Source organism: Thermobia domestica, chromosome 16, assembly GCF_964235325.1.
Source record: "Thermobia domestica chromosome 16, izTheDome1.hap1.1, whole genome shotgun sequence".
Classification (NCBI taxonomy): domain Eukaryota; kingdom Metazoa; phylum Arthropoda; class Insecta; order Zygentoma; family Lepismatidae; genus Thermobia; species Thermobia domestica.
In genome coordinates this window covers 94,177,097-94,321,275 of record NC_137469.1, presented here as the reverse complement: position 1 = coordinate 94,321,275, position 144,179 = coordinate 94,177,097, and the positions used below count along the sequence as shown (strand labels likewise).

Sequence of the window (144,179 nt, the reverse complement as noted above, 5' to 3'; positions counted from 1 at the left end):
TTCGTAATTCGAACTATACCGGGAAACAAATGAAGCTAGATGGGCGCATCCTGATAATTTATAGTCTAATATTTTGTTATAACGTACTGTTTACACGCGAACTCGGAGATGATTGATTTGTTCCTCGCTTTATGTATTTTTTCATATATAGCCACAATACCCTTTAAGTTTATTGGTCACTTTGAAATATAGGCGCATTTGGTTTCCTTACTTTTTTTTGATTTATTTTGTTTTCCTTTTAGAAATTACAAATTAGATCTGTTTTACGATACATACCGAAGATAATAACTGTTTTCCCTCTTAATTTGCGGCTTCTGTTATACTTCCTACGTATGAGAAAAGCCTCATATACTTCCATGGTTGTTCGGGATCCTCCTATTTGGATGTTTTTTTTTTTTAAGTAATTTTTAAAAAGAGCAGTTTCTTCATTTAGACTCTTGGAAGAGGGGAGGAGTGTTCTAGAATTTACTCTTTTAGAGTCATGTATTCAGAGCCGTAGCTAGAGATTTCAGCGCCCGGGGCGAAGTAGAATTCGGCGCACCCCCTACACTCATCACATCAAGTTTTTCCTTCCTCTTTTTTTTTTTTTTTTTTTTTGCATATAAGAGAAGCAGCTTTTCTTGTTATACTATGCTGATTTTTTTTTTTTATCAATCGGCTTGGACAGATCATTGCAACAGCCAAAACCAATCATATATATATATATATATATATATATATATATATATATATATATATATATATATATATATATACAAATAACACCTGTTTTCAAGAGGCGTATTTTGGACTTTTTGTTAAACTTGACAAAACTTTGGTTGACATACAGATCCACTTGGAGATCAGTTATGGAAATTTACAGTACAACTATTTGTAAAGTTTCATATTATCGATAAGAAATGATATTTCAATACATAAGAAACTACGTGCTTTTAAAATGTTTGAAATGGATGACAGCAGTAATTTCCAGTAATAATTGTAAACTTTTGTAATTTTATTCTGTATATGACCACACAAATAGCATTTTAATTTCAATTCTTGTAATATCAGCAATTAAACCGGTTGCATTTGTTAATGATAAACTTTATTTTACTACTCTTAAAGGTCGATGGTGTAATATTGTTTTAAATGTGCATGCCCTAACAGAAGATAAGATTGACGATATAAAAGACACTTTTTAAGAATAAGTATCACGGGTATTCGACCAAGTCCCGCGATACCATATGAAAATTCTATTTGAGGATTTCAATGCGAAGGTAGGGCGATATGATATTTTCAACAGAGGTTATAGGAAAGTAAGTCTGTATAAGGAAATTAATGACAATGGCGTGAACTTTGGAACATCAAAAAACCTTATCGTGAAGAGTACAAAATTCCCACATCGCGACGTTCATAAATTCTAAGTACACATGGAGCTCACAAGATGGAAGAACACATAATCAAATTGCTCACCTTTTATAGGAGAAGATAGTCTAGCATAATAGATGTTTGCTCGTTCAGAGGACAAGACTGTGACACTGATCACTATCTGGTAGCAACAATAGTGTGAGAGAGAGAGAGAGAGAGATTATCGTTGAATAAAGACAATTACAGTAGAACCAGGCGAGAGGGGAATACCATATTGAAGTGTAATGGATTCCCGTTCTTATGTCTTGAGAGCACTAATGTTGAGGATACTTGGGTTCAAATTACGGATACCATTAAAATTTCAGCGGGCACGTGGAAATGTGTAGGAACAAATCATGGTTCGACCCAGAATGCACCGACAGAAGGGAAAATAGACGAAACTGCGTTGGCTACAAAATCTGAACGATATAACTACACTAAATTTCGTTGATATCAAACGTGAAACTTCCAAAATGTTTAGAAGAGAGAAACGCGATTTTTGAAAGCTGAAATTAATGAACTTGAAGATGAAGTAAAGTATGAATTAATGAAGTAAAAAAAATCGAGACATGTTCAAGGGTACCAACAAATTTAAGGAAGGGTATCAACGTATATATTAACGTATATATTAAAGGCAGACGAGGAACAACTCTTACTGATACAGGTAGCTCTTACTGATATCCATCTTGAATAGATGGAAAGATATGAGGAACGTTTTTTCAAAACTCGATAGAGCACAAAACATCTTTTTCACAGGCTTTGAATTTTTGTTATTATTGTACATAATCTCTATCGAGTTCTGACAAAATGCTCATGATTTAGTATTCTATAAACATGGAACATTTCGAGATTTGCCAGTTCTGACTTCACAGCTCGATTGATAGCATAAATAGCATACTTATCCCATATATACCTCCGTTTCTCAAAATTTGCTCTATCAAGGTTTGAAAAAAGGGTCCTTATGTAGTTGACGATTTGCTTAACACGCAACCAAAACTAATTGTCGTGGGGAAAGGGAAATGCACAGCAGAAACATAAATTTCAGAGCCTAGCCGAACAAAAGTAGAAATTGCTATAAAGAAATTAAAGAAATACAAATCTCTGGGTGTAGACGAAATTCCGGCTGAGTTAATTTCAGTTAGAGGGGAAAATTATGGAACAAGATACACAAACTCGTTCTCCTTATCTGGAATAAGGAAGACTTGCCACAAGAGTGGAAAGAATGAATCATTGTCCCATTTCACAAGAAAGTTGACAAAGTGGATTGTAATAGTTATCGAGGCATTTGTCTTGTGTCAACATCCTATAAAATCCTCTCAAACATACTATTAGCAAGATTGATCCCATACGCAGATGAAATTATTGGAGATTATCAGTGTGGATATAAACGAAATCAATCAATTATCGACCAAATATTTACCATTCAAAAAATACTCGGAAAGAAATGGGAATACAATACCTCGAAAGACTTACGACTCGCTTAGGAGATAAATATACAACATCCTTGCAGAACGTGGAATACCGGTACCGAAAAGCTAGTTAGATTAATTCAGAAGTATTTAAACGAATCCCAAAGCAAAGTCCGAGTAGGAAAATAAATTCTTGTCCACGAGCTTCGTGGTTGCGAATGCCCTGAAACAAGCAGATGAGTTGTCGACATTATTATTCAACTTTGTTCTGGAGTGCGCTATAAGGAAAATCAAAGATAGCAATCAGGGCCTAGATCTGAATATGTAGTATTCACCAGGTTATGGCGTATGCTGATGATGTAAATCTGATAGATGATAGAAGAACAATAAACATAAACTAAATACTATGTATATGGAATATCACTGAGATTGTAATACTGCAAATTACGGATGCGTCAAAATATCAAATAACATTTGCGATAAAGTGGATACTTTCAAGTATCTAGGATCAGTATTAACAGACCAAAGTCATATACACGAAGAAATTAAATGTCGGCTGAAAGCAAGATTCGTTATTATTCAGTTCAAACTTTTTTGTTGCCTCGAATTCTATCGAGGAATTTGAAGCTCAAAATATATAAATCGATAATTATGCCTGTTGTTCTGTATTGTTGCGAAACATAGTCGCTTACTTTAAGAAAAGAACACAAACTGAAAGCATTTGAGAATAAATTTCTGAGACGAATATTCGGACCCGAGAGGAACGGCAATCACGAATGGTGGAGACTTCATAACAAGGAACTGCATAATTTACACCCTTTACAAAACATTGTTAGAGTCATCAAATCTAGGAGGCTCAGGTGGGCAAGTCAAGTAGCGAGAATGTAAGAAAGTAGGAACACTTTCAAAATTTTAACTGGAAAGCCTATCGGAAAACATCCATTAGAAAGACTTAGACGCAGATGGGAGGACAATAGTAAGATGAATCTCGCAGAAATTGGGATACAAAGTAGAAACTGGATTCAGTAGGGTAAGGACAAAAGTGATTGAAGAAGTTTTATGAACGCGTCTTAGAGTTAGTTAGTTCTTTTATGGTAAAAATATTTTGTGATATATAACGGAAAATTCAGAAGGTCTATGTTATGCCTGTATGTAGATAGATAAAACAGAAAACAACTGATACCTATGCACAGAACATATTCTGGTGATAGAACTAGTTCATGGAGAAATGATCCCAATAAATTCCTTTAACCCTTATCCGGGCAACCGGGGCCTCCCAGGCCCAGTAGCTTCATTTTTCTAAAATTTCTCAATAACCATACATATTTCGAATACATAAAATACTGAATTCTTCTATCTTTCGTCGAAGTTAAAATCATGAACATATCGAGTTGGTAAAGCTAATGTTTTTTTTTTTTTTTTTTTTAATTTGAAAATCTTTTCCTGACGTAACCGGGCAACCGGGGCCTAGGAGGAACCGTATAACTTTAGTGAAATTCCTGCAAATATTAGATCAAGTTGTCACATAATTATATATTGAACAGGTGACTATTGTAACCTTTAGTCGGAACAGTATGCGGCAACAGACATTGAATTTTTAGTGTTCTGCACTTAAAATATATACTGGGTCTGACAGGCCCCGGTTGCCCGTTTACGTTACAAAAATGTCTGGACCGGATTTGCTATTCTGCTTGGTTTACAAAAGCGTGACACGAAGTTTCGCTACTTGACAAAAATATATACCAGTACATTCTAGACTACATTCTAGACTATTCCAAACAGTAAGTGACAATAGGCATTGATTTTGTGTGTTCTGCACTTAAAATATATACTGGGCCTCACAGGCCCCGGTTGCCCGTTTACGTTACAAAAATGTCTTGCCCGGATAAGGGTTAAATTGGAAGCATTTCATGTCAATGGAATTTTAAAAAAACACTGGTAGTAATTAGTCTTGAAAAAGACGAAATTCGTTGGGTTAAGCTTTGCCCCTTTTAGCCCCTACTCTAAGATTTCCAATATGCTATTATTCCGATTGTTTACCTTCATTTTTAATATTCCAGCGCAAACAGCAGCTTGCGTGTGTATCTTCACTCCTCTCATTTTTAAACCTTCATTCTCACCATCGTGAATAGTTCGATTGGGTTGAAAAGCGCGATTAACTAAACAAACTCATCACCATCACAACGCTTAACACGTATTTCAGACTTTGATCGTTTCCGATTTTGAAACTGCTTCTGCGCACACTATCTCATTACTCAACGCCTTGTGTATCACATAGTCATTAACAAATCGTATATAATAACTTTCTTTAAGTAATAAGTACAAACTTGTTGTGACTGTTATCGAAAATTTTGGGTTGCGAGCGGAGCGATCAAGAAAATTTTTAACAAATGTATTTCTTTGTAAATTGACAACAATATTGATTTTATAGGGCGCCCATTTTTTTACAGGGCGTCGCGTCGTTTACATTTCCGACACTTTTTCTTTCTTCTTGCTCGTTCGGCGTCCCCTTCCTACCAGCGCCCAGGGCAACCACCACGCTCGCCCCCCTCGCCCTTAGCTACGGCTCTTCATGTATTACAACTGGTATAGAAAATGAATTCAGCCCTTTTTGTTTCAATTTGGTACTATTTTTCAGCCCACTCCAGAGCTGGGACTGTGGCAACACTGCTTCTGCTTAATGAGGAACGCAGTTTATTTTTATTAATATTTTAATTACTAGTCCATACAGAGCGTTGTAATTTAGAGGAAAGCTCAATTTGGAAACAATTTACCTAACTGTTCGTTTAGATAGTCCAGAAATAATATTTATGCATAATTTATCTAGCAAAAAGAGGTCATTTTCGAGTTGACCAAATCGTTATGGTTCAGAGCAACAAACCATTAGTTCGCGAAAGCAACGGTGATGGCATTAGTATAATCTAAATAGCCTATGCACGATCGAATCTGCCTTTGTAGTCTATATTACTATATAATATTTTTATGGATTTCAACTGGATTTTAATACCTTTTATAACGAACAAAGTATGAAAAATCATATAATAAATGATACGCTGTCCCTAGTTAAACATGCCACACTCTCATTCATACACTACTTCCACTGTCATAATACTACATTACACACACATACATGCCACTACATTCCACATAAACTAAAACACAAAGATTAATACATGTTATTATACATGTTTATCAACACTACTACGCAGTTAGATTATACAAAACAAACAATATCCAAATTTTACCATATTAATAATCAGCTCTGTAGGTTGAAAAAGGAAGTGGCTAAAATGAATCAGGGCCCAAAGAGACCCTGCTACCAATTAAGTTATGGTTCTTTAAGTGACTGTCAAAATAAGGAACTGGGCAGCTATCAATGGAAAGGGGACCCTCTTCCTGTAAGGAAAAGAATCCCTAAGGATTTTCTCAATCCATGTTTACTGAGACGACGTTCAATTTAGGAGTAGATGGGAGCCCCTTAGTTTTTGTTTACACTGACATATTAGACATTACTCTAACTACAAGAAAATCTATCGCCATGTTAGCGATTATCAAAAACAAATCACACTTACTACATATGTAAACTGAAGCTACACTTGGACAGGTGTATTGAACCCTAAATCGAATTTTTGGGAGGGGAAAAAAGGAGACTTAAATGTTGACATCACTGACCAAAAAAAAAAAAAAAAAAAAACTTGAAGATTTTCCAACACTATTCTGAAATGGTTCACACACTATGATGAATCCTGTCCATCACTGTTTATATGCTGCAAACATGGCGTCTTATGAACTGAATAATATATTTTACTATTTCTGCCTGTTTTCGCTGATGAAAATAGTTTATGGTTTCCTACTACGTCCAGATGATTTAACTATTGGTTAGAACTAGCGTTACCTCGATTTATTTCTTTTATCTGCGAAAATTTCCCAAATTTAGAAGAGCTGAAGTTACAGTGTTGTTCTTGATTTACGCCGCGTCTTGGAATGGAGGTTCTCGCGCCGTAATACCATAGTTCCGGAAATAGTTCCAATCATAGCAGAGAGTTTTGGCGGCGTAGAGTACAAAACGAATAGAAAATGGTAAAATTTGGATCAAACCGGATTGCAGAGAGGATACGGGCATCTCAAGAAGGACAAGGGGGATCCAAAATATTCTGTCAAAATTTGGATTGGTAGATTTTTCTAAGAAGTCCTGCCCAATAGAGGGGCTATTTTTGTATCGCATTAAGACGATGATTTCAATGTTTCCCTATTTGAAGTACACATATGCTAAATATTATTATGAAATAACTTACGAATAAATATATTATTATTCCCCAAAATATAGTTACTACTAAATTATTCCGAATTTCCACATCAATTCCAAGTATAATTATAATCAATTGAATATCATAGATACATCGAAACCTATTTCGGAAAAAAATTAGCATGGTACAGTATGTGATAAAATTAGTGGGTCCCTCCGAGTGGAGACCACATTACATAATTGTAATGGTACATTACAACCGTCTCCCTTAGCCTCGATGCATATAAGTGGGACATTAAATTGGATATTTCGTTTCGTTTCAGAACGTATTAGTGGTGTTTTTCTTCCAAAACTATAGAGAAATGTAGTATTAAACATTGGTAATACCGTACACCATACGTGTCCACTACATGGGTATAGCCTTGGCTCCGAGACTCAAGCATCCGTTCCAAATTTTGAATGTGTGCTCATAAAATTAATAACATTTTCATGACATTGACAAAAACTTAGTACATGTGACCGCAAGTTTGATTTCATGGGCGGATGCTTGTACGTTGAATAATTGTTTATCAATATAACTTTTAGCCTCCTCAGGTATACGACCCATCGAGGATTGAGCTATATGACATATAACATTATACTACAACAATAAATCTATATTATAAAATTGAAAGTGACTATTTTTGTGACTCCTAATCTCTTGAACCACCCGACCGACCTCGATCACATTTTCAACATAGATAAGGTTTGGGCCTGGAAGTGTTTTCATCATTAAACTTTGACGGTAAAACTTAGAGGAGGGGAGAAGGGGGAGTTATAAAATAATAAATAAAACTTAATAACTTGAACCAAACGAGCAATCTCGATCAAATTTTTAACACATATGAGGCTGAAGCCTCTAATGTTATATGTTTGTTCACTTTGACGGACCAACGTAGAGGAGGGAAAGATCATGTACAAAAATCAATATGAATAAAAATAAAAGTGACCAAGTTTGTGACTTAACAACTCTTGAACCGATTTCAATCAAATTTTTAACATGTATGAGGTTTTTTCCTTGAAAGTTTTTTTTTAGGGTTTGTTTCACTTTGATGGTAAATCCTGGGGGAGGAGGGGAAGGGGATATATATATATATATAAAATAAAACTTAATAACTCTTGAACCACCCGACAAACTCGATTTTATTTTCAACATAGATGAGGATCAGACCTGAGATGGTTTCTGTCATATCACTTTGACGGTGCAGTTTAGGGGAGAGGGAGAGGAAAATATTCGAAAATGACCAACATTAAAACGGAATCTATAGTTTTGGGAATCGCTGAGATAAACAATGATACTCCGGGGCTGTTTAAATCAAAATTCAAGAGGGGATGGGAGCTATATAAAAATGATCGAAAATGGCGAATATTAGTGTCGAATCCATAGTTTTCGAGGTCGCTGAGTTGAATACTGAGACTTCCTATACCGTTTGCGACCAAATTCAGCCTCGTAAGTTGGGGGAGAGGGAGATACATAATAATGATCAAAAATGACCAAATATTAGTGCCGAATCCATAGTTTTCGGAGTCTCTAACACGAACAGTGACACTTATGATACCGTTTAAATCCAATTCAGCCCCGCAACTCGGGGAGAAGAAGAAGAGAGAAACATTAATAATCGAAAATGACCGATATTAGAGAGCGCTTTACTAATAGTAAAAAAGTGGTTGACTAACGAAATATATTATTATTATTATTATTATTATTATTATTATTATTATTATTATTATTATTATTATTATTATTATTATTATTATTATTATTATTATTATTATTATTATAGTTTAACCCAACGAAGTGGGTACTTGCTAGTAATCCATATTCACAAGTGAGACTTCAAATAACGGAGTTTGATGCCGTTATTTTGTATTTCTAACACAGGTCGAAGTATTCATATATATTGAGTTTATACAGAAGACAAACAGTTGACTCGTTTTCACTTTGTACTCAAATTATTCTAAAATATTAAGCGGTTTGATTATAATAATTATTATTTTAATTTTCTCTCCCTCTTTGTTTGGTCAATATTACTAAACATATCATAATAATAATAATAATAATCTGCCATTATTGGCAGATTACTTTCTTCAACAGACAAGGTTCGACGTTCGGTGGTCTCCAGCTAATCTCTTCGTTTTGACGTAGCAATTTTCTGTTTTAATACCATCCTTCAGCTAGTCTGCTTCCCTCCCTCCCTCTCTTTCCTTCCACAATACTCTCTAGCACGTCCCTCATAATACAGTTCCTCCTCAGCCAATATCCCAACCAGTTCCTCTTCCTTCTCTTAATAATATCTAAAATTCTTCTTTTTTCCCCTACTGCTAATATTTCTAGCACCTTCTCATTCGTTTTCGTTCAACATAGCTGATTCTCTCCTTTTTTTTTCTCCATGCCTATGTTTCGAAGTCTGCAAAAGCGTAATGTGAATGTTTCTGCCCCATAGAGTACATGTGGGAATCAGTAAAACAAAATCTCAATATTTAACTGGAAGTTTGTTTAATACAAGGATTAGCTAATCGTGGTTGAAAAGAAAAATGTAACGCCTTTATAGTGTAAAAATAATTTCGCAATTCATGATATTTGAATAATCTGTGCCGTCTGATTTTCTTTCATGCATCTCAGGGGTAGCCTCCCCAGTTACCGATGTTCAATACTACATTTCCCTTTAGTTTTGGAAGAAGAACATCACCAAAATGCTTTGAAATGAAATGAAATCTAGTTTAACTTCCCACGATTATGCATCAGGGGTAAGGGAGACGGTAATGATGAGAAATTACTAAAATGGTGGAATGAAGAAAGTAGGAGGAAACGGAAAAACGCCGAGAAAATCCACGCACACAGTGTTTGTCCACCAAAAAAGCTCACATTAGGCAAGATGACACCTGTGTGGCTTGAAAACGAGCAATATCTACAGAAAACGCGAACAACCAATTCAGAAAACGACATACTGTAGGTATATGTTACAGGGGCAGATCGACTCACACGAATTGCATAAACTACTGGAAACACATTCACTCCAGCAGCATTTTTACTGAAACCACGAAATCCATCTCCTTCTTTTTTACACTCTATATATCAAGATTCAAGTGTATTGGTACTTGTGCAAGCCTCTTGGGCAAGAGTCTTGGTCTTAGTCTTGGTTTTGCAGGTATGGTCTTGGTCTTGGTTTTGATCTTGTACCCCTTGCTCTTGGTCTTGGTCTTGTATGCAAGACTCTTGCAACAACTGCAAGACCAAGACTCTTGCTCTTATCACTAAGGAAAATATTTTACATGGATATTAATCACAGCAAAGTCTACCCCGACGACAAACTTGGTCAAGATCAGATTACTTCTATGCGCCATCTACAGTGCATATTCTTCCTGTGATTGACTTTTATATTTTCTTTTTTAAAGAGAAAAATCAAATGAGGAAGAAATATTTATGAAGTCAGGCAGATGGTATTCAGCAAGCATAGGGTGTGTCTAGACCATATGAGTCATATCCCTACCGTGCTACGGTCGTGTCGCCAGCCTCTTATATTGCATCAGATTGCGCTCATCGGTCTATCGGTGGATTTCTCTCTCTTTTTTTCTCTCTGCCATACACACAAGGAAAGCAAATCTGGCTATCATCTAAAAGAAACGTTTAGGATGGTGAGTACATGAAAGGAAAGCATGGAAAACAAGGTATTTTCCTGAGTTTTCAATAGAAACCAGATCCCAGCCAAGAGACCGGTATTTCAAGGCACGGTCCATGGAATGGTCTCCTGGTCCTAGCCGATGAAGGAAGTCCCACTGCCTACGGGTGGAGTATAGCATAGATCTTTTGCGATACTCTGACTGATATAACTTTTACATTTATTAACTTACTGTGAGAGCAAGGGTAGTTTTTGCGTTATGTTAAAACTATTTTGAAGAAGTAATACACCGAAATTCATAATCCTGTCAATATTATCTTTTCAGTTATATTCAATTAAATATTTTATTATCCAGATAGGAATAAACGTCACGGCAACGAAATGGCAGCTCTGGTGGAGCATAGTGTTAATAATGTCTCGTGTACACCACTTGAAAAAGTTTGGTTTGTTTAGGTGTCATATTTTATCAATTAATATTGAAACCGAAAGTGGTAGTAGATTTCTATCACTCCTGGTTTTAGTAGAGAGATCAGAGTGAAGATCGAATACATTCTTGGAATACTTAGTTGATTCTAGAAAACAGCTTCTCCTTGTCTATTACCGTTTTTATTCCATAACGATCAAGGTTAAAACCAGAAGTAGTTGATTTCTGTCACTTCCGGTTTGAATAGAGATTTGGGACAGAAGACAGTACATATTCTTGGAACGTTACATCTATTCCAAGACATAGCTACAGTAGGACGTCGATAATCCGAACATCAAAAATCCGAACGCGGTCCCTAGAAGCTAGTGACGGTACACTAATTCAATTTTCTTTGTGTGAGGTCAGTGTTATTTACAAAAGCTTATTCATATGTAATTGTTTGTCATACATATTTGTATTTTTATTTTTCCTTAGGCCTATACAAGGAAAGTTTTAAGTGTGAGTTACAAGAACAATGTAATTTAGTGCACAAGCAGGCTCTTCAGAAACATTAAATGTAAATAGCCTTACATACGGTATTGTAATTGCTGTATGTATACTGTATAACCACTGTATCGATAAAAGACCATACCGTACAGTATATAATAAAGTACAGTACAGTATAAAGACCTAAACGGCATTTTCGTGGTCATTTTCGAAAATCCAAACTACCTAAAAGTCCCAATTAGTTCGGATTTTTGACTTCCTACTGTACTCAGTATCTGTTATCATTTTTGGTTGTATATACATCAATATTGAAACCAAAAGTATTTCTATCACTTCCGGTTTCAGTAGAGTGTTAAGATAGTGAAGAAATGTATCCTTAGAACACTTAATCGATTGCAAGAATCCACTTCTACCTATCTATAACTGTTTGTCCTCTATAGTGCCACTATAGTCTTTAGTTAAAACCGAAAATGATTAAGTACTGAAACTTTCGGTATGAATATATGCTCTATCAACGACGTCGGTTCCTAGCTTTTGACTTTATACTAGTGGCCAGTTTTTCGGTTTCCGGTTTTTAGAAAACCGAAACCGGATTTCGACAATTTTCAAAAATCAGTCATCGCGACTAATAGTGATGAGTAAATGCAAGACCAAGGCCAAGACCGGAGTGGTCTTGGTCTTGGTCTTGCACATCGAGTCTTGGTCTTGGTCTTGCACTGGAACCCTTGGTCTTGGTCTTAGTCTTGCACAACCAGTGTTGGTTTTGCAAATCCTGCATTTAAGAAATCTCAACCTTATTATAGGTAAGTTTTACTATGGATATAAGGAATAATAAACTCTACAATGCACCAAGTTTGTGACTTAATAACTCATGAACCGATCTCAATCAAATTTTTAACATAGATGAGGTTCGGTCCTAGAAAGTTTGTTACAATTTGTTTCATTTTGATGGTAGAACGTAGGAGATTTGGATGTTAGGTATATATATATATATATATATATATATATATATATATATATATATATATATATATATATATATATATATATATATATATATAACTTAATAACTTTTGAAACACCCGACCGATCTTGATAAAATGTTCAACATAGATGAAGGTCAGACTTGGAGCGATTTTTATAATTTTACTTTGATGGTGCAACGTAGGGGAGGAGAAGAAGGAACATATATATGTTAAAGAAAAAAGAAAAAAGAAAAAAACTAAAAATATAAGTGACTGTCATTGTGACTTCTTCACTCTTGATCCAGCCGATCAATCTCAATCAAATTTTCAACATAGATGAGGTTCGAACTTCTGGTGCTTTTTATCAAATCACTTTGACGGTGCAGTTTAGGGGAGAGGGAGAGGAAATATATTTAAAAAAGATCTAAAATTACCGACGTTAAAATGGAATCTATAGTTTTGGGGATCGCTGAGATAAACAATGATACTTCCGGTGCTGTTTAAATCAAAATTCAGCCCCGTAGCTTGGCGGAGGGGAGGGGAGTTATATAAAAATGATCGAAAATGACGAATATTAGTGTCGAATCCATAGTTTTCGAGGTCGCTGAGTTGAATACTGACCTTCCGATACCGTTTACGACCAAATTCAGCCTCGTAAGTTGGGGGAGAGGGAGATACATAATAATAATAAAAAAAAAATTATCAAATATTAGTGTCGAATCCATAGTTTTTGGGGTCGCTAAGGTGAACAGTGATACTTCTGATCCCGTTTAAATGCAAATTTAGAACTGCAACTTGGAGAAGGAAGGAGATATAAAAAAATTATCGAAAATAACAATTATTAATGTCGAACTCATGGTTTTCGAGGTCATTGAGATGAACAATGACACTTCTGATCCCGTGCCTTGCAACATAGGGGAGGAGGAGATATATAAGTTTATTGAAAGTGATCGATATTAGTGCGAATCCATAGATTTCGGGGTCTCTGAGACGAACAGTGACACTTCTGATGCCGTTTAAATCCAATTCAGCCCCGCAACTTGGGGCTAAGAAGGGGAGAGAAATATAGAAATAATCGAGAATAATCGATATCAGAGAGCGCTTTACTAATAGTAAAAAGTGACTGACTAACGATATATATTACTTTTTTTTTTAAGTTTAACCCAACGAAGTGGATAATTGATGCTAGTAATTCATATTCACAAGTGAGACTTCGAATAGCTTGGAGTTCGATGCCGTTATTTTGTATTTCTAATACCGGTCGAAGTATTCATATAAATTGAGTTTATAGAAAATACATAGACAGTTGAGTCATTTTCAGTTCTCACTCAAATTATTCTAAAATATTAAGAGGTTTGATTATAATAATAATTATTATTATTATCATCATCATAGCTATTCTGCCATCATAGCTATTGCTGCAACTGAGAAGGTTTGACGTTCGTTGGTCCTCAGCTAGTCTCTTCGTCTTGACATAGCAATTTTCTGTTTTAATACCTTCCTTTAACTACAGTCTCCTTCGCTCCCTTCCTCTCTTTCCTTCTACAATACCTTCTAGCACGCTCCTCATAATACAGTTCCTCCTCAGCCAATATCCTAACCAGTTCCTCTTCCTCCTTTTAACAATATGTAAAATTCTTTTTTCCCCTGCTGCTAATGTTTCTAACACCTCCTCATTCGTTTTACGTTCAACACAGCTAATTCTCTCCTTTTTTCTCCATGCTCACGTTTCGAAAGCCTGCAATTTTTTAAATCGCTTGTGCGTAATATGAATGTTTCTGCCCCATAGAGTACATATTGGAATCAGTAAAAAAAAAATCTCAATATTTAACTGAAAGTTTGTTTAATACAAGGATTAGCTAATCGTGGTTGAAAAGAAAAATCTGACGCTTTTAGAGTGTAAAAATAATTTTGCAATTCATGGTATTTCAATAATCTGTGCCGTCTTGATTTTCTTCCATGCGTCTCAAGGGTAGCCTCCCCAGTTTGGGAACCAGTTTAGAGTTGGATCTGTTAAAAAATATAAACAGATTACGAAACGTTGTGATTTAGGCATATCATATAAGTAGTGAAGCGTGGGCACCCATTAAAAAAATAAAGGTTATCACCTATGTTGTACACTATCATCATACTTACACCAAGTTAATCATACTTACACCATTACATTTAGAAACATACATTATATTTCCGTTACTATTGGCTCATTGTAAAGTTTATTATCCCTTATATCCATAGTAAAATTTACGTATGAAAAGCTTGATATTTCTTAAATGCAAGACTTGCAATACTCTTGCATGCAAGACCAAGACCAAGACGAAGACTGGGTGTGCAAGACCAAGACCAAGACCAAGACCAAGACCAAGACCGAGGATTCCAGTGCAAGACCAAGACTAAAACCAAGAACACCCTGGTCTTGGTCTTGATCTTGCATTTGCTCATCACTAATTGTCCTATGTAGAGCTTTGGCTCCCGAGTCTGGTAATCAGAATTCGGGTTTGAACTTAGTCAAATTTTCGCAAATAATTTACCAATTGCTATTTATAACAAGTCAACAAACCTATTAAACGTCAAGGTAAATGTTAACTTGGTTAATGTGTTATTTAAGGGTAAAGGCTGCTTTGTTAGACATTAATTTAAGGGTAAAGTTTTAACATGTTAAACGTTAATTTAAAGGTGAAAGTTAATCTCTTAAACGTTAATTTAAAAGTAAAGGTTAATTTGTTAAACGTTAATTTAAAGGTAAAGGTTAATTTGTTAAACGTTAATTTGGGAGTAAATGTTAACCTATTAAACGTTAATATAAGGGTAAAAGTTAACCTGTTAAATGTTAGTTTAAGAATAAAGTTAACCTGTTAATCGTTAATTTGAGAGTAAATATGAACCTGTTAAACGTTTATTAAATATACTGTGTTTTTGTAATAAAGAAATGATTAAGATTTATGACGGACAAATTTTTACCATAATCGAGAAACACATTACTGGTTTATATTATGTATTGTTTTCAAGGTCGTAGCTATGGAGGCCAGGGCTAGAGCGGACAGCGCCCTTCCTAATTATTTTCGCCCCTCTCGAAAATAAAACCGTTGTGGAGATTTTTTAATTGACTGAAAAGTAAATATGAAATTCGTGCAATTGTATTTAATAATTTCAATTCAATTTAGCGCATTTTTACACATTTCTACATCAAATGATATGCATCTTGCTAGTCCCTAAATTGATGTATAGTTTGGACACAAATAAAACTAACTTCTTTTTTCCTTGAAGGTGGAAACTTAGAAGTATTGTGCGAATTAGAGGAATAATGCTATGAATTTCCCCTCCATGACGAAAGTTTATCCTCCCCAGGAGAAGAAAATTTTCATCCATGGCAAGGATAACTTTTCGCCTTCTTGATTTTTCTTCGATTAGTCATGAAGATACAGATAGGAAATAACTTTCATTTTGTGTAGCGAAGCTAAAAAAAATCACTTTTACTTGAGTTAAAACAATTTACAAAACATCTCGCTCCTCAATCCTTTTGTAGCCATTAGAGTCACACATACTTTTGTTTCTTGAAATGTCTACCTATTCATGTGGAAAATATATGTTGTTTGCCAGGAGTAAGCTAACGAGGCTCAAGGAGGTGCAAAGAGTCACAAAGTACCTAAGTCTGCAATTTCTGGAAAAGAATTCTTGTATGCTGTGTATCACAACTTTCATTCAAACGGTTGATGATGTAGTTTCACCTAGAATCATCTATATATTTGTAATAGGAAAACAAAAATAATAATAACAGTAATTAGCTGTATTTGAGTATGCATATGTATATTCAAGTTGCACACTGCTGACAAGTGCCACTATTTAAGGAAAGAGTAGATCAACCTACCTGGACACAATAGCAAGTCTTGTACTTTTAAAACAGTGTAACGTTTGACTTATTGATAGCCCAGTAGTCCTAATGACCCTTCCATACTTTTATTCCTAATACGAAAAGTTGATTTAAAATGAAAATGAAATTTTTGAATTTAACGCCCCACGATTATGCCTTTTAGGCTAAGAGAGGCGATGATTAAAGCAAGTGAATGATAATAGAAGAATTTCTGGAATGAAAAAGTGAGAGGAAATAGGAGTAACCCGAGAAAAACCACGAACACGATGTTGTTCACCACAAACTTTGGCAGGGAATCGAACCAGACACCCCACGCACCAGAGGTAAACGCTCTGCCACTGAGCCACCGTACCCCCCCCCCAAAAAAAAACGTTGATTTAATTTGTAATCTTACCATACATCGATTTTTAAAATTGTACCTAAATGATGAAACTTCGTAGTCTTCGATGTATGTACCATAATATTTGGCTGTATAATTTGCAAAGCCTTTGAAAAAACTACGTACAGTTCTGTTACGAAGAGTTCATACATAATAAACAATTTCTTGATGTTCTGAGATGCTTTTTCCATTGATTCTCCATTTTAATTTCTTCTTTCCTGCAATTCATCCAAGAAGTCGGGCTGGCTACAGGCCTGATTGTCTTCAAATTATTCAGTAAATTTCAAGAAATGCTGAGGAGCGTTCTTAATCGGGATTTACAAACGGATTCTCAGTATGATATAATTATTCCAATCCTGTTAGTTTTCAACGCCAACCAGTACCAAATCGTAAATTCTACTTCTTTACCCAAAAAAGAGACAATTCAGAATCTGTTTAACAGATAACTGTTCTTATATTCGTCTTAATGCATAGGAAAGACTAGAAACTCAATTAGAAGTTTCCGGCAGTTTAAGCATAGAAATGTGAAGCTTAAAGAGTTCTTCCGTTCATACGTCTTCTCGACGTTTCTGTCCTCTAATGCTGTAGCTGCTTTTAAGCTCGGATGTGGTTTAATAGGACAAAAAGGACTGTGGTCCAAGATTAAGTGCTTGATGTGGTGGGGACAGATGAACGCCTGACCTCAGTATCAACCAAAGGGCCAACTCCCGACTGTCTCATAACTCACCGCCTGCTTAGCATAGAAACGGCCCAGCGTTCATGTATCTGGCGTCGTTAGGAGAAGAACGTGTAGTGCTCTTTTTTTATTTTCTTCTACGAACTACGGATAATTGGAGGGTGTCCACAAGGGAATAAATTTAAGATTATGGAAAACTATAAGAAATTTCAATATATGCGAAGCTTGTATAGAATATTAAAAGCATATTACTAGCATGTTAGTAGGAATTTCTTTCTACTTTCTGTGAAAACGAGAGACTATCACCATCAATGATGTTTCGAAGTTTCGACCTAATAAAGTTCCATTTTAACACTAAAACAACTAAATTTATATTGCAAAGGGAATACTATATGTTTGTTTTTATTTAAATAAATTAACCTTTAGCCAAATAAGTCTTTTAGTCTATTTCTTTATAAGAGGAAGGATCCTCCTTTTTTTACAAATGGGCTCACGGTCGTTCAGAGGTATAGTGGTGCGCGGAGTACCTAGTTCGATCCCAGCTCTCGCCAAGTGAGCTTTGTAGTGGAGAAACATTCTGTACGTAGTTTTCCCGGGTTCTACAACTTTCTTCATTCCACCATTGCATTCATCATCATCATTATCGTCTCCTTTAGTCTACAAGGCATAACCGTGGGAAGCAAAACTGGAAGATTTTATTCCACTTTTTTCTTTTTTTATTGAAATAAAGAAATTTAATGGCTCGTTGAACTGGTTTCTTCTTTAAATCTATCTAAATGTTCCTTAGTTTGTGAAAATTAGATTTTGAAATATAGAATTCCTCTTTGCTTTCTTCTTATAGCGAAATTCAGAATTATTCCCACTGGTTACTGTACAGCAGTAGTCGGCAAGCAGTCCTGTAAGCCATTTTCTTTTGTGTCTTTTCTCCATTACAAATATACACTCACCGTATTCATCACAACCTTCAAGCAACTTTCTGGGAAGAACATTAGATGAGAGTGTACAAAATGCTATTTAAAGGAACATTTTCTTATTTTTAGTGTTGGATATACGTTGTATTGGTGGGTCCATACAAAGTCGCAATCCTATGTATGATTAGTGGGGTTCAAGCAAATCATGGGAATAGTAAATGGCATCGATAGTCTTCTATGATTTAACCTGTCCAGCAGATTTGAGTAGAATGGCTTACAACAGAAATGTGGAGCCCAAGTCTTATCTTTATTTCCGTATTTGCAGTATTTACTGAAATACAGATTGCAAGATATTCTTACACTAGTGGCAGGAACGGCGCCAGAAAAGTTTGATGGGGTGGGCGGACAATGAAAATAAGAACTGGGCAACGTAGACATTTTTTTGGACAATAAATAAGTTTCAATCTTTAAACTCTTTAGTTAGCCAAGGCTCAGACCGAAATAGGGGAGGGACAAGGATGTGGAAAACAGCTGTCTTGGCCTTATAGAAGGTACAATTCCGGCATTCACCTGGTGGGACTGAAGGAATGCAGGACTTAGTGTGGGCTGCGAGAGTTCGTGGCTATATGCTCGACCTACCGAATTCCGCGTAGCAGATACACTACCTCTACTTCCAGTTTTTTAACAATAATAACGGTGTGTACTGTGTAGTCGATGAAGTTCAAGACAGCTTTACCTTCTCTCCCTCCAAGAATGCACATGAATGCATAGAAATAAAGAAGGTTCAAAGAACTCAGACTAACAGATAATTACCTTTCGTTAATATCATAAAATACACAATAAGTAAGTAAAGTAAAACAAGAATAAAATAGGCTATTGCAAACATTTTTATCTTTGAAGCATTTTTTACAAAAAAGCAAGAGACAAAAAATATAAATCATTTACATTTTCTCTCGTATATCCTTAATTTGTGCACATTAGATTTTTTGACGTGATCTCTATATGCAACAGCAAAGATTTATGTTACTAAAAGAATAGGGAAATTCGACAGCATAATTGTTTGATCATACCTTACAGAAATCTTTGAAACTGAAATTCAATTTGAAGAAAAAAATAAAACAATTATAAATTGGATAAAGAAGTAAATAGCAATTAACTAAACTTCATCATGATCCACAGAAACAACAATGCATTTTAAACAATGAAGGGCTGATCACATGGTACAAACAAGCTCACAATAAACTTTTATACCTGCACTTCAATGGAGTAGCTACATTGCGTTGATTGTTATGTCCAACATCGAATAATTTTACCACATTCTCTACAGCAATAGTCATTACAAGTTTTCTTTCTACTGAAAGGAAACAAAGATGGCTTAGGCTACAGTTTGCCATTCGATTTCTTAGATATGTTTTAACCCGTCTAAGACACAAGAAAGAACGTTCACATGGTGAACTAGATAACAGGAATGGCGACAGCAATTACGGCTACTTTGTGAATTTCATGAAAAGCAACTTTGAAACGATCCATCACTTCAGTAAACTGAGAAACGGAGGTAATTTTGCATTGCTTTTCCTCCTCATAACGTTTCAAAACTTTCAAGAGAAGTTTCATTTCCACCTCTCTACTATCGACATCACATCCATGACTGCAAGTGGTTCAATTTTCCCAAATGAGAGGAAATGTCCACTTTTAGGATGAAGACTGCTTATTCCAGTGTAAATTGGAGTTCAGCTGTATCTGGAATTATGTTTGTAAATAAAATCATTGTTCATTGCAGAGTTAAACGGGGTCCTAGAACCTATTACATTACAATCAATAGTAATACCTATTGCTTTTGAAGTACAGGATGTCACCTTCATTATTCTACTTCTGTTGGGGTGGGCGGATGGGTGGGCAAGGCCATTCATCGGGTGGGCGGTCGCCCACCCCCGTTCACCCTTAGTGCCGTCCCTGACTAGTGGTAACACTTCATCGCTGTTCGGAGCTGTAGACTTTTGTTGAAAAACCATGTTTATTTACCTACATTTTGTGCTTTTGTCGTTCTAGTTGCTATCACATTATGCACTCTATACATTATGTGCTGGCCGCAAGATTACATAATAAAAAAATTACTCTCACTTCAAGGTTTTCTTTGACTTTATGTATTAAACCGGCTTAAAACTAACTTGAATATTGTATTAAAGGATTAAATTTCAAAATATGAAGATGGATAAAGACCCAAAATGTAGATAAACGAAGTAAGTTTATCAACAACAGGGAAACGGACTAGACAAAAGTTCTAGCATAAATATTAGCTGGATTTATAATTTTATAATACACAGATATATTATTTCATGTCAGTTTTATGTTTTCCAATGCTCTTCTTTTTAATTTGTAATAGTTTATGAATTTTATTTAATTTTTAAAATTAACTTCTTTTTTTTACATGAGTGTTGTAACATTATTCTAAGGTATAAGTCATGCAACATTAAAACAGAAATAAAATTAAAATAAATGATTTACGCTAGTGAAGTATTTAGTTCATAAATAAATGATGGACAGTAGCGTAAAATACGTTTTTCGAACGATTTTTAAATATTAATAACTTTGTTCAGAGTAAAATATCAAAGTTGAAATTTTTACTACATTTTTTTTTATTTAGTTGTATATGCTATAAAAGAAATTAGCTTACTATTCCGTGTCCCATTAGAGATATTATACTACAGACTTACCAAAATATTACTAAAGTTCAAATTTTAAAGACAATTGTAGGAAACACTTATCAACATTGCTAATCTAGCTATAGTGAGTATAGTACCATATGCAAATATAATTAAAATTAACTTTTATATTTAACTCCCTCATTACGAGCTTCAGCTCTAAAAAGTAGAATTTGTCAAATTTCTATACTAAAGTTAGGGAGTAATTTTCACTCTTCCGGCAATTAGGATTCAACTAAAGCTTTTTATGCTAAGAGACAAGATTAAAGAAAAGAAAGTGCTGAAGAAAATAGTGTTTGTTGTAATGTTTTTGAATAATCCAGTCCAATGTACAAGTTTACGCTAACGTATGTAAAATCACTAATTGGTAAGCGCTGGTCAACAAAAATGGATGCCATTCACAACCAAGCTAGGATTAAATTTTTAAAAAATCAGTTTTATGCTCCCAATGTACATGTTAAGAGTATACAGATAGATACAGAAAGAATGTATTAACTTCAATGTAGGGAAGATGTTTCTGGGAGCCTATCTAAGTTCTGATTTAAACCTAATTTGTTTGTAATACATACATCAGAACAGAACAAATGTATCGTTTCAGTTTCTAGTAATTTGCAGTGTTATCCCTGCAGGATAGCGTTAGGGAATTTCCAATGATGAAGCCACATATAAATAACATAAAAATATGGGACTTCTAGCTTACAAACTAACGAACTGTTTTCCTTGCGGTCCTGTGCATTCGAAAAATAGTACTCATGTATTGCCGGTGTCATAATGTACAAAGTTACACGTGAATGTGATTGATCATACGAACCATTTACTATGTGTTTTCAAGAAGGTGGTACTTTATGTATCATATAATTAGTTGTTAATGCTAATATCTCGAGATCATACTACATTTAATAATTTTTTCTCCGGAAAAGGGGCGAGAACTTCGTTACTTTGCCTCTTTGCATCGTACAATTGTTTTACTGAGAAGTAATCAATTCACAGTATATAAATATTAATCGACGGAGATCATCAATTTCTTTGTAGTAGATCAACACACACACACCGTATGGGAAGAGAGTGGAGGACGCCAAACAAGTTGCAGTGTCCCTGCGGAAATTAAAAGAACAGGAGAATTTCAACTGGATTTTTCTAAAACCAAGACCAAGAGATTTAAATAGATAGACGTGAAGTCTTTTTTAATTAAATGTTGCACAGCTCACTTATATATATATACCTATTTTTAAATACAGGTAGCTAAAGTCAAGGGAGTTATTATGTTAAATTTTTTATTAACCTAATTTTGCCCTGTAATACTCATAACTGTTGAGGAGTAAATATCTTTTTTTTTGTTTGTTTTTTAGATATAACTTGAGCTTTAGATATAACTTTTTGAAGTAAACTTGAAAAATGTATTTTTTTTTTTGACACTAGTTTTTAATTTTAAATCTTAATAACTCCGTAATTATTAAGAATTCTAAAAAAGTAGGACTTCCTGCTTTTTAAAGTCTAAGGTTTATACGAACAAGCCCATAACCACCCATGTCTTGAAAGAGGAAACTTGAGCTCTGAATAAACGAGATTCAGTCACATTTATGTAAAATGGTCATGGGAAAATTTAATAAAAGAGTGTGTATATGCTAGTAAAGTCATATGCTATTTCATACATAACTATGTACTGTATACTTTATGAATCAATAAAAAATACAATTTTTAATTATAAACCTGTTTTCTATCAAAATTATTTCTTGTGTGAATTTTGGGAAACCCTTTACTATTATAATTTACATTGTTAGTAATTAAAAATAAATAACTGTGTCGGGGCGTCTTGGGGGTTCAGTAATGTCGTTAAAGAAATATATTGGTAATCACGCATATAGGCTACTAATAGCATATAAAATAAAGATATGTATTTTCGATTATCTTGTATATAGAGATCTACATCACAAATAAAGAACCAAGGAAAGCGCATTAGTCTAAGGATCATACTGTACCTAAAATAACAAGCACATTCCAAGAATTTAAATTTTCATTTCTGGTAGTGTTGTATTTCAATTAATTGAATTTTCAATTTATCATTTGTAGGCACTAACAATTGAAAATATAACAAAAACAAAATTCTTATCTCGTAATAAGCTTAGGACATTCCTGGAAAACAAAATTGCTTCATAAAGATTGACGCGGTAGTAAAACTTTACATCCATGTACTGCTACACAAAACTCCGAAAAGAAGGGAAAAAATAAATTTAAAAAAAAGAAACTGGGAAGATTCAGTTTTTCTGGTAGTGCTCTTTCCATGGACACGGTCGATAAACCTCGAATTTTTTCTTGTTTCTTCTCCTTTATGGCGTCCCTCGACATCTGGAGGCCGAATTGATATTTTAAGCTCTTCAACTGATAAGAAAAGAAACAAAAAATCTACTGCTAAGGAGAGTATATGGGAACCACTAAAGGAAGAAAGATCGTAACATATTGCAATTTACTCAGCTAAAAAGAAGTTGTCACGTATTTCCAAGAACAAAATGTGCAGTTTCAATTCCCATTCATATTTAAATCGAAATATGTAACAAGAGCTCCTCCGTGGCTAAGCGGTTAGCGTACGCGCCTTTGGCGTAGGAGACCCGGGTTCGATTCCCGGCGGGAGCTCATGTGGTTCGGATTCCACGTTAATCAGTAGGTCCACGTCTCATATAGCCTCGCTGCTGAAAGGGACGCTAAACTAAAATCAACTCAACTCAACGAAATATGTAACAATATATTTTTATATATATATATTCCTATAGCGGGACCAGGACCTTCACAATGTATGCAATTTTCTATTAATGAGTCTTTAATGATGTTGAGTACATGCGCCACTTTCCTCTTTTAGCCTATTGGTTTATACGCGGGATTATTTTTCTCTTTTGTTTGAAATGAACTGTTATTTTAGTGATTTTTAATTATGTGACTACTAACCTCTTCGAATCTAGTTCAATGTTCCTCGATTTTTCGAAATAAATTTGCATTATGACACACGGAGAAATCACGTTAGTAGCTGTAAGGGAATCACAGAAAGAAAAATACTTAAAGGAAGGCCGTGATTAAAATATACGGATTAAATAATACAAGAGATAGGAAAGAAAAACTACAAAGAAATTAGAAGTTTGGCTCAAGATAGGAAAGAATGGAAAGTTGCCTCAAACCAATCGAGAGATTGCTGACCTGAAATGATTATGATACCGGGTTATTCAAAAAGAAGAAGGGGTTTAAAACATTTATATCTAATTACCGACATCAGATTGAGACACATACGATGCATTACTGGATAGATAAAAGTTCAAAGTTTTATTTTATACAGAACACCATATTTCGAAGTTCTATTATGCAGCAACAATGGATTCACTCTTTGTACACTTTCAGTATACAAAAGGACTTCTCTTGTGGTGTCGCCATTTTCTTGTAAACAAACCACAGCGCCGCTGTAGGTATTGAATGGAACTAATGTTTGCAGTTTAAAACTTTGAACCTTTCTGTAACCAATGATGTATCGTATTATGTACCTCTATTGTTGTTCATTTAAAATAAATATTTTAAATCTGCTTCTTCTTCTTGAATAACGCGCTATGTGAATTTAATATTACATAAATTAAGTTAGGTTATTAGAATATTTGGATTACACATGACAAATTTTAATTTCCACAACGTAAAGGATTTTTCGATAGAGATTTCACGACGAAATGAGTACAATCAAATTATTAACATTCCAGTTTATTTCATATCATCATCATCATAGGTATTCTGCCTTTATTGGCAGGTCACTTGCCGCAGCTGAGAAGCTTCCATGCTCCACGGTCCTCCGCTAACCTTTTCGTCTTCGCGTATGATCTTTCTGTTTTAATATAATCCATTAATTGTAGTCTCCTTCGCCCCCTCCCTCTCTTTCCCGCCACCATACCCTCTAGGATGTCCCTCATGATACAATCTCTTCTTAGGCAATGTCCCAACCAGTTTCTCTTCCTCTTCCTAATAATATCTAGAAGTGTTCTTTTCTCACCCACCATTTCTAACACTCTCTCATTCGTTTTCCGCTCGACCCAACTAATTCTTTCCATTCTTCTCCACACCCACATTTCGAAGGCTTCCAGTCGATTTTCGTCACCTTTACGTAATGTCCACGTTTCCGCCCCATACAGTACAACACTCCACACGAAGCATTTTATGTCTTTTTCTCAACTCTTTGTTCAAGGTCCCACAAAACAGACTTTTCTTTCTTTTAAAGGCTTCTTTCGCCATTCCTACCCTTGCTTTTATTTCACGTTCGCATTTCATGTCATTACTAAGAATACTACCCAGGTATCGAAAACTATTCACTTGTTCTATTTTCTCCTCTCCTACTTTTATATTTGACACAGACCCTTCGTTCCAATCACCATGGCTTTTGTCTTTCTAAAATTTATTTTCATCCCATATTCTTCAAAGCCCTTTCTCATTTTTCACAGGAAACAGAAAAATGATTCCCCATAAAATTCAATAGGATAGAAAGGTAAAGATGGCGCAGGTAATCAACAATGTTAAGTGTTTCTTCTTGCAATAGATTATTTACATTGAACGATCAGAAAACATTTTTTTTTTTAAATACGATTGTGCATTTGCTTAAATACCACTAATTTGACACACCTATCAATACAGTAATAGCATTATTTAAATACGACATTTTAAAAATACTAATGCATATTCATAAGGGAGAGACTATAGTCAAATGATCATGCACGAGTATCCATTAAGTAAAATATAGATAACAAACTTTCACCTAACTTGCAACTAGAGATATTCTGCATTTTTTAAAAAAATCAGTTACCAGACCAGTTTATATCATGTTACGCAGGCTAATGAACATTTTTATGCCAATTGGATACAAAGAACAGCTTTTGGACACATACATTAAGTTAAAACTCGCTTTTGATTATATAGTTAGCGTAGGTACCTTTGGTGCGGTAGAACCGGATTCGATTTCCGGTTAGAGCTCATGTGGCTCGGATTCCACGTAAAGTTATAGATTGACGTCTCATACCTATAGCCTAGGTCCTAAAAGGAATGTTGAAGTCCCGGCCAACCAACCAGTTGGTAGTAAAAAGGTTACAAGGATAGACTCAGAGCTTTCTATAGACTATTTTAAGAATCAATTAAGGAAGTGTGTTTTTTATTTTTTTTAAATAATAATATGTAAAAGAGACTTGCTCTTTGTTACATAAAAGAAACGTGAATAGAATGAAGTTCGTTTTCAGGTAAAAACAACCTTCTAAACACGTGATGACTATAATGTTAATTCTATATTCTGTTTTTGTTATTTATCATTGCTAAAGCTACTTTACAACCAATCTCCAAAAAAGTATCAAAGACAACAAAGTTGTTAGAAACACTCAAATAAAGCTTAAGACGAGAACGCAATCAAAAAGAGATATTAGTGTCAAAGGAATAGAGATGGACTAAATTGGAATAGAAATACCAGTTTCCCATTGGGGAGATGAAAAGACAGTTCTTTCCTTTTTTTTTCTAAAACTAAAACAAATCTTTAAAACCTCATTGTGTGTTAGAACAAGGAAACGTTCTGTAATCCTGTCCTCTTCAATGGGGAATAGGTTAATAATGGCTATAAAGGGAACGGAAAAGGGAATTAAACCAGCAATTTAGAGTCAAATCAGAAGACCTTGTTCTTTTCTCGTAACGAGCTCTCGTTTATCATGACACAGCAATGGTACAACGACTTATCAAAAAGATAGTCGTAAACCTGGTTCGTTTTGCAGAGATAAAAATTTGAAGTGGTAGTAATTCTTTGACATAAAAATATTAGCTTCGATATTTAAATACCATTAATCTCACCTTTTTAATAAAACTGACAACGTCTATAAACGATGTTAAACTGGTTTATTATTTGATATAACTTAAATATCCTTTTCTTAAAACTGTTAAGTACACAAACTCACTGACTAGGTAACCATAAAACATGTCCATATCAACAACTATCCCATAATAATCACTTACATATATTAAAAACATTCTTTTTTTAATATGAAATTAACGTTCTACTAAGTATAGTGCATATGTATGAGTACTTTCTGCCCAAGGTACAGGTAAATATTACACAAGCCAAGTTTTACAACGACTCTATTGAAAGGAGTCGTAAACCTGGTTCACTGGTTAAAATATAAGTTACGATGCGATAATACCTTTTCTTCGTGCAAAAATTAACTCACACCTTTAAATATATTTAATCTCACCTTTATTACTGGACATAACTTAAATATCTTTTCCTTTATACCATTAAGTACATAAATTCACTGGCTAGACGAACAACAAAACATGTACATAGTCACAACTATCCCATAATAATCACTTACATATCATAAAGATATTCTTCTTTTTTGTTAATTTAAAAACGAACATTCTACTAAGTATATTGCATATGTACGAGCACTTTCTGCCCGAGGTACAGGGAAATGTCCGAGGTACAGGTAAATATTATACAAACTAAAATATTTCGTTATAGAAAATGTCGCCCGACAGATGGACTGAATATAAAAGTCATAAGTAGGCTTGGCTTTTATATTCAAGAACCACTGGTCCGGTTACATTAATGTTCATACATTACATATGTTCTTGATATTTTGATCATATCTCGTATATATCTTCATTACATTTTGATTAACCCTCATATATATATATTATTTATAATCATTCACATAGATACATTTATAATAAATCTTTCATTTCATTATCATTTATTTCTTATTACATTAATATTTATTCTTTATTATTAAAAACATCGTCGCTTATAAATATAATTAACGAGGGTGAAATACAAATTATGAAGATTAATAATTTCGAACATTATTACAAACGGTGATGTTACAAATAATATTTTTTTTCCTTTCGGGCGCATTGAATAACAAATAGGTTAGATGTTACATTTTAATGTATACCTCGTAGTTCTAAACTGTCATAAATAAAGAAGAATTTTATTCAAGGTAGTCAGTGAATAATTGATTTTATAGAATGGATCTTATTCTTAACATAATCTTTGACAATTAAGTTTTCAACACAAGTCAATCGAATATAAATAATCTTTGCCTTTGATTAATTATAAATTGAATTATGATTCTTCACATTAACAAGAAAGAATAAAAATCATTTGAAAATTAATTTTCCAGTCTACTTAAAACTCTATTTAAGCATTTCAAGTAATTTTAAGAATCGTTTTCATTATTGATATTAACACATAAACTTTAAAAATGAAATTTACAAGAATCTATAACTAACATGAATTTAACCTAATTTCAGTAACGGTAATCATGTTACATTCGAACTTGCATACGGTTCTAATAACGTACACTGTATTGCGCTATCATGATTATGTCCTGTATTATTGTTCGGTACAGAAATTACTTCAATACCTGGATCTTGATGTGAATTGCCATCTCTTGCCCTTCCATTATTTCTATTCCCATAGTTCGTTGTGTTTCTGGAATTTCTCCATACATTTCTTCTATTTTTAAACCTATTTTGACTATATGGTCTAACATAAGAATTACTGCGATTAATTAGGTTAGGTGGATTCCCTGCATAACTCTGCCTATTTTGCTCATTTTGATTGCTAGAGTATACTCGTCTTAGATTCGTTTCGGTATTATTCATATTTCGGATATTTAAATTCCGAACAGGGACCAAATGATCTGAATTATTCTTATTTTTACCCATTCCTGATTGTGTTAGATTCATAGCATGGTATTGGGTTTCGTAACATTGAACGAGCATTAATAAATGACTAAAACTCATACACTGTGTGGAAAATAAGATCTGTTGTAATTTAAATGGAAGCAAATTGCGAATCGATGCTATTATTCTTGACTCTGATTGCAATGGATTGACAACTTTTAATTCGTTATAGACATTTACAACAAACTCTACAATAGATTTGTGCAATCGAGGATTGAAGTGTTGATTTCTAAGAGTGGCATCTCTATTTGCCAGCAAAAAGTCGTTTTCATAATTTGCGATCAATGCCGCTTTAAACTCCTCATATGTACTAATGTGATCACGTATTGCCTTAAACCATAAGGAGCAAGGTGGGAGTAATACATGGGGTATTAATTTCATATACTGTGACCGGTCAATAGACATTATATTGCATTCGTCTTGGAATTTCTCTAAGAAAGAAGTAGCATTTTCATTACACTTGCCACTAAATTTACTCATGGCTTTAATTTCGCTCATTTTAACACCTAATTTTACCTTCCTTTTCTCATTCCTTGATCTTGTTGTGTGGTAATTCCGGTCCGTGACGTGCTGTGTCATGATGCCATCCATATTTCGTTCATCAGTGTTCTTCGGACAATTTTCTTCCAATATAATATCCTCCTCAGATCTCGACGAAGGCGGATTCCTCTCCGGTGAGTGGGGAAACTCAAAGTGTTCACTACCTGGGTTATTATGGTAAACGTTGTCTCCAGCCTGTAACGTTTTAATTTCTTCTTGGAGAGCAGCTAACAACTGTGCATTGACACTTATGTTATTGGTGTTGTTGCTGACCTGGGTCTTTTGCTGTTTAACGGAAGATTCTATTATTGCTAAATCTTTCTTTACGTTACAGATTTCTTGATCTTGGTGGTTGTGCTTTTCTTGACACTCATCAGATATCCTTTGTAACTTTTCTTCAAACTGTGAGGATATGTCGTTCATCACCTGGACGATGGTTTGTTTCGTATCGTCTGATTTTAGTTCTATCCGTCGGCTCAACTCTTCATATAGCTTGTTAGCTTCGTTAAATTTTAGTTCCATCTTCTGTTCCATGGTCTGGTTAGCTTCATTAAATTTCTGTTCCATCTTCTGTTCCATGGTCTGATTAGCTTCATTAAATTTCTGTTCCATCTTCTGTTCCATGGTCTGATTAGCTTCATTAAATTTCTGTTCCATCTTCTGTTCCATGGTCTGATTAGCTTCATAGAACTTCTGTTCCATGGTTGTGTTAAATTGATTGAGCTTCTGTTCCATGGTTTGTTTCATGTCGGTAGTCATCTGCTGTAGAACTAACAAAAGTCGGTCCTCTGATGATACACTTGGTGTTGCACTATTTTCACCTTGATTACTTGTATCTGATTCCTGCTGCGCTAATACGCTATACATTTTTCTGATGATTATCCTACCGCTTCGTAATACGGTTAAGTTCGTATTCATAAAGTACAGTATCCAAGTAAATTCACCCCTACTTTCCTTTCTTCGGGAACTGAATTTACGAAATTCCCGGCGTGAAAGGCACCAAAAAGTTTTACAACGACTCTATTGAAAGGAGTCGTAAACCTGGTTCACTGGTTAAAATATAAGTTACGATGCGATAATACCTTTTCTTCGTGCAAAAATTAACTCACACCTTTAAATATATTTAATCTCACCTTTATTACTGGACATAACTTAAATATCTTTTCCTTTATACCATTAAGTACATAAATTCACTGGCTAGACGAACAACAAAACATGTACATAGTCACAACTATCCCATAATAATCACTTACATATCATAAAGATATTCTTCTTTTTTGTTAATTTAAAAACGAACATTCTACTAAGTATATTGCATATGTACGAGCACTTTCTGCCCGAGGTACAGGGAAATGTCCGAGGTACAGGTAAATATTATACAAACTAAAATATTTCGTTTTTTTATATAACAAAATATTTTGGCTTGAGTAATATTTACCTGTACCTTGGGCAGAAAGTACTCATACATATGCACTATACTTAGTAGAATGTTAATTTCCTATTAACAAAAGAAGAATGTTTTTAATATATGTAAGATTATTATGGGATAGTTGTTGATATGGACATGTTTTATGGTTACCTAGTCAGTGAGTAAAGGATATTATAAGTTATATCAAATAATAAACCAGTTTAACATCGGTTATAGACGTTGTCAGTTTTATTAAAAAGGTGAGATTAATGGTATTTAAATATCGAAGCTAATATTTTTAATGTCAAAGAAATTCTACCACTTCGAATTTTTACCTCAGCAAACGAACCAGGTTTACGACTATCTTTTTGATAAGTCGTTGTAACAACGACTTATCAAAAAGATAGTCGTAAACCTGGTTCGTTTTGCAGAGATAAAAATTTGAAGTGGTAGTAATTCTTTGACATAAAAATATTAGCTTCGATATTTAAATACCATTAATCTCACCTTTTTAATAAAACTGACAACGTCTATAAACGATGTTAAACTGGTTTATTATTTGATATAACTTAAATATCCTTTTCTTAAAACTGTTAAGTACACAAACTCACTGACTAGGTAACCATAAAAAATGTCCATATCAACAACTATTCCATAATAATCACTTACATATATTAAAAACATTCTTCTTTTGTTAATATGAAATGAACATTCTACTAAGTATAGTGCACATGTATGAGTACTTTCTGCCCAAGGTACAGGTAAATATTACTCAAACCAAAGTATTTTGTTATATAAAAATGTCGCTCGACAAAGGGACTGAATATAAAAGTCATGAGTAGGCTTGGCTTTTATCTTCAAGAACCACTGGTCCGTTTACATTAGTGTTCTTTACATTGCTTATGTCCATCATATTTTGATCGCACCTTGTATATCTATTCATTATATTTCACATATACATATATATATAAATACATTCATAACAAATCTTTCATTTCATCAATATTTATCTTTAATTACATTAATTATATTTATTTCATTATTATCCATTATATTATTATTACATTTTCTTATTAAAATATCGTCGCTTATTTAATTAATCGTCGGAGAGTGCGATTTCAAAAAATGTAAAGGACAAACGTGGGTTACGAATAGTATTAATCTTTACGGGCGCATTAAATAATAAATAAGTTAGATGTTGCATTTAAAGGTATACATTGTAGCACTAAGATGTTATAATAAAGAAGAATTTCATTCAAGGTAGTCGTTGAATAATTAATTTTATAGAATAGAGCTTCTTTTTTTAACATAATCTTTGACAATTAAATTTTCAACACAAATCAATCTAATATAAATAATCTTTGCTTTTAATTAATTATAAATCGAATTATAATTCCTCATATTAACAAGAAAGAATAAAAATCATTTGAAAATTAATTTTCCAGCCTACCTAAAACTCTATTTAAGCATTTCAAGTATTTATAAGAATCGTTTTCATTATTGATATTAACACATAAACTTTAAAATGAAAATTCACAAGAATCTATAACTAATATGGGTTTAACCTAATTTCATTGATGGTAATCAGGTTACATTCGAACTTGCATACGGTTCTAATAACGTACACTGTACTGCGCTATCATGATTAGGTTCTACATCATGTCGTACACGTCTTTCATCGTGATTTTGATTTTGGTATGAAGTCCCATCTCTTGATCTCCAATTACGTCTATACACGTAGTTCGCTGTGTTTCTGGAATTTCGCCATACATTACGTCGATTTTTAAATCTATTTTGACTATATGGTCTAACATACGAATTGCTACTATTAATTAGGTTAGGCGGATTCCCTACATAACCTTGCCTATTGTGCTCATTTTGATTGCTAGAGTATACTCGGCTTAGGTTAGGTTTCATATCATTCACACTTCGGATATTTAAATTCCGAACTGGCACCAAATGATCTGAATTATTCTTATTTTTACCCATTCCTGATTGTGGATTCATGGCATGGTATTGAGTTTCGTAGCATTGGACAAGCATCAATAAATGGCTGAAACTCATACACTGTGTGGAAAATAAGATCTGTTGCAGTTTAAATGGAAGCAAATTTCGAATCGATGCTATTATTCTCGATTCCGATTGCAAAGGATTAACGACCTTTAATTCGTTGTAGACATTTACAACAAACTCTACAAGAGATTTGTGCAATCGAGGATTGAAGTGTTGATTTCTAAGGGTGGCATCTCTATTTGCCAGCAAAAAGTCATTTTCATAATTAGCGATCAATGCCGCTTTGAATTCCTCATATGTACTAATGTGATCACGTATTGCCTTAAACCATAAGGAACAAGGTAGGAGTAATACATGGGGTATTAATTTCATATATTGGGATCGATCGATGCACATTATATTGCATTCGTCTTGGAATTTCTCTAAGAAAGAAGTAGCATTCTCATTACACTTACCACTGAATTTGCTCATAGCTCTAATTTCACTCATTTTAACACTTAATTTTACCTTCCTTTTCTCATTCCTTGTTCTTGTTGAGTGATAGTTCCTATCCGTGACATGCTGTGTCGTCACACCATCTATGTTTCGCTCGTCAGTACTCTTCGGACAACTTTCTTCTAGTATAATATCTTCATCAGACCCCGGCGAAGGCGAGTTCGTCTCTGGTGAGTGGGGAAACTCAAAGCGATCACTACCCAGGTTATTACGGTAAATGTCGTCTTTAGCCTGTAACGTTCTAATCTCTTCCTGAATAGTAGCTAACAACTGTGTATTTACACGTATGTTATTAGAGTTGTTGCTAACCTGGATCTTTTGCTGTTTAATGGAAGATTCTATTACTTCTAAATCTTTTTTTAAAGCACTAATTTCTTGGTTTTGTTGATTGTGCTTTTCTTGACAATCATCGGATATCCTTTTTAACTTTTCCTCGAACTGTGAGGATATGTCGTTCACCACCTGGACAATTGTCTGTTTCGTTTCATCTGATTTCTGTTCTATCCGTCTACTTAATTCTTCATATTGCTTATTAGATTCGTCGAACTTTCGGTCCATTCGTCTACTTAATTCTTCATATTGCTTGTTAGCTTCGTCAAACCTCAGTTCCATCTTCTGTTCCATGGTCTGGTTAGCTTCGTCAAACTTCTGTTCTATCTTCTGTTCCATGGTCTGCTTTAATTCTTCGTATCGCTTGTTAGCTTCGTCAGACTTCTGCTCTATGGTCTGCTTTATCTCGGTAGACATCTGCATTATTTGTCGCTGTACAGCTAACAAGAGTCGATCCTCTGATGACAAACCTGGTGTTACACTAGTTTCACCTTGGTCACTAGTATTTGATTCCTGCTGTATTGTTTCGTTGTCCATTTTTCTTATGATTACTTTACCACTTCGCAATATGGTTAAGTTCGTATTCATTAACTGTAGTAAAAGTAAATTCAACCTTACTCTTCTTCTTCGGGAACTGAATTTACAAAGTCCCGGGTGAGGTAAACCAAATTTTTACAACGACTTATCAAAAAGATAGTCGTAAACCTGGTTCGTTTTGCAGAGATAAAAATTTGAAGTGGTAGTAATTCTTTGACATAAAAATATTAGCTTCGATATTTAAATACCATTAATCTCACCTTTTTAATAAAACTGACAACGTCTATAAACGATGTTAAACTGGTTTATTATTTGATATAACTTAAATATCCTTTTCTTAAAACTGTTAAGTACACAAACTCACTGACTAGGTAACCATAAAACATGTCCATATCAACAACTATCCCATAATAATCACTTACATATATTAAAAACATTCTTTTTTTAATATGAAATTAACGTTCTACTAAGTATAGTGCATATGTATGAGTACTTTCTGCCCAAGGTACAGGTAAATATTACACAAGCCAAAGTATTTTGTTATAATGGGTATCGCAGCTCTTATCCCTAAATGGTAATCTCTTAGTTTTTAGCAAAGCTCAGCCTTTTTTTTTTTTTTTAACGTGCTTTTCATCCTTTCCAGGATGCAACGTAACTTGTAATCTCCCGTTTTTACACTTTATCGGCTTTTGTATGAATGAAGTTTTTTTTTTTTAATTCTATGTATTTTCATCTCGTCTATGTAAACAAGTTTTAATTTAATGTGTTCCTTGTTCTGCTTCAATGGTTGTCAAGCTTTTATTAATTCCTGTCATATCATTAATCTTCTTTCTCTATGGCGTTTTAGTGCCTCTAACACTAGGTTTGTTTCATCCGATTATGAAATGTGTTGGTGTCACTGAGTTTCTGATCCGACTCTTCTCTCGGAACATTTGCTTTAGTTCACTACGACTTGGGACATACGTTATCGTCCTATAGAATACTGTAGCTCTCTTGTAGGCAAAGTAGTGCGAAAGGTTCTATGTGAAGTGACATTCCAAAATGATCTCACCCGCAAATTCTGCGAGATTCAATCCCAATGTAGTGCGGAGGCTACCTGAAAGTTGGCTCAGTCTCTTTTGAACGAACTTAAAATGTTCGTTAAAGAATTCTCTATGATTGTGTGTGTGTGTGTTATTTGCGAATTTTTAAATTTTGAACCGTCCATTCGATAAGGCATAAAAAACAATCTGAAAGAAGTGATAGAATTTTTTGCATCATCCTTAGAGTTCCCGAGATATTGGCCAAAAAAAAAAAAAAATCCGATTTCGCGAGATTTAAGGAGCCATATGTCGGAAACCGTAACTCATAGAGAGATAGATAATATTGATGTTGATCAATACCTGAGAGGAAGGTGAACATTTTGGTACCAATTAGTAACCGATGGCCACTGGCCACCATTCCCCAGATATTGGCCAAAAAAGTTCGGATTTCGGGAAATTTAAGAAACTGTATCTCGGGAATCTTAAGTCATAGAGAGACATTATACTTTTCGAATTTTTCGATTTTGAGCACATGTCTTCGTAAAACAACATATCGTAGAACGCTTTAACAGAACTCTTAAACAAAACGTGGGAAAAAATTCAGTCCTCAAGGAAATTATAAGAATAATAATAAAGTACGTAGAACAATTAGTATAGCTTGTAGAAGTAAATAAAAAAAAATAATTCTTTTTAAGTTCGTTCTGACAATGCCCTTGGAACATTCTCAACTGGTTTCTTTTTGTAACTTTCGTGTCAGTGTGAATGCATAACAAAATCCAATCAACTAATATAAGTAAGTGCAGAGTTCTTAAACTGCGTGTTGGGCCCTCTAGCTTATAAAATTGCCGCGGAAATAGAGTTTATGCCTATATTGTGTCTTTTAGATTTCCTGGGAAAATTTTGACACAACTAGGCTCGTCAACTGAAAAATAACAGCTTTGGAGAAAACTGAGTTACGGTATTATTTATATTCCTGTGTGTATCGCTTTTTCTTTTTGTATTTCAATAAGTAGTTCGAAAAGTACCTGATAGCTTTCTTATTGGGCAATAAGGCTAGGTAACAATGCACTGTGGGCCAAATAGAATAAGAACCGTACCTTGGGGTCTATTTTGTATTTTCCCCGTTTTCCACAGATAACGGCTCTCCTGAGTATCTTGCTTCTCATTTCATGGAATATTAAGATCTGGTCTAGGACTACGTACAATTGAAGGTAATTCTATGAAAGCTGAATTTTATAACAAATTGTCAAGAAAGCAACGACCTTAAACTGCAGAGTGATAGCCAAACTGTTAAAGAAAATACTTTCACAGTTAAAAACAAGTATTGGTTCAGGAATATTATAATGGCCAGTTACACATTTTCTGTTTTACATGGTGTTAACAGAAGGAACTACTTTCACTTTTATTTGGTGGCCGCCATTTGGCCACTAGGCCCTTTTATCTTGTTAGTATTCCGAATTTTCACCTGCCAGTATGCAGTTCTGATTTTTCTGTGCTTAGATAAATTTAAATAAATTATAATAAATTCGTAATATAATTTAGTTTCCAATTTACACTGAACATGAAATATATTCAATTTCAGTACTACATGGGTATATTCAATTAATATCTATCAACTTAAAACCTATGTACCAAATTAGATTTGTTTTATTTGCGACGCGTGGTTTTTCCAACCAGCGCCTAAGTTGGAAGAAAAAGTTTTCAAGCACTGTGTATTGTTATGTTTCTTTAGATTGAAAAATAGACGAAAAGTGCCATCAGGGAGAAAGTCTATTTACATTTCTTTAAACGCCAGAGACAGTAGAAACGAGCATTAGTGCAAGGGGAACTTTAAACTTCGGTATCTAGGGGTGTTCTCTCTACGTTGCACATCTATCGTCCTAGCAAACTTCCTGGTATCTAGACTACACATCACGGTTATAGAGAAAGCATAACCTTGAAATTCATCTGTTTTGGGAAGGAATGGAAACTATTTTCTTTTTTAAAAAAATCGAAATATAGGATGTAACATTGCTTTCTGTATATCTCCAACCAGTTTTGCTCTTCAGATGCGTGATTTCCTTAATGAACAATTGGGAATTGTTCTCTCTGTACTTGGGGAGGTCTCTGGTGTGCAAGGCATTATACAATCATGGGTCAAACTTGCTCAATCGGCGGCAGATCACATGAACACGTACGCCAAGGAAACAGTGGAATATCGTATTTCTCTAGGAAGTGTAGGACCTTGCGTGCCAGGCACTGACACCCGTTATTCTTTTGGAAAGTGGTTCCATGTAGAATCTGATGTAAAGAAATCACAACCAAGTCCAACACCTCATCGGAATACCATTGGCTGGTCAAAGAGATGAGACGAGGTACAGAATTCAATGAGACTCAATGCCATACTGCCTGATGCGATTGGCTGCATTCCGTCAAATATGGTCACGAGGATAACTCACAATCGCAATAATAATTTTTCTACAACGAAACGCGGAAATGGCAACAAGAGTTGGTATCGTTGCAAAATCACAGCTTGTTTTCTTGTTTGAAACATAAGTTTGTGCGGGGAAGGGGGGGGGGAGCAGCAAATTATTTAGAGCACAGGGGCCCACAAAAAATATTTTCTCTTGATATCATGTTACTTCAAATTTGATACGTACAAACTCACTCCAACATCTATATATAGCAATTCATTTCCTTTGTGAGTCTCCTATCCTTTACTTGTGTGAGTAAGGAAACATGCACAGTGGGAAGGAGATTTATGGTCATAACAGAACGATACGCTGAGTAGACAGCGCAGGTTCAGCTAGTACATATAAAACTTTTCGTAAATCAAACTCTTAAAAATTTGATTGTATTAGCATCATACGTTGGACAAGTAAATAATTTGTCAAATTTCTTGTATTTTGATCTTCTTCTAAATACAGTGGTGGCAAAAAGTCCTGAATACACTCTTTTTTTTTTTTGCCTAATTTTGTGTTTGACAAAATTTTTTATTATGAAATTATCCCACTGTCTTAAATATTGTTATTGATTTTAATGTATTTTTTCATGATGATTTCAAATCTGTTTGTAGATTTCATTTAAAGTAAATAGTTTCATTGATACCTTGAAAAAACCTTGACGAGAAAGCACAAAGTCACTGTAAGAATGAGTGAGTGTGTTTTCAACCAATGAAATGCTCCGTTATTTCAACCTATCAGAGAACAATAGCGATAAACGGTTGAAAGGAGAAGCGGAAACTTGGTTTAGTAGTGTATTGAAAGCAACTTGAAGTGCGTTTGTGAAAAATATTGGAATTATGGCTGTTTTCATATCTGCCTGAGCATAAAAGGTACAAAATAATACTTTGAAGGGAGAAGGTTATTCTATGCGCCAAATTGCTGCTAAAGTACCATGTGGCCTTTCTACTGTCGTGAGAACTTTGAAAAGATTTTCTGAAACAAATTCTATTGCAGACAGGGGGCGATCAGGACGCCCAAGAAAAACATCTTTACGTGATGACAGGTTATTGCACAGGATTTCACTTTCAACAGAAAGCTTAATTCAACGCAAATTTTGAAACAATGGACTTTGACATCAAGTGTGAGTGTGTGTCCAAGAACTGTTAGAGGAAGACTGTTGGAAATTGGGTTACGAGGCTATAAAGAGCACCCAAAACCATTATTGACTGAATTTCAACGCAAGAGGCGATTGACGTGGGCAAGGGAACATTCATTATGAACTATTAAAGACTGAGAAAACGTCATATTTAGTGACGAGAGTCAGTTTTGTATTTCTGGTAACCAAAGTAGGGCCTATGTAAGACGACGCACTCATGAGGAATGCAGCCCTCAGTGTCTCTAGCCCACAGTAAAGTACCCGACAAAAGTGATGGTATGGGGTTGCATGTCTTCTCGTGGTGTTGGAAGACTTCACATCGTTAGCGGAACAGTGAAAGCCATGGATTAAATTGAAATACTACAAAATAAATTGCTACAAACTACGAGAGATTTTTTTGGGAATCAGTCATGGATTTTTCAGGAAGATAATGCCCCTTGTCACCGTACAAAGGTAGTCCAGAAATGGTTCAAAAACCATACTGTGAATAGAATGAACTGGCCAGGACAGTTTCCCGAACTTAATCCGATAGAGAACTTATGGTTTAAAATTGGTTATGAAATTTCAAAGAAAAAACCTTCAAACAAACGTGAGTTAATTGAAGCTTTAATATTTTCCTTCAACCATATTGTCACGAAAGAACTTCTTTTGAAATTGGTGCATTCCATGCCAAAAAGATGTAGAGCCGTATTTAAAGCAAACGGCTGGCTCATAAAATATTGTTCTAACATGTGACAGCAATGTAATTTTCAAAATGCGTATTAAATGTACCGTATTTGTCAATTTTCGTGTTATTCTTCTATTCATATTATATCTATATTTCTATTGTTTTATTCTGCACATATTTCACATTATTGTGTTCAGGCAGCTTTACTGCAAAAAAAAAAAAAAAAAAAAAAAAATAGGCATTAAAAAACTAGTAGTAGATTTGAAATTAGCATGAAAAATACATTAAAATCAATAATAATATTTAAGATAGTGCGATAATTTCATAACGAAAAATGAAGTCAAACCCAAAAATTATGCAAAAACATGAGTGTGTTCAGTACTTTTTGCTACCACTGTAGATTAACGTTAAAATTCAAAACTTGAATGGAAATTGCTAGTCAAACGGATAAAAAAAACTTGAACGTATTAATTTGATCTTTTAATATCAATAGTATTTTGAAGATACTGACTGGTTTACTTTTTATTTTATTTTTTTCAAATTATTCTTCTTTTATTTACTACAATTCAAATAAAAAGTAAGGCCCACTACAATAAACTTTCTCTCTCTAGTTTCTTCAACTAAATTAAGTTATACTGCAGGTATTACTGAAATATTTACTGTGAAATACGATCAAATTTATAAGGAGTTTTCGGGAAACTTTAACCTTTAACCCAAAAGTAAACTACTCCTTTAGATTTTTTCAAATGAAGAAACTTATGCAACATATTCGTGTTATTAATATAATATTTGTTAGTGGAATATTACATTGAGAAAAATCCGTTCTCCGGACAGCAGTATATTGTACAAATATACGGAATCCTCTTCCTTACTACAGAAATCAGTACAGACCATACGTTATCCGTATGCTACATAGGCACTACCCTTGGATGTTACATCATACCGTTGCAGGATGTCTGATATCCAGAGCCCGGATCTTGTTGACCTAAAATTTTCTAAAAAGTAACCTATAAAATGACACTAACATTCCTGTAAAATGGCCCTAAAATTCACAAAAATTGACCTTAAAATTTGCGATTTTTAAAAACGTTTGTTCCGTTAAACATTGTCATTTTTTAAATATCTATTAGATTTTAAGTACCATTTTTCACTCGTTCTCAAAAGTTTTGTTTCAGTTAGTTGCAGTCTATTGATCAGTGCATTGTACGACATTTTACGTACTGAAAGCGTCAAATCACTAAAGAATTGAAACTATGAAGCACACTTAAAGAATAGAAATTCGCAAGTGTAGACTGTGTACATGAGAATAATAGATAAAAACCCTGTTTAAAATCTTTGTACGTCTTCTAATCCATTTTAAGTTATTCACGTGATCACATCCTTTGTGGTCAATAATCCAAAACTATCTGTTTGACCACCTACCAACCCCAACTCTCGTCAACCAACTGCAGGTTAGTGTCCATTAACTTTTTAGGAATGCAGTTTTCCACCCCAATAGTCAGGAAGCAGGAAAAGAGACAACTTCGTATTTTTCAAATCCGTAAACAGTGTTCATTTTAAAATTTCCTTATGTAGAAGAAAAAGACTAAAATGACCGTAAGTGACCTGAAAGTTACCTTAAAATATTAAAAAATGACCTGAAAGTTCAAAACGGCAAAAAGTAACCAAAAGTTGACCTTAAAACAATATACTTTTAGAACCTTGAGTTGAAGGATAACGTTTTTATTTGAAGTTGCCTTGTCCTGGGCGTAACAGAAAAAAGTTGACTTGTCAACAAGATCTGCCCTGCTGATATCTAATAGTTTTCCGTATATCACATGCATATACTTATGTTACATTCCTCAGCTATATGTTATATACGTCCATTTATATGTAAGATCCTGACCGTCTATATTGTTTCATACGGAAAGTACGTATAGATGGAACACTTATACAGAGAGTATTATAAAACATGCGTTTTCTGTACGTTAAGTACAAAAACTACAGGATTTACAAATGTTACATGCGATCTTACGCACGCCACATACGATTTTTTTTCCTCAGTGCAACTAAATCCCATGACTTTTATGTGAAGAAATTGTAATATATATATATATATATATATATATATATATATATATATATATATATATATATATATATATATATATATATATATATATATATATATATATATATATTAATAAAGGTACACTATCCCTTGTGGATATTTTTATGAGAAGTGATTTACAACGTTATAGGGTTGTTGATTAAATATTTATTTATGAAATGCGAATATTCGCCTGAGTTGTTAGAGAAAATTGTCGGGAGCAAACTCATCTTCAAAAGTAAACAATCCCTTGTTCACTGTTTCAGGACAAGTACGTTATGGCACATTGTCAAATTATTAATAAAATGTTTATTTACGTATGAAGTATGAATAAAATTGCCTGAGTAGTTTTCAAGAAAAATAACTCGTAAAGAACTCATCTCAAGAGTAAACTGCTCCTTCTAGACTTTTCTTAAATTCCTTGAAACTTCAAAATCATTTATTATTATTATTATTATTATTATTATTATTATTATTATTATTATTATTATTATTATTATTATTATTATTATTATTATTATTATTATACACCATAATTTCGTTTCCCCTATCGCCGCTCCAAAGTAAAAAGAAGTGGGGAATTGTATTGAAGACAATTAATGGTTAACGGACTGGAAACTTGTGTTTAATTTATGCGTCCATCCTACATATAAAAAAGAAACATAAGCTTACTTCTTAAGGCTATACCCTAGGATATAGACAGCTACCTATTTCTGGGCATTGGCAGTATCTACGGCCGTAAGTCCGTCACGTAAGAAAAATGACGTCTCTCGATGAGCATACTACCGGGAGAAGGGGAAGGAAAAAAGGAATAGGAAGGGGAAGGAAGCGGCTTCAAGATTTCATTTCATTATTATTATTATTATTATTATTATTATTATTATTATTATTATTATTATTATTATTATTATTATTATTATTATTATTATTATTTTAACGCAAGCGTCTCAGTGTGTCAAGTAATGCTATTTCCTAGTAGTTCACAGCGTGGCTAATAGTTATAGCTAACTGACCAGAGATGTCGCTAGCGTACATTTAATTTCCAGAGACACCTTATTCCAGACGATTCGAAGGCTTGCGGAGAACAAATCGTGTTTCTCTAACAGCAACTAAACTACTTTTATTGGATATGTCATATGATACACAAGACCATTTCCGTTCTTGCTTTATCGTATTTCCTAAAGTCCTTTCTCGTGTTTGTCCCTCTTTCATAGCCGACTGTAACGTAATATTATTTTATAACCTTTAACCTAGAGGCCATTTACAAGTTCCATATCTAGGAAACACTCATACGAGATCTGACTCACGTGGAATTGCAAAGTAATATTTGTGATATGTTAGAATGTATGTCAGAGAATCTTCATGCAGAATATTTGGGTCCTTACAATGTCGAATTTGGAATAAAACCAATGAGGGGTGGGGTGAAAACATGGAATCGAAATTTTAAGAGAGCCTCGTTTGGTAAATGCACGATTTCTAACATAAAGCAAATGTCACCAACCAGACTTTTGCATCCCAAAAAGATTTTTCTTTTGTCTCTCTCTTTCTTCCTTTTTTTATTATTTTTTTTACTTCACAGACCCAGACACACAAAATCATCTTTTGCGGATTTCGCTCTGTCGTTTTCCCAGTTTCCATAAATCCCTACATTTCAGAGAAATCGTTCCGTCTTTTTTATTATTATTATTGCTATTATTAGTTGCGTATTTCAGTGGGGGAAAAAATTCTTATCTTCCACTTATGGTGTTTTCTATTTACTGTCCTATCTAGTCTAGGAAGGTACCGGTATGTACTTACAACACATATATTCAATATTGCCTTTTTTTTTCCTTGATTTTTTGATTTTTTTAAAAACATATTCAGATGCGCCTAAGAGTTTACGTCATAGAAAAAGGGGAAGGATGGAATGAAATTATCTGGAATTTCTGTTCACCGTTGAATATATATGATGGTTGGAGAATAAAAAGTAAGAAAATCTTCGTCATTTTGAAAGGTCTCATTACACCTTGATGACAGACTTATACGATCCATCCATTACGTACAGAAGTCAAAGATTTCGTTTTATAAGAAAAAGAAAACCCATAGATAAAATAAAAAAATTTCATTGAACGTTCATGATTCCCCACAGCCATAATCTTTTCAGATTCACAAAAATGTATTTCCAGCGGATAATTTTAGAATATGTTAAGGAAAAAATTTATCCTTTTTATATCACTTGAACGTTTGCGTAACTGCTTTTATTCCTTCTTGAACATAAAAGATTAGAAGAATAAATTTACATATATGAAAAATGTATGTAACTTCTTCGACAATGTAATTTCTCTATGGTATTTCTCATCTCCTCAATGCTTAAAAATCAATACTCTTTCCAATGTCCTTCTCTTCTGGATATGTATTCATTATGCACGGAATACTTATTTCTGGTGCACTAGATTCAGTAATATAACACTGTGTCGCATCCAACATAGATTTCCTTTATTGAGGAGACTTGATTTGATTACTTTTTAATTACATTGAGGATCTTATTTAAGGAGCAACAATCTGCTAGGATATGACTCTACGATTGAATTTATTTATTCACAAAGTATCATACAGCACTAGGCCAATTAGCTGAAACTGTGCAACATAAAGACAAAAAGAAAACAAAAACAAACAAACAAAAAACCAAGGATCTTATAAATAGAGGATCTGCCCTTACAATAAAATCTTGAAGCCATACGTCACAGTTTCGCCACCCCTACTCTGCCCACTCCGCCCAATAGGATCGCAATGTTTTGATCCAACAAACATGGCGGAAACGAAAGTAGCCAATCAGACGATGTCGCAAACGAAAGTAGCCAATCAAACGTGCCGATGCTCGATTGTTTTTTGGCTTCATTATTTAATAGGATGAAGATATATATGGAGCAGATCCTCTATTTTATAAGATCCTTGCAAATAACAGATAAAATACAGAAAAAAGTCTCATCTCTCAATATACAAGGTTCTCATCAATTGAGTTCTAAAGTTTCTCTCAGAAGTAAAAATGTTTCTTTCCCTTGACAATATATTGTAATCGTGCGCTAGTCTGTAAAATAAAGCGCGCTTTACAATCGATAACCTAGGTGTCTCATAAGTTAGCAAAATTGAGAGAGCTAGTTCGCCTCTGAGGCACTCAAAAGTTAATCTGCGACAGTAAAAATTCATAGTCAATTTTGCCATTGATGATCTTATGCAAGTAAAGAAAAATCAGCTCCGCGGCGCCGTTTGTCAGGAAAAAGTAAGTTTGAATTAAAGACATAAGTTCTTGACAGCACCTAATTATTTTTTAAGATGAGACGCGTTTGATAGGTACTTTGTTCACATTATATATCTGCTAAAGAACAGTCTTTTTAAGGAAATAGAGATCGTGGTACATTTATTGTGGTTTAGAGACAGATTCCAGGAAGAGTACCAATTACATAACATATCTATGTCAGCTTGCAGTGAAGAAGCATTCGTCTACTGTGTTAACGACTCTGAAGATCAGGAACGGCGTTAAGGGTGGGCGACCGCCCACCCCAACAGAAGTAGAATAATGAAGGTGACCAGTGCCGGATTTAGGTTTGATGGCGCCCTAAGCTATTGAAGATAATGGGGCTCTTTGTATTTCTAGCTTTCTTTTTCAGCGACAAAATTTCTCCTTTTTTATTTGAATATATGCTATATGGTAATTTATGGACCTAATACATATCTAAATACGTTTTTGCATATATTTCGTTATCTTAACTTACTGTTTTGAATACATTACAGAAAAACTGTAAAATTTGTAAAATTAGCGGTAGTTTAATTTGGTCCCAATAAAGCCCCTTGCCGATCTTCTCTGTTTTCTTTTTGCACCAACTATGATCAACGCTCCACGCCATGCTTCTACAATATGTGGAGGCCGCATCATTTCTCATTTCAAGTTGTTTCTATTCAGTTGGGTGAAGTTTGAAACGTTTCCAGGGATCCGATGTATAAGTAAATACAATCTGAATATCCAGGGTTGGTAATTACTGCCTGAATATCAACTAATCGTGTGAGCTTTTTCCAGGTTAGGTTACTAGAGTAACTCAAAATGGAATGCAACTCTCGAAGATTACACAAGGTGTAATACGACACAAATTCACTGGAAGCAGAGGCGAATCTAGAAGGTTAAAACTGTAGGAGGGGCAACTAAAACCCAGATTATGATAGATATATCATGAGTTTACTATAAACTTTCAAAAATATGTAAGTAATGGCTTCAATTATTTGTGTCACTCAAAAAACTGGGGGCTTAGACCTCTCCCGCCCCTGGTTAGATACGTCTCTGGCTGAAAAACCTAACTGTTGCAATAAAATTATTATAAGTCCTATAAATGTAGGTGTAGCATCTTTTTACTGCGACGTGAAAAGATGTTGGTACCTTGCCTTGCTATGTAGTAACTAGTGCCGATAACCTAATGCATTCAGTCTGCTGCATACTAACTTACACAACGTAAATTCGGACAGTTCTGAACATAACAATACATAAAATACTGTTAATTATATACAAACGAACGACTCATATGCCTATGACAAATGGATGAAATCACTATGATTCGTGCTTCTATTCTTTCCTTTAGTCAGGGACGGATCCATTCTGAATGTTTGGGGAGGCAGTCGCTCGAAGTCAATAGGTTTTATTTTACGTTTATAATACAAAGGTAAAAATTCTTAGGATAGGTTTTATTTTTAAAATAAGAAATATTCAATTCTGGGGGGCGATCGCCCCCTGGATCCGCCCCTACTTTTAGTGATCCATTATTGCACTCTATAGATCACTATATGAGCTCCTCCGTGGCTAAGCGGTTAGCGTATGCACCTTTGTCGTGGGAGATCCGGGTTCGATTCCCGGAGAGAGATCATGTGGTTCGTATTCCACGTTAATCAGTAGGTTCTGCCTCATATAGCCTCGCTGCTGGAAGAGACATTAAATTCAAAATCAACTCAACTCTATAGATTACTTTGAAAATCAGTGCCAAGTTCTGAAAGTTATGAAAATACTTCTGCACACTGCTTTTCATACTTACGTACAACGAAATATCTATAATTTCGCGATATAAAGATTATTGCCGCTTAGGGCTGTAATTCCAATATATTTTACTATTATTTCGCCAGCTTGTCGTTTCATGTCTTCTTCTTATGCATCCACTGTTACCAGACTCAATTTCTTGTCGAATTCCAAATAATACGTGAAAGGATAGTACTAGAGCTCTATCCGCATACAAGATACTGTATCGCTTATGCTGTGAAGTCTTATTAAAATAGTTAAGTGTAATGGCTGTAAAACAGGGTCCCGATTACAAATGGGGCTCTGAAACAAGATCCCCATTACAAGCGGAGCTGGGAAACGAGGGCTCCATTATAAGCGGGGCTGGGCAACAGAAATCCCATTGCAGGCGGTTTGGAAAACAGGGCCCTATTACTTGCTTCATGAGAGCTTAATACATAATAGTACAGAACACTGTTGTATGTGCGTTTTATCTTGCTTGCTTTTTCATATTACAGCCATTACAGACATTACAGCCATTTTTCTTTAAATTTTTTGGGGGCTCCCAAGCTTATACGTAAATCTGGCACTGAAGGTGACATCCTGTACTTCAAAAGCGATAGGTATTATTTTCGATTGAAATGTAATAGGTTCTAGGACTCTAACTCTGCAATAAACAATGATTTTAAGACAGATACTTGTAGTAATATAATGATGACAAAAGTCGTGATAATTGAATTAAAGTTTAACACACACATACACAATCGTGCTATTGAAACGCCAGTGTTTGTATGTGCTGCACTGAAAAAAAAAAAAGGAAGTACATTTTAAAAAGCCGACTAAATAATGGACAGGTGGCCAGTATTGTCTATTGTCTCATTTCAGAAAGAGAGGACAGAAAAAGGAAGCAGATATTGTAAACAATTTTACAAGACATTATTGAGTATGTACTTTTTATAATAGTGAATATGTACTTTTCATTATAGTTGAGATCATAATGAAAGGAAAATTGTTATATTTGAATGAACAAAGAAAGGAACGTAAATACTGTAAAATCTTTTTCAATACTTTTTTATTCTTTTATTACTCGAGATTTATTCATAGTTTGTTATTAAAATACTTACCAACATATCCTCATTTTATTGTCCTAACAAACCAATATATGTTGATAGTAAAGTAGTTTACATTGAGCAAGCTCCTGAGCCTTCAGAATTTCATATCATGCCCCCCCCCCCCCCCCCGTTACGAAATCCTGGCTAAACCAACCAATATATGTTCCAGTAAAATAGTTTAGAATGATCGAGCCCCTGGTGTGATGATCCCAGTATTTCATATCACGGACCCCCCCTCCTCCCTTCACGAAATCCTGGCTACGTGCCTGCAACCAGGATTCGCAATTTGAAGTGTTCGATTACGAAGAAAGTAAAAATGAACTAGATGCTGGAGAGAGCGAAGACGACAGTATTGCTTCTGAATATACTGATTTATATTTTTTGTCTCTTGCTTTCTTGTAATAAATCCTTCAAAGATAAAAATGTTTGCAGTAGCCTATTTTGTCCTTGGTTTACTTTACCTACTTGTTGTGTATTTTATGTTATTAATGAAAAGTAGAGTATTATCTGTTAGTCTGTGTTGTTGGAACCTTCTTTTATTTCTATGCATTCATGTGCATTTTTGGAGGGAGAGGAGTTAAGGCTGTCTTGAACTTCATGGACTACACAGTAGACACAGTTATTATTGCTTAAAAAAACCTGGAAGTAGAGGTAGTATGTCTGCCACGCGGAATTCTGTAGGTCGAGCCTATAGCCCATCCTAAGTCCTGCATTTCTTCAGTCCCACCAGGCGAATGTCGGAGTTGTACCTTCTATATGGCCAAGACAGCTATTTTCCACATCCTTGTTCCTCCCCAATTTCGGTCTGAGCCTTAGCTAACTAAAGACTATAAAAATTGAAACTTAATTATTGTCAAAAAATGTCTACATTGCCTAGTTCTCATTTTCATTGTCCGCCCACCCAGGAAGTAGGTCCGCCTCTTTCCGCCCACCCCATCAAACGTTCCTGGCGCCGTCCCTGCTGAAGAGCTTATAGTTATCAGCGAAAAGAATTAGTATTGTTTTCGATTACGAAGACCATAACATTAACACCTAGTTTGGTCACGTTAACTAAATATTGATTTCATTTCAATGAGATTTATTTTATGTTTATTTGTGTTTTTAATTACGTGTTCCTTTATATCCAGTTGGTTAGTTCGCGTAGAACAGGGTTTCGATTCCAAGTTGTGGAACATGTTTCCAGTGATGAAGCCAATAGAGAGTCTTGTATTAAACACATTAATCTTACAACATTCAATAACTTACATTTTAACATTTATTTCTAACCTGTTACAATACTCAATAACTTACATACTATTTTGTAAACATGGAAGATCGAAATTTAAGGAATATCACACAAATGTTGAAAAAGTTACTAACAGACAATTATTTCATTCTTAGTGTTATATATTTTTGTTATAATTAGTGTAATGCGAGAAATTTAATAGCAAAATGAGATATTTTGCCTTTGGAGATAATATTTTAGGTTGGCATCAGTGATTTACCTACTTTCTCATTCCCGTCTATCTTTAGCGCCCGTACTGTAAGGATCAAAAAACACTTTCCAGTTTAGATTTTTTTAATATAAATATGCAGTGTTGCATAACAAACCTTTAACCGAATTTTCGTTTAACCGAAGCACCATATGTCCCATCGTATTCCGTTAAACGGGATTCGAGTGTATTTCAAAGTAGGACAAGACTTGTGACCGTATTTAGATCTAAGCATTACTATAAGTGTAATGGTGTGTTGATTGGTGGGCAACCTAGAAAAAATGTAAACAATTAAAGCTTGAAAGCCGATGCTAATTCTACTCTTAAAAGGCCCAAGGGGTGCCTCTGAGACTCCCTGCTGCATATAAAAGCTACCTGAACCCACCGCGACCATTTGTATTTTCCGTCATTAATAGGAAACGCTAATCACTACTTTGCTATGAAATCATTTGTCAATGGTAATAAAAAAATGAACAGTATCAAATAATTAGAAAACTACATACTTCAATAGGAGCCTCAGAGGCACCCCATGGGCCTTTACGTTAGTATAAAAAGAACCCTATTTTTTCTGAGGTAAAGTAATTTAAAAAAAAAAAGCTTAGGAAACGCAATCAGAGAGTGTATTTCAAAGAGATAGGAGAATTCTAGAGCGCAGAACACAGCACGAAATACTTATTAAGAATAATGGCATTAAAAGTTGACCAGGGTGCCTCCGAGGCACCCCTTGGGCTTTCTCGGGTGAATTAACCACGATTTTTAACTTATAATTTACACTGGATCAAAGACTCGGGTGTTACAACTAGTCTTGAATAGTATACAATGTAAATAAGATAATTGTTACAACTTTTTTTTTATGTTACCAAGAGAGACAGCGTTACTAAACCTAAATTTATTGTTCCATACCAGTCCCCCTGGACCATGGGACAAGGATTTCTAAACTTAAATATATTCATCTTTATTATTGACAGTCCTGGTACACATGGAAGACTTAGTTGTATTATATCTCACAACGACTTGAGTTCATCGTAGCCTGTCACTGGCGCAAATCCCGGTGGATGAGGGGGACATGTCCCTTCCAATCTTGGAACTGAGGGGACTGTTCCTCCCAATAATCCGATTTGAAATGTGTTTTTTGGGAAAAAATGTAATGATTTGTGTCCGATTGCCACAAAGGAAAGTGAGATGAAATTGATATCCCCCCAGAATAAGCCTCAAATCTGCCCGCATCCCAATGTTAAAGACAACTCTGCTCCCTGATCCACCACAGGATTGTTTTTCAACTTTACAAATATTCTGAGCATCGCTTAACAAAAAAAAAAGTCTTGTTACCCCCTAATGTTGAAGACAGATTTGCGCCGCTGTCGCCTGCTGGTCTATTGCCCTCAAACGTCACTACAGGCAGGGACGTACGGAAGGGGGGGGACACGGGGGTCCGGACCCCCCCCGAAATTTCGACTTTTTAAAAATTTAGCCTAATTTTAGGGGCAATTTTAGCAATTTTAATATAAAATAGCTTCATATTTAGTTTGAACCCCCCCCGAAATAAATTCCTGGGTACGCTACTGACTACAGGAAAACGATAATTGTTGTTAATCAGGAATTAAAAGAATTTAATTAGTTATAAAATTACGGTAGTAAACTTTGGTCAGAAACTATGCTCACTTTAACCTTTCCTTTACTCCATTGCAACTTTTATTTTATTTTATTAAATTCCACACAATTTAGCTTATTATTTTTAAATTTGGTTTACGTTTTAATTTCTATGTGGTCAATGGATTGTTCTTTGCTCATGTGTTTCACAAGTCGTGCTTTGTAATGTCTTTTGGTAAGTCACTTCTACAAATTCAACAGGATGTTCTGAGATTATGGGACATTTCATGGTGACTTTGACGACACGTGGAATTATAGTCCGACACTTCTATCTAACGTCACACACGAGTCGAGAACAAAATTATTGAACACAGAATAATCTGGGAACTTGTGCTGGAAATGTGTACTGTGTACTGGACTGAGCTAGGTTTTGGTCAAAGGAGCACATGGAGTGAAAGTGCCATTCATCGTCTTTCGAATTTTGTAAATTTAGACAAATTGTCTATAGTTGCGATTCCTTTCCATTCTCACATTTGCTGCCTATTTCCTTATACATGTGTTAATTTCTCTTATTGCAAATTTAACTCTAATTCTTTGTTCTTATGGTTAGCATTTATTATGCCTACTTATGTAGTCCTTAAGACCAGTGGTGGAATCGCCCCAAACTTAAAGTTATATTGATTTTATTCCGTACACACGGCAAGCTTATATTTAAATACGAAACATTTACATTAGTACGGGACACTATAGATTATGAAATGAAGACTATGATACCTTTAGTTGTAAGTAGTGATGTGAGGTGGAAATTTTTCAGCGGAAAATTTTCCATTTCAGAAAATGTTTCCCTGTATTTTCCCGGAAAATTTTCCGTTCTAAACAAATATCAATGATCAAGTAACAATTCATAATTAACCATAAAATTGACTTCATGCATAGAAATGTTAAATGGAAGATCGTTTAAAGAACCTGAAAATTTTCATGGCTCAGAAAATTTTCGGTACTATGTACGAACAAGTGAAACAATTTTTCATGAACCGAAAAATGTTCTGTCATGTATGGTAAAATTGAAAAACTTTTTATAAGTAGGAAAATAATCATCAATTTGAAGCAAAAAGTAGAACAACTTTTTATGAATCGAAAAGTTCTATTTCTCTGTAGAAACAAGTGAACGGAATTTTCTTGGATCGGAAAATTTTCATTATGATGTAGAAACAAGTGGAAAAACTTTTCATAACCTGGACAGTTTTGAATATTATGTATAGTGATGTTAGGTGGAAAATTTTCCACTATATTAAACTACACATTGAGCTATAAAATTGAATTCATGTAGAAGAAAGTTAGTCAGCAACAAATTATAATTTTCGAATTAGCTTTCGGGAACCGGAAAATTTTCTAATATTTCGAGTTGGCAAGTAAAAACTTACATAGTGTTTCTCTCTCTCTCTCTCAATCTCTCACCCTCTCTCTCGATCCCTCTGTGTGTGTGGGGGGGGGGTAAAGTGCAGGGAATATAAATCGAGTTCGTAGAGTACAAATATCCCATTCCATTGTTTAAAATGTAACAAGAAAGCGAAAAGAAATCTTTGTGATTTTTTCAGTTATTTGAAAAACAGAAAATTCCACTATTTCTTCATATATACGCCTGTCTATGTAATAAAATAGCTACATAAAAGTTTCAGTTCCTTATGAAGATTCTTTTGTGACAGAAAATAAGAAGAAATGTTTTGATTTTATTGTGTTTAAAGCTATGAAAAAAAACAGTCTCACGCCTAATAAATTAACAAAAATGTGATATTGTGAGATCAAAGGTGAATTTTGAGGGAAGAATACGTTAAAGTTTTTGAAACATTTTTGCAGAAATGAGGAATCGTTAAACGTCCACTTCATGAAACTTTTTTTCAGACAATATTTATTACAAATAAATTTTACGGCTAAACAACAATGTAGGAATAAGTGGAGTATGATTTTATGAATCGGAAAATTTTCCGTTTCAAAATTTTCCGGAAAATTTACATCACTGGTTGTAAGGCAATCATCTTTGGTCTGAAAAGTCCTTGGTTCTGTTCCAGCCTGTGATCGTTTGTAGAACACAGCATTGCGTTTATAGATTTGATTGTGGTCGTTCTGTACTTATTTTTTCTTTAAAGTCTTAATTCCAGCACATCCTGTGTTAACATTCAACTTGCTTTTTGGTTATTCGTTTTTTTAGCTTACAGGGCACAATAATCTAAATTTTGTTCTGAAGCGTCATCTTACTACGTCAACACTATGATCATGGTCACATGAATAATGGCGTTTCAGAGCAACATGAACATACGAATATATACGCTGCTAACGCTTTCACTAGAACAACTTGTAACGCAAGTTATTTCGGCTAACATGTGTTGTAAGGTAATGTGTATGTATAGTGTATGGATGTATGTGTGTATTTTAATCTTAAACTTCTCGTTTAGAAACTAGAAGCATCATCTGTTAATCCCGAAGTAATTAGATTCTTTAAAGCTACTGAGTATGTGATACATGATCCTACAGTTGATGCGATTATATTTTTGAATCTGCAGTATGAGAACTGCAGCCAGAGGTGAAACCTAGAGGAGTTTGTATGGAATTATCAGAGCGGCAATTATATGCCATCGTTCATATATATCATCTCGCTTAAGGGGATCAGGAATTGACTGGACCGAGCATATACGATCTCTCAGAGCATAAATTTTGTCAACGAAACATCGTATGCTTGATTGTACATTATACATTTGAAGAATTTTCCGTTTTCTCCCTCCCTCTCTCTCTCTCTCTCTCTCTCTCTCTCTATATATATATATATATATATATATATATATATATATATATAGATGTATATAGTCGAAGTGAGACGGTATGCGGTGGTATGCCAGAATGCCATACCGCATCTGTTTTGCCAGTGATAAAAACATACAGTTTCTAGTTTTACACTGATCAAAACATACCATCACTGGAAAGTGGATGCTAATGTACCTTCAATAAATTCATTTTAATACACAGTAATTTACGAATAGGTTAGCACGTCAAAGATTTTATTTTTTTATGTAGAAATAATTTGTAAGTTGCCAAAACCGACACTTTTATTGCAAGGGGTACATTGCAAAGTCCGTGCCTTGAGTACGAAAGAAGCAATTCTTTTATGCTTGTATACATTAGCTGCGTAGCTACTGTATGTCCGTTGGTAATCACTATGTAATATTTGACTTCTCTGTTTCAAGTGAGAAGTTTATAAGGCACTAAGTTGGCGGAAGTGACGTAAATTTGTGACATGGAGAAACTCAAGTATTGAGCTGACACTATGTACCTATATAAAAAGGTTTAACACAGAGAAAATTCATATTGATATGTAGAGACCCTAGTAGACTCTGTGCCTTCCTGTTTCATGGTGAAAAAGTGCGCAGTTGAATTTGAGCGTTTCAGAAACAGCATTGAAGATGACCAAATGACTCCCCGTAGTGGCAGATTTTCAACGTCGACCACTACAGAAAGTGTCAAGAAAAATTGTGGCCTGATTTTGAATGATCGCAGAACCAAAATCCGGGAGATAGCTGAGACTGTGAACATTTTCTATGAGCGAGCACAAAATATAACATAAACGAATTAGGGTTTCCTAAGGTGGCCGGCAGATAGGTATCTAAGTTGCTTTCAGTTGAACAAACGCAATCGACTCACCCTTTCCCGTGATTGTTTGGAACTCTTTGAAAGTGATCCGGAGAAGCTTAATGGCAGATTTGCGACTATGGAGGATACATGGGTACACCATCATACACCGGAATCAAAACAATCGAAGCGATGGAAACGACCTTGATCTGTACCAAAGAAAGCCAAACAAGTTTTGTCGGCGAGCAAGGTTATGACATCAATTTTTGGGGAAGCTAGAGGCATTATTCTGATTGATTTCTCGGGAAAAGGGAAGACTGTCAATTCTGAATATTACTGTACCCTTCTGCGACGTTTGCGTGAGGAAATCAGAATTAAAAGGCCAGGAATACTTCGAAGAATGGTTGAGTTGAGTTGATTTTAGTTTAGCGTCCCTTTCAGCAGCGAGGCTATATGAGGCGTGGACCTACTGATTAACGTGGAATCCGAACCACATGAGCTCCCGCCGGGAATCGAACCCGGGTCTCCCTTCGAAGAATGGTGTTGTTTCACCAGGAAAATGCGCGCGTTCACACATCCCGTGTATCCATGCAGAAATTCATTCCTGTGAAATCGTACTGTTGCTGCACCTGCCCTATTCGCCTTATTTTCACTTCGGACTTTCACTTGTTTAGAAACCTGAATAGTTTTTTTTTGGGGGGGGGTAGCGTTTTATTTTTTTATTTTTATTTTTATTTATTTATTTTTTTTTTTTTAATGCAGAGGTGAAAAGTGCTGTACTGAGATATTTTGTAGGGCTCGAGGAATCGTTATTTAAAAGTGGTATAGAAGCATTATCGGAGAGATGGCGTAAATGTATCGGTAAAGGGGGATTACATGGAAAAACAAAACATAACATCCAAATATTTTCTAATTTTGTCGGTCAGGTCACGAATTTCCAATCCACTCTCGTATTTTTCCTGTCGTTTGTTTTTACAATGAGGTATCTACAAAAGTCACCCCTTGCTCCTACTCAAGAACTCGTGTTGATTGTGTAAGTTGCAGAGAAGGGACACATGACAAAAAAAAGAGTGAATTATGGTCCCAATCCAAATAAAAAGTAGTGTATTGAGGTGACTCGTAAACTGAAATCGGAAAGTATTGTTACTCGATTTTTGATCATTTTCATGTATATAATTATCTATAATACAAGATAAGGAGGTTTTTTTCTCAAAAAGTTGAGGGTGAGGGGTAAAACTTCTTCATCTTCCTTTTTCCCGTAACTACGGAGAAACTCTCCCATGGTTTTGAGTCATTGCGTAAATAGAAATGCATATCTTTTACGCAACATACCCTGACTGTATTTCTGAATTTACATAGCCGGTATGTTGAGTAAAAATTGTGATAAAACATACCGTCTCTGCTTTTTTCCCAGCCGGGTAGGCTAAAAGAGACGGTGATGATGAGAAATGAAGGAAATGGTGGAATGAAGAACGTGGAGAAAATCGAGAAAACTCATGCACGCGGTGTTTGTCCCTCATAAAGTTCACTTGGCGTGAGCTGGGATCAAACCAACGACCCGATTCCACCAGAGGTAAGCGCTCTTCCACTGAGCCACCGCGGCCCTAATGAAAATTAAAAGATGAACGTTGTTAAAGCATGAATAGACAAATTCATTGTTATAAATCAAGTATAGCAAGGGCTTACACCAGCACTTTTCTGGGTGCGCGCTTGCTGTCCCAATTCTTCCTCTGTATATAAAAGAAACTCACAATTTTTCGAAAAAATATTTCTAATGACTACTTATCTCAGTAAGAAATTCAGTCCTAACTGTAATACCGAACTAACATCACTTAACAATTAATGACAGAGTAAACGACACGAGCATTTCAATCTGTGAGTCCAACATTACAATTCAACCAAAATCTGACGGTAAATAAAACATTTTTCACTCTTTTTTAGTTAACTCATATGTAACAGCAAAGTGTTGTACTTTTAATGAAACATGAATTTTGTTTTTGTATCCCTTGACAACTAAACACAATGTCTGCTTTTCCTTGTTAAACTTTAAGTTATTTGATTTCAGAAAATAAGATTTATGGAACGATGTTAGAGCTTTCGTAAATAGACTTCTCATGTAGTGATGTGCTTCTTCTGAGGAACATGCTCGTTCTCAATCAGTTCTTTATAAATTATAATCTGTACCATCTGCTGATTTAAATTAAATTACATAGTAACACTTTTTTAAAATAAAAAAAGGTATATCTATGTTCTAATTCTTCCTCATTTGTAAAGGGGAAAACGTGCGTCTAGAGATTAAAACGAAACTCGGGCTTCATTTAAAAACCTAACACTCCTGCCATCTGTTGGATAGTTTTAGAACCTCTTCGAGTTCCACCGACGACTATATCTCAACGACTGCAAGCACGTTACAACCAGAGTAACGAGAGAGAGTAACTGAGTGGGACAAGGATGATTTGCAAAAATGTTTAATTGGAATTTTTAAAGCACTAGTTGCAGTATAAATTTCTTTTTCTTTTAATTAAAATAATATTCAACATCTTATAATTATTTGTTAAAGGGGACATGGTGGCTCAGTGGGAGTGTTTGCCTCTAGTACATGGAGTCCCTGATTCAATACCCGGTCAAGTAAGCTTGTGGTGGACATCATCGCGTCCGTAGGTTTTCTCGTGGTGCTCCCGTTTCCTCCCACATTCACATTCCACCAATTCTTCCATTATCACTCACTTGCCATACTCATAGTCTCCTTTAGCCTAAAGGACATAATCGTATAAGATTTCATTTATATTTCTCTTTTTCTTAATGTAAGAACTACGAAATTCCTACATTTGTTTCTTTTATGTCTAATTATTTTTCTTCAGATAGCACGTTTCATTATGACCTTTCCTTAATTTATGAAGTTAAAATCATTCAATTTATTTTTCTGTTTAGAAGTAGGCCTACATCTGTGCTTATATAATTCCTATTTCTTTAACAAAGACAATCTCAACTCTTGCATTGTTGGAATAACACCATAAAGTTTGGTGAAAGAACGTATGGCTACCAGACTCCTTGTTCACCCGGGACATTCCTGAATTTACATCTCTGTCCACATGTCCCGAAAAAATTGTTCGGGACCACAAATGTCCCGGTTTCTCTCCAAAATATAAGTTTAATATCACTTGTGGGATTTTTTAAAAATAAAAATCTCGTTTTTACGAGCGATACACAACTGATAGGAATTTTTGGTAACTGTTAATTTAATCGTATTTAACTAATTATGATATTTCAGCAAGAAACAAGTTCATAACTATGAAAACAGTCTAATTTTCATAGGGTGTTCCGGTTTTTTACTGTAAAAGTATGAAAGCGCTATACTACAAGTTTCAAAGCAGGAGTATTATGATAAATTAGGGTGTGTTTGAAGGTCAAATCCATACAATGTTTTACTTGCTTTGATTAAGACCAACAGGTAGGGCTTAATGCAACACGGACGAACAATTTTATCTTTCTTTTATGAAGGCAACCAATAAAGTTCTGTTGCTTTTTCACCCACCACCTTCGAATATCGATATATAACCTAAGACATACCTGGAAGATCAAAAATAGCACCCTTCAGCATCGACGACCTTCTGCCAACGTTCTGGAAGGCCATGGCGGTAGAACTTGGTGGGCCGTGAAGCGAAGTAAGTATCAGGTGCATTTTGCACCTCTACTAGGGATTTGAACTGGCATCCTCTAAGGTGATTGTCCAAGGAATGGAACAAGTGATAATCAGACGGTGCAATATCCGGGGAGTATGGCGGATGCAGTAATGTTTCCCATCCCAGGCGTAGAATGGTGTCTCGCGGCATCCTAGTCACGTGGGGCTTAGCGTTGTCCTGTAACAGGAGAACCTTTTTGCGATTCAGAAGTTGCTCCAGAATTTTGAGTTATTCTTGAACATAGCTCAACTGTTGACAATACACAGTTGCATTGATGCTCTGACCAGCTGGTAGTAGTTCCGGATGCACGATGCCAGAAGCACTCCACCAAATACACAGGAAGGCCTTCTTCTGGTGTGCTTGTTTCGACTGTTTTGGAACTGGTTCATGGGATGCTAACCAATAATGACGGCGCGTAGAGCTTCGTACAGAACCCACTTTTCATCACATGTCAACAACCTGTCCAGAAATCGCTCCTTCATCAGACGAGACAGCAAAGAAACGCAGGTGTCTGCTCGCATTGCCTTTTAGCCTTGAATCAAATCATATGGGACCGATCGACCCAACTTGTAGTGCTTCCCAAGTTGATGGAGGTGCTGCCGAATGGTTTCCCCACTCATACTAAATTGTAGTCCCAATTCCTCACATGTCTACCCACTGTTCGCCTCAATTCCTGCCTGAAGATATTTATTTTGTATACGTGTCGGTCTTCCGGCACGTGGTGCGTCTTCGAGTGTTTCGTCACCGTCCTTAAACTTGTTTAAAGAAAACACTGCACTGTCCGCGTAGTCACGATATCCTCATCAAAGACCTGGCATACCTTCTGCCCCGCTGCAGCAGCATTTGACCCCGGTTTGAACTCGTACAGCATACACACCCTTATGACGCTCTGTGGAGGTTCCATGTTCATTCTGTCCTTACGCAAGTTCACGATGTAACTGAACTGCCACAACCATGTAGTTGTTGTATATACCCACACCAAGAGCTGATCGCCTTATCTCCATTAGCATTCAACTCATAGTGTGAGAGCCAATGGAACACAGATATCCAGAAAAAGAGACAGAACTTTCTTGGTTACCTTTATAAAATGTATGTCTTATCTATTTTCTAATTTACCATCTTAAAATTCTGTATTGATATATATTTGATGAATTCTATAAATAAAACCGTAACTTTATTTCTCCTTTTAGCAAGAACATAAGAAAATATATAATATACAGTATAGCATACAGTTTATTATTGCAAATCTTATATTATCTTTTAAACAGTATTTGTAATGTGCTTACGTCATTAACTCAGATAACAGTGTTTCACAAGGTACATATGAAAATTTTATAATATTTGTTACGATTTTCTGAAAATTATGAAGAGTGGTCAAATCACCTAGGATTCATCTTCAAAATTTCCACTAGGACCAAACGTGGTACCTCAAATGCAGATAGAATACACTGACCCTTTGTAAATTTCAAATTTAGATTTAAAAAAAAAAACTTGACTTCCTTTACTCACGTCCTATACCTAGTAGTGAAATAATATGCCAATCTAGGAGACGGGTTCGATTCCCAATGAAACTACAAAGATGATAATCACCAAACAATCAACTTCTTTATATATATGTTATGTCTGATTATCTTATATTTTTATTCTAATTCAAATTTAACAATCAAATTTAAGTTTTACAAAGTTTTCTTTTCCAAAAATATTAATTATATTGTAGTAAACCTTTACAACTAAACCCAAGGAAAGGTACTGCAAACAAAATATACAGAAGAAGGAAGTACATTTCCAAGAAAAATAATTATTCTATTATCAGGCAATAAGATTATGATAATAGTTTGTATGTTATGATTAAAGAAAAAGAACTAAAGCTTACCAAAAATCTCAGGTTTAACTAGTACTTTTAAAGCACTCTTTTGGTTTAATAAAGATACTACAGTACTAGCCAATATTCGTTTAAAAAGAATTACTAGCGAAAGTATTCTTAAATGAAACTTATGCCCATATATCACTGTGAACATCAGTTTCTATCAATATTTGATACATTTGAGAATACAACAAAATTTCTTGAAAATCGAGGATCTATTTCAGTTGCAATGTGAGACGTTTTTTGATTTTTGTTATCTATAAATATATTAGAAATGTCGCTATCATCGAATCGAATGACGCTGGATTGTCGAAGATTCTTAGCTCGATGACTGTTAGCATTGTCCATTCGAAGAAACATTCCAAAATGTGACACGTTCTCCAGACGATACTGATTGATATCAATTGCAGGAATCTGGGGACTTGGTCGGAAAGAATGAAACAACACTTCCGCATCCTCTTCATCATCGTCCTGTATTGGAAAAGAAAATGTTGACGCTGATTCAGAAGACTCTGTGTCAGTTGATTCAATAACGTTCGAATCAGTAAATCTGTGGTAGCCATAATTTGACGTAGGTGGCCGCTTCTTTTTCTTATTTTTCCGCTTTTTGTGTGGTCTTCCATAAGGCAGTTGCTGTGGATATTGATGGTAAGGTCCGTAGTGACTATGATGATTGTTGTGTTGTGAAAAGCATCCAATCAGTGTCTCTCTTCCGCCAACTAGAAATTCATCATGGCTGGAGTATATATTATAATCATGAGCCCATGCTTCACATCGGTAGATTCCTCCTGATTCTGGATCTAAAGGTTTCCTCACAGTTAAGGTGGATTTATAAGAACCTGATGCTCCAACTAGATCTACTGTGTACAGCTCAGTGTCAAAAGACGTGGCTCCTTCTGCTATTGGCTCACCTGGACCATACTGACCAGGACACGGTAGACGCAACCATAGGATGTGCTGAAATCAGAAAAGAATAAATTTATATTTTCGACTTAGAAAATGATATGTTGCAACTACTGGCCCACGTTGTTGTTAAGGAATGCTGGAGTCTGACACCTGGACAGAAGATGTAATCCGTTCGAGGTTCTGTTTTGTGGCGTTTTGTCAACAGTAGAGACAGCAGCTCTGGTAACAAACTTAGTTTAACAAGTCATAATTTAACAAATAACCAAATAACCAACTTTTTTTGTCTAATGTTGGATGTTTGCCAATGATATTGTACTATGCAATACAAACAGAGAAGAGATTGAAAGCAAAATAGCGTGTTGGAGGAAGAAACAACTGAATATCTCGAGTTTAACGGAGAAGAAAATGTAAAAGTAATGTTCAAGGAGAAAGATTGGATGAAGTGAAAATTTTGAAATCTTTAGGGTCTGTTGCAAAGAATCGTGCTGTGGACTGGAAATAACACGAATGCAAGAAGAATGGCGAAATTGGGAGAAAAAACGTGGAGAAAAAATGTGTGACCGCAGAATCACGGTAAAGGACAAAGATATGATTTACAAAACAGTAGTCAGGCCAGAAATAATTTACGGAGCAGAAAGATGGCTAACAAAGAACGCACATGAAGAAAAGATTGAACGTTACCGAGATGAGGATGTCATACTGGCTGTGTAGGATAACAAGAATATACAGAGTGAGAAATGAGAGAGTAAGGAGAAAGAGACATCTGAGAAAATGAATGAAAGAAGATTGCAGAATTATGGCCATCTAATGTGAAGAACGAACGACAATATGGTCAGAAGAGTGATGACAATGTAAGTAAATGGGAAGAAGGAAACCTAAGAAGGAAAGCCATGGACATGGTTAAGAATGACTTAAGAGAAGAAAGATGTAAGGGGGAAGAATTTCGGCACAGGGCTTTATGGAGAACACTCATCAGAAATGTCGATCCCACATACGTGGGAAAAGACGTAGAGAAAGAAGAAAAGAACACCATAATTTGTAATGTATGATCTCTAAACAACACATATAATACTTGGAATATTTAACAGAATATTCCAAATTAAACTTCCAACAACAGAGTGGTCAGTGACTTTGGTTACCAATAAACAGCATGAGAAAATACTGCAGTGATTGGTGAAAAATCATCCCCCTTGTTTTATTTACAGCAGATGCAGTTATCTGTCAGACACCAGCTTCCCTCCCTTAATAGTACAATAAGGTACACAATTTGAAGTAAGTAAGTTCCCGCATTTAGCGGGTTTATATTTCCTAACTACGTAAACATTAACGTCATTCCAACACCAATTAATACACAGATTCAACCTGTTTTACGTAAGTCATTATGACGGGAGATGAAATGTAACTTGTGCGAAAATGACATGTATGAGCTGAAAAACCTGAAACTTTCAACTATTTCCCTCATACTCAGTCGAATCCGAGGCAAATCGTTTCACTATATAATTTCATAAGCTTAAAATTCAAGGTTCAGGATTAATACGTATAAAAATCATGTCATTCATATTTTATACACTTTGTTAACCATGACATTTATATTTTAATAAGGCTATGTTCTTTTAATAATTCTCGAATGTCATTTGGATATCCCTACAACCTTATTTGATTCAATAATACTAACCTTGCGAAAAAGCAGACAATCCACTGAATAACATATTATCCTCTTACATTACGTAAAATCAAGTAATAAGGTTTTGTTTACAAATATTCGTAAAACATTTCATTTGTTTCTTGTTGTATATACCAAGGACGTTATAAATAGAGCATCTACCCATATGTATCATCATCCTATTAATCGATAGCAAAAAACAACCGAGCATCGGCACATCTGATTGGCCACTCTCGTTTCTGCCATCGTTTGATTGGCTACTTTCGTTTCCGCCATGATTGTTGGCTCAAAACACGGCGATCCTATTGGGCAGAATGGGCAGAGTAGGGGTGGCGAAACTGTGACGTAAGGCTTCAAGATTTTGTTGTAAGGGCAAATCCTCTATTTTATAAGATCCTTGGTATATACATCAACAAGTTACTTATCATTCTTTAAGCCCAAATTGTGAAATTCGAAGTAGAGATTAGCCAATCAGATTTCACTAAAGATAACGTTTTACCAATGATTTTATATGAGTTGTGAATAAAGTTCAAAATGTGAAAATTCTTATTGTTTCTTGTCAATCGATGTTAATCATTACCTATTAGGTTTCAAGTTCTAAACCTTTTACATCAATAACCATATATACAAGCTGTCTCTAAGTTTCAACATCCTCAAATTTGAAATATGAAAGCACTCAAGTTAGATCATCGAAATTTACCAAAGCTCTAGAGAAGGATTACGACTTTTCATTTGATTATTACAAAATTTAAGAATGGTTCAAATGTACTTCTCCCGTCATTCATGTTCAGTGAGACAAAGGGGCCTTGTATTGGTAACGTTGCAATCTATCTTTATGAACGTTAAGCAGAACATTAAAAATTTTCGCCTCGTGCTTACCCTTGTGAACCTGGTCCCCCCACCTCTCGGTACAAACGATTTCCTCATATTAATAAAAAGTACTTTGTTTGTACCTGTTTGTACCGCAAATGTTTTTGTTTGTACTGTACTGCAGTATGAGAAATTAAGAAAACAAAGTGGGGGCCAAGTTCACGCAGCCCGCCACAATGTCCTAGGATCGATTTAATTGGCTCATTTGAACGATTTTCGTTTGTACCGGATTGTACCGTAATTTGTTTCGTTTGTACTGTCCTGGATTATGAAAAATTAACGAAAAGAAATGGGGGCCCAGGTCAAGCAGGCCCTCAAATCACGACTTAATACACCTTGTATACATGACTTTTGTATGTCATATGAAAGTACTTGGTTAGTACCGGATTGTACCACAATGAGCTTTGATTTAACCATAATAGATTATGAAAAATTAAGAAAACAAAATTGGGGCGACTGTGTGAATCTGTCCCCCCACCAACACGTTGTACAAACGATTTAATCGGCTCATTTGAAAGATTTTCGTTGTACCGGATTGTACCGTAGTTTCTTTCGTTTGTACCGCCGTAGATTATGATAAATTAACGGAACAAAGTGGGGGTTCAATTCAAGCAAACACTCAAATCAAGTTTTAAAACACAGTATACATATGACTTTCGAGAAATTTGAATTTGTCATGGCAGGTCAATCTGGCCCGCACATCTTAGTTTCCTTTCCAATTCGAATCAAAACGAAACCAAAAATTTGCACCCAATATGTGCCAATTTATACCACCAACGTTAGAATTTGTACCCTCAAGAGAAATTTGAATTTTTGATGGCAGGTCAAACTGACTCACAAAATACTTTTTTTTCAATTCGAATAAAAACGGTACCAAAAATTTGTACCCAATATATGCCAATTTGTACCAGCAAAATAAGAATTTGTACATTACTAGGTTCTAAATGTTTGAATTTTTGTTGGCGGGTCAAGCTGGAAAGCAACTCCTTTTCTTTTCAATTCGAACCAAAAATTTGTACCTAATATATACCAATTTTTACCATCAAAATTAAAATTTCTACCCCCACAAATTTCGAGAAGTGTGAATTTTTAATGGAGCGTCAAACTGGGCTGGACAACTTATTTTTCTTTCCAATTCGAACCAAAAAGGTACCAAAAACTCGTACCTAATATGCATCAATCTGAGCCACAAAAATTAGAAACTGTATACCGAATAATTTTTGAGAAGATTGAATTTTTGTTGTGAAGTCAGTCTAGACAGCACAACTCATTTTTCTTCGCAATTCCGGGATACGGACAAAACCTCGCCACCCAAAACATCGTGTGGCCAAAACCTCGCCGCCAAAACCTCGTGGGCCAAAATCTCGCCTGCAGCTTAATAAAAATTCAGTGTAGTATAACAATATCTGCTGCTTTTCTTATAAGTAAAAAGAAAAAAGGAAGGAAGAGCTTGGTGTGGTGAGAGTAGGAGCGCCCCGGGCGCCGAAACCTCTAGTTACGGCTCTCTCTCTCTCTCTCTCTCTCTCTCTCTCTCTCTCTCTCTCTATATATATATATATATATATATATATATATATATATATATCACCACTCCCTTTTGTTGTGCCGACAAAGTAAAATTATAAAAGACTTCCTAGGCTCGAACCTCATCTATGTTAAAAATTTGATTGAGATAGGTAGGATGGCTCAAGAGGTATAATGTAACAAACATACTCATTTAATTTTTATATATATAGATTTCCAAAGCATGTATTAGAATTTTTCTTGTCATTATTTTAACGTAATTATGTGTTATTACTAAATATATACATATAGTAATTTATAGAACACTCGCAAAAGCCCCCAGACCCCCAATCATTATTTTGCCATTTGCTTTCTCAACTTCTGGAAAACTATTCTGGAGAAAAAATTCTCTTTAAAGAATACACATACGTCAATTCAACGGGTGTTATTTCCTGAATTTCACTTTGAACAGCAAATGTGCAATTTATTAAAAAGAACTATATTCCTACGAGTACACTGACAATAATGTAAATGCCTTGCGCACATCTATACGTATTAGAGACAATAACATTACTTATTTTCTGCCACATAATGGCGGAGAGTGTCTTGCAATCTCCTACTTGATAAAGCTTACACACACCACAAACACTCATTGTTTACAAATATAAATTTTGTTGCAGGATTTTTAAACATTTATATATAGCATTTTCGTAAACACTACGTTTTGCCTTGTAATATATTACAATGTATTATAATGGTGTACTTGTGGATAGTTGTACAAACATATTACCTGCAGCAAAGGTATTTCATATCTGTTATATAAAAGTGGGGAAAATATTTGCAGACTTCCGACATTTAATTTTTATATTTTCATCGAAGACTACAATTTATTAGAGAATCATTTCCCAATTACTCAAAATCATGTTTCTTATTACAATCAGCTAACAAAACATGAATTCCATAATAATATATTTCAAGAAAACGCATACATAATGACATCAGTACTCCGATTTTAGAGGTGTAATTCCAGATGCTGACCCCTTATGCACCATGTGAGCACTAACTAGAACATAACAAGCAGATCAAGCCAATTCAACAACATGGCATCTTTGCATTCAAGATGGCGACTTCTCCAATGATTTGTTTCTTCACTGAAACTGCTCTTCATCCTTAAGAGTATAGCGAAACATAACTGTCCAACCGTGAGAACAACTTACAGTTTTCATGGTTACAAACTTTTGAAGCGCCATTTTGAATCGAAGATGACTACTTTTCCAACATGTCCGATTTTTCCCCTTACTTAGGATGTAATCTACACACTTGAACGCAATTTCGTGGTTCCACCATATCTACAAGTTGTCTAGAATTAGACGCCCCCTTATAACATTCCTGGCACTTTCTTACACCGAAAATGACTATTTTTTTTCAAGGATAAGGACGGATTCGCAAACTACGCATCAGAATAAAATTCTCCTCGGAATTTCAACGTACTAGACACAGCCATTACAAATTTCACATTTTTTCGCTTTGCGCCGCCAAACCAAAACGAATTTTAATGCTCTTTTTTTAAGCATAAACAATGTTCCTATCTTCATTGACCGACAAAATATGACGTTTCTATGATGTGCGGAACTACTCTAGAAACCAGCATTTCGAAACGACGAAAAATTTCGATACTTCATTTACATGGAAAATGTGGCCTTTTTCATGATATACGAATTTTCCAATTACTCACATCACATGACGAACAAGTATGCAAAATTTGGTGTTTGTATGTTTTGCGGAAGTATGCAAACAATTATGTGTGTTTCCGACTTTAGAGGTATATAATTCCAGATGCTGACCCCTTATGCACCATGTGAGCACTAACTAGAAACTTGAATATGTAAAATTGTAAGCAGTTCAGTAGTCCAGTGGTAGCATGTCAGACTACTTCGGGCGAGACCAGGGTTCGATCCTCGTCAATTCGTTTTCTAATTTTTTCTTTCTTCAAACTTACATTTCGTTAACATATATTGATTGTCAATAAGGTCGAGTCTATAATACACGGCATTTCATTCGCACTTTGCCCGCTAGAGAAACTATTTAATCGAAAGGAGCACTTTTCCACGTATCTCATATATTATAGCTATTTACGCTGCCGACCACACAACTGGCAGAAAGCGCTTTTTTAGCATCTATTATGACTATGTTCCAAACCGTTGTTCCGATACAACGTACTTCCGATTTGGAGGGTAGATATGTATTAAATAGTATACATTTTAAACTTGTTATACGAGGATCAACTGCGAGAAAAAAACGGGGAGATTTTGTGCGATCATTTTTCCGATTTCTGGCATCGTTTAGGGGATATCAGCTAATTTCCGGTTTGAAGAACACACTCTTATCGCGAGACACAATATCGTACAAGTGATGCCCAGTGTTTCTTCCAGACCTGTATTTCTTTGGGGGGAGACACTGCAGGAGCTTTGAGAGTGCCTCTCCGAGCACATCGAAATAATACCTCTTACAATACAAAACGTGGAACTTCTGAACACGAGACCTGTGTTCGATCACCATCAAATTCTTTTCTGATTTTTTCTTTCTTCGAAAATTTATTTTTACAGCATGGGTGATTGCCAATAAGCTTGACTTATACACGGCATTTCATTCCAACCAGTCCCGCCACACAAACTATTATATCAAAAGGGGCACTTTTCCACGTATCTTATAATTATCTACGCTGCCGACGAGACAATTTTCAAAAGTTGCCCATTTGCGCGTGTGTGTGTGTGTGTGTGTGTGTGTGTGTGTGTGTGTGTGCGTGTGTATTTTCTTAAAATTAATATTTTATACTTTCCAGTTGTGGTGTTTACTTCAAACTTGGTATAAGCATGTATCTTAACGAGGGACATAAAAGGTGAGAGATATATTTTGCAATCATTTCCGGTTTGAAGCAGACACTGTTGTCGCGAGACCAAATGTATTGTTGTCTTGTATAGACACTATATTGTAAAGATGATGCCCATTGTTTCTTTCAGACTCTTTTTGGGGAACACTGCCTCCTTAGAGCGCCCCTGAAGGAGATCAAAATAATACGTTTATAATACAATAACAAATAGAATATTATCAGCAGTGCCCCTGGCCTAATAATTCTCCCCCCCCCTGGAACATTGCTTCCGAAAGACACACTGGTGATGCTCCATTTCCAAAGCTACATATGTTTGATTTTAAATACTTCAGTATCGTCTCGAAACTTCACACGAACATACTGCCTCGTTTCGGGACTATCTCAAAAGTTGCCGTATAAATATATATTTTCCCTCTACGTATGTAATAATAAAAATATTTTGTTCCCGCAATACGAACAGAAAGTACTTTGCTAATATGAAGAAATGGAAATAAGAATAAAAATACAAAACAGTTTAATCGGGAATAGAACCCAGACCTACTACTTAGAAAGCCCACACGTTACCTCTGTGCTATACTCGTATGTTGATTCATGTTTGTTCTATTATGCTTAAGATATCTCATAACAAGCAGATCAAGCCAGTTCAAAAACATGGCATCTTTGCATTCAAGATGGCGACTTCTCCAATGATTTGTTTCTTCACTGAAACTGCTCTTCATCCTTAAGAGTATAGCGAAACATGACTGTCCTACCGTGAGAATAACTTACAATTTTCATGGTTACAAACTTTTGAAGCGCCATTTTGAATCGAAGATGACTACTTTTCCAACATGTCCGATTATTCCCCTCACTTAGGATGTAATCTACACACTTGAACGCAATTTCGTTGTTCCACCATATCTACAAGTTGTCTACAATTAGACGCCCCCTTATAACATTCCTAGCACTTTCTTACACCGAAAATGACTATTTTTTTTTCAAGGATAAGGGCGGATTCGCAAACTACGCATCAGAATAAAATTCTCCTCGGAATTTCAACGTCCTACACACAGCCATTACAAATTTCACATTTTTTTGATTTGCGCCGCCAAACCAAAACGAATTTTAATGTTTTTTTTTTTTAGCATAAACAATGTTCCTATCTTTATTGACCGACAAAATATGACGTTTCTATGATGTGCGGAACTACTCTAGAAACCAACATTTCGAAACGACGAAAAATTTCGATACTTCATTTACATGGAAAATGTCGCCTTTTTCATGATATCCGAATTTTCTCATTACTCACATCACATGACGAACAAGTATGCAAAATTTGGTGTTTGTATGTTTTGCGGAAGTATGCAAACAATTAAGTGTGTTTCCGACTTTAGAGGTATATAAATCTACATTGAAGAAATCGTCGTGAAGAGGTTTCATCCTGACGACATTTCTTCCCAGGCGACACTACGTCTCGCTTAATTTAGACCAGGCGAGATTCTGTGTCGCGAGATCATTACAACGAGGTTTTGGTCAGGCGAGATTTTGGCTCGCGACGTTTTGGGCGGCGAGGTTTTGGCCAGGCGAGGTTTCGGCCCGGCGAGATTTTGGGCCGCGAGGTTTTGGGAGGCGAGGTTTTGGTCCGCGAGGTTGTCGCCGCGAGGTTCTGGCCGCGAGGTTTTGTACCCAAACCCGCAATTCCAATCAAACCGGTACCAAAATTTGTACCCAATATATACCAATTTGTACTACCAAAATTAGAATTTGTACTACCACCAATTTCGAGAAACATGCATTTTTGTTAGCGGATCAAAGTGGTCCACAGAACTTACTTTTCCTTTGAATTTGAATCGAAACGGCACAAAAAATTTGTACCTAATATATACTAATTTGTATTTCCAAAATTACAATTTGATCCCCCACTAATTTCGAGAAATTTCAATTTTTGATGGCGAGTCAAACAGACCAATACAACATTTTTTCTATTCAATTCGAATGAAAACAGTACCAAAAATTTGTACCACCAAAATAAGAACTATTACTCCAACCAATTTCTACAAATTTAAATTGTTGATAGGTCACTCTGGCCCGCACAACTTGTTTTTCTTTCCAATTCAAATCAAAAGGGTACCAAAAATTTGTACGCAATTCGTACCACAAAATTTAGATTTGTATTCCCACCAATTCCGAGAAATATGAATTTTTGATTGCGGGTCGAATTTGCGGCATAACTTATTTTTCTTTACAATTCGAATCAGAACGGGACCAAAAATTTGGACCAGATCAGTACCAATTTGCACAACAAAATTAGAATTAGCCCCCGCACCAATATCTAGAAGTTTGAATTTTTAATGAAGGGTCATGTTGCTTGGAGAACTTATTTTTCTTTCGAATTCAAATCAAAACGGTATCAAAAAATTGTAGCCAATATTTACTAATTTGTAGTACCAAAATTAGAATATGTATCCCCACCAATTTCGAGAATTATGAATTTAGTTTTGCGGGTTAGACTGATCCACACAACTTATTTTTCATTAAAATTCGAATCAAAACTGTACCAAACACTTGTACCCTATATGTACACATTTGTACCACCAAAATTAAAATTTGCACCCTCACCGATTTCGAAAAATTTATTTTTTATAACGGGTGAAGCAGAGCCGTACAACTCTTTTTCCTTCTAATTCGAATCAAAATGACACGGAATGTTGGTACCCAATATGTACCAATTTGGACGACCAAAATTACAGCTTATACCACAACAATTTCGAGAAATTTGAATTTTTGTGGTGGGAATAGTTCTCACGCACAACTATTTTTTAAATTCTAGTTCGAATCGAAATGGTAGGAAAAATTTGTACCCTATATGTACCAATTTGTACCAACAAAATTAGAATTTCTACCCCAGCTAATTTCGAGAAATTAGGATTTTTGATGGCGGACCAGGTTGGCGACAAGCTGGCCCGGACAACACATTTTCTTTCCAATTCGAATCATAATGGTACCAAATATTTGTACCCAATAAGTACCAATTTGAACCCCCACTAATATCGAGAAATTTGAAATTTTTGTTGGCAGTTCAAGCTGGCCTGCAAACTTGTTTTTCTTTTCAATTCGAATCTGTACAGTATCAAAAATTTGTACTCAATATGTACCAATTTGTACCACCAAAATTAAATTTGTACCCCCACTTATTTCGAGAAATTTCAATTTTTGATGGCGAGTCAGCTTAAGGTCAAGTTGTCAAGCAGAACTCTTGTTTTCTTTCAAATTCGAATCAAAATTGTATCTAATTTTTTTTACTAATATGTACCAGTTTGTACCACTAAAATTAGAATTTGTACCCCCCACCAATTTCGAGAACATTTAATTTTTGGTGGCGACGTCAAACTGGCCCTCAAAACTTATTTACTTTCTAATTCGAATCAAAATGGTATCGAAAATATGTACCTGGTATGTACCAATTTGTACCACAAAAATTAGAATTTGTGCAACTACCAATTTTGAGAAATTTGAATTCTGAATGTTCGAGCCAACTTGACGTCGAAACTTGGCTCGCGCAACACATTTCTTTTACCAATTCGAATCAAAATGTTACCAAAACTTTGTGCCAAATAGATGTTAGTTTGTGCCAACTATAAACACCGAAGACAAAATTATTTTAATATTTTTCCACGGTGAACCAAATGTTAGAAAGAATAAAGGAAAGCATTATCACAAAACAACTTGTTGGGTAGGCAGCAGATTAAATGGATAGCATTAGTATTTGTACAGCTTGGTTGGGGGAGAGAGAGTCAAACATCTACATATGTTGAGGGCTCTAAAATATTTATGGGTGGGTGATTTTTTCTCCAACCGTTTGTGATCATGGACAATATTAATTTTTATTACAGAACTCATTCAGAGGATCAGTTCTATGAAGTCGTCTCCATCTACTCATATCTCTGTTTCGATAACAGAATCTAAGTTCTAATATTGCTTATACAAATTTTTACAAATTCAGTTACCATCAACAATACTGTACACTCCAGAGTTAAAATGTTTAATGGAATCAGTCAAAAATTCGTTTGCGAAGTGGTGATGTCGAATTAAAAAAAAAGACACGATTCTATTGTTTGCCTTGAGATCAAATAGATCCACATATTTGCGTAAGCATTTCAAATTTATTGAGTTGTGCAGGTACAATGTAATTTTTTTGTTAAAAATTATCTAAAAAATTTTTGGACAATTTTTATATGAATTCTGAATAAGCCTTTGGAATGGAAGAGTTGACTTGGTGATAAATTGCCCGTTCGTTGAATAACAATTTCTAATCTTTATTCGTACATGATTTTGGTCATGCAAGTTATAAGCAAATTTTCCGTTCCGTTTTTATGAATTGCAGGAAAATTTGGTTACACGCTCTCGTTCGAATCGAATACCATTTTGATTCAATACAAAAAAACGATTGCCGTGCCCAGACAGATTGCAATGAAAGAAACTGGAGGGTTGGAAATTCAAATTTTGACAGTATAAACTGGTAATTACTTGGCACAAAGTTTTGGTAACATTTTAATCCGAATTCGTAAAACAAATGTGTTGCGCGAGCCAGGTTTGGACGTCAAGTTGGCCCCAGCATTGAAAATTCAAATTTCTCCAAATCGGTGAGGGTACAAAATTCTAATTTAAGTGGTAGAAATTGGTACATATCGAGTACCCATTTTAGGCACCGTTTTTATTCGAATTGCAAAGAAAGATAAGTTATGCGAGCCAATTTCACCCGCTACCAAAAATTATAATCGCTCGAAATTAGTGGGGGCTCAAATTCTAATTGCGGCCGTACAAATTGGTACATATTGGGTACAAAAATTTGGTGTGGTTTTGATTCGAATTTGAAACAAAAGTAAGTTGGCCGGCCAGTTTACCCTGCCATTAAATTCATATTTCTTGAAATTGGTGGGTGTGCAAATTCTAGTTTTGGTGATACAAGTTGTTACATATTGGGTACAAATTTTAGGTACAGTTTTGATTCGAATTGGGAAGAGAAAATTTTTTTATGCTCGCCAGCTTGACCTCCTAAGAAAAATTCAATTTTTTTGAATTGGTGAAGGTACAAATTCTAATTTTGGTAGTTCAAATTGGCATATACTGGGTACAAATTTTTGTAAGGTTTTTGATTTGAATTGGAAGGAAAATGTTTGTAGGTCAGTTTGACCCGCCATCAAAAATTCAAATTCTTCGAAACTGGTGGGGCTAGAAATTCTAATTTTTTGTGGCAAAAGTTGCTACATATCGGGTACAAATTTTTGAACAATTTTGATTAAAATGGGAAGAAAAATAAGTTGTGTGGGCAAGTTTGACCTGCCAACCAAAATTCTGCCTGACATGACCTGCCATGCTTCACTAAACTTCTTGGGATACAAATTCTAATTTTGGTGTTACAAATTGGTACACATTGGTTACAAAATTCTGGTACCGTTTTGATTTGAATTGGGAAGAAAAAGGTGTTGTGCAAGCCTGCTTGGCCCACCATTAAAAATTCAATTCTCGCGAAATTGATGAGGGTGCAAAACTTAATTTTGGTGGTACAAATTGGTACATGTTGTTTACAGTTTTAGTACCGTTTTCATTCGAATTTTAAAAAAATATGTGTTGTGTAAGCCAAATTGACGTCATAGTGGTCCTCCATAAAAATTCAAATTTTGTCGAAATAAGTAGGGTGAAAATTCTAATTTTGATGGTACAAATTGGTAAGTATGGGTACCAATTTATGGTGCCATTTTGATTCGAATGGGAAAGAAAAAGAGTTGTGCTGCTCCGCTTCACTCGTTATAAAAAATTCAATCTTTTCGAAATTGATGAGGGTACAAATTGGCACATATAGAATACAAATGTTTGGTACAGTTTTGATTCAAATTTTAATGAAAAATAAGTTGTGCGGGCCAACCTAAATCGACATTGGTGGTTGTACATATTCTAATTTTGGTACTACAAATTTGTAAATATTGGCTACAAATTTTTGATACCGTTTTGATTACTATTCGAAAGAAAAATAAGCTATGTGTGACAGCTTGACCCGCAATCAAGAATTCAAACTTCTAAGTATTCATGGGGGTGCTAATTCGATTTTTGGTGGTACAAATTACTACATAACTGGTACAAATTTTTAGTCCCGTTTTCATTCGAATTGTAAAGAAATTGTGTTGTCCAGGCCAGCTTGTCCTCAACCAGGTTCATGCAGCCTCCCAATTTGTTTTCTTAGTTTTTCATAATTAATTATGGTTAAATTAAAACTCATATGACATAAAAAAGCCATGTGTACCCTGTGTATTAAGTCGTGATTTGAGGGCCTGCTTGACCTGGGCCCCCATTTTGTTTCGTTAATTTTTCATAATCCAGGACAGTACAAACGAAACAAACTACGATACAATCCGATACAAACGAAAATCTTTCAAATGAGCCAACTAAATCGTTTGTACAACGCGATGGGGGGCCAGGTTCACACAGCACCCCAATTTTGTTTTCTTAATTTATCATAATCTATTATGGTTAAACTAAAACTCCACTTGGCACAATCCGGTACTAACCAAGTACTTTCATATGACATACAAAAGTCATCTGTACAAGATGTATTAAGTCGTGATTTGAGGGCCTGCTTGACCTGGGCCCCTTTTGTTTCGTTAATTTTACATAATCCAATACGGTACAAACGAAACAAACTACGGTACAATCCGGTACAAACTAAAATCGTTTAAATGAGCCAATTAAATCGATCCTAGGACATTTTGGAGGGCAGTGTTTCTTCCAGAAATGTTACTGGAGGGCACTACCCCCCACCGGAGTTTTGAGACTGCCCCCGGACGAAACCTAAATGATACATCTATAATATAATAATATATAAAATTGTAAGTAGTAGAAAATGGATCGATCTGGAACATATGAGGCCAACCTAGGCCAACTCACGAGCCCCTGGGAAATTGAGCACCTTACGCCGTGAACCCACGGTCTTTTACGACCTCCATTTTAGGGGTGAATTTGTTCCCTTTTATGACCACTTTTTAGGGGGTGTATTCGTTCTCTTTTATGACCACATTTTAGGGGGTGAACTCGTTCCCCTTTATGAGCACTTTTCCAACCCCTATGTTAATTACGAACACATAGAAGAGAATATAACACATAACACTACGTAACACATAGCAGAACAGATAACACATAAGAGTACGTAACATAACAAGGGTGTACTCGTTCTCTTTTATGAGCATATTTTTCAACCCCTATTTTAACATAGGAGATAACACATAAGATTACGAACACATAGAAGAGAAGATAACGCATAACACTACGTAACACACAGCAGAACAGATAACACCTAAGAGTACGTAACATAACAAGGGTGTACTCGTTCACTTTTATGAGCATATTTTTCAACCCCTATTTTAACATAGGAGATAACACATGAGATTACGAACACATAGAAGAGCTGATAACACATAGCACTATTTTAACATAGCAGAACATAAGACTACGTAACATAACAAGGGTGTACTCGTTCCCTTTTATGAGCATATTTTTTCAACCCTTATTTTAACATAGCAGAAATTACACTGAGACTATGAACACACAGCAGAGCATAAGACTACGTAACACATAACAACCTCCATTTTAGGGGTGGACTCGTTCTCTTTTATGAACATATTTTCCAACCCTTATTTTAACATAGCATAAGACTACGAACACATAGCAGAGGTGTATTCGTTTTCAACCCCTTAGCATAAGACTATGTAACATAGCAGTTACGAACACATAGTAGAGCAGATAATAAACACAACCTCCATTTTAGGGGTGAATTTATTCCCTTTTATGAGCATATTTTCCAACCCCTATTTCAACATGACAGAGACTACGAAACATAGCGGACATAGCACAGGGGGTGTATTCATTTTCTCCACCCCTAATTGAACATAGCAGAAATTACACTGAGACTACGTAACACACAACAACCTCCATTTTAGGGGTGGACTCGTTCTCTTTTATAATTACTTTTCCAACCCCTATTTTACCATAGCAGAAATTACATAAAAAAAATTTTTCAACCCCTATTTTAAGACAATGAATACCTATGTAACATAGCGATTCGATACGCTCTTTGATCCGATTTGGATGAAACTCGGCATATGGGGGTTTTCGGACATGCTGATTAAGAATATCATACTTATTTTTACCTAAGTCTTATAGTTTATGTGGGATACGCCCTTTGTATGACACTTAAAAACCCAATAACTCGAAAACGAAGCAACGTATTGAGGTGGTGTTTCCACATTTAGCAATAGGTCATCAGGTACTACATGTCCCAAAGTTAGTGGTCATCGAGGTCAAAGGTCAAAATACTTAAAACCCAATCACTCGTAAACTGCGCCACATATTGAGATGGTGTTTCCATATTTAGTAATTCGTCATCAACTGCTACAAGTTCCAAAATAATGATCATCGAGGTCAAAGGTCACAATACTTAAAACCCAATAACTCGAAAACGAAGCAACGTATTGAGGTGGTGTTTCCACATTTAGTAATTGGTCATCAGGTAATACATGTCCCAAAATTAGTGGTCATCGAGTTCAAAGGTCAAAATACTTAAAACCTAATAACTCGAAAACGGAACCACATATTGAGATGTTGTTTCCATATTTAGTAATTGGTTACCAACTACTACAAGTTCCAAAATAATGATCATCAAGGTCAAAGGTCACAATACTTAAAACCTAATAACTCGAAAATAGATCCACATATTGAGGTGCTGTTTCCAAATCTAGTAATACGTCATCAACTATTACATGTTCCAAAAGTACTGACTATCGAGGTCAATGGTCAAATATTTAATCCTTAATAACTTTAAACAAAGCCTGTGTGACCTATTCAGTTTTGTGCCAAGCAGAGAGAAGTGAAGAAGGAATAAATTTGAGTGGCTTATTTACTTTTGTATTAATGAGAAAGAAATCAAAGGAACACAATTTTAACTAGCGCAGACTTTCTGTATCTTTTTGGGCTATTCAAATGGATTAACAAGAAAGAAAGCAAAGATATGCCATATTAATTAGCTATGTATTCTTTAAGCAAAACGAAGGGCTACATTTGAGAAAGCGAACATGGACCATTTTACTCAAATTTGGACGGAGTATTTATCTTTGTATGAACCAAAAAAAAAAAAAAGGTTCAATATTTCTATACAATTTTGTACTACCCAAATAAACGAAATTTTATTTTTGTACCAATCACAAGAAAATCAAAGAAGGGTCATTGTATACCTTTTTGTGCTATTCAAATAATAGAGGGAACAAATTTCAGTGGTCTATTTTATTTTTGTACCAATCAGAAGAAAAGCAAAGATATGCCATTTTAACTATTTAAACAAACGAAAAGATAAATTTGAATGACCTATTCAATTTTGTACCAACGAGAAATACCATTTTTACTAATCAAATAAACAAAAAAAAGAAGGATCATTTTAACTAACTCACACTTTTATACCATTTTGTACTACTCCAATAAACGAAGGAATACCAGTAAAAAATAAGCGAAGATTAGGTGAATTAATTTATTTTGTACCAACTGGAAAAGAGAAGAAGAGCTACTTTAACTAGCTCAGAATTTATGTAACTTTTGAACTACTGAAATGTTCTATTTTTGTATCAATCAGAAAAACCCGAGGAAGGATCATTTTAACAAGTTCATAATTTCTGTAACGAAAGAATAATTTCGATGTTCTACTTTTTATACCAACGAGAAAAATGAACTAGCTGAATATACGAAAGAATAAATTTAAGTGACCTATTCAATTTTGCACCAATGAGAAATGTCATTTTAACTGGCTCATAATTTTACTACTCAAATAAACAATGGAGTATTTAGTTTTGTACCACCAAGAAAAAAAGAAATTCCACCATTTTGGAGTATTCAAATAAACAAAGGAATTATAATTTGTGTCAACTCTAAAATCAATTAAACGAAGTAATGCATTTGAGTGAGCTATTTAATTTGAAAAACCGAAGTTGAGTATTTTATACCATTTTGTATTATTTCAACAAACAAAGGAATAAGCAAAAAAGGATCATTTTATATCGTTTTAAACTAGTTTAATAAACGAAGGCATAAATATGAGTGAGCTATTTAATTTTGTAGCTGAGTACCTTTATACTAGCTCAATGAACGAAAGAACAAATTTGGGTGTTCTACTTTTTTATACCAAACAAGGAAGAACCATTTTAACTTGCTGAGTATTTTATACCATGTTGTACTACTCAAATAAACGAAAGAAAAGGCGAAAAAAGACCTTTTTAACTAGCGCAGAATTTCTGTAACGCAAAAATTAATTTGGATGGAGTAACAAGAAAGAAAGCAAAGATATGCCATATTAACTATTTAAATAAACGAAGGGATAAATTTATGTGATCTATTCCATTTTGTACCAAATAGAAATGCCATTTTTATCTAGCTTAGAATTTCTAGTGCATGTTGTATTATTTAAACAAAACGAAGGGCTAAATTTGAGAAAGCGAACATGAACCATTTTACTCAAATTTGGATGGAGTATTTAGCTTTGTATGAACCAGAAAAAAAGTGAAGAAGAACCATTTTAACTAACTCAGATCTTTATACCATTTTGTACTACTCCAATAAACGAAATTTTATTTTTGTACCAATCAGAAGAAAATCAAAGAAGGGTCATTTTAACTAGCCAAGCAGAAAAAAAAGGAAAGAATTAACACTTTGTACTAATCAAGTAAATGAAGGTATAAATTTGTACTAATCAGAAAAGAAGAAGAAGGATCAGCATTCTATACTTTTTTGTGCCATTTATTGAGGTGTCCTATTTCCTTTTGTACCAACGAGAACCATTTTTAACTGGCTTAGAATTTTATGCCTTTTTGTAAAATTTGTATCAAACCGAAAAAAGCAAGGAAATACCATTTTAAATAGCTCAGCATGTTATAACTTTTTGTGTTTTTGGTCTACCCAATTTCTTGACCATATTGTACTATTTAAACAAACAAAGGAATAAATTGGTGTGACCTATTCACTTTTGTTACAAGCAGAAAAAGGAAAGAATAAATTTGAGTGGCTTAAGCAAAGAAGGTCAATGGTAACTAGCCTTTTTGTGCTATTAAATTTGAGTGACCTATTGAAGAATGAATAAATTTTGTTTGCAATTAAAAAAGCGGAGAAGGTCTACTTTCTGTACCAACTATAGAAAAACAAATTTGTTTGGCCTATTCACTTTTATAGCAAGCAGAAAAAAGCACGAAAAAAGGGAAGAAGGTTCATTACAACAAGCTTGGTATTTTTATCTTTGTGGTGCTACATTTTGTATTATTTTTGTGTCATCCAGAGAACAATTTAAATTGACTCTACCGTCACTAAGTAAGGCTCATAAAATATTTGAACGTGAGATTTAACAAACCAGAATTGCGTCATAATTCAATTATAACTTAATTGTGTAGAACAGACTCCATAGGAATTAGCGTTCTAAAGAAAAAAGAAGAAACAGCATGCTTGGCCAATTTGAATCACAGCAGAAGAATCAACTCATCAAGGAAATGAAAATTTTTCAAAGTTCCATGTTCCACACTATCTATAAAGAGTGCTGCAGATATTTAAGCAACGTTACGAATGCGTTATCTAACATTTGTATTGCTAAGGTACTGCCTATTGCTCAACGATTCAATTATTTTTTTAAACTTTCTTTCCTCGTCTAAGTCCAAAAAGACAAATATATATTTTTGCATTTATGTATTTTATTATAATGGAATATAAGTTTATGAAGTATATTTGAGAAATAATAGAACATACATCATTATGTTATATTAACGAATTATTTTGTATTGCCTTGAAACATTTAAACACGGAGAATGCATAGAATGCTTTTATTCTAGGTATATAAATAGATGTATCACACTTGATTTGTTTTTGCTGAAGAGCAGAAAAATGACTAGCATGGAAATTGTTTATGTTTCACCTAGAGAAAAAGAAATTCAGCGTGAAAACGAAAAACCTTTACTGTAAAACAATTAGAAGTGTACAAAATAGTAGAAATGTTTTTAGAGAAAGATAAACAATTATTTAATTCTGTAAATGAACAATGAGCCCACTGTAGCATATGCATTTAGTTGTGTAAGAATAGAAGAACTTGAACTGTTAAATGAATCAAATTGTAGTATTGTAATATTACAAACATTGGACTAGCACATGTAAATACTGAATTACCGGCAACTGAATTGTCAGTGAGAGTCAATTTAAATTGTTCTCTGGATGACACAAAAATAATACAAAATGTAGCACCACAAAGATAAAAATACCAAGCTTGTTATAATGAACCTTCTTCCCTTTTTTTGTGCTTTTTTCTGCTTGCTATAAAAGTGAATATGTCAAACAAATTTGTTTTTCTATAGTTGGTACAGAAAGTAGACCTTCTCCGCTTTTTTAATTGCAAACAAAATTTATTCATTCTTCAATAGGTCACTCAAATTTAATAGCACAAAAAGGCTAGTTACCATTGACCTTCTTTGCTTAAGCCACTCAAATTTATTCTTTCCTTTTTCTGCTTGTAACAAAAGTGAATAGGTCACACCAATTTATTCCTTTGTTTGTTTAAATAGTACAATATGGTCAAGAAATTGGGTAGACCAAAAACACAAAAAGTTATAACATGCTGAGCTATTTAAAATGGTATTTCCTTGCTTTTTTCGGTTTGATACAAATTTTACAAAAAGGCATAAAATTCTAAGCCAGTTAAAAATGGTTCTCGTTGGTACAAAAGGAAATAGGACACCTCAATAAATGGCACAAAAAAGTATAGAATGCTGATCCTTCTTCTTCTTTTCTGATTAGTACAAGTTTATACCTTCGTTTACTTGATTAGTACAAAGTGTTAATTCTTTCCTTTTTTTCTGCTTGGCTAGTTAAAATGACCCTTCTTTGATTTTCTTCTGATTGGTACAAAAATAAAATTTCGTTTATTGGAGTAGTACAAAATGGTATAAAGATCTGAGTTAGTTAAAATGGTTCTTCTTCACTTTTTTTTCTGGTTCATACAAAGCTAAATACTCCATCCAAATTTGAGTAAAATGGTTCATGTTCGCTTTCTCAAATTTAGCCCTTCGTTTTGTTTAAATAATACAACATGCACTAGAAATTCTAAGCTAGATAAAAATGGCATTTCTCCTTGGTACAAAATGGAATAGATCACTTAAATTTATCCCTTCGTTTATTTAAATAGTTAATATGGCATATCTTTGCTTTCTTTCTTGTTACTCCATCCAAATTAATTTTTGCGTTACAGAAATTCTGCGCTAATTAAAAAGGTCTTTTTTCGCTTTTTCTTTCGTTTATTTGAGTAGTACAACATGGTATAAAATACTCAGCAAGTTAAAATGGTTCTTCCTTGTTTGGTATAAAAAAGTAGAACACCCAAATTTGTTCTTTCGTTAATTGAGCTAGTATAAAGGTATATAAATTCTGAGTTAGCTAAATTGGACCTTGTTCGATTTTTCTGGTTAGTACAAAAAAAAGGTCACTCAAATTTATCCCATCGTTTGTTTAAATAGTACAAAAAGGTACAGAAATTCTCAGTTAGTTAAAATGGGTCTTCTTCGCTTTTTCTAATTAGTACAATTTTGTTCTTTCGTGAAAATACTCAACTACAAAATTAAATAGCTCACTCATATTTATGCCTTCGTTTATTAAACTAGTTTAAAATGATATAAAATGATCCTTTTTTCCTTATTCCTTTGTTTGTTGAAATAATACAAAATGGTATAAAATACTCAACTTCGGTTTTTCAAATTAAATAGCTCACTCAAATGCATTACTTCGTTTAATTGATTTTAGAGTTGACACAAATTATAATTCCTTTGTTTATTTAAATACTCCAAAATGGTGGAATTTCTTTTTTTTCTTGGTGGTACAAAACTAAATACTCCATGGTTTATTTGAGTAGTAAAATTATGAGCCAGTTAAAATGACGTTTCTCATTGGTACAAAATTGAATAGGTCACTTAAATTTATTCTTTCGTATATTCAGCTAGTTCTTTTTCTCTCGTTGGTATAAAAAGTAGAACATCGAAATTAGTCTTTCGTTACAGAAATTATGAACTTGTTAAAATGATCCTTCTTCGGGTTTTTCTGATTGATACAAAAACAGAACATTTCAGTAGTTCAAAAGTAACATAAATTCTGAGCTAGTTAAAGTAGCTCTTCTTCTCTTTTCCAGTTGGTACAAAATAAATTAATTCACCTAATCTTCGCTTATTTTTTACTGGTATTCCTTCGTTTATTGGAGTAGTACAAAATGGTATAAAAGTGTGAGTTAGTTAAAATGATCCTTCTTTTTTTTGTTTATTTGATTAGTAAAAATGGTATTTCTCGTTGGTACAAAATTGAATAGGTCATTCAAATTTATCTTTTCGTTTGTTTAAATAGTTAAAATGGCATATCTTTGCTTTTCTTCTGATTGGTACAAAAATAAAATAGACCACTGAAATTTGTTCCCTCTATTATTTGAATAGCACAAAAAGGTATACAATGACCCTTCTTTGATTTTCTTGTGATTGGTACAAAAATAAAATTTCGTTTATTTGGGTAGTACAAAATTGTATAGAAATATTGAACCTTTTTTATTTTTTTACTTCATACAAAGATAAATACTCCGTCCAAATTTGAGTAAAATGGTCCATGTTCGCTTTCTCAAATGTAGCCCTTCGTTTTGCTTAAAGAATACATAGCTAATTAATATGGCATATCTTTGCTTTCTTTCTTGTTAATCCATTTGAATAGCCCAAAAAGATACAGAAAGTCTGCGCTAGTTAAAATTGTGTTCCTTTGATTTCTTTCTCATTAATACAAAAGTAAATAAGCCACTCAAATTTATTCCTTCTTCACTTCTCTCTGCTTGGTACAAAACTGAATAGGTCACACAGGCTTTGTTTAAAGTTATTAAGGATTAAATATTTGACCATTGACCTCGATAGTCAGTACTTTTGGAACATGTAATAGTTGATGACGTATTACTAGATTTGGAAACAGCACCTCAATATGTGGATCTATTTTCGAGTTATTAGGTTTTAAGTATTGTGACCTTTGACCTTGATGATCATTATTTTGGAACTTGTAGTAGTTGGTAACCAATTACTAAATATGGAAACAACATCTCAATACGTGGTTCCGTTTTCGAGTTATTAGGTTTTAAGTATTTTGACCTTTGACCTCGATGACCACTAATTTTGGGACATGTAGTACCTGATGACCAATTACTAAATGTGGAAACACCACCTCAATACGTTGCTTCGTTTTCGAGTTATTGGATTTTAAGTTTTGTGACCTTTGACCTCGATGATCATTATTTTGGAACTTGTAGCAGTTGATGACGAATTACTAAATATGGAAACGCCATCTCAATATGTGGCGCAGTTTACGAGTGATTGGGTTTTAAGTATTTTGACCTTTGACCTCGATGACCACTAATTTTGGGACATGTAGTACCTGATGACCTATTGCTAAATGTGGAAACACCACCTCAATACGTTGCTTCGTTTTCGAGTTATTGGGTTTTAAGTATTGTGACCTTTGACTTCGATGATCATTATTTTGGAACTTGTAGTACCTGATGACCTATTGCTAAATGTGGAAACACCACCTCAATACGATGCTTCGTTTTCGAGTTTTTGGGTTTTTAAGTGTCATACAAAGGGCGTATCCCACATAAACTATAAGACTTAGGTAAAAATAAGTATGATATTCGTAATCAGCATGTCCGAAAACCCCCATATGCCGAGTTTCATCCAAATCGGATCAAAGAGCGTATCGAATCGCTATGTTACATAGGTATTCATTGTCTTAAAATAGGGATTGAAAAAAATTTTTGTGTAATTTCTGCTATGGTAAAATAGGGGTTGGAAAAGTAATTATAAAAGAGAACGAGTCCACCCCTAAAATGGAGGTTGTTGTGTGTTACGTAGTCTCAGTGTAATTGCTGCTATGTTCAATTAGGGGTGGAGAAAATGAATACACTTCCTGTGCTATGTCCGCTATGTTTCGTAGTCTCTGTCATGTTGAAATAGGGGTTGGAAAATATGCTCATAAAAGGGAATAAATTCACCCCTAAAATGGAGGTTGTGTTTATTATCTGCTCTATTATGTGTTCGTAACTGCTATGTTACATAGTCTTATGCTAAGGGGTTGAAAACGAATACACCTCTGCTATGTGTTCGTAGTCTTATGCTATGTTAAAATAAGGGTTGGAAAATATGCTCATAAAAGAGAACGAGTCCACCCCTAAAATGGAGGTTGTTATGTGTTACGTAGTCTTATGCTCTGCTGTGTGTTCATAGTCTCAGTGTAATTTCTGCTATGTTAAAATAAGGGTTGAAAAATATGCTCATAAAAGGGAACGAGTACACCCTTGCTATGTTACGTAGTCTTATGTTCTGCTATGTTAAAATAGTGCTATGTGTTATCAGCTCTTCTATGTGTTCGTAATCTTATGTGTTATCTCCTATGTTAAAATAGGGGTTGAAAAATATGCTCATAAAAGAGAACGAGTACACTCTTGTTATGTTACGTACTCTTAGGTGTTATCTGTTCTGCTGTGTGTTACGTAGTGTTATGTGTTATCTTCTCTTCTATGTGTTCGTAATCTTATGTGTTATCTCCTATGTTAAAATAGGGGTTGAAAAATATGCTCATAAAAGAGAACGAGTACACCCTTGTTATGTTACGTACTCTTATGTGTTATCTGTTCTGCTATGTGTTACGTAGTGTTATGTGTTATATTCTCTTCTATGTGTTCGTAATTAACATAGGGATTGGAAAAGTGCTCATAAAAGGGAACAAATTCACCCCTAAAATGGAGGTCGTAAAAGACCGTGGGTTCACGGTGTAAGGTGCTCAATTTCCCAGGGGCTCGTGAGTTGGCCTAGGTTGGCCTCATATGTTCCAGATTGATCCATTTTCTACTACTATAGTACCAACAGTGCCACCCCGAAATACTACGTGTTCCCCCCGGAACACTTTTTCTAAAAGAACCACTGGTGGGGGTTGCGTGAACTTGGTCCCGACTTCGTCTTCTTAATTTCTCATACTGAAGTACAGCATAAAGAAAAATATTTGCGCTACAAACCGGTATAAACGTAGTACTTTTTATTGATATGCGGAAATCGTTTGTACCGAGAGAAGGAACAGGTGCACAAGGGTCTCGTGATATTTCAATTTTCAGCGAAAATTTAATTTTCTTGCTAAATATAAAGTGTTACTTTTAACATATATTAAATGAATATTCTGACAATATATTACTCATGGAAGACAAGAAGCAGGACTATCCAAATTTACAGTGGGGTCTTGAGAATATTTACCAAATCTTATTTTTTGACCAAAATTAGGGAGATCCCATATGTTCTCCAAAAATTTAAGAGGGAGGCATCAACGTACCTATACCTTATGGAAAACAATGGATCCCTTAACTCATCCATATAACCATATAAGGTACGGTAAGAAAGCCTCATCAAGGAAGATAAAACAGATCAATAATCGACCACGTGCCCGAACTAATAGTTCACTATTTTCTACTTATGAAAGGGAACAGGGTGGACCATTCAAATTTACAGTGGTATATATTCAGGTTCTATTGAATATTCACCTAATTTTAAATTTTACAATTCCCAAATTTAGGAGCGTGTCAATGTATCCTCCCAAAATTTAAAAGGGGTACAACAATAGGGAATGAACCCCTGTGCACATCCATATTATCATATAATGTAATAAACCCTAATCAAAGGAGATAAATTTTAAAAAATATTTCCTAATTTTTAATTTTTGATAATTTTATATCCATGGAAGGGAACTAGATGGACCATCTAAATTTACAATGATATATATTAATGTTCTAGAGAACATTTCTCAATTCTTGTTTCTTTGATAATTCCCACATTTAAGGAGTGGGCCAATGTACTCCTCCCAAATTTAAAAACGGAGCAGCATTGTAACCATGGCAAATAAAAGGAAATGGAATCCAGTACACATTTGTATAGCCAGATAAGGTAATAAGGCTTCATCAAATGAGATAAATTAGGTACAAAACCTCCGAAATTTACATTTTTTTAACGGGAACATGAAAGGGAACGAGACGGACCACTCATAAATTAAGGAGGTATACACATACCCTTGTCCTATACTACATTACCAATGTTTTAAATTTCGCAATTTTCAAACTTTAATGCGGGTGGTCTTAGGTATCTCTTCCGAAACTTAGGCAGCCAAGGTACCCATGCCAAAATTTAGAGGGGGTGGTTCTAGGTACCCCTAGGTCATTGATCCTGGCACAGACTTCTAGGTCATTGAGCCCGGACCATCCAAAAAAATTTTGCTGACTCGACTAGATATACTTCCGTTCCTACTACTTACCTAGATCTAATATGGAAGTCTGACACCATACTGAACATCAGCAAGGAGCAGGTTTAAGGAATAAAGATCGTTGTATTTTGTGGCCGAACTCGGCCAAGAACAGGCTCGGCTCCGCTCATATGTTGTATGTTGTACTTTATTTCTCGATAACTACTGGTCCAATCTGAACAAAATTTGGTGGACAAGTAGACTATCGTCTAAGAAATAACGATCTCTATAGTTGATGGTCCAGCTTGGCCAGGAATAGGCTCACGTCAGCTCGACAACAGAGGCTATGTTCCGCAAGTTTGTACACTGGAGCTTCTTAATTCAGTTCACCTCGCTTGTTTTACTTTAAACGTCTATTTTCTTTTTCTCATGCTTTCTATTCAAAAACGCATGATACATTTGTTACAGAAATAGAGCTTGAAAACATGGAGAATATAGCGTACAACTAATTTGCTGAAATCTTATGTAGGGTTAGATATAGAGCTTCTGCGAAGTTAGTTTCTTGAATATGCTTTACAATACTTCTTGTTTGTTTGTTTGTGTGTGAGTTTATGGATGTGTAATAAATTAAAAAATATATATAATATCGGAATTACTAATGGAACATACTACATTTTCAATATCACTGCACAATCCATTTTCAGTATCACTGCACTAGGTAGACTTGAGTCAAGTCAGCCTTCCTAGCTACGCCACTGGCAAGAAAATAAGTAGATCTAAAGCTATCGCAAATAGAAGGAAGTCACGTTTTTATTCACATACTTAAATAACTTTTGTTTGACAGAAATGTTTAATTACCGTAAAGGCAAACGGCTAAAAATTGAAAACGCTCAAAATTACCCAGATAAAAAGCAGCGAAAAACTTTTTTAAACAAGAACTTTGTTTTGAGCCCTTGTATATCTTGTAGGAAATTTAACCACTTGCCTTACATATTTTAGTCACAAAGATTTTACCTATTTTACACATTTTTTATTTGCTTTTTGAATGTACACCTGATGCCACTAACAACGGTTGAAACAAAATATATAATTGATGGTGCTATGACGTCATAAATCCTTTAACAAAAACCTTAACATTATTATCCCGAGTTAACTCTGTAGCAAGTAGACTCGGGTTCGCAGAAAAATGCAAACTTTTGTTACAGATCCTACGAGTAAACTCGGGTTAATAATATATTATACATAACAGGATTCCGAGTATACTCGGGTTAATAAGGCAAGTGGTTAATCTACTTGTAAGTGTAAATTTTCTTTATCTTTTTCATACTTACTTCTAGTGGTTCCTCGGTTGTACACTGCAGTTGAAGTGTAGCTGGCTGCACTGTGATTGCATTCAATAAATCTTCATCTAATTCTGGTGAGTAACCAGGATACCCTTGCTGATGATGTTGATGTTGATGGTGGTTTGGCGGATAAGGTCGATATTGGTTCCCTGGAGGAATAGGTGGTGGGAAGTAGCCTCCAGGTGTTTGACCGTAGCCTGGTTGTGGAAACGGTTGTTGAACTGGATAATAAGAATAATAGGACGGTTTTTGTCCTTTATGTTTGTGTATAGTTGCAAGTTTTTCAGTTGGTTTTGTATCATCTATTGTCTTCTTCTCTTCGTTCAACTTTGAGTTGTCCGTTAATCTATAAAAGAGCAAAAAAATATTTTTTTTAGGAATTAGAAATTCCTCAGAAAAATGAAACGAAATGAAGTATTATTAGGATCACGCCGACCTACCTTATAAGTAGTAAGTCCGTTATTTTACACTTTTGAATGAAACAGATTTTTTTATTTCTGTTTTTTGCAACAGACTGCTAGAGAGATTATTTTGGCCGAGTTTCTTAATGGATTCAATCCTCTAGAATCTTCATGGATAACGATTACTTTACTAACGATGACTCTTAATATTCTGTTCAAAATCTATAACATTTCCCAGCTTCTATCCCACCCGCACAGTAGCAAAGAAATGTAGGTTATTTTTATTAAAAGGATAAATAACTCTTCTTACTGTTATTATGTCAGCCGAGTTCGTTAATGGATTCAATCCTCTAGAATCTTCACGGATAACGATTACTTTACTAACGATGACTCTTAATATCCTGTTCAAAATCTATAACATTTCCCAGTTTCTATCCTACCCGCACAGTAGCAAAGAAATGTAGATTGTTTTTATTAAAAGGATATATAACTCTTCTTACTGTGATTATGTCAGCCGAGTTCGTTAATGGATTCAATCCTCTAGAATCTTCACGGATAACGATTACTTTACTAACGATGACTCTTAATATCCTGTTCAAAATCTATAACATTTCCCAGCTTCTATCCTACCCGCACAGTAGCAAAGAAATGTAGATTGTTTTTATTAAAAGGATATATAACTCTTCTTACTGTGATTATGTCGGCCGAGTTCGTTAATGGATTCAATCCTCTAGAATCTTCACGGATAACGATTACTTTACTAACGATGACTCTTAATATCCTGTTCAAAATCTATAACATTTCCCAGCTTCTATCCTACCCGCACAGTAGCAAAGAAATGTAGATTGTTTTTATTAAAAGGATATATAACTCTTCTTACTGTGATTATGTCGGCCGAGTTCGTTAATGGATTCAATCCTCTAGAATCTTCACGGATAACGATTACTTTACTAACGATGACTCTTAATATCCTGTTCAAAATCGATAACATTTCCCAGCTTCTCTCCTACCCGCAAAGTAACAAAGAAATGTAGATTGTTTTTATTAAAAGGATATATAACTCTTCTTACTGTGATTATGTCGGCCGAGTTCGGCAATGGAGACAATCCGTTAGCATTCACGAGTAATGATGATTTTAACGGTGGCCATCCATATCCCACCCACATGTTTCACTTGATCCTCTTTATTGTCTTTGCCAGGATTTGTTTATTATGAATTCTCTTTCTTCTCAGCAAAGTCAATGTAAGTACAATTCCCGTATACAATCCAAAATATAACTAAATGCTCAACATAAAAATATTAACGACTGAAGAAATGGTGAAACTGCTTGCGGAAAACAGCTGAAAAAATTATAAGCTTGACAATGAGATATTGTTGCAAAAACTAAAAGTGGGCATACACTTGTATGTATAACTACCTGAGTAAAAGAAAGATTAGTAATTTGACACACCTCTAACGAAGTTCAACCGAAATTCTGCGGAAAGTAAATGAGGTATCAAAAAATATAGCTTTTAATGTTATAGTGGTTAGATTTTTGTTCAATATATCTTTCAACACTAAGGTTATGTGAAAAGTAGGTTTGGATCACATGAGATATAATCGCAAAAGCAACAGAGTTTCACGACGCTAAGTATTTAGCCACGGGGGACGAGGTAGCTAAGTGGTAGAGCGTTCACCTCCGGTGCTTGGGTTCCCTGGTTCGATAGAAGTTCGCGCCGTGTGGAGTTTGTGGTGGACAAACACCGTGCTCATGGGTTTTCTCGGGGTTCTCCCGTTTCCTCCCACTTTAATCATTCAACCATTTCATTCATTTCTCATAATCACCGTCTCCTTTAGCCTAAACGGCATAATCGTGGGACGTAAAACTCAAAGATTTAATTTCATTTTTGATTTTCAACTATTTAGCCACGAAGAATCTCTCGAGTTCAATGGTTACGATATCGTTTAAGAAACTGTTGAATTGATTTTAACATCTCGTTCAGCAGCGAGACTATATCACACGTGAATCTACTGATTGACATTATAATTTGATAACGAATTCTTCCGGTATTTCTTATAATGTTAGTATCTGTATAATTGGCAAAGACAGGTATGTGGAAAATTTCATGTCAAAAGAGCAGTAAATAAGAACAATAAAACGAAAATAAAACTTTCTTGTCCATTTAGAAACATGTTGTTTTACTCATTCTAATTTTTGTATTTATAATTCTTTTCATATGAAATTTACCACAAATATACATTTCCCGATTATACACATAGTATCAGTATTAAAAGTACCCTGCAAAATCATTATCAAATTATATTCCTACAAAAAGACAGTTATAGATTTGCGACAATCATTTTGGACATGAGTATACGTATATGTGACTATAGAAAGTTAGAATGAAAATGAAGAAGAGGAAGGGAAAGACTGCAAGTGACGATGGACTATATCCAAGCAGATACATTGAAATAAGTCATGAAAATAAAGAGCACGAAACTCAGTTCGTAGCAAGCAGCTTGACAATATTGGTAGAATACTTTAGATCAGTGCTTATTAGTAGCAATATTCGCCTTTTCCTTATTTTTTTGTGACCACTGTAATCACCTCTTTATTAAGATCACGTAGTGAGACTTAAGAGATTGTTGTTACTATATCCGTCTGTCCGTTACTCCGTACAACTTAAACGGAAGCGAATTTTCTGTGTTATTTTTGTAATAGATAGCTAGAGCGATTATCTCGACCAAAGTCATTAATGAAGACAGTTCGTTAACATCTTCACGGGTAACTGTGACTTCAACTGCGGCTATCCATATCCCATGATGCTCTCTACTGCTTTTAGTAGAGTTAATTTTTGTATTTATATGAATTTCTCAATTAAAATCAGTGTGAAGACGGCTAAAAGAGTATTGTTATAAGCAGTTAAAATGTAATATCAATAGATGGCAGCACTTGTCTAGATCTTGACACTAACCTTCGCAGCCAATCATAATATGCAGAATAGCATATTCATTTTGAGTACACACTGAGAACAATCCGTTATCTGGAAAGCGGTATATTGTACAAATACATGGAATCCATAAGTTTACTACGGAAATCTGTACGGATCATATGTTATCCATATACTACACAGGTATTGACTTTTATCCGCTTAGATGTCACATCATGTCGCTGCAGGATGTCTGACATCTAACAGTCTTCCGTATATTACATACGTATATGTATTCTATGTTACATATGTCAGTTATATGTTACGAGGCGTATCTGGAAAGTAAGTACCGTTTCGGAAAAAAATATAGTAAACATATTTTTAAAAAATTATTGTCACAAGAAAGAGCATATCTTACACTACTTTTCAACATAGTTTCCACCATTGTTGAGGCACTTGTCGTAGCGGTGGATCAACTTACCTAGTCCTTCCTCATAGAACGATGCCGCCAGTGAGATTGACACTATATGCCGCCATTGATAAGATCCACTGTTGCACAGCGAGTTTCACTTCGTCGGGAATTCGCCTGAAAGCGTTGTCATAGTGAAACGTCTGTTCTCACAGACTTTTTCATCGATTTTCCTCACCAAGTCATCGTTGACAACAGAAGGCCGACCACTCCGGGGCTCATCGTGGACATTTAGTTCGACCCTCATTAAACATCCTTATCCACTTTCTCACCATTCCATCAGTCATTGCGTTTTCATCATAAACATCTTTAATTTAACAATGAATTTCTGTCGGTTTCGACTAGCGCGCATGCGCGGAGCACCGATCGCAGCGCAGCAGCGGTGGGAATCCGAAACGGCACTTTCTTTTCGGATACGCCTCGTATATACGTCCATTTGTATGTGAGATCCTTCCTTATCGCCTATTTCTTTCATACGGAAAGTAACGTTTTTACATATGCCAGACATTTTTTTGTCTGTGCAGACATCTTGTTTTTCAGAAAAAAGCACTGCTTGTGATTATGATAAAGTGAACAGATTTTGTAAATGAAAAAACAGGACTCACCTAATTTTATAATCTAACTAGTTGTTATATCGTTACTTATGCCCGTGAAGAAGTAACCTACGATTATCGACCTATGGGAGATTATTGAATATGGAAATATGGAGTTTACTACTAAGCCACCTATTCGAAATATATGGAATTATTTTACAAAATTTCGAAATAACTTCAAACTAGGTTTGCCAACCGTTCGATAACACACTTCTACAAATTTTAACTTTTTTTATGTTATAGAAATGAAAACATCCGTTCTTAACTAATTTTGAGGTGCTGAATCCGAAAATGATAATTAAAATTTTCGATTGGCTCTCGTTTCGGCGTAACGAGGGAGAGGGTGATATCCAAGCTTCTTGCGTTCTCATTCATGAGGCAACACCTCGGAAGGTCTGGCAACATTGCATTCTATGTATATTACGTCACCATTGGTGTCGAAGTATAACCGAAACACACGCCCATAACCTGAAGCATCTAAGGAGGGTCCAGTCCCCCTCTGTTCTAGAAAATGTGCATGATTTAATGTTATGGGTTAATAAATACATTTTCTTTATTGTTTTTTGGGTTGCCAAACACGAAAATGACATTTACAATCCAAAGTTACCTCTTTTATTTATGACATACCAAGACTTGAATAATGTATACAATTGACTATGTATACAATACATATTAATATAAATGTCAATCTTAATAGCGTTTCTTCTTTGCCTGTCTCCTGTATTCTGTTTCGTTAGTATCCCTTTTTATCATCCAACAAAAATCACTTAACGTTGCTGCACTCCATTTTCCTTTATACCTGTGCTCCATCACTGAAATGTCCTGATGGAAGCGTTCTCCATTCTCGTCACTGACACTCCCACAATTAGGCGGGAAGAAATCCAAATATGAAAACAAAAAGTGCATTTTTATTGACACATTGCATCCAAGCTGTTCATAAGTGTTCATTAGATCTTGAGTAACTTCTCTGTAATTTTCAGCTCTGAAATTGCCAAGAAAACTACTGGCTACATTTTTAAATGAACTCCAAGCTGCCATTTCCTTGTCACTTAAGACTGCTTCAAAGTTGCTATCTTTAAAAAGTTCTCTAATTTGTGGCCCAATAAATACACCTGTTATTACTTTTTCTTAATGAGCCTTAATGAGCAGACAAAAAATTGGAAATTGCGCAAAAACTGTTGTGCAACGTTGCCATAATTCCCATAAGCATTTTGACTGATAAAAACAGTCACCAAAACGCGTTTTAGAAAAAAAAACGAAGTAATGGATGGCAATAGCATTTTCAGTTATCGTTATTATATGTGCGCAAGGGACATCGTTAGAGAAGGGGACGGTGAACATGTCTGAGTCAATAATTTTCTGTATCATGTCTTACTGTAAGATTGCCAGTAAGATTAAAACTGCAAAAAGAATAGTTATTGAAAGCATATAGTTATTGGAAAACTGTAAGGAAAACAAATTTATATAAAATAAACAAAAAATATAAATATTTCTAGAAGTTCCCTTTAATTATCGTGGACAGACCTTCGACCAATGAGAGAGAAGAATTTGTTTACATTTTCCACTCTTGGCCAATCGCAAACAAACATTTGTTTACACATTTCAGGTGGGTATACCATGTATCTTACTTAGTAATTGTTCTTTCACCTTTCCATACATGATTCTTATATTTGCATTTGCATCTTAGATACTGTTCTTAGATGCTGTGAGAAAGATTTTTTTTATATATATAGTGACTCACATTAAAATTCGGACATTTGCATTGTGTTAAAAGTAGGAAGTATTATGAAATATCATCCCATGCCGCGCGGAGAGCTCTTTTCAAATCATCTCGCGACATTACTTGTATGAAATGAAAAAGATAAGAGCCGTGATGAGTAATATATATTTAGATATTTATATACGTACAGAATGAAAAGAAGTACAAATACAGTGTATTAAAAGAGAGAAACATAAAGAACGTACAGATATTGATGACACTGTGAATTTGCAACGCAAGCAGCACAACCAGAAAAGAATCCCAATGCCACAGAATCAGAACAAGTCGACGACGAAGTGCAGTCAGTCATACCCACTTGTGAAGACAATTCCAGCAACAAGAAAGATACTCCACAGCGAGAAGCAAAAGTGCCACTCCACACAAAGAGACAGCAGATTACACCTGTGTTTTGTGCCACATGTAAAATTATAGATCACCGGACTGGCCATAGCAGTTGTCCTCGCCGACCAACGTAGAGTGATTACCATACATAGAAACACATCCCTAATATTGTCAGCTCCAAGACGAAACACGCCAATATCAAAACCACCCGCTCTTCTCAGGACCAAAAACAGACTTCCACTTCTCCAACAGAAGCACAACCCGAATATTACCAACAACCAGTTAAAGAAAAGTAAGCAGAGAGAATTAAGCCATTCAAAATGCAAAATGCAACTTGGGGCCGAAGTGGCTCAGTGGTAGAGCGTTCACCTCTGGTACGTTGGGTCCGGGGTCCGATCCCAGCCCCCGCCAAGTGAACTTTCTGGTGGACAAACACCGTGTGCGTGGGTTTCCTCGGGGTTCTCCGTTTCCTCCCACTTTCTTCATTCCTCCATTTCATTCATTACTCATCATCACCGTCTCCTAACCGGCATAACCATGGGACGTAATACTCAAAAGATTTTCAAAATGCAACTCAGTAGATTATGAAGTGAGTAGTCTCCATCCTCACGATGACGACTGCTCCAGCCCATTGAAGATGATTGCAAGTAAGTAGCTTCCTCTTGAATTTCATCTATAGTAGCACACTTGAATAACTCATTATACTGCAAAAACTGTTGTCATATTTTAGTTTAAACATAACTTTAATGGACGTGGTAATACGGTATTTTCTTTCAACGCAACTTAATTATAATGAAAGTTTCTTCTGACTTCATGTAAGACGTAGATTAAAATGCAGTTTTTGATAGTTGTAAGCAAATTACAGACCAGGACTATAAATAGTTCTTGCCTCTTGTGTTATAAATGTTCTACTGTTTTGTGTAAATTATCAGTAATTGTTTGCATGTTTTTCTTTCTTATTTTAGGTATCCACCTGTCATGTCGGCGTCTATACCATCCGCGTAGAGTCGGACAACAAATGAACCAAAAGCTTTCCACGGACACTACAATAGTTAATTTTACTTTCCTGCTTCTGATGTTCATAAGGTGATTTCTGTTTCGCTAGAGATCCAAACGGAAACTGCCATGAAAATGACGTCGATAGTGAGAGGAATTTCAAAGCCCAAAGACCAGCAGAAGTCAAAAGAATGAGTTCGTAATGAGGAATTTTTAAAGGCTGTACAATTTAAATAACAAGGATTCAAGCTGTAAATGTAAAATGTTCTGTAAATATATATTTTGCTTTGTAAATATTAGAATGGAACACAAGTATATCTCAGAAAGGAATGGCGTTTACATTTTATTTCGGTGCAAACTTTCACACAATTTCCTGGATCCTGTTGTTGGCAACGTCGCAGTGAAAATTTGCGCAATTTCAGCACTTTCTGCTCCTTGTTAATAAGTCATAGATTACAGAGACTATCAACAATCTAATCCTTGGAAAAATTTGCGCAATGTCGTTGCACCGGTGCGACATACCGCGCGTACATAAAAAGCCTCATATATTATCATTGGCCTTCACGCGGATTATCCATTCCTCCTATTTAGATTGGCGAGATTCGTTATTGAATTGGAGAACGGTGTCGCGGTGCATCTCAATGTTGTCTTGACTAGAGCGACAATCGTGTTGCATGAATATAGGCTAAGGTCTAAGTAACATCACTTAAACATTAAATCGCAGCCTGTAACTTCATTTTACTCTGTCCAAAAACAATCCTCCTTTCCAGGGTATTATATAAAAGACATTGCTGTTAACATTTTATTTTATTTTTTTATTAATTTTATATTATTTTTATTTTTTTACTGTTTTACAGTAAGAATTTATTCAATATCCTGCAAGCAATTGAAAGAATACTTTTGGAAGACTGTAGATCCTAAAGTCTCCGTTAAAGGCACCACATAAAAGTCTCGAACCATCATTGAAATACTCTCCCATCTATTGAAATAGTGCTCAATTAGTTGATGTTGCCTACGCGTATACGTTTGTAATACGAGTACCTTTAGAGTAAAACGATAACCTAGGGAGCAAATTATGGGAAAATATTGCACTGTCATCGGATTAACGTAGCCTATCTGTACAAAATTTTAGCGCTGCGGTTAATATAGAAGTGCATGAAACTTACAGTAGAAAATTTGATTCTAACGACAAACAAACAAAAGAGTAAACTAAAAAAAATCATTAAGTAAAAAGTGAACAGTACTTAAATATCGATGTATGAATATACTTACTGTTCAGGTTCAGAATCTTCTTTGGTAACTTCCGGTTTCTTCCAAGGACTTGTTAACACTTTCGGTGGCCATGATTTTGTAACGATCTGCTTTCCATTAGCTTCAGGGAAAGCAAATACCACCACACAATAAAATGCCATTTCCAAGCAAACTGTGAAGGAAATTATTGACCAAATGGCCAAACTCCACGTTAATAACACATTTTGGCCTCGAGATTTCATATTAGTAATTTCAGATTGGTAGTTGTTTAGCTGTTTCTATACAATATAGTTCATAATGCTAAACACGGAGAAACGCTACGACTAAGTGACAAAAGAGTTTACTGCTGCAAAAGCTGAATGCGGGTACATGCTGATTTTGCTCATTTGGTGTGTCTAAAAGAAATTGGGTCAAGTTGAAGTCTACCCGTTAACTCTACTACATATGCTGGTTAGTCCATTAGTCATACAATCTCTGCACTTAAAAAAAATAGTAACCCTTATACTTAGGTGCGTTGAACTTGAAAAAGCTATTCAAATTGAACAATGTAACAATATGTTCATGTGTTTTTGTATGTGGGTACTATGAACTTCCTACTTACGCTAATTCATGAAATCAATACTCGGAAATATTTTTTCAAAGATCTCAAAGGTATAAATGACACGAGAAAACTTCCCACAGCGGTATATCTATTTCTGAGAAGCATACGTTTCAAACCCTAAAATTGAAGACCCGAAGCGCAGAACATCAAAAGTCCACCGGAGTACTTTTGTTATTTTAGAAGAAAGACCAGATTATACTTGGCATGCTATTCTTTTTAGCTGAAATTATTTTGTATTTTTTTAAGGTTTTGATTTTAATTTACGTATTATACAAGTCAATAGCCCTGAAAACATCGATGCTAACATAAAAAACAAAAAACGCAAAATACAAAGAAAAAGAGTTATGCAATGTTATGCAATTCAGGTCTTTAATTATGTTTGTCTTAATAATTATTTCTACAATATTATTAACATTTAAATAAAACAGAGTGTTCAAGAATGAGGCAAAAACTAATCGACTGATCTCAATGGGCTATGGATGAATATAAATTTGCTTGTGTTGTTTTCGATTAAAAAATTGTGCTGTACAATAATCATATCACGCCTATTAATACAAGCCTTTGTCCTGCCAGAAGTCTCTTTCGGAAGGACTTCTGTACATGAGCCTGCCGTCCTGCCGGCAGGATGCACCTCCTCAATTGAAAGAATGTGAGTTTGTCCTTTCGGAAGGACGGAAGCCATCCAACAGTACACATTTTAAAATATACAATAAACAATATAAGAGTAGGTTTAGTGTTTCCTAGTTATCACCGAAGTTCGCTCTACTCCACACATGATTGGTGTTTGGTGGATCAAAAAAAGGAGCGTAAACGTACACACAACCACTCGCCATTATTGAACTAACAGTCGTACCAACATGATTCTCTTTTGCGCTAAAACTAGAGTCCATGCTCTTTCCACCAGGAGAACTTTCTCTCCTGCTGGTCGTATACAAAGTGCTCTAAACCATGGTAGGACTTTTAGGACGGTACGTCCTGCCGGAAGGACGTTGTACGTTCTAAGATTAAGATAAGATAAAATAGTACTGAACTATACAGTAATCAAACTTTCCATTATGTTTCATTCAGTAATGTTAATGAGATGCAGACTACATAGGTCAAAATTACGATTAACTCTTAAGCTTAAACTTTTTGTTTAAATTATAATATTGTTCAAAAATGAGACATTTATCAATCGATAGACAACATCGAGCTGAACAATATAACATTCTTGAAACTAAATTCTTATGCGTAGTTTACGAGAAAATCGAGAAAAATAACTTTCTATTATATTAAAAATGTATGTTGTTTGTTGCTAACCTAATACAGTTAATAGTTTTCATTCTAGTGGAATACAGTATTTATTTATTTATTGCGTATGAAAAATATACAAATATACACGATAGAACAAGTCACAAAGTTCGTGACTCGTGACCCGAAAGACCGAAAGGCAGGAAATCAGACCCGAGAAGTTGATAGTTACTACACACGGTGACTAGTAAATATCCATGACCCGTAGTGAATCTAACCTGAACAGACACCATGATCCCGAGTGACCCTGAAATTCAAAGATCTGACAGTTCAGAAACCATATTGTGTCCCGTTCACGAGCCACATGATTCAAGCGTTCCTCAACGTCGTCTTCCGCCACAGATACCCACCCTTCCAAAAATACATGTATCAAAATCCTGTGGTACTTCCGCAACAATTTTTATAGATGTAGTTGCTGAGTATTTCAAATTATATGCCCATAGCCGAATCCCTTCTATTAAAATTGTTGCACGAGTACCTTAGGATTCTGAAACATGTATTTTTGGAAGCGCACATATTAGTTCCTAAGTGAAGTCTTGACCCAACTACGGTAGGTCTCATAGTTTTGGACCTATGAACCTTTAAAGTTCCATTTTTTATGTTTTCGGCAGCCTGTAACTCAAAAGAACATTTGTGCATCTAGGTTGGTCTATACTTTTTGTCTTATCTTGGTGTTAGTAATCACCTCCCAAACGTTGTCGGTGTTGTTTTAAAACACCCTGTTCAAACAGCTCAAAAATCATATTATCTCAGTTGCCCCTATTTAGAAACCTTGAAATAATTCCACAAAATTCCCCGTGAACTCTTTAGGTAAAAGTATTGCCTTTTTTAAAAAAAGAAAGAAAAAAGCAATAGAAAACAAGCAAACAAACCAACAAAATGTCACTGTTTAGAATTTTTCAATTTCGTGTTTTTGTCATAGTGAAATTGCATTCAGTGTGTTATGCTACTACAATAAGATTAAAAGACTAGAATAAAATGCAAATCAATCTGATGGTTTAGACTTTGACTATGCTCTGGTTACTTTTCAGATGAACTTACAACACATGGCACAAGTGGAAGAAATTTCAATGCACGATATTAGTACAGCGTTACAACAGAAACAGACAATGACTACCCTTCATTCCTGCTTTTTACCTTCTCCTAATCAAGTGTTTCAATATAGAGAACACGCGCTACCCGATTAAACTCTAATACCATGTGACTCATCGTTTATCTTACTTTCGCAATAGTGGTGGGTGTCGAAATTGCGCACACCTATCTTATTTTAATGACATTACTTATGATGTAAAAGGTATAAAGAATCAGATTTATTGGGATTAGGGTTCTAGAGACAATGCTAGATTGAACATTTTTTTCTTTGCTAACAAATATTTTCCTTAATACGTTTTATTTTAAAACGCTTTACGTTCTACTCCCCTTCGCGAATTACCCAACTCTAGCACTCACAAGAACACAATGGTCAAACATGATCATTTTTTTTTAGTTTAACGTCTCACGGTTAGTCACAAAAGCTAAGAGAGACGGTGATGATGATATGGTTGATAATTGTGGAATGACAAAAGTGGAAGAAATACGAGAAAATCCATGCACACGGTGTTTGTCCACCATCTTGGCTAATCAAACCAGGGACTTCCACGCACCAGAAATGAGCGCTCTACCACTAGGCCACCTCGGTCGTCGGTCAAATATACGAAATACACAGAATAACATTTATTTTGTTGATCAAGAATTTATTTGTTTAAAATAAAATACAGAGTGCTTTTTTTTTCATTGGAATAATCATTACTTCAAGTTTTATACTTCTGAATTCTTGTGATATTTTCCAAATTTTAATCTCTTAATACGATCAGTTATCTTATATAAATTTCCCTTTTACAATGAAAGAAAAGAAGACATATTATTGGTCTTTATAGGCTATGTAATTTTACATCAGCACTAATATGGTAAGTGAAGTTAGATAACCATTGGCATACCCGCATTGGCATTGAAAATCAGTCGTGTACGTGAGCATTGCCTCTCGTATTTAGTACTGTCTAAACCATATTTCTTTAGCTCTTCTGGGAGACGTCCCAAAATCTTGATTTCATCAAAGTTTGAAAGAAAGAGAAGTAATTCATCTTCGGTTTCTAAAATCCGTCCCGAGTCCACCCAGAATATTTGCAAATGTTGTCGTGGAGGCATGTTACAAATTTTATGCACAAAGTCCTCGGATTTATTACTCAGGTTCATGGTAAAAAGTTCCTCAATGTTGGGTACTCTATGTAAGAGATTCATAAGACTGTCCTCAGAAACGGATGCTTGTAGCTTTACAACTGTTAGAAAATTGTTTTGTTGAGATGAATATTTAATTTGTACAGTATCCCGTATAATGCGAATAGAACATAAATTTAAATTTGGACAACAATTGAACACACAAGAGACATCCAACACTCCGTTAGTCTGCAAGAAGAAAAAAGAATCGGAGGGTAATAATTCAATTTGTTTGAGATTTTCTCCTTTGTTACTGAGATATTGAAGGATGTTATTGCCTAAAATACCATCAACGTTTCGCGTAGCAATACTCAAGGATTCTATAGGTGGTAAAATGTTAATATCCACATTTTCTGATACTTGATGAAATTTTATTGCCTCCAATCTCGGACAGAGTTTCTTGATTAAATCAATTTTTTCGGAAGTCGCGTGTCTCAGAATAACTTTCTTCAGTTTTAATTCTTGGCTCAGGTTTTCCTGTGGGTGCCATTCTTCATTCAACAGATATGAAAACACATCATCCAAATTGGTGTTTAGAATCTCTAGATTCTCCAGTAATTCCAGCAATATTAGTTTTTCTTTACATAAAGAGTCAGACATTGTTACCATTTCAAATTTACATAATGTAGAACACAGGGAAGTCTTTGTCCTTGAATAACGTTTGATTGTATTCCCATCAACTATCAGATCTCCTAAAGGTATAAGTTTCCTAATTGGTGGAAACACGTTTGGAAGTTTCCAGAAAGTGCTCTCCCATTCACTGTCAGTGTTATCATCTTCATTTGCAACTTCCAATTCCGTAATGTTTTGTGTTAAAAAATTAATGCCCATTTCTGTAATTAATGAGTAGGATACATCTAATTCCCTGAGATTGTGACACTCTCTTCCAACAACAGCAAGTATTTCATCTGTACAACAACTTTGTAACTTTAATTGGATCAAGTTCACAGCTGAAGAAAGCACGTTTTTCATCAATTCACAATTCCCACTCGTGAACCAATGTGGTGCCCTCAAAAAACAATTTATACTTATACTGTGTAAATTAGTGCTATTTTCGCTTAGTAACTGTAATATTCTAGTAAAATGAAGAGATGTTATATATCTTCCTAATGTAATATTAATGTTACAAACATGATTTTGAAGGAAGATTTCCAACAAATACAAATCCTTTGGATAAATGACGGGTTCTTTTAAATCTTCATCTTCATCTTCGTCAAATGGAAAAATAACATTATTCGAGAAGACAAAGCCACTCAATTCTAGATATACAGTTCTAGGCAGCAGAGCATAATATTCTCGAATAGATTGTCTTCCCTTGTAGAAACAGCATATTTCGTTGGTTGTTTTGGGGCATTTCGACAGGACTGATTGTAAAATAACGGACTGAAGAATTTGTTGAAGGGGTGGAGGAGTTTTAATTTTAAACCAGGTCATTTTGTTTTCAGATCTTGTACTGGAGAAACCTATAAAATAAATAAATAAATTCTAATAAATCCGAATCATGCAACAGAACACGTATAAATTATGATTCTAGGAAACAGTGGCAACAGCAAAACATGACAAAGGATTCATTTGCCATTCTTTTGTTTATACGTATGGATTCTATCACAATATACTCCAAACTATTGTGTGATTGACATCGCTATGTAATCGATGGCATGGTTTCTTCAAAGTCTATTTTAGTATTTAAAATCTATATTTAATGTCTATTTTGATAATCAGTCTCTTTTTCCCTTTGCCATTTTTCCATTTGTCATTTTTTCCGTTGGCATTTTTCCTTTCCCATTTTTACCGTTTACCATAAACTGCCCGAGAGAGAATGTTGTCACATGCTAAGTATACCAGGGAGGTTACTCTTTCTACCTCAAACTGTTAAAATGTTTGACGATCTACTGTAGCCAGATTGCTAACACCTTGGCCTAGTATTAGTCAACAATATACATAATAACAATAATAAATTTACAGAAATGTAATTACCAAAAATATGTATCGCAGAACTAAAAAATTGATTCATACTGTTTCAAGTACGGGAAGACTCCGCAGTAGATTATCATGCTCATTTAGTAATATTCAAGTACGGGTAGACGCATTTAGTAACATGCAAGTAATATTCAAGTTGGGTAGACGCATTTAGTAACATCTGATATATATATGATGTATGGTTACTTTCTTTAGGAAGTAAGCATTAAGTAGCATCTGATGTATGGTTACTTCCTTTAGAAAGTAAGCATTTAGTAACATCTTATGTATGGTTACTTTCTTTAAGATGTAAACATTTAGGAAGTAAATGAATATTCTTCAGCTACATTTTAAATTGATGAACTTCCTAAATATTAGTGTAAGAGGACGTTTGCGAACCCGCAAGTGCTACACTTGCAATCTAAATAAAAATATTGCCAAATCATATAGGCTAGATTAAGGCAGAGAACATCCACGAGTGTTCAGTAAATTCGATCCCCTCTAGACTTACGGGACTACATGCATATTTTGGAGCATCCTCATAAATATATGGTTAACAAATGTTTCTTCAGAATGGGAAACCAGGGACTCGATTCTCGGTAGAAGTATGTGTGATTCAGATGCTACACTAAACAGTAGATCTACATCTAACTGCTGAAACGGTCAAATGAATTACTCATTTGATTTAGAAACGATCGAAATTAAATGCATATTTGAATTTCAATGCACCATGAAAATAAATAAATAAAACTTTTTTTTTTAATATGCAAGGTCTTTCAAAAATGTTTCACAATATTTTGAGAACAAATTACTCACATCAAAAGAAGTAAAAAAAAAAAAAAAATAGATCAGATGAACCTGTGCTCAAAAGTGGATAGTTTCGGAGTTATAGAATGCCGAAAACGTGAAACAAGTAAACTTTAAAACTTCATAGCTCCACTACTATAAGACCTATCATAGTCGGATCAAGACATCACTGAGGAACTAGTATGTGAGCTATCCAAATATCCATGTTTAAGAATGCTTCAGTACTTGCACATCAATTTTTAGAGAGGTAGTGGAGAGTGATCAAGTACTCCCAAACAGCCTCTCCAAAAATGAGTGTGCAAGTACCGGAGGTTTTGAAAGATGGATATTTGGATAGTTAACATACACTGAGAAAAAAAATTGTAGGTGGCGTACTTAAAAAGATATGTTCCATGCGTAATTTCTGTAGTTTTTGGACTTAACGTACAGCAGACGTATAACTGAAAACGCATGTTTTATAATACTTTCTGTATAAGTGTTCCATCTATACGTACTTTCCGTGTGAAACAATGTAGGCGGTCAGGATCTCACATACAAATGGACGTATATAACATATAGCTGACAAAGGTAACATAAGTATATGCATGTGATATACGGAAAACTGTTAGATGTCACACATCCTGCAACGGCATGATGTAACACCAAAGGGCAGTGCCTATGTAGCATACGGATAACGTATGCTCCCTACTGATTTCTATGGTAAGCATGAGGAAATCGTATATTCGTACAATATACCGCAGTCCGGAGAATGGATTTTTCTCTGTGTACTAGTTTCTCAGTGATGTCTTGAACCGACTATGATCTGTCCTATAGTAGTGGAAGAATGGACATTTAAAGTTCATTTTTTATTTACTACATTTTCGACACACTATAGGTACGAAACTATGCACTTCCAACTACAGGTCCACATGATCTTTTTTTTTTTTATTTATTTTGATGAGAGAAACCTATCCCCAAAATATTGTGATAAATTTTTGTAACACCCTGTATAAACCGACTTCTAAGAAATCACCAAAAGAACCGAAAATGATAAAAGCTCTATACAGTAGAAAATAATAATAATAGAGGGCTTAAAACCTGAAAATAGTTCATTACTATTATCTACAAAAAAAAAATTAAGTAGTGCCATGCTGGGCAAATTAATTAAAAATATTTCGATGCTAATTTTATGAGACGTTAATTTATTTGGCTTGGCATGACTTCGAAACGTTTTTTGATATAGATAGAGAAATGAAATATTTTCTGCTTGTAAGCCCCTCTATTAATTTCTACTTTTCAGCGCTTTTATTATTTTCTGCTTTTTAGCGCGTTTATTATTTTCTACTTTTCAGTGCTTTTATTATTTTCTACTTTTCAGTGCTTTTATTATTTTCTACTTTTCAGCGCTTTTATTATTTTCTGCTTTTTAGTGCTTACTTAGAAGTCTAATATAAACAAAGAAGAAAAATCTGACAATGCTTAATTTATTAGACACGAGAACCGAAAAAAAAAATATGGTTCAAAATGAATGGATATATAGTTTAAAATAAATCCAAATTAGGCGAAATCTTATCCATCTACATAGGTAATCTATTTTAGCTAAATTATTTGGTGGAATTGTATTGCGAATCCCACCAGATGTACAAAATTTGTAGTAAAGATTTAGTCATATGTCAAAGGTCTTAAGTTACAAAGGTGAAACTCTATATATAAAATCCTCATTAATAGTAATTGTAAACGCGTACCGGCGTTTTTGAAAATTCTGCTTTCAATGATGGATGGGATAGTTTCTACAGTTTTCTCTGCATAGAAAAGGTTTTTTTTAAGTTTAACGTTCCATGACTATGCTCTTTAGGTAAATGAGATACATGTGAAGGATAATGAAAGTGAATGAACGTGAAATTAAATTTTATGTCCTCTCTCTCACAGAGAATCGAACACGGGACCACGATCACCAAAGGCTAGTCATTACACCAATGGGAAGCGCCAATGCCATCAGCACTCGAAAACGGTTAAACTTTCAAAATGAATTTTTTGTCTACTATACTGCACTCAAATTTCTTTTTAAAAAATGGAAAGCTAGTTTCCTGTGCTAAATATGCCTAAATTACGAATAGTTCCTGTTCATTATGAAGGCGTCAAATAGCATGTTGGTAACATGTTACGGGGAGAGAAGACTGAACTCGTTTTAACTTGTTTTAAAATCATGGCCTGATGAGATCGGAAAACGAAAGCCATGAGAAATTCAAGCAGTAATGTGGAATACTTTTAGTATTGCTCAAAAGAGGCGACACTGCTTGCATCTCGTCTCGTCTCGTAACGAGGCGACAATAGATTTTTTTTTTTTTTTTTTTGCGAAACAGCCTAAAATGTCGTGAGCACCAATATAAGTATATACCGTAATTCTTATCATCAAGGTAGAGATTTACATGGTCAATTGTTTGAACCTAACCAGAAGCCAAGTCCGGGTAGTGATGTCAACTGGCCCGGCTTGGTTCAACTGAGCGAACAGCTTGAGCTGGCTCAGGTAGAATGAGTTATCGGCTTGGCTCAATTCAGCTGACTGCTCAAGCCGGCTCCATTGAGGTGATCCATCAACTCAGTTCGGCTCGGTTGGGTTAGTTTGGCTCACCCGACCCGACAACCCTAAACTCGGGCCGAGCAGTTTTGAACATATTTGGCCGGTGCCCTATACCTTTTAACAATTTTTGGCTCGAACCCGAATATTTGCTCCTATGGAACTCAAACCCAGAACCTTGTGAACGATGTCCTTGCCTCCTAGATATTAACGACTACCGAGATCGGCAGTCAACTAGTTTTTCGTATTCAAATACAAACCGGCTGTCTTTCATGTTTATACACAGTGTTATAATAATAATAATAATAATAATAATAATAATAATAATAATAATAATAATAATAATAATAATAATAATAATAATAATAATAGAAAGAAGAAGAATGAGAATAATAAGTTGTAGTAGTAATAGTATCATTAATAATCACTATATTGTCTGTGTTGGATACTTGAAATTACATACAAGTTTGGCTCGTTTTGGCTCTACTCGACTCGAATGCGAGACGAGTTGGAGGAAAATTTTCGAGCCGAGCCCAAAGATCTCTGTTTAAGTCGAGTCGAGTTTCAAAGAAAATTCGCTCGTGCTCATCCTTACTCACGGGCGCACTCACGGGAGTTCACTGGCCCTGGCTCTTTCCAAAATTTCTCAACTCAACATACATTTGTACACTTTCTCAATAAATCTATATTTGTGTAACAGGAAAATGATTGATGTAGTGTGAAAATTTGATCTTACACTTCATCTGGACTCTTTCTCTCATGTAATATATATCTGTAAATAATTTTTTTCAAGCGAAATTCTGCCAGGTGAAGTTTTGTCCTGAGAGCAGTATAATCACCGCTATTACTTTCGTACTAGATGTGATACCTTTTATAATATTTTAGTGTTCTAGTACGTTCCCCAACAAATCTAGTATTTTCCTCATCTTTTCTCATAAATACATTTGGGAGAGAAAAAGAAATCTCATGAAAATTTGGCAATGTACGAAAATTTCATTGTTAATGGTTTCCAGAGGAAACAGATCCATTTCTTTCAAGTTTGTGCTGTAATTTTATAGTTAATTCTATTGTGGAGTATAGCAAGTATAAAAGTGTCAAAGAACGAAGGGTTAAAACTAATAAATGAAGACAGTAAACAATATTACATATTTGCTGATCCGTTTAAACAGTAGGCTATTAAGAGTCTTCATCCCGGCGAAATTAAAATACCGCTAATTTTACAGTAATTATGTGATATCTTCAAATAGATAAAAGATAATTGAAATATGGAACAAGAGCGCCCTAGACAATATTATTTTACATAAGAAACCGTTATCACGACTCACTTATCTGCTTTCGATTTTGAGCCATTTTGAAAATCGGCATTTATTTTCGCGTTTCTAAACAACTGAAAACGGAAAGCCACTAGGTGACTTGTGATAACAGTACCTCACGCAAAATAACATTGTCTAGGGCGCTCTTGTTCCATATTTCAATTATCTTTTATCTATTTGAAGATATCACATAATTACTGTAAAATTAGCGGTATTTTAATTTCGCCGGGATGAAGACTCTTAAGGAATTAAAACTCGATTTTCTCAATAAGACCATTTTATGATATTTCTTGTTTTCTCCCGACATCCTCTATAATTGTCATACTTGTGTTACTTTAGTGGTTTTACGAGTTCTAATACGAGAATTAAGCAGGAATTGCGGCAGGATTTTTAGTTTGGGGGTGTAAAGTCAAAATTGGGAGGGTGTAAGTAGTTTGCACGGTTTGTATCGATTTTTAGTGTAAAAAAAATTAAGTTAGGGGTTCTTCCAAAAATGTGAGGGGCTTACTCCTCCACCCACAGAGGAGAAGGAGCTGTTGGAAACCTTCTAATAATTAGATATTAATATCTTAAAATGTCATAAATAGGGTGAAATGGAAGCAAATAAAACTTTAGTGCTTTTTCCCAGATCTACTACTTTTTCTCTCCATAAGTTAGTACGAAATATTTTTGCTGGATGGCCAAGGTTTTAGACGGCTCTTTTGGCCACGTGAGATTTTATTGCGCGAGATTTTGGACGGCAAGATTTTGGTCACACGAAGTTTTGGGTCGCAAGGTTTTGGCCACGCGAGATTGCAGACCTCGAAGTTGCTGTTGCGAGCTTTTGTACCCAAATCGAAATGACGCTAGTTAACTTTTCCCCATTACTTAGTATTTGTATCAGTTTCAGGTTATCTGGTAATATGTATGTAAGTTAGTTATGAAGATGTAGCCGGATGGTTTCCACAGGATTGATTGAGAAATTCAAATTAAAGAACTAGGTTGAGCAGTGTTGGCAACTTCAATTGTTTTCTTCTTCTTCAATAGCTTGAATTCTTTCTGCTGAATAAGATAATTAAAATTATTATTAAGTTCTGTTATTCCATATATGTCAGCTACTGGATATATCATTGTACAGTCAACGACAAAAGTTCTTTCCGTTTGATAAAATTAGTTTACGTAAATAACTTCAGAATTGAAGGACAATTTAAGTACAGCTTCCAGTAAATTAAAAAGTATGTAATTTTCTGTACGTTCCAGTCATGCCACTGTTATTCCCAAAAAGGAATTTTACCAAACGGAAAGAATTGTTATCACTGATTGTATAATGGTAAATGCATTGTGAGTTTTCCTTGTAATATTTGTGCCCCACATCAGAATTTAGAGAATTCATTCAACGCGAAGATCACTGGAAGGCCAAGATGAGGTGCGGGTAAATCCGGTAATGCCCCCATTAATAATGTGACTTCCCTGTTGTAGAATTCTGGAGCTGCCACTAATCTAGAGATTGATCTGAGTTAATATATTATGACAAAAGTTGAAGGTGCGATTAAAGATTTTGTGGTTGAAGGATTTTCTGATTTTTTCTCTTGACTTTTATTGGTTTATGTATGGTAGTTATTTATACAGTTTAGCGTTCTAAGCAGTTTAGAGAGAACCCTATGAGCAGACCGGTAGCCAGCCCAAAAATGTAGGGGGGACCCGATCCAACCATATTATAGTTAATTTGCAAGCTTACTGTGACTTTTAGGGAGGCCAGCAAAAATTATGGGGGCCGACCCCCTAGACCCCCTGTGGATATGGACCTGCTTATGAGTACAGTGACAAGTGAAAACTTATTGAAATAAAGTATTTTTTTTATGAGAAGTAGGCAGATCGACTTGAGCAAGCAGTGTGTAATTCATAAGTTATTTACATGCAATTACAGGGTCCAAGTCATCTCTATAATTTTGCATCAGGAAGTATATATCTAAATATAAGTAGAATAAAGGAGGAGGTTACGGAATGAAGATTTCTTCATGTGAAACAATTAGATCTTGATTAGATTCACGAGAAATTTAATGGTCAGTGGTGCATCTAGCCGGTTCCGGGGGGAGCTAGGGCCACCCAGTTTTTTGAGTCACAAAGATAATTTAAGCTATTATTTATATATTTTGGAAAGCTTATAGGAAACGCATGATATACCGGTACCGTATCTATCATAGTCTGGGTTCTAGTTGCCCCTCAGTTTTTAACTTTAGATCCGCCACTGCGAATGGTCTCTAGCATGCAATAAAGTGAAGCTTCAGAAATCTCAGAAAGCAAGTAATTAATAAACTCTTCTGAGGATAGTAAAGAGGATTGCGCAAAATTTTTATTTATGAATGAATGGGCTCGCGTTTATAATAATGAATCTTTGTGCAACCTGTAACTATTAGATGTTTAGAGATTTGCGTATTTGTTATGCAAAACGTACATTTATGATTGAATGAGATATGGACACCCACCGTTATAGTCACTGTTACCCCGGATTGACTCGATTAACGAATTCGGACAAGATAATTGCTCTAGTTGTCTATTATTTAAAAGAAATCAGTATGAAAAATTCGTATTCCTTCAAGATTATCATGTGAAATAACGGATGGATGTACCAACTAACATTTACAATCTTATAAGATTTACTAGCGCCATCTTAATAAAATAATGAAGTAAGAGAAACGGCGCCGTGTTTATGAAATAGTAGAAAAAATGAAATTAAGTCTTGCAGTTTTACGTCCCACAGTTATGCCTGTAAGTTAAAGGAGACGGTGATGATGAGGAATGAATGAAATGGTGGAATGAAGAATGTGCGAGGAAACGGAAGAATCCCGAGAAAACCCACGAACACGGTGTTTTCAACCACAAAGGCCACTTGGTGTGAGCTGGAATCGAGCCAGTTATCCACACACCAGAGGTGAATGCGCTACTACTGGGCTACCGTACCCTCTACGGTCAAATAATAGAGATAGATCCTAATTATATTACTGTCCATATATGTCCTTTTTCCACTGTACTGTTTTCTATTTAATTCAAATAACAATTACTATAGTGCTTCCAAAATATCTTGAGTCGTGGCAAAAATGTGAACTAAAGCTCACATCCGCTACACACCCACGTATTGAGCCAACAAGGGTTCAGCTGTTGCTAAGCGAGAGAGCCTTAGCGAAAGAGAGTGGAATTTCTTCAGCCGATAGCAGCGCTTGAAATGGAAGACTAGGTGTCAAGTAAATACCGTATATCTATAACAAACATCAGAAACATTGGTGTCTTTCTCATAAGCAGAACAATATTAATTAGTCCCCCTTCACATTCACACTCAGTGTTACCAAAACGCTGACTAAAGAAGTCGCTAAACAGCAGATGACTTCAATTTGGGGGGAAACTTCAATAAGAAATTGGAACCACAACACTTTTTGACAAACTTATCACTATACCGATAAAATACTTACATTATAAAATATTTAAAAAGTACCGCTTATTCTAGCTTAGAAACTACATGTAACTTAAATAACTAAAAAACATGACCAAACAAAATATGTGTTTAGTTTTGGCACTACAGCATTTTCATCAATTTGCTGAAACTGTAACGCATATTAGAAATAAGTATTTGCGTTGGTCAGATTTTATATTTAAGATATTTTAAAATGCACAAAATATTAACTCCATAAGGGGAAAAACACTTAATACATAACACTCATTTCACTTAACACTTCTACAACTAATCTTGCTGGTGCAAACTAAAGAACTTTGGAGGTTGAAATTCTCCATTAAAAGAGGAAGGGATAACAGAAAGCAAAGCAGGATTGTCGAGGAGTAGTTACACCCAATACGTCGCCGCTTGAGCTGATTATAATAAACGAAAAGAAATATCAAAACTGCTTCGAACTAATTAATAATGGTTGACTACAGAAGGACAAGTCGTTCGTAGCATAATAGTTGCTGAATTTGTAAGAAAATCGCCAAATCATAACTAGAAAGCAGCAAAAAATAAAAGTTGTCAGTTGGAAAAATGATTGTCGCCATCTTGGAAGTTGAATCCCCTAGATTTACCGGCTTTTGCCCTAAATTGGCAACAATGATGATACTGAATAATAACATACACATTGCATCCAAATCCTTTAGAAAATTAACTGCTAAAAAGAATCTTAGTCCATTTCGTTATTTGGTAATTGAGAATACTCTTGGCAGTTGTTGTGTCTTCCCCCGTTATTGGAATCGCGAAGTTTTAGAATCAACGAGGCTAGGGAATATCTACGAAGTATATTCATAAACCTTCTCCCAAAGCAAGCTTTACTTTCGTATTTAACGCAGACAAACTTCAACGAAAAAATGAACAATCATTTGATTGATTTTAAGGTTAACACAAGCTCTTGAAATTAGTATAATAAGTTACACACACAATGTAAAAGAGATTGATTAAATATTGGAACAAATAATAATACATGTGAAAATTTCTGGCATGTCCACAATTGAAATTTTCTTTCGTTTTTCCACGGCTATATCAGAAAATGCATATGTGTCACGTTGGTAGACAACTTAATATTATGTTTGCTTCAAAACATTATGTATTAGGAAATATTTAAAGCAAAGTATTGAATTATAGTAAATAATACTTACATGATAATTTTCAACCATCTAAACTTAATTTTAAATCGTCTATCGTTACCCTAGATTTATATCTATAGCTTTATATATTTTCATTGTTATACAATACAACAATGGAATAGTCATTTTAGCTCCCAGCGAAAGCATAGGGTAGCTTATCGTGTAATGTGTGTATGTGTATAAGGTAATTTATTTCTTGGTAACTACTTGCAAGATCTGAACGAAAGTTAGTGAGCAAGCAACCCATCGTCTAAAGAATAAAGATCGGGTGTACGAGCTCAATCAGAGACAGGTATCGGCTCAGCTTAGCTTGCATGAAGAACTTGATTTCTCGGTAACTATTGGCCGGATCTGAACGAAATTTTGTAGGAAAGTAGTCCATTGTTTAAGAATAAAGATCACTATATATGGTGGCCAAGTTCGGCCAGAAGCAGGCTCGGATGTTAAACTAGGTTGTCACGCTGCAAGAATTTTGTAGCTGCCATTAAAAAAAAAAAAAAAAAAAAAAAAAAAAAAAAAAAAAACCTTGCAATTCTACAATATTTCTTCATGTGAACATAATCTTGAAAGGAACATGCAACAATTTTTCAATCTTTCAAGGAGTCAACAAACTATGTGCAACTTTTCGGGTCGTCTTGCTTGCTACCTGATACAACCCTTCCACTGACATAAAGCAAAAACCAGTTTCGCCGCTTCCGAAACGACGGATTCTTTTGGATGGAGAGGGTAAGTGCGCCAAAATACGTTTTTACGACTGCCAGAGGAGAGAGATGTCTTTCTTGCTTTCAGAAAGTTATATTGTGTAAACACTAAATAGAAAGATGGGGCTGCAGGTTTTTTTTTTTTTTTTTTTCTTTAATGACAGCTTCAAGATTCTTGTAACATGACAATCTAGCTTTAGCTTGGTAACAGAGGCTATTTCACAGCTTTGGGCACCAGAAGCTCCTGGGTTCGATTCACCTTCTCTTGTTTCTTTTTATTGTTTCTTTTTCTAAACATCCATATGCATATCTAACTATATGGTAATTCTACAAAATTTTTACAGTTTATCGGGAAAAAATAAACACACTAATAGATAGATCTAATCTAGCTGATCAAAATGATATGACTGAATATAAACCTCAGGCGTAATTTTCGAGAAAATGATAGAAATAAAACTTTTTGTAAACTTAAAAAATATCATGTACAATAACCATATAGGCTACTGATTAGTGTGTCGGCTGACTTTGTGCCATTCCAACCGGTGTCGTCTGGTAATTACGATTTGTCAGAATGACAAAAGCCTACTGGAGTGAAGATGTGCGTTTTGTCTTTGCAAGCTTTTCTCTGAATGAGAAAACAACCTAATCGCTCTTATGATGTCGTAACAAACGTGACAAGATGTAATAAGGTATCTGACTTCCGCAAGTAAGAATGATGCGGACCAGTGGCGTAGCACACTTTTGCGGGGCCCCCCGCAAAGTATAGAGAAGGGCCCCTAGTTGTAAAGCCGACAGAAGTAAGGTTGAAGTTCTACTTTTTTAAATCTTTATTCATCGCAAGACTTCGGGGCCCTCTATACCTCGGGGCCCCCCGCACTGCGGGGGTTGCGGGGGTTGCGGGGGCAGCTGCTACGCCACTGATGCGGACACACTGATACTTTCTTTTGGAGCTTTCGGATATCTTTCGGCTCTGGCCGGTTGAAGTACTCTACACTCCCAGAGGTTGGACAATACCCTCCTAAACTTAAGCAAATCCCCGAAACTTGGGCAAGCGATTCTCAAAACGTAAGCGAACACTTAAATACTTTAACCTACGACAGCGCCGTAACTTGGATTTTTTCTGGGGTGAGAGCATATGCGTATTAGGGCCCCCTAGAAAAAGTTTTTTTACTAATTCTTGGGTCCCTGTTTCCATCTTTCTCTTACTCTTCATGGGCCCCCGGAGCCTTTGGGCCCTCCAGCACGGCAAAGTCTGCGGGGCCATTAGTTACGCCCCTGGACCCGTTCCATACATGACAAATTAATTAAGAGGAAAATATTGACAAACCTCAAAGCAATAACGATATGACCATATAAATTTTACAATTCTAGAAATAAAACCACTTGAAAATCACAGCAATACGCTTAATTGGTGGCGTTATTTGCGTAAGTTACCTTATACTTTGCCTTTTCTTAACACTGATACGTATGTCCATTTACAGAACACACATTTTAATATTGCTACAAAGATGTTACCGGCATAGAAATAATAATAATAGTCTATAGTTATTCTAGGAGAACAGAGACTGAAAGTGTTTGAAAATAAAATCCTGAGGCGAATATTCGGACCCAAAAGGAAAGGAAACTTCATAACAAGGAATTATATACATAATTATCAAGCCATCAAGCCTAGGAAGATCAGGTTAGTAGGTCATGTAGCCAGAATGAAGGAAAGTAGAAATGCTTTCAAAATTTTGATTGGAAGTCCAATAGAAAACAAACATTAGAAAGATCTAGGCGCATATGGAAGATGGATCTCTAAGAAATAGGAATACAAAGTAGAAACTGGATCCATTTGGCTTAGGACATGTCAATTAAGAGCTTTTGTGAAGTGACAGGAATGCGTAGGTGCTGGTTCGAAAATTCAGCACCAGAAATGTTCAAACTCAATCCAGCTTTCAGGCTCAAATGGCTTCGAACTCAATAATTGATCGTAGAATCTGTGATTATATGGTTACCGTACGCGCCTTCGATGAAGAAGATCCAGGTTCGGTTCCTGGAGGCAGCTTATCTGGTTTGAATCCCAGGTTAAGCTGTATGTCCACGTCCCATATAGCCTCGGTGTTGAAATAGATGCCAGACCTCAATGTAACCAACTAATCAATCAATAATAATCGCAAGCACTAGCGTGATTAGTGGATAGGGAGGTAGAGGCACGATACAAGCATGGGCGCGACCCCCAAAGAGAATATAGAGCACAAACGCAAGCCCCATTCAGGATAGTGAGCCCGATCACTTAGTGAGCGTAGGCCCGATGAGGTAAATGAGCAATATATCGAGCTAATGCTAGCCTCATTGACAATAGTGAGCCCGAGCCTCCAAGCGTGAGTCTGAACTCACGTGAGCCTCACTGAAACTATTAAGCGTAAGCCCCATTTAAAACTGTGAACCTGAGCACGAGTGTGCCCCAATTTGAAAATGACCATCTCGTCTGTAGTGTTTTGCCCATGAAACGAGACGAAACAAAATTTTGATGATAAGATACAAGACGACAAAGAAGTCTTCAAATAGATAAAGATATACTTTTCGAGACGAGAAAGTACTTCGACAACATCTGTCCGAGACGAGACTGACCCAAACTACGTCTCGTGGATGACATCATTAATCAGCCATAATGAATTTTTAAAGCTAGTTTTGCTACCCATGTCTCACGTGGCCAGTGCACTATCAAGAAAGTTAGTGAAAGTTTAACCTTATATACTATGTATAATATATCTAATACTTTGTACAGATAGTTTGCTTTAAGCGCAAACTGTACTGAGGCATCAAGTAGTACCACTTTCTCCTTAATCTCTTTCTAAAGCAAGTGGGGAAAAAAAGTAAAAACTAACAATATTTTTTTTATAATAACACAGTAATGTATTCTTTGTTAATGAGGACAAAGTTGTCCATGTTGAGTAGAAAATGAGAATAATAAATACCCTTTTTCCAAATTAGAATCCTATTTAGAAATTTATAAGAGGAGAAATTCTCTTGTTAAAATACTTCTATGAAGATTACAAAGAAAAAAGTGCCCGCACTTACTTTTGATTTTGCTTTCTTCATAATTTAACAACCGTGTTCCCTTTCGCAACAAATTTCACCACCCCTATGACTACGTCCATAATACATTTCCTTCCTCTTTGGTCTATAGTCGTGTATGCGGGTTAACTTCTCAGTAGTTTAGGAGGTATCGTGTAGAGAAGAAAGTAATGTCCTCAGATTATTTTCTTCGCAAATTTCGAAATGACACATCATTGAAAGTGATGCTCGCATCTAAAACAGTTATCAATTCTGGTAGTTGTGTTATTAACTGCATAATGGAACTAAAGTTTTGTGCTTATACCTTCGTATGGTTTGAGTGGCTAATTTACTTGGTGTGTGTGTTACATCTCACAAGTGCATTTATTCCAATTACACAGACTGAGAAAAATTTCTTGCCTAGTTTCTGGAGAAGAGAAGATTCTATTGAAAATTTTACGTAAGTTTTTTAATCTTTCAGATATAAATATTCAGAAATTGTTTATTTAGTTCTTCATTATTCTCCTCCCCCCCAAAGGCAACAAATGGCTCAATGGTAAAACGGTTGCCTGTTGTGTGAGAATCCTGAGGATCGATCCCAGACTATTTAAGCTTATGCTGGGCATCTGTCTGAGGCAAACCAGTAAACAGAAAACGATTCAATGGATGTGTTAAAAAGAAAGCAGGGAAAGGAAAATTTGTTCTTCAAAAGACAAACCTATTTACTTTTTCTATACATGTGATATCTTTCGTTGGATCCTAAATTTTCAACATATATGACTATCATCATAGGTATTCTGCCACTATTGGAAGGTCACTTGCCACAACTGAGAAGTTTCCATGCTCCATGGTCTTCTGCTAACCTCTTTGTCTTCACGTACGATTTTTCCGTTTTGATATCGTTCATTAATTGCTGTCTCCTTTGCTCCTCCCTCTCTTTCCTGCCACCAAATCCTCTAGCATGTCCCTCATGATGCAGTTCCTTTTTAGCCCATATCCCAACCACTTTCTTTTTCTCTTCTTAATAATATCTAAACTTGTTCTTTTCTCCTCCACAATTTGTAAGACCCTCTCATTCGTTTTCCATTCGACCCAACTAATTTTCTCCATTCTTCTTCACACCCACATTTCGAAAGCTTCCAGTCGTTTTGCATCATTTTTGTGTAATGGCCATGTTTCTGACCCATACAGTGCAATATTCTACATGAAGCATTTTATGCATCTTTTTCTCAACCCTTTATTCAAGGTTCCACAAAATAGACTTTTATTCTTCCTGGCTTCGTTTGCCATTCCTATCTTTGTTTCTATTTCACGTTTGCACTTCTTATCATCACTAATAATACCTAGGTATCGAAAACTAGTCAGCTTTTCTATTTCCCCCTCCTACTTCTATATTCAACAACATTAACGAAATGTCTTTATAACAACCAATAATTCATATAATAGCATATTTTATTAGTGAATGACACACTCTCAAAAGTGTCTACTGTTAATTGTTAATGCACTTTTAGAACATACGTTGACAATAAAGGGTTGCTAGAGACTTATTTTATGAATTTCTATTAGGAGGTATTGCTCCTTGTTACTAAAAAGACATTTCCAATATAATATTGAGTTGAATTATGATAAAAAGTTTCGTCAAGCTATTATGGGGGAGTGAGGTTTTTTTGTCAGCCTGGGAATTCGAGAGGAATGCATATGGGTCGCGAAGGAAGATGAAAAAGGTAGATACAATTAGGATCTAATAGCACAAAAATATTTTTAAAGGATTATTTTGAAGTTCTTATTTTCATATATGTATGATTATTCCTATACTTATCGTAAAATTATCATTTTCATTCTTACAGAAATATAAGACTTGTACGTATACACAATTATAAGCGATAAGCAGTAATAATCAAAAAGCATATTACAAGTTGAACATTACTTAAGGGGAATCGTTGGCAAAATGATGTGATAAAAGAAGCTTGGAGGATAAAAGAGGGAAAGATAAAAGAGGATTTGAAATAGGTTGAGAAGATCTGTAGAGATGTGATGGAACAAGATTATGATGGAAGATCTTACTGAACGAGAAATTGTTGAAGATTTAAGAAGTGTTCCCAGGAGCATTGAAGAAATGTTAGGAAATAATAAAACACATTTCTTAGTTAGGTGTTTCTGTGTGTGTGTGTGTGTTTTATGGTTTTAAAATTGAGTCGTACAATTTTGTTCGATATTCTGTATTATTAGTTTTCCATTAACTTGTAGAAAATATACATTTAATGATGATAGATGTTAAAATACTTATTTTTATACGTAATAAAACATTAACGGCTTTAACTTGTTACTGTAAATGAGACCTTTCCAACTGAATACTATGTGACGTCAAAGTTTGCTTTTCGTCTTCTCATAAACCACACGGAGAGGGGAAGGAAACTTGACGACATTGAAAAAAATGAAATGAAATCTTTGAGTTTTACGTCCCACGCTTATGCTGGTTAGGCTAAAGGAGACGGTGATGATGAGTAATGAATAAAATGGTGGAATGAAGAAAGTGGGAGGAAACGGGAGAACCCGGAGAGAACTCACGCACACGGTGTTTGTCCGCCACAAAGCTCACTTGGCGGGGTAGGATCGAACCCGGGACCCCAACTGACGACATTGATAAAAGACGGTAGTAGCAGGCAAACAAGAACATCGGTTGCGTAGTCGACGGTTTTGCAGGAGTACTACTCGTGGATCTATGACTGAGTGTACACTGGCAACACTTGCTCTTCTACGTCATGCATCCTGCTCCTTGTCTACTTTTCTCAAATTATGAAAAGCGCGTTCTTTCGTCATACATCGACCAGTTGGAAATAACTCTCAGATAAAACTAAGAAACAAATATGTTTTTTTCATTAAACTTTCATGTTTACTGATATCATACAAAATTATAATACCTTCCTTAGGTCTTATTATCCACACGATGTCGTAAAGCAAGATCCTGAACCGAAAGGCAGGGAGTACAGCGAGGACAGAAGAGGTGATCCTTACGTCCCATTCTTCCGGCCTGATATGTATGGGAAGTCAGGCTATTATCCGACACCGGAAGCTTCTTATGGGAATCAGCACTTCACATACCCTCCACAACAACCACAGTTTTCAGCGTCCATTCATATAGAGCCTGTATCGTTAGTTCTTCAATGTAAAGTCGAAGATCCACTTGAGGTAACATTTTTCCTTTTATCTTACTTTAAAAAAAAAAAAAAAAAAAAATTAGAAGACGATTATATTCGTGTTCAAATCTTTACACTATAGTCAACGAATTATACTTAATTAAATACAAGTGTAGAATTCAAATTTCTACTGTGTTGTTAAATCTGTTTTTAAGGTAAATTAATCATATTCAGAAAAGATCCTATTTTCTTTAATCTGTCTCCGTCCTACGGAGCTAGAAGTTCTAAAACAAATCGAGTTCTTCTCAAGTTAAGGATGTTGAGTAATTTATATGCAGAATTATTCTTTTTTCTTTTTGCTCTGATATAAATAATGATCTTAATGCTTTGATTTTACTGATTTCTTCTTCAAGTCTAGCTGAATACCCTTTTCTTTTTCAAAATTAATTTGCATTATTTATAAATTTAACATAATTTAAATTTGATTATTAAAAACAATTGATTATTAAATATATATAGCAAAATTATAAGGCTAAGAATAAAAAAATGGCACCGGTGTGTAACATCGGCAAACGCTACATAAACTTGATTGCAGCCTTGGGAGGCACGGTGGCTCAGTGGTTGAGCGCTTACCTGTAGAATGTGAGGTCCCGGTTCGATCCCCCGCCAAGTAAGTTTTTGATGGATAGCATCGTGTGATGGGTTTTCTCAGGGTACGTTCTCATTCCATCAAATCTTCCATAGTTATTCACTTGCCTTAGTCATCCTTGTCCGTTAGCCTAACAGGCATAATTGTGCACTGTAAAAAATAAAACAGCATTTAAACACTTTTAGTACAGATGTTGAGGGGGATGTTTATAAAGTGTGCTTCGCGTGTCCTAAAGCGTTCATTCTCCGAAAACAGTATCTACTAGTATGACATATTTAAAACACTTCTTCCCGACAAACAGTTCGAAAACAAAGTGATTACATACATTTTGTGCATACATCTGGGACATACTTGGACAACACAGTATCTACAAGGGATGAATATGTGTCATCTGGAGGTGTTCAAAGAGTCGGTAATGTGTACAGTGTTCTACTGTGTCTGGGACGTTAAACTGAAATTTTTCATATGATTGGAGACACGTAATTTTAACTTGGCTATCAATCTTATTCATCGTATGGAAAAAGTAAACTGAAGCATTACACAATTAAAACGAATGGTGATCATATTACCCTAACAGCACAATTACATAGCAGGCATATGCCTATCATGTTCCCTCAGGTACATGGGAATGTGTCCAGTATGTGCCTTATGTACCTCTGAGAGAGAAATCACATGGATGGCAAGTGATAGTCACAGTCTATGTCCGCCCCTAGGCACATGCCTGACACCTACCTGGGAAACGTACCTAGTATGTTCTAGGTATGTTCCCCATGCCGTAAGCGTCAATGAACCACAAAATTACTCTCCCAAAATATGTTAAATCGCCTATATGTGTAATGTGTTTACATTAAGGTGAGTTTAAAAACGCTTTAAACAAGTAAAAAAATGTACTCCCGGGTGGGCCAGAACCACCAACCTTTCGATTACTAGCCGCGTGCTCTTCCGACTTGGCCACGGAGGCGATAAAGAAAACTTGTAGAGCGGTAAATTGTTGAAGTCTTTTGAATTTGGCTAATCAGAGTGCTCCTTTAACCGCGTATATTCGACGGTAACCGTTTTAGGATCAGATACTACTCATAATACTGAACCTCTATATTGGCTGTCCTGTCCTCAGGTTAATATGCGGTCGGCCTTAAGCTAAAAATTTCGAGTATTGAAAATTAGCGATTTATGATTTTTTTGAATATGAATGATCCTATGTTAGATTCTCAGTGAAGGTACTTAATATTATAGTTATTTGAATTAAAAGATAGTAAAATCCAGTCGAGAGTACAAAAATTTGACGATGGGAATCTATTCATGTAACACGTAACTGACATGTCACGTAGCTGGTCAGAACGGGCCGGGCTTGGGCGGGCCGATACTGATTTCTCTTCAGGTCGGGCCGGGCTGGAGCTGATTAATTGCAATTCTTTAATAATTATTGACTTTCGTTAAACGATAATTGGAATTACGCCCAACGTTGAAGAAGTGTACCCGTGAAAAATGTTACAAAGAATGCAATAGCTATTTACAGTTTGTGTTGCTTAGCAGCTCCACTTTCACTATAGAGGATTGCAGGCATTGCGCGGTAAATTGAGCTCTGACCTTGACCTTCACTGAACCCAAAATATGACAAGAAGGGGTGGGAAAATTTTGCCTGTCGCTAAACAATATTGCCATCTTCACTTTATGCTAAAAATCAATTAAATTAGATTTTTTGTTACAGGAAATGGAGTTTTTGTTCTCTCGATGACAGGCAAAGTTCTAGGAGACAATGGCATCATTCGGGAGACAAGCGTCAGGTTGTGAACCAGAGTTTAGAAAATGTTTCTGAGGGTTAGGTCAAGTTTAATACTAAATTTTGAGAAAGATTGGGGCCCAAGCTACTTTTTTTTTAATTTATCGGCCAAGGTCGGGCCAAGAACTTTTAAAATTTATCGGACCGGGGCCGGGCTTGGGCCAAGAATTTTAAAAAAACTTATCGGGCCAGACCGGGCTCGGGCCGAAAATCTCCCAAACTTTTCGGGCCCGGGCTGGGCCAGGCCTAGGTACTGTACATTCGGGCTGGATTGGGCTCGGGTCGAAAAATTCGGCCCGTGCAGGTCTCTATCAGAAGTCTTCCTACTAAGTGTTGTCTGTTATATAAACAAGTATTAGATGTAATAAACTCGTAAAGAAAAGGGAATAACTTAAAAACATTTGAGTCACGGGTTGTATAAACATCTAGGCGAAAATATTTAGGTATTCTTCATATTTATTATATAAACGCAAGACACATTTGGACTTCTTACCACAAAAGTTAGAAGCTGTTTGTGATAAACATGGGGAACGGTTTTACCAGGACATTGCAACATTTGAAAATTGGTTCAATGAACAATTAAACAGTAGTATGCTTGTTTCTGCTGGTCTATCATCAGAGAGACTCCTTCAGATAGGCAGAAGAGGAAAAGATCACAATTGACATTTTCCTAGAAATGTGTATAGATTTTTGTTTCTATGTGTAAAATATGTCCTATGTCGGTGTAAGAAACTGTCATGTGATTGCACAATATAAATGCTACGTATTAGGAGAAAATGGATTTTATATATCGACTAACCTTTGGCCAGCTAGGGGCCTCGCCCCACGACCCCCGCGTAGCTCGGCCTACGACCTCGCACTTCTTAAACCCACAATTCTACAGAATTTCAAGTTTCTTTTCCTATTTCAACTACCTAAAAGGTAAGATTTTGTACCCCAAGAAAACGCCAATTTAAATAACATGGAAAATTTCTTCATACCCCCTTTAGATCCCCTAAAAATTAAAAAGATTCGCTTTTGGCAATTTTCCTGTGGGTTAGTCCCGAAAAGCTAGAATCGTACCAAATTTCAACTTTCCGCGTCAACTGGAAGTACCCGTTATTTTGTCAGTGAATAAATGAGTTCATGTACCTGGTAGTTTTATATATAGTTAGGATTGGATTTAGCATCTCTAATTATTTAAAGTCACATGCTTCCAACTAAAGGACATTTTCGTAGAAATATGTATAATCTTTATTTTATATATAAAAATGTCTGTCTCATGTTTATGTAACAGAATGTCATGTTACTGTACATTAAAAATAGTATGTGTTAGGAAACAAACAGACTTCACATATCGATTTAACACAGTTATTATCACCTGTTATTTAAACTAAAGGACAGAACTTTATCTCAAATGTGTTGTACAGTGTCATATATACACACATTTTCCTTTAGTTGCAATCCTACTAAATGCAACAGATGTCCTTGTCGTATTGCGTGTTAGAGTTGAATGATAATGACCTTTTTAAATAAGGGAGGGTGCGGAGGACATAGAGCATGGTTCCGGTAAAGGATAGAACTTAGGTGAAAATTCTCCTCGAATAGGTTGACAGTGATCTGAAACTGACATTTTGAATATATTTTCCATTTTGCTTGATTAAAAATAAAGTAACATAGTAATTTCAGAAACTTAAATCGTGGCCACAGAAACGTTACATCGCTATTGAAAAATAGTCTGTGACAGAGATGGTAATTTTGCATTAGGCTTGCTCGGCGTATAGTTCATATTCTTCAATGGGACTCGTCCTCAGTAATCTTGTTGGAGTTTGCACTCTCTCGGGCTCGCACTGACGTCAAATTGGCTTGCGAGTTTGGACACTTCTGGTGGTATATCATTTCACCACCATATCATTTTATTATCCATTTAGGCCTGGTGGTATATCATTTTATTATCCATTTAGGCCTATTTAAGATCCTGTTTTCTATTAGTCTCCAACTTTCTGGTTGATCTTTTCAAAAGTTTCTTTATTATCAGTTTCCCAACCAAGATTCCACCCACACCCACGTATTCCTCTTCGTAGAGGGACCTCCAGCTCATCTTTAACGACGTCTTTATCTTATTATTCGTATGATATTTTGATTTGTGGTTCATTAATAAAAATTTACCCATAGTTTCCTTCTCACGTTACAGAAAATGAGCTATTTTTCTATATTGAATTACTAATTCTGGAATTCTTTCGAGCGTCATTTAAGGACGGGAGGGCGCAATTATTGCCTCACTAACTTTGATATATATATATATATATATATATATATATATATATATATATATATATATATATATATATATATATAGCCGCGGATCCAAGATATGATCAAGGGAGAGGCTAAACCATAGTTTGCCGCTTTGTCCAGTGTAAAAGAAGTAGGATTGAAGCCCATTTTATCTAGTGTATACCAGAGAGTCAAGGGGGGGGCTGTAGTTCCTATTGCCCTCCACCTGGATTCACGCCTATATATATATATATATATATATATATATATATATATATATAGCTCAATAGTTTATTATAACAATATACTAATGAAAAACATGAAATTCTACTTATATTGGTGAAGAAACAGTCTAAAATGACGCTGCCGCTTTGATACCTCAGAAACATGTAGGCCTAACTGTCCTATAATTAATTGTATAGAATAAGAAATCTGTCGATTCATTGTCGATTCATTGCTGCCGTTTAATATCCGGATATTTTTTAATCCAATGACATGTTAAGGTGCAAAAATAATTAGACTAAGTTTTAATGTTCCACAAGAAACTTCAATTTGCATTAAAATACAATACACTTGAAAATTGTTAATTCCTCAAGTTGTCCTAATTTATTTATTTATTACCTGAAATCCCTGTACTTCGCATGGGGCGATTAGGTTTATAGGAAATATTTGAATTTCTTTAGACTAGAAATCGCAATAACCATGTCGATTCCCGAAATCCCCCACAGGGAACGTAAAATATGACGACATTATTATTGCTTTACAACTTTAAAATCCGAGTAGCAACATTGAAAACTGTTTACAGGGAATGATCATAGATGGATCATCCCTTGTAAACAGTTTTCAATATTGCTAGTCGGATTTTAAAGTTGTAAAGCAATAATAATGTCGTCATATTTTATGTCCCCTGGGGAAGGGGGACGCCGGGACCGACATGGATAATCAAAATATTATTTGTTACTTTTTGGATCAAAAGATCCAATATATTTCAATCAAAATTTTTCTTGTAGGACTTATATCTACAGAACTACATACAGTGTAACCAAACCCAAACTCACTTAATTCAGTATGATGTGCTTATTCCGTAAAAATATGAAAATCCGATTTAGGGACCGTTTAAAATTTTTTGTGGCCCGTGATCCTAAAACTAATTATTGGCCAAGATCTCAAATCTTTGGATGCATTTTTTGGGATAATTCCTAAAATTTTTGGACAAGATCGCAATCTTTTGATCCATTTTTTTAATCATTCCTAAAATTCTTGTTCATTCTTTCTTTCATATTTTTAAACACAGCAATTTCACTAACTCATCCTTTCCAGCGTAAGCTTACTTCCGTTGTAATTGTCATACACTTCACTTATTCACATATTCACTATTCATCCAACGGCTTACTAGATTACTAGATTCATGCCATTTTAATTCAATTAGATTGCTTCCAGTTCAGTTTTCTCACTTCACTCATATCGAGAGGGTTGATTTTTTTTTTTTTCGTTCAGCTGGTCTCTCCATTACAATATCACAACAAATTAGTCACTCTAACTTCAGTCTTTGCATTCATTCCTCCATTATCAGCCCACAAGGAAAAGAAAATACAGTTCCGCATTTTTCGTTATCTTTTAAGGCAAGAACGAAGAAACGAAAACCGACGATAACCTCTTTTTAATATTCCATGCTCTTGAAACTAATTTTGATTTTTTCCCTTTCGCCTATTTGTACGCTCTAAACTTTCTTTACCTAACAATACCTACCAAGTTTGGTTAAGATTGCTCCAGACGTTCGGAAGCTACGCTGGAATACATATTATACAGGGTGTTTCAAAATAACACCGACAACGTTTGGGAGGTGATTCCTGACACCAAGATAAGACAAAAAGTATAGACCAACCTGGGTGCACAAATGCTTCCTTTCGGAGCCGAAAATATGTAAAAGTGAACTTTAAAGGTCTATAGCTCCAAAACTATGGGACCTACCATAGTCGGGTCAAGACTTCACTTAGGAACTAGTAAGTGCCCTATCCAAATATCCAAGTTTCAGAATCCTGTGGTGTGGTAATTTTTATTGAAGTAGCTGGTGAGTACTTCGAATTATATGCCTGTAGCTAAACTTCCTCCATAAAAATTGTTGCGGAAGTACCACAGGATTCTGAAACTTTGATAATTGAATAGAGTACATACCAGTTTTTAAGTGAAGTCTTGACCCGACTACGGTAGGCCCCATAGGTTTGGAGCTATGGTCATTTAAAGTTCTTTTTTTCATGTTTTTGGAGGCCTATATCTCAGAAAGGAAGCATTTGTGCACCCATGTTGGTCTATACTTTTCGTCTTATCTTGGTGTCAGGAATCACCTCCCAAACGTTGTCAGTGTTGTTTTGAAACACCCTGTATATATGAGAGAGACAGAGAAATAGATAAATGTGCGAGCAACGCCTGTGGTGTTGCCCTAATAAATATTTTCAAATGTATTAAATTTACCAATAAGAAATTTTTGTAACATTATACATATTATAGAGGTATCCAAAAGCAACAATGCCGTGAATCAGTGTTGCCAACTTGGTATGCTCATTTTTATTTTCAAAGAGCACTAGGCTACGCAATTACGTATACATGAAACTGGATAATGATGGGCAAAAATATGAGTCTAATATGTGGTAGTGTTGCAAACCTTAAGAATTATTTGATAAGGTGGATTGCTATAGTTTTGATCCATACATTTTAAAACATACCAGAAAAAATAATAGTTACTGACAAAAGTCGTTTCAAACAGGACTATTCTAACCTCAAGCACAAAAATATTACAGTCACAAAAGTATATACGTAATATGTAAACTCACTATTGTCTGAATATAAAATTACCTTTCAATAATTTTGTAAAGAATATTCCGAAAGGGATAGTTTCCAACTAATACGACATATTTCTCGAAGTAAAACATTTGAAACATACAAATCCAAAAAATGATGATTATTAAATGAAATAAAGAATTATGCCAAGAGGAAATAGTGGTGTGAAAATCACAATTCTGTTCGTCAGTTCTTGGTGTGGTCAAGCAGTTAGCTTACTCATTTCCATGTGGCAGATTAGGATTCGAATTATACCCGCCCCAACTATTATTACTACTACTACTACTACTACTACTACTACTATTATTATTATTATTATTATTATTATTATTATTATTAGTAGTAGTAGTAGTAGTAGTAGTAGTAGTAGTAGTAGTAGTAGTAGTAGTAGTAGTAGTAGTAGTAGTAGTAGTAGTAGTGGTAGTATACGTTCGGTGTTATTCCCATTAGGAAAAATATTATTAAAGTTATAGAAAACTTCACATGCATCGAGATATTGTGAAATACTAACACCAAAAAAAATATGAAAGTAGTTTGGCTCTGTTATATAAATATATAAATCTATTCACAGGTTGTTTAAAACTCACTTTACAGTTAGGAAACACTCCTGGTTACGAAAAGTACTGTAGATATGCACATTCTACTTGTTCTTTTGCCAGTATCTCGAAATAATTCAACTAATTTTATTTGTTTTGTTTGATGTATACAGAGCGTAGTTTTCTGTAGAATACTGGAAACTAAATACAAGTGTACATAAAATTGATAGTTCGTTCGAAAATTGTTGATTACAACAACAGTAAGTTATGTATATCAATTTTGCTGATTACTGTCTTTTATAAAATCACAGTAATATAAGAATTGAATCATTAACGAATAAGGTTTTTATTTCTTTCCATATGTTGTTTGTTTAAGATTTATGCTCTACACTTGACAACCTAGCAAGTGTACACAGCAAACCATATAAAATATGTAACTTCATTCATAACGTGTTTCTTCTTTGGCCCATTTTTTAATATTTTTTTTATTCAACTTTGTTTTTTCATATAGCACATTATTTGGACCAGATACCCGTGTCCAGGCCAGCACACAGGAGGTGTTCTAGTAGCTGAAGGTTCAACTGTTTTTGACAGAAGCATCTACGATATCCAAGTACTTGGCCTCAATGGAACATTTACGTCAAACCTACTTATAAAGAAGCCAATAAACGCAGCTAATAGTGGTGTTTACAGGTGTGAAGCGTGGCCCCATAATTACCATACAACATTTGCCAGCCACGATGAGTATTTGTTTGGTGGCAAAGAGGTACTGAAGAAATGTTTTATTGGCTATGACAGTCCTGGTTATGGTGGTTACGGAAACCAGCATTTTGGGTACGGGAAATATCGTAGATTGAATGGTACTGAGTTCGTTAATCAACCATCCCGAAATAATACTAAAAACACAACAGAAGTAGATAGTCCAAATTTAGTTAACAAGATGCCATCTAGCATTCAGAGAATGAACAAGACTATGCATTTCCAAAATAAGACAAAAGTTGAAATGATGACGTCATCATCAACTGAAACCAATTCTATGATTACACTTGAGGCCACTACCTCGAAACCAAATGAGAAGGAAAACGAAAAGCCTTTTATGCCAAGTGTTCATTTTCAGTTTTTGCAACCTCGAATAGACGCAAGTGGAAAAGGCGTCATTTTACCACCCCCAAGTAAGAAATACGATCTTGACGGGAAAACTTATATACGATTTGACGTGCAAAAGAAACAGAATGACGATACATCTGCTCGCAGGCGTTCAGATTTTATAAGACCACCTAAATCATCGCACTTAAATGAACCTACTATCGATTCTGTATCAAACAAATCAATTTACAGCTGGAAATTAACTGTAAATGTACCCGATTCTGTAAATATAGGACCTCAAGAAAGTGAATCATGACAATTGACACCATTTATAATATTCCTAACGTGGACCTACAGTTTAATGTGAGACTAAGCATTGTATTTGATAGTTTCTTGAAGGCGGAAATTAGATTTTAAAAATGAGAAGAGCACAAGTTTGGACTGTAGAGAGAATGTTGCACATCCGCCCAGAATTAATGGCACAGAAGAGCGCTTGTTTCCCCAAGACAAGTGTAAACTTTACTACTTATGGCAGCTACATGAATTAAATTCTTCCTCGGTTAAAAACCATGTTACAGCGCAGTTTCTTCTCTGTGAAATTAATTTTCTAATCGAAGGGGCATAGTACCTCCCACGAACCTACTAGACAGCTGACAGTGTTCCACTGGCGTGCAATACAACTAACTGATTCGACCGTATATCACGGTTATTCCTTCCTGGCCAAATGACGTCAGACACACGATATGCACACTTCAATTATTATTGTAGCTTACCGTTGACACCTAATGATATCCTATATCCTGAGCTCGGCGTGTAGTACAGAACTTTGTTACTTTTGGGAATATGTTGGATAACAGTAATGCTTATTTAGTTTTCTTAATCAAACATAGCAGATGATTAAATCAAGTAAAATATGTCATCAGAATAAAGGATATTCGAGGGAAAATTAATCTTAGGTGTTAATTAAAAAAATGTGAAGTTAGTTACTTTTGTAAGTTATCTATCTGTTGAAGTTTGTCGCATAGTTTCGTAACAATAATCAATAATGTGAATGTTATAATTTCTCTACAATTTGGCCACTTTCATAAGCACTTTAGTTTTAGTTTTGACTCAGCAGTGACCCATGTAGATCGATTATCTGAAAAGTTGCTCATATCTATGACTCAGAATGTTAGACAATTCTGGAACAATGATTTAAAAAAAAAAAAAAGCATATTGTTTACATTTTACTGTTTAAATGATTTGACATTTATAAAAAGCTTCATATTTTAGTTGGGAACCAATTGTGGCCAACTTAAAATGATTCAATCTGGAAATAAATTGAGATGAGACGGGACCTACTGATTAACGTAGAATCCGAACGAATAGGAGCTTCCGCCGGTAATCGAACCCGGGTCCTCCACACAAAAGGCGCGTACGCTAACCGCTTAGCCACTAAGGAGCTCAGTTACCACTTTCGAGACGAGTGTATCATATAAATACGTAAGTCCTTAATGTGTTAGTAAAGCCGTCCCACTAGGGTTAAAGCAATCCAGTTACTTTACTTTACTACAATTCCCAACCATGTTTCCGCAGTCTCATAAGGTATGTCGCGAAATTTTAAAGTTTAAAAATCATTAAGCATGTTATAATTGGTTAAAATCAATTTTTGAGATAAAAAGTACCTGTTAATCCTCCAAGAGCAGCAACAATGCTCAATACTACCTAGAGTCACTACTTTATAGAAACTATGGGCTTACATTATTATAATATTTTCAATGAAATAGATTAAACATTTAAGTACACAGTTTCAATTTTGTTTGCATTATAATAGTATAATCTGCTTTTCGTGTAACCTACAGGATACTACTCTAAAAGGCAAGCCAACTAAGTGCGATTCTAAAATGAGATATGTCTAAATTACCTATTGTTATTTACACTATGAAAACTAGTCTACCAAGATATCAACTTCTAGGGTAGATCTAATACTTAGCCATAAACTACACATAATTGTTGGAACATTATTTGGAAATCGAACCTAGAAACATCTTTATAATACTGTTAAGCCTACTAAATTTCCAATGAGAGACAAAAAATTGTTTAGGGTTGAAATGGGACAGATATGACGATTTTGAATAAAACATGGAACATAATCTTAAATTTAAAATCTGCAGAAAGTTTTGAATCAAAGAGTGTCATTTAATTTTAAAAGTTACTCAAAGTCCATTGTGAACATCCATGTGATTTTTTTTTAAGAATTGAAAATAAAATTGATTGGAGAGATTGGTGGACTTTGAGTTTAGCGTCTCTTTCAGCAGCGAGGCTATATGAGACGTGGACCCAAGGGCGCCCATGTTGTGGTTTCCAAGAGGGGGCAAGTATAAGCGACGTTTCAAAAATAGTTTCAAATTTTGCTGTAACTAATGTAAAAACACTATTGGATTTTCGATATTCTGAAGTACAATTTCCCCTAGGAGGGGCGAGCGCCCCACCTTGCCCCCCTGATGGGCGCCCGTGCGTGGATCTACTGATTAACGTGAAATCCGAATCACATGAGATCGCGCCGAGAATCGAACTCGGGTCTCCCACGCCAAAGGAAAAATAAATTGAAATAAACAACACAATACAACTACTAATTGTAAGGAATGAATTATATTTTAAGTTGTTATAAGGTTAGTATGAAAGTGACACTTTCATAACTAATTAATAATAAATTGTAAACTTCATTTTGGCATTATGGTGTTTGGGAAATTATCTCACTCTTGTGAGCATCCTATATCTGCTCTATGATCTAAAATCATAGTTGACATGTATTAGAATGTAGTGTAATACCAAAAAAGCCATAATTTGTGTTAAGTGAACACTTTGTGTATTACAAACTTTAAGATAAACAACCTTATATTTACAATCAGTGCCTGCGTAGAAAGTATGTATGTCATCGTTAGGAAATGAGAAAACAATAAACACAATCTGTAACAATGTATTTTGCTACATATACGTATACAGTACGTAAATAAACAAGAATTTCTTCCAGCAAGGCAAACAATGTCAACTATTAATGGTAACGAATGGCGTACATTATAGCACTACAAAGGTTCGTTTTTTGTTATTATTATTTTCTCAAAAAGAAAACTACAGATGAGAATTTATCCTCAATCATGTTGTCTTGTTCTGTGATCTATTAACTAATATACTGTATGTCTTGCCTTGTATTATTATAGTTAAAACAGAAATTAAAATTTAGAGACTCAATGGTAATTCTAAGCTATATGTCATTATCATTAACCTTATCATTTATATTAGTCTTGCTAATACTATAACGAAGAGCTTACTGAGGGTTATATCAGTATCAGTTCCGTCTCAATATGTGCAAGATTCTTGTATAGCATTAATTTTAAAGTTTACAAATTCATTGTTTTACTCATTTTCTCGAAAAACTTGCATGAGCTGTCACGCATATGGTTTTGTTTAATTCAGTAAGGTCTATATGATATCTCAATTTTCGACAAAATGTTTTAAGTTAATCGCTAACAATGTTCTTAATTTCCAAAACCTCAATAATTTTATTTTTATGTATAAAGCGTTATGTAAGTTAACACTTTTTAAAAAATAATAATTAAAAAAGTGCTCCTTACGATTTTAGTTTTATACATAGAATATTCAACAGTTATACATAACTATTATTAACAATTTTCTGTATTTTTTCTAGTTTATATTAACTAAAACTGATAATATGATCATTTTCTAATTCGATTTTTCGCTTACTTTGGATGCATAGATCTGTAAATAACCATAAACGTAAAAGTGTCTGTACTGATTGCCTTATATATTGGCAACTTACGTAACAAAAAATTATATTCTCACACAATAAATACGTTTTAATGTATTTTGTTTATTATCTGTATCTATTACTTAAAATAATGAACAAACTTATCTGTATTACTTAGAATAATGAACAAACTTCAAATTGGTTCTATAACTCTAAATTTAATTAAATATTTTTTTTTCTTATTTTCTCAACGTGATAATTTCACCATGATAATCTTTGACTTCCAAATTATGCTATCGGAAGTGTTCAGAACCGTAACTAGAGATTTCGGCGCCCGGGGCGAAGCAGAATTCAGCGTCCCCTACACTCATAGTGCTAAGATTTTCTTTCTTTTCTTTTTTTTACGTAGCTATATAAGAAACAGTTTTTGTTGTTATGCTACGCTGAATTTTTATATAGATGCTAGGACAAACCATTGCGTCAGCCAAAAGCGATAATTATGGACTGTTTTTACAAATAAAAGATGTTTTCAAGACATTTTGTTAAACTTGACAAAACTACTTTGGTTGTATATAAATCCACGTGGAAGACAGTTATGGAAATTTACAACTACTTACAACATTTCATACTATCGATAAGAAATGAAATTTAAATACATTAGAAAATATATGCTTTTAAAATGTTCAAAATGGGTGACAACATTAATTTCCAGTAATAGTTGTAAATTTCTCCAATTTTATATTGTATGTGACCACACAAATAGCATTTTAATTTCGATTCTTTTACGGTAAAAATATTTTGTGATATGTAACAGAAATTCAGAAGGAATCTTCTTTGCAAATTTTTTAAAGCCTTCATTCTCACCATCATAATTAATCAGATTGGGTAGAAAAGTGTGATTATCTAAGCAATCTCATCACTGTCAAAACGCCGAACACGTATTTCAGCTTTTGGCGTTTTTGATTTTGGAAACGTTCCTGCATAGACTATAAGTCATTAGTCGCCGCCTTGTATCACATCGCTATTAACAAATTATAATAACTTTTTAAAATAATAAGTAAAAACTTGTTGTGACTCTTATTGAAACGTTTGGGTTGCGAGCAAGAAAATTTTTAACAAATTTATTTCTTTGCAAACCGACAACAATATTGCTTTAATAGGGCGCCAATACGTTTTCGGAGCGACGTGTCACTTACTCATTTCCAACACTTTTTCTTTATTGCTCGTTAAGCGCCCTCCTGCTATCAGCGCCCGGGACGACCGCCCTGCTGGCCTCTCTCTAGCTACGACTTTGGAAGTGTTATAGAATTGCTACGTCCGTCTGTCTTTCTGTCAACAGGTATCAGAGCAAAAATTGTAAGAGAGAGAGAACTTACTAAATAAAATGTAATTTGGACGGCAAAACTATATTTCTGTCATTAAAAAATCCTTTAACAAATTATCCAGATAGCTCATCAGTGTTGTATTGTCGGTAATTTAAAATGGGAGATACTGTGTCATTTTGTAAAGAAGTAAGGAAATTTCACGATATTGGACATGCAAACATATTCGGCGATTTGTGAAATTTAGTTTCACAGTTTTAATTTTTCCTTTCTCGAACGCAGAAGTGGAAAGAGTATTTAGTAGTATGAACTCCAAACTGCGTATTCAATTTGGATTGCCTATGGTAAATTACATTTTAACACTATGCCATTCCTTAAAATCATTTGGTCAGAACTTTAACACGTACAAACCTCAACAAAAATTATTAAATTAATTGGAACGATGGTGCACACTCTCCGGCATCACCTCAACTAGATGGTGTTGATCCAATTCTATACTTTAAGTGTTACAAAGAGCGAAAGATATTGAAGTTTCCTCGATCTCTGAATAGGTGAGTTCCTTATTACTTTTAATAGACCCTAGACCCTGTTAATATATATTTGCTGATTAGTTTCTTATTTAGCGACTTACAAACTCATTTCGCCACGAACTTGCGACTTTCCTGTATATCTAGCGACTGTACTTGATCTACTGTTAGCAAAACTGCCACGAAACGTGTCAACGATTTCTTCTTAGTGTATTCATTTGGTGTAGAGGAGCGATATTTTACCAGATTTGCCCGTTAGTCGTAGATTGCAAGTTATAAGACTATGAAGATAACATCTAGGTCAATTATTCTAACAATTGCAAAGATAAGTCATGATAATCGCAGTAGATCTTCTGAAGCAAAATCAGGCCCGCAACCAGCCACAGAAGGATAAAAGGAAGGAAGGATAAAAAGATTGTCAGATTACCTACAAGACAAGGAAAGCACATGGCTAATGCTGTTTTAATTATGAAACGTATACTGGATTATTTTAATATTATTCGAAACACAGCCAAAGAGTTACAAATACTTTGGGATGAGTCCTTGATTATTGCAAATAATAATGGGATATCTCTATGGTGTGCAATGTCCAGAGCACGATCACTGACCTCACTTAAATTAGTATGCGTATTACGACGGCGCGTATATCTCTTGAGGAAGAAGATATCAAATCCCATTATTTGAATATACTACTTAAAATATTTCTTTCTATAATTGACAGGATAACTTCAAAAATGAAGGGATGTTTTCATCCAAAAAAAAGTGACTAGCTCTTCTCGTGTGAGAAAATTGACCCAATTGCACTTAATTTACGGTTGAGACGTCGATAGTGTCGAGATGGAACTGAACTTCTCCCGAAATTTCGAGACATTATAAGGAGGGAAAATGAAAAATTACCTCAGCTTCTCAGTTAACTGAAGCGATGGATTTATTTGAAAATTGCTTTCCACAACATTCAATCAAAAATTAGCAGTCATTGCCTTCACCACTCCTACATTCTAGTTTACCTTTAGCTTTCTTTCTAGGGACTTAGAAGCGTTAAAACATATATAAGAAATTAAATAGTTAGTCACCTAGGCGATCTTTGTTTCCTTTCAGTAGAAAGAAAAATTGTAATGAATATTGCCTTAGACGATATTCTAAATACATTTGATGCCGAATATGTAGATCGAAGCATTGTACTTCAATTAAACTGCAGTTGTAAAAGTTGATTGTAAGTAGTGTTGCCACGAGACGAGACAGAACCTTTTAGACGAGACACGAGACGAGACAGACTACTTGTCCCGTCTCGAAAACGAGACGAGACACGAGACGAGACGGGACGTCTCTTGAAATGTCTCGTCTCGTCTCGTGTCTCGAAAATGAAAACGCTGGCGGAAATGGCGAAGATTGAAATTGCCAGTAGTCATATAGATTGCAAAAGGAGAAGACATGTTTGTGTGAAAACATGTTGAAAGCCTTCATAGAAAAGTGTCCTCTGTCTATTGAATGAAACAATCGTGAAACATGAGCTTCCAGGAATATCATCCTTAATGTCTTGTCCCCAATTCCCCTTGCTGTAAACTGAGGAATTCTCATTTTTTTCATTTCTGGCTGGAATGATGACAAACAAAATCAAAGACAGGGAAGATTTTTACAAGGTCAAGAAACCGAACTACCACGACCATCTATTCAGTTTGAAAACTGGATAAGGTCTACGCTCATTACAGGCTGTAGTTGAAAGTTCTGGCTGAGATGGCGGGAAGAGAACAGAACACACTACACTTGTCTTTATTCTCTGGTGGCGGTATTCTTTTTGCTATATGAACCGAAAACGGCAATTGAAGTATGTCATCTTGCAACTAAAATTTTTGTCTTCTCTCTCTCTCTCTCTCTCTCTCTCTCACACACACACACACACACACACACACACATACACACACACACACACATACACATAAAAACACACTTTTACCATTTTACCAATCGCTCGCTTATTATACAGCAGTCATGTTTTAAAATTCACCTCTTTGTTTGGAAGGCGGTCGAAGGACAAAAAAAAAAGCGAATATATTATCGACGAACCCTTCATATGGTTTGCTTTCAGCAAATTTATGATACTAACAATAACACTTTAAGTGAAGAGGTTTTACAGGGGGACCTTCGTTTTGTTACGCGGAAATGTTTGATCTGACCTCTGCGAAATTGCCCTCTGCTTCCTCCCTTTCCTAGTGAATAATATTCATTAGGACCTAAATTATCTTCAGAAATAGTTTCTTACAGAGTGTAAAGAACATTTGGTATAATATTCATGGAACTCCGTTGAAAGCAGAAAATATCATGAGAATGATCAAAATTCGAACATTGAAGAACATAATTAACAGAAAAGAAATAGGATACCCATAATAATAAACCTGCTATAAAATGTATATCCTATATTTTTACTAATTTCTTACTCCCATGAAAGTATCCTGGGGAGGATATTCTCTCCAATTTTTTCAGACTGAAATCCTTTTATCTCGTACGATTTCGCCCCCTGACACAATACAAAAAAACAAATGCTGTTAAAATCCATACACATGACCCTTCCGGGACTCAACCCGGGGCCTTCAAGCCGATGGTCTATCGCCGCAGACCGCTCGGCTTGGTATGAAGATGTACGTTGAATGATTGCGAATAGATCACGACAATATAAGAAACTTTAATCCAAAATGGCCACCCAAAAATCAACTACTTTTTTAGACCACTAGCTAATCTGGGTGTACTGTCATGAGTTTGTTACACAAACGGGGAAACCACCATATAGTGGCAAACACCCCGCGGTTATGGGAACAGATTTGTACCATGGAGGTGAAGACTGGCCCCAAGCATTCTTTGATCCGATGTGCCTTTCAGCTAGCATTACTATGGCACTTTAAGTACTATGCTTACTGTGCAGTAACATATAACATTTCAATCAAATACTTTCCATTACTCAATAAAATTATTTGGTTCCGAGCTTTTTTTAAAAAAAAAAATAATTGCAACAAATCTAAATATGCTAAAATGGAAAGTAGTTTTTGGATTGGTATGGAAACCTAAAGGCTGGAATATATGAAATCAAAGTGTACACACATATCTATCTCTCTATTTACCTATATATCTTTAATTCTCTCTCTCTCTCTCTCTCTCTCTCTCTATATATATATATATATATATATATATATATATATACAGACACTATAAAGCAAGTGGGCTGCACTGGTATACAAATTTGGTCAAGGTTGTGCTTATGTTGGTCTTTCGGCGGTTTCTTGATGATTTGCACCCGCTGAACACGAGTATGGCAGTTATTTTCCCGTAATGTCAAAATTTGTGATAATATAAGCATATCAGATTTTATTAAAACAGTAACATATTATGCAATTGTATCTTACGAGAACATTGAACTACAAGCATAACACAAACATTGTAGTAGTGCTTATGTTGGTCTTTCGGCGGTTTCTTGATGATTTGCACCCGCTGAACACGAGTATGACAGTTATTTTCCCGTAATGTCAAAATTTGTGATAATATAAGCATATCAGATTTTATTAAAACAGTAACATATTATGCAATTGTATCTTACGAGAACATTGAACTACAAGCATAACACAAACATTGTAGTAGTGCTTATGTTGGTCTTTCGGCGGTTTCTTGATGATTTGCACCCGCTGAACACGAGTATGGCAGTTATTTTCCCGTAATGTCAAAATTTGTGATAATATAAGCATATCAGATTTTATTAAAACAGTAACATATTATGCAATTGTATCTTACGAGAACATTGAACTACAAGCATAACACAAACATTTTAGTAGTGCTTCTGTTGATTTTTCATTGGTTTCTTAATGATTCGCACCCGCTGAAGACGAGTATGACAGTTACTTTTCCGTAATGTCAAACTTTGTAATGATATAAGTATATTAGATTTTACTCAAACAGTAATATATTATACAATTGTGTCTTATAGGATCATTGAATTACAAGCATAACACAAACATTGTAGTCGTGCTTCTGTTGATTTTTCATTGGTTTCTTAATGATTTGCACCCGCTGAACACGAGTATGACAGTTACTTTCCCGTAATGTCAAAATTTGTAATGCTATAAGTATATTAGATTTTACTCAAACAGTAATATATTATACAATTGTGTCTTATAGGATCATTGAATTACAAGCATAACACAAACATTGTAGTCGTGCTTCTGTTGATTTTTCATTGGTTTCTTAATGATTTGCACCCGCTGAACACGAGTATGACAGTTACTTTCCCGTAATGTCAAAATTTGTAATGCTATAAGTATATTAGATTTTACTCAAACAGTAATATATTATACAATTGTGTCTTATAGGAACATTGAATTACAAGCATAACACAAACATTGTAGTCGTGCTTCTGTTGATTTTTCATTGGTTTCTTAATGATTTGCACCCGCTGAACACGAGTATGACAGTTACTTTCCCGTAATGTCAAAATTTGTAATGCTATAAGCATATTAAATTTTACTCAAACAGTAATATATTATACAATTGTCTTATAGGAACATTGAATTACAAACATAACACATTTTGGACATCAACTTTCTGGGTAACAAAAATCTACATAACAATACATAAATACTAAAATATATGAATATTACATTTCTTATAAAAATTATATACAAAAGTACTTGAGATTGGAGGAAAGTGTTCATCAAGTACTGGAAATCCGTAGTCAAAAGTGTAAGTTAGTGGTTCTTTTTCTTTTGTGAGAAACGTTTACTTCGTCATGGACTAACCCCCAAATATAATCACCCATCATTGCACAGTTCCACCTTTCTTGGTATCTCCATTACCTCAATGCCCTTATGGAAACGTTCCCCTGCTCTTCGCCAACATCTTAATTCTCCCTAAAGAAATCCAAGTATGAATGTAGCATATGTAATTTTAAAGACATTCTAGATCCCAATGCTCGATATTGTTCAATGAGTGTCTTAACTTGGTGTTCAAACGCTTCACTTCGGTTATGCACAAGAAATCCCGTCACCAATTTATGAAAGGCTCCCCAAGCGTTTCTTTCCAACTCCGTCATTTTTTGTTTAAGTGGAGCACTATTAAGCATGACATGAATCTGAGGCCCTGTGAAAATGCCAGCCAGAACTTTTGCCTCTGATAAAGCTGGAAACATTTGTTTGATACATTGTAGGGCAGGTGAATTGCGACCCAGAGCTTTCACAAATTGTTTTGCCAATCCCAGCTTAATATGTAATGTTGGCATGAGAATCTTCTCCCTGGGCACTAATGCTTCATTTATCATATTATGTGTTCCTGGAATAAGCTGCGTTCTTTCAGGCCACGTGGTTTGATCATAATGCTGGTTAGTTGTCCGACTGTCCCACAGACATAGAAAGCAGGAATATTTAGTATAACCACTTTGCAACCCAAGAAGAAAACCAATAATTTTGAAATCCCCACACACGTCCCATTGATGTTCCTTATATTTTGTTTTCTCCAAAATCAGCTTCACACTTGAATAACTCTATTTAATCAATTTACAATTCTGCTATGTATCTTTAGAATCTATATTCTCTGTTTCGTACTCCGAACAATTATCTTTAATAACAAATGCGATACCACCTAGCGAGTATCGAAGTAAAAGGACGCAAATTACTCTGCATAAATCAGTATAGGAGAAAAATAAAACATGCTTATATCATTGAAAATATTGACACTACATAAAAATAAGTGCCAGATTCGTGTTCAGGGGGTCAAAATACATAAAAATTCATCAAGAAATAATAATAAGCAAAATTTTGTATACCAGTGTAGTATACGATAGTCGGGGATGGTGACACCTTTACATCGAACTTTGCTTGTCGTGTAAACATTATTTGACATTAGTGTCTTCATCTTGAACGTACCTATGAGCAATTTACTGTATATTCGTGTATTGAAACTGGTGAAACAAATTACAATGTTTCAGAATGTAAAAAAAAAAAAAAAAAAAAAAAAAAAAAAAAAAAGGCCAGGGTCGACAAGCCTCAGACAACTAACAGCAGAGATATATTATCTTGTAAACTATTTTTCCTTGCCTCGTGAGCTTATTTGAATTTTTAAGACCTTTAGGCAACTTTGACCCACCCCGAATGGATGTTGATGGGAAAATTAGTGGAATGAAGAAAGTGGTAGGATACTAGACAACTTCGAGGAAACACACACATACGAAAAATGAAATGAAATCTATGAGTTTTACGTCCCACGCTTATGCCGGTTAGGCTAAAGGAGACGGTGATGATGAGTAATGAATGAAATGGTGGAATGAAGAAAGTGGGAGGAAACGGGAGAACCTCGAGAAAACCCACGCACACGGTGTTTGTCCACCACAAAGTTCACTTGGCGGGGGCTGGGATCGAACCCGAGACCCCAAGCACCAGAGGTGAACGCTCTACCACTAACCTACCGCGGCCCCCACACACATTCGACGTTTGTCCACCACAAAGCTCACATGGCACTAACCGAGATCGAACCGACTACCACATACACCAGAGGTGAAGGCTCCACGGTGTAGCTACCGTGACATTTCTTGTCTTGTGTGTTCTGGGTAATACTTGTAACTTAGTTGTATCTTGATTAGCATGGTGCAGTCGGCTACATTTTACTTTCGTTCCCATGGTATGCTGCTATATTTTTTACGAGACAAGACGAGACAAAACGAGACAAACGAGACGAGACGAGACGAGACGGGACAGGACCTCTCGAAACGAGACACGAGACGGGACGAGCACATTTTTTCGAGACGAGACACGAGACGAGACGTGCTTTGCACGAGACGGGACGAGACAGCCTAAAGTCTCGTCTCGTGGCAACACTAATTGTAAGCTATACTTGTTATTACGCATGTGATCAAAACATAATATTCTAAAACGTATTCTGGTTTTTACGTACCAATTATGTAATTTTGTTATTGTTGTATACCTTTCTACCAAATTTATAATTGTTTTTATTTTCTGTTTCGTTGCTAACATGGGTATCAGTTTCAAGTATACCTATGTTTTCTTTTAAGGTCTTAATGCTTATACATCGAGGTTGTCACATTTCCCTATTCTTTTAGTAACATAGATCTTTGTTGCATATTGTAATATTCTCTACATATGACGACATTCCACGTGCTCAACCATAATAATAACACCCAGCAGACGACGGATGTTATCATTCAACATGTGATCCGAAAATGGACGAATGTCATCATCACCACGGTTATCTAAGAGAACTCGTGAGGATCGAGTATATAAGACGCCGCTATGCCAACGGAGGCATCACTGTGATCACCTCACCTACCTTTTCTTGGCTACACTGGGACTTGGGATTTATCTTACCCTTTCTTGACTACGTTTGGATTCCGAGAGTTCCTTACCACAATCTCTTGGCCGCGTCTGGGCCTTCAGATTTCTTACCATTTTCTTTGTTGCGTCTAAGCCCTGAGAGAAATCCATCCCTTTCTTTAGGCTGTGTCTGGGCTGTGAGAATTCTACTACACTCTTCGCTGCGTGTGGATCCTCAGACAGTGGCGTCGCCTTGTGCAGTTCGCAAGAGCACGTGAATTACCAAATATAGTTCGCTGTTTCTTCCTCCTTAAGATATTCAATAATATCAAGAATACTATTAGAATTGTCGTTTCGTTTCTACTCTCAGCTTGCTTTACCCCTTGCGTGTATGCATTCCATCATCACAGCACGTTCGCAACAGTAGCGAGCGTGATAGACTGCTCTGTCTGTAATATAGAAGGAAAGCACGGGCAGATGAGGGGAGGAACTGCGGTCTCCTGACATTCAAATCAAGATTTGAACGAGCAGCGTTGACAACTATTGTTGACTAATTTCCAGTAGTGTGGTGCTTTAAACAGAATCAAAGACTGAAATGTAATTTAAAATAGAATATAGTAGTTTACTATTCTTTAAATCAGTTTTGTTCATTTCTTTTTATCTCAATTTCTTGAAATGAAAATAAACTAATGGAACAAACAAAAATGCGGCTTTCCGAGGTCGTACCGAAAGGAATGGAAGATTTAGAACCCTTTCCCAATGGTTCTTAACAGAAGAAAAAATGAGATTTTAATTTATTTTCAAGATTTCTTTTTAAATACGTATAATCTCTTATTTATTTATTTATTTATTTAACAATCACCAAATACATCTCAGAGGCCATTTTACACTGGATATCTAACAACAACAACAATAACAATGGAAAGGATTTGGAAAGGTATCGGCCAGGGCCTGTTTAATAGGTGCCATTCCGGCATTTCCCTGGAAGGACTGAGGAAAAAACTGGAAAACCCCAGTCAGGATGGTCGGCAGCGATAATCGAACCCACGACCTCCCGAATGCTAAACCAACGCTCTACCACTTGAGCTACTTTAGGTTACGGTTTTCCTGCCTAAATAAACTAAATGTTTGTAAGAAAAGCGAATAGCTTATAAAAACATACTGTACCTACTTGGTAACATGACTAATAGATTATGAAAAGAAAAAAAACATTGTTTTGCTTTTCTTGCCTGTTGTATGAAGGGAATTAGCGGTGGACTTGAATTGTGTAATATATTTGCGACATCTGATTGAAAAAGTAAAGTAGTATGAGAACTGCAATAAATACATTATAATTATGCTGAATTTAACTACTGTGAACACCAGGGGAGCAGCCACACCGAGAATCTACCCTCAAAACTCGCCCTCCTAAAACTTCTTAACTCGACATACGTTTATACACTTTCATAATAAAACTATATTTGTTTAGTAGAGAAATGACTGATGTAGCCTAAAGATCTGATGTCATACTTCATATGTACTCTTTCGTTTCTTAAAAAATCCAATTCCATATTTTTTTTTCTTAGAATATAGACGGCAGAACTTAACAATTAGATCGTTTCTCGGCCATAGAATTACATAGGATCAATCATACCTAGATGTAATGTCTTATAATATTGGACCCTCTTTTCAAACTTTTGACTCATCCAACACAAGTTTTCTAGGTGCGCGTCAGGTAAGTACGTCAAATACACTATCACGATTTGCTCGCTTACATGTGCTCACTTTTCATTGATTGCATCAGATTTGGGGGTGTTTGTCTCCATTAGCAGTCTGAAGATTCTACTAGCTCTGGTGTTTTTCGTGGTTTGGTTGATTTCATCTAGTATCTTGTCCTTTTCATTTCTATAGAGACTAGTGTATGTCTTTGGTGGAAAGGCCCGAGTTCAGGTAGGAAGGCATCGAACACATTACAGTAATCTCCGTTTTAAACTGTAAATCATCTCGTCTTATATAGCCTAACATCTATTAAAAAACGTAAATATAAAATAAATAGTCATGAAGTGAAGTGCCTTGATACAACATTGCAAAAGTACTTGGTCAAAGCGTTCGTGATTAAAGCTGCTTCTGCAACTATCATAATAATTTGATACAAATACATTGCATTTTTCGTGTATACTGTTAACAGTTCACTCAACAGTATACCTGGCAATTCAAATATACAAGATACGAGTAGCAGATGTTTGCAGTCTATTGGAGATTCCATTTAGTATATTGTCGTGAAATTGGTAGTGAGTCTGTAGAAAGAGAATAACATACAACAAAATTAATGAAAATCATAGTAAATAATGTAGAGTCAACTTCAGAAACTGAAAGTTGTTTTACCATTTTAAAGAATATAAAAACATTTAAAGGAGTAGCGTAACTCAAAATAGTCTCAGTACATTAGCTATAATATCAACAGAGAAAACAAAATGTAAAAACTAAACTTCAGAAGAGTTATTGACAAGTTGATTGCCCAGATGAACATCAGAAGTGATTCCATATACAAATAAAATGCAGCATTTGTTTATGAATGAGTACTTATTACTATATGTAAATATATATATATGATTTCTTTCATTGATTTTATTTTATTTTTTATTTAGAACACTGAAAAAGTTCTAGAATTAGAATTTTCTAACAGCTGTGAACTACCAAAAAATTATATCACGAGAAGCCACTGCCCTCAAAAACACCATACATCCACCTCTTGGCTACGATTGGGTCCTGGGACATCCCTAATCACCAACTATCAAATTAAGGGACTCTATTTGGTCTTTGAACCACCTATTAGAACTGTATCATACTGCATGATAATAAATTTATAATAAAACAGTTGTGGGAGAAAGTCCAATCCTGTGTACCATCATATGTCTCTACCAAGCTGCTTTACGCAGAAGTTTACAATAAGCTATATAGAGATTATTTTCAGAATCCAATGAATAAAATGAAATGCATAGAGCTAAATATGATAGTGTTAAAACCAAGGATGTTATAAGCTATTTTATAACATCCTTGGTTAAAACAACTCACCCACCACTGGAGGGTGGTTCCAGCATGACCGCCACTTTAGTATGTTACTTCAACACCAAGGATCCGGCGTTGCGGGGAGCGCAAGGCTGGTATTACTGATTTGACACAACTATAGCCTGATTATCCAAAATAAGTATGACATAAAATTCCTTGATACAGCAGAATTATACACCACAACAAGACAAGAAGCTGTATCAACAATTATAATGACAGGCTCATATCTTACTACAAATGGTATAAAGTTATTTCAATTAAGTACTTCTTTGTGAGTAGAATAACTAGTTGTAATATTGGATACTTACGCGTGAATGAACAAAAACAGAAAAAAGGCAAAACAATAAATGCAAATAAAAAATATTAGCCAAAACACTTGAAAATGCGTACACCAAACAGGAAGATATTAAGAGCGCTCTTGCCTGAACACAGATTTTTCTTATAACATTAATATTTGACACATAGTTTCACTTAATGTTTTCGTTACAACATTTACAATCAGTATCTCCTTAATAGCCAAAAGTTCCATCTTCAAGTAATTAGAAAATGTAATCCCACTACTGCTCCGGTGGAAGTAATACTCGACTTGAGGCCGTACATAATACTCAGTGTCGCAATCCATGACAAAATACAAATAAAGCTGAACTGCTTAGGACGAAGGCACACGGCTGTAAACATAAAAAGGCTTGATATGAAAGTCAAGCACTCTCGAAGTAA

At 35.1% G+C, this 144,179-nt stretch overlaps 2 protein-coding genes across 2 annotated transcripts; both read right to left on the bottom strand.

Moving 5' to 3' along the window:
- Positions 1-59,195: 59,195 nt before the first annotated feature.
- Positions 59,196-96,426, bottom strand: LOC145673256 (uncharacterized). The gene is made up of 3 exons (XM_081742782.1): positions 96,134-96,426; positions 87,381-87,738; positions 59,196-60,841 (listed from the first exon to the last, which is right to left on the bottom strand). The coding sequence occupies exons 1-3, from the start codon at positions 96,352-96,354 to the stop codon at positions 60,038-60,040; spliced, it is 1,383 nt and encodes a 460-aa protein (XP_081598908.1). The 5' UTR covers positions 96,355-96,426; the 3' UTR covers positions 59,196-60,037.
- A 3,298-nt stretch (positions 96,427-99,724) lies between these two features.
- On the bottom strand, positions 99,725-111,586 carry LOC145673255 (uncharacterized). Its single transcript, XM_081742781.1, has 2 exons — positions 111,507-111,586; positions 99,725-101,719 (listed from the first exon to the last, which is right to left on the bottom strand). The coding sequence occupies exon 2, from the start codon at positions 101,688-101,690 to the stop codon at positions 99,960-99,962; it is 1,731 nt and encodes a 576-aa protein (XP_081598907.1). The 5' UTR covers positions 101,691-101,719; positions 111,507-111,586; the 3' UTR covers positions 99,725-99,959.
- Between the last annotated feature and the right edge of the window lie 32,593 nt (positions 111,587-144,179).

Bases quoted from the DNA above. Each gene is read 5' to 3' on its own strand.
- LOC145673255 (XM_081742781.1), bottom strand. From the start codon at position 101,690: ATGACCTGGTTTAAAATTAAAACTCCTCCACCCCTTCAACAAATTCTT.
- LOC145673256 (XM_081742782.1), bottom strand. From the start codon at position 96,354: ATGAAATCTCGAGGCCAAAATGTGTTATTAACGTGGAGTTTGGCCATT. The intron at 87,739-96,133 runs GTAAGTATATTC...GCTCTTTTATAG, and splicing joins GAAGATTCTGAACCTGAACA to ATTAACGGACAACTCAAAGT. The intron at 60,842-87,380 runs GTAAGTATGAAA...TTCTGATTTCAG, and splicing joins CAACCGAGGAACCACTAGAA to CACATCCTATGGTTGCGTCT.